The 122,417-nt window shown below is 45.6% G+C and overlaps 2 protein-coding genes across 6 annotated transcripts; one reads left to right on the forward strand and one right to left on the reverse strand.

Moving 5' to 3' along the window:
* The first annotated feature begins 427 nt into the window (after positions 1-427).
* RTN3 (reticulon 3) lies at positions 428-72,478 on the forward strand. Of its 5 annotated transcripts, XM_009185792.4 has the most exons (9): positions 586-881; positions 21,834-21,890; positions 35,549-37,873; positions 59,455-59,662; positions 65,028-65,166; positions 65,591-65,660; positions 66,182-66,228; positions 68,544-68,602; positions 70,737-72,459. In XM_009185792.4, exons 1-9 carry the CDS (start codon positions 740-742, stop codon positions 70,780-70,782), a joined length of 3,093 nt encoding a protein of 1,030 aa, XP_009184056.2. In that variant the 5' UTR covers positions 586-739; the 3' UTR covers positions 70,783-72,459. The 5 variants fall into 5 exon arrangements, with proteins under 5 accessions (XP_009184059.1, XP_009184058.1, XP_009184055.2 ...); XM_009185791.2 differs by lacking the exon at positions 68,544-68,602 and having other exon boundaries at positions 468-881; positions 70,737-72,473; XM_031653656.1 differs by lacking the exon at positions 35,549-37,873 and having other exon boundaries at positions 553-881; positions 70,737-72,472.
* C12H11orf95 (chromosome 12 C11orf95 homolog) lies at positions 71,240-81,138 on the reverse strand. The gene is made up of 5 exons (XM_003909646.5): positions 81,003-81,138; positions 78,319-78,816; positions 77,393-77,779; positions 76,568-77,125; positions 71,240-76,366 (listed from the first exon to the last, which is right to left on the reverse strand). The coding sequence occupies exons 1-5, from the start codon at positions 81,136-81,138 to the stop codon at positions 75,918-75,920; spliced, it is 2,028 nt and encodes a 675-aa protein (XP_003909695.2). The 3' UTR covers positions 71,240-75,917.
* Between the last annotated feature and the right edge of the window lie 41,279 nt (positions 81,139-122,417).

The raw sequence follows: 122,417 nt of genomic DNA on the forward strand, positions 1-122,417 counted from the left end.
GATTGGAATGAGTAATCGTTTTTCATTCTGTATAGCATCTTTCTCCACCTACCAAATGGGGGGCCGTGCCATCTCTGCCTCTCGGTGAGGAGATATTACGACACAGCCAGAGAGATTCACAAAGCACCTTGCAGAGTGGGCCTACTCTACATTCTGGTTTTCACTTTTTATTGGAGTCACAGGTGGGACTGCATCAAACAAAAGATATAGACTCTGGAATGTAGGGGAAAGAGAGTTTCCAGATAATGGAAGCCCAGATAAATTTCTATCATTAAAATACATAATCTGCCGACCCTAAAACAGTCACATAAAGAGGCAGGAGGGAATACTACCCCGCAGCTCCCGGATTCGGCCGCAGTCGTGGGCGGGGATTGGGGCTTGGGTACGCCCCTTGCGTCTGGTCCCCAAGGGACGCTCCCCACCCCGCGGCGCGCGAGGCGCCGCGTGAGGCCGGCTTTGCCCCTCCTTCCCGGCAAGAGCGCCGATCAACGGTTCTTGCGCCTGCGCCCTGCGCCGCTGCGCGCCTAGGCACTCGCTCGGGGCCCTTTGTGCGCATGCGCGCTCGCGCTCCCGCCCTGTCGCTGCGCTCGGCTGAGTCAGTCAGTCAGTCGGAGTCTGTCCTCGGAGCAGACGGAGTAAAGGGACTTGAGCGAGCCAGTTGCCGGATTATTCTATTTCCCCTCCCTCTCTCCCGCCCCGTATCTCTATTCACCCTTCTCCCACCCTCGCTCGCGTAGCTATGGCGGAGCCATCGGCGGCCACTCAGTCCCCTTCCATCTCCTCGTCGTCGTCCGGAGCCGAGCCGTCCGCGCCCGGCGGCGGCGGGAGCCCTGGAGCCTGCCCCGCCCTGGGGACGAAGAGCTGCAGCTCCTCCTGTGCGGGTGAGGCGCGCGGGGAGCCCCCGCCTTGGGAAAGAGGGCGAGCGGGGGCCTGAGGGCTGGGGGGATTAGGAGGCGAGGCGGGAGGAGGGAGAATTACCCTCGACTACTGACGGCTTCAGCCCCGCAGGGACGAGCGTTTGGAAAATGGGCAAAGGGGAAGGGGAACGTAAGGTTGTGCAGGCGGTGAGGAAATAACGGGGTGTGAGGGAAACAGGTTGGGGGCGGGGAGACAGTCCAGTGGGCGTTAACGCCAAGACTGGGCAGGTGGGGAAAAATACCAGCTCGTGGGATAAAATGGAGAGTTGCTCGATGCATATGGTGAACTGGGGTGATTTAGTGGAGGATTAGATAGGGGCAGGTGGGTGGTGGGAGAAACAATTTGTTAGATTTTTGAGGGGATGGTGGTGAAAGGGTTGCATTGCAGGTTTGCAGACAGGTGTTGACATAATCAAGCATTCATGATAGTCCTCCAAAATATTTTTGGCTGCCCATGGGGAAGATGAGGAAGTTTAATGGAAGCATTGTAGCCCATTGTTTTTTGTTTGTTTGTTTTGTTTTTACTGTTTTCGGCTAGACTCCATGAATGCCGGATTTTTCTGAGGCTCCGAGGTAGAAGGAGGCGGGATGAGAATAGCTCAGGGAAGATTTGGGAGGGAGCTGCTGATGGTCCAAGATGGATCCGTGGCTGCATCTGCAACAGCCTGCTCTTCCCTGGCGCTGCGTGGGGGTGGGGACACGCAATCAGACGCTTATATTCTAGAAAATAGTCATGCTAAGCTATCAACATGTTTTGATTTCGTGTTTTCTGTGGGCTACTATTGATCGAAGTATAACAAAGGGGGGTGTTTACTGCAGAAAGGGGGAGGGGGAGAACATTCAGACAAAGCGAGGGCTGGTTGAGTCCCCTTCTCCCATCTCTGTGAAAGACTAAGAGCGAAGCTGCAGACCTCCTTTAGTTTCCATTGTATACGCGTCTGCCTGCTGGTGGGAGCTGGCTGGCAAGCTCCCCTTATGCAGAAATCTGCAGTGCAGATGCCTTCTTAAGAGGGGAAAAAAAAAACCCCACCATGGGCAGGTGGTGGTTCTTAAAGGAACTGAGTCTCCGAAGGAAAAAAAAAATGCGTTTTGTCAAAGGAAGGGCCATAAATTCGGGAGAGTAGAGATAATTTTGCTCTCTATTTAGTTATGTTAAAGATTTTTGAGAATTGTTTTTAATGCTTGGTTGTCTCCTTTGGCAGAATCTTGGGTTCTAAAGAAAAAATTTCTGATCTTAGCCTTAAATGTATTATTTTCTACATGTTTTTCTAACAGTGAATTTTCACCTGTCTGAGAGCTTTGGAGCCCTGTTGGATTTTTCAGTGTGGTTATGGCCATTTCAGTATCAGGAAGCTTTTGCAGATAAAAGAATGAGGCAGCAAATTTAGAACTCTGTCCCCTTTAAACCACCAGCCGTTTCTCCTCCAAATTTTTGTGTTCTGGGCTAAGGTCCAGATGAACAGCGACTTCCTTATAACTTAGCAACTTGATCTTTTTGCTTTAATCACTTGTCATTGCTTACTGTTTGGTAGGCCCTTTTGTGCATATCTTTCGGGTTTTCTTGATTTTTCATTTTTGATTCAGACCTAAGTTTTAGAAATTTGGCTCTGTAAGCTCTAGATAAGACAGATATTAAGTGTTGAAAAGTCATTCTAGTTAGCAGATTTGAAAATTTAGTCCTAGTTTATTTATAACTAAGTGGTGAAATCATTTGAGATTCATCTTTTTCATTCCTTTAATGCACTTACGGAAGAACTGGTCTAGTAGGCCAATGAAATAAGAGTATTTTGTTCATAGACACACAGGCATACCACAACCTAATTGGCACCTAAATTGGCAATACGAATTCAATGACATAACATATTTCTGTTTGGCTTATCTTTTTTCATGTGATCTACCCTTGTCACAATTTTTATCTATTTATTGTATCTATTTATTGTGTATTTTTTGCACTCCTCTTTATGATAGTGGAAAAGCTGCTGAAATTATGTGTTTTGCCCAAAGTAATATAATTTATATTCTGAAGTGCTGTTCCAAGTACATGAGTTTGCATTACATTTTCCTAATAATATTAAATGCTGCAGTTTTCACTCGTTATTTCTTTCTCTTTTCTTTCTTTTTTTTTTTTTTTTTTTTTTGTTTTTGAGACAAGGTCTTGCTCTATCACACACTGGAGCACAGTGGAGCCATCTTGGCTCACTGCAGCCACCGCCTCCAGGGTTCAAATGATTCTCATGCTTCAGCCACCCGAGTAGCTGGGATTACAGGCGTGCACCACTACACCTGGTTAATCTTTTTTGTTTGTTTGTTTGAGACGGAGTCTCCCTCTGTCTCCCAGGCTCGAGTGCAGTGGCGCGATCTCAGCTCACTGGAACCTCTACCTCCCAGGTTCATGCCATTCTCCTGCCTCAGCCTCCCAGTAGCTGGTACTACAGGCGCTCACCACCACACCCGGCTGATTTTTTGTATTTTTAGTAGAGATGGGGTTTCACAGTGTTAGCCAGGATGGTCTCGATCTCCTGACCTTGTGATCCGCCCGCCTCGGCCTCCCAAAGTGCTGGGATTACAGGCATGAGCCGCCACACCTGGCCCACACCTAGTTAATTTTTATATTTTTGGTAGAGATGGGGTTTTGCCATGTTGGCCAGGCTGGTCTCAAACTCCTGGCCTCATGTGATCTGCCCTCCTCGGCCTCCCAAAGTGCTGGGATTACAGGTGTGAGCCACTGTGACCAGCTTTACCCATCATTTCTTAGTAAAATTTTATTACAGAATTTGTATTTCTTAGATGTGCTGTAGACATTTATCACTATTAGCACTTAAAACAGTGATATATAGTAGTACTTAGTATTTGTTGAATAAATTATCAAATTTACTCTCTAGAAAGGCACACTTGACAAATAAACTAAAGAGAGACTCTTTTCAGAGTCTTGCTCTGTAGCCCAGGCTGGAGTACAGTGGTGTGATCTTGGCTCACTACAACCTCTGTCTCCTGGGCTCAAGCCATTCTCCCACCTTAGCCTCCTGAGTAGGTGGGATTACAGACGTGCACCGCCACGCCCAGATAATTTTTGTACTTTTAGTAGATACGGAGTTTTGCCATGTTGGCCAGGCTGGTCTTGAACTCCTGACCTCAAGTGATCCGTCCACCTCGGCCTCCCAAGGTGTTGGGATTACAGGCATGAGCCCCTGAGCCTGGCCGAGAGACTCTTATCTTAAATGCTTATCCACTGCAAATGTGCATTCATATTGTCTAAAAAGCACTAATACAGTTTTGTTGGGCCCAATGCAAGATCCTCATTTGTCGGGTCATTACCTGAACATAAAAGTTTACCTTGCAATGTGGGGCCGGGCGCGGTGGCTCACGCCTGTAATCCCAGCACTTTGGGAGGCTGAGGTGGGTGAATCACCTGAGGTCAGGAGTTAGAGATCAGCCTGACAAACATGGTGAAACCCTGTCTCTACTGAAAAATACAAAAATTAGCCAGGCACAGTGATGTGCACCTGTAGTCTCAGCTACTCAGGAGGCTGAGGCAGGAAAATCGCTTGAACCCGGGAGGCAGAGGTTGCGGAGAGCTGAGATCACACCACTGCACTCCAGCCTAGGCGACAGAGCAAGACTCCATCTCAAAAAAAAAAAAAAAAGATACCGCAATGTGTAGTAATCATTTTTATTGCCGAAGCTTTTCCTCCTTGCAGGATGTTTTCTCCATGTCACAGAGGAAGTGTCTCAGGCTTTTGTACCTTGAAAATAAGATGAAGTTTGTTATTCCAAAATTTAACTTATTTAAAATGTAGATGCTAAAAAATTACCTTAATTGTTAAAAAAAAAATCTGCACATATTGCTGTCATCGTCCAGCTTCATGTTCTTTCACCAAGCTCCCCTTGGTTTTGGAGACTCATCTTGGTTTTAGTTAAAGAAAAGTAAGTGATTGCTTGGTGTCCTGCAGAAAACAATTTTGTCTTGACCAGCCTGTCCAGTAATGAATTTTAGAAGTATTAGTTACTACATACAGGTAGAGAATGGGTGATGGCACTCTGTACTTTAGTGCCTTCAGTTCTAGTGCAGCCAGCAATGTAGTATGCTTAGAGATGGGGATCAGGGGTCAGGACGGCTTCCCAGATTTCTGCCTTTGAAGGAAACTGAAGATTTCAGAGGCAGAAATTTGAGGTTGAGGTAAAAGAGACTGAAATATTTCGTGTTCATTTCAAAGCAAGAGTTGCCTTTATTAGACCTCAAGTATAGAGACATGTCTATCATCTGAACTTTAAAAGTACTTTAATAGTTTACTGATGACATGATTGAAATTCTATAACTTGTCCCGGCGTGGTGGCTTACGCCTATAATCCCAGCACTTTGGGAGGCTGAGGCGGGCGGATCATGAGGTCAGGAGAGAGACCATCCTGGCTAACACAGTGAAACCCTGTCTCTACTAAAAATACAAAAAATTAGCCAGGTGTGGTGGCAGGTGCCTGTAGTCCCAGCTACTCGGGAGGCTGAGGCAGGAGAATGGCGTGAACCTGGGAGGCAGAGCTTGCAGTGAGCTGGGATCGCGCCACTGCACTCCAGGCTGGGGGACAGAGCGAGAGTCTGTCTCAAAAAAAAAAATCTATAACTTGCTAGAGACTGCTTTTTATTGTTGTTATGAAAATTGACTGAGTGTGGTGGCTCATACCTGTAATCCCAGCACTTTGGGAGGCTGAGGCGGGTGGATTGCTTGAGCTCACGAGCTTGAGACCAGCCTGGACAATAATGGTGAAACCCCATCTCTACAAAAAAACAAAAAAGCAAGAATTAGCTGGGCATGGTGATACGCACCTGTGGTCCCAGCCATTTAGGAGACTGAGGTGAGAGGATGGCTTGAGCTGGGGGCAGAGGTTGCAGGGAGCTGAGATTGTGCCATTGCACTCCAGCCTGGGTGACAGAGCCAGACCTTGTCTTAAAAAAAGAAAAACAGAAAATCATGATGCCAAAATAAAACTACATTTTATATGTTTCTTCATAGAAATTAGCTCAAAGCAAAAACAGCTTGGGCAATTTTTTGAAAAAGGTTTTTGCTTTAAATATTTATTTCCTCGGCTGGGCGCAGTGGCTCACGCCTGTAATCCCAGCACTTTGGGAGGCTGAGGCGGGCGGATCATGAGGTCAGGAGATAGAGACCATCCTGGCTAACACAGTGAAACCCTGTCTCTACTAAAAATACAAAAAAAATTAGCCAGGTGTGGTGGCAGGTGCCTGTAGTCCCAGCTACTCGGGAGGCTGAGGCAGGAGAATGGCGGGAACCCGGGAGGCGGAGCTTGCAGTGAGCCGAGATCGCGCCACTGCACTCCAGCCTGGGCGACAGAGAGAGACTCCGTCTCAAAAAAAAAAAAAAAAAAAAAAAAATTTATTTCCTCACTCATGAAACTTAGTTGTTCTGTGTAGTTTTTATGGCTTCATTTCCACACTTTGTTCTAACATATTAATCAAATGTGAGTATGTAATTTGTGTTTTGAGTTAACCCTTAAATAAAAAGGAATGTGGCCCCGTGTCCAACACTGACATCATCTGAGTGTTATATTCGTGTCAGATTATCAGTGGCAATGTAATGTGTTAAAACACAGACTTGAGCTCCAGGAATGCCTGGATTTCAATTCTGGCCCTGTCTCTTAATAATTATGTGTTCTTGTGCAAGTATTGAGCCTCAGTTTCCTTAACTTGAAAATTGGGATAATAGTGTCTACCTTGGAGTTGGTATGAAAATTAAGCACAATTTGGCTGGACGCGGTAGCCCACGCCTGTAATCCCAGCACTTTGGAAGGCCAAGGCGGGCGGATCACCTGAGGTCAGGAGTTCAAGACCGCCCTGGCCAACATGGTGAAACGGCACGTCTATTAAAGATACAAAAAAATTAGCTGGGCGTGGTAGTGCGCACCTGTAATCCCAGCTACTCGGGAGGCTGAGGCAGGAGAATCGCTTGAACCTGGGAGGCGTAGGTTGCAGTGAGCCAAGATAGCGCCATTGCACTCCAGCCTGAGCGACAGGGTGAGACTGTCTTAAAAAAAAAAGAGTAAACACATTTATAGGGCTTAACACAGTGTCTTGCCCGTAGTAAATAATTGTACCATTAATGTGAAGAAATGAAATATAGATCAACAATGTGATGTAGACACATTTGCATTGTACCTTTAAATCCTGACCTTTATTAAATAACGATATATAATATTTGATAAATCCATTTGTAGGTTACAAACTACTTGCACATATTAATAGATACAACATAGCAGTTCAAGTACAAATGAGAAAGCTGTCTTCCTCACAATCAAAGACTATTGTTACGCCTTTTTTCCCTTCCCACACGTGAGTCAGTTGTTTCAGTTTGTGGCCCTTCACATTAATGTCATAAAGCTGCCACCCCCTTCCACTAAGGTGGTCTCTTAAAGAGGTAGAGGGAGGAGCCAAGATGTTTCCCAGAAGGCTTGGCATGAATCAATATGCTTAAATACTTCTGCAGATTCTGACTGTAATAAATGTTATGATACATTAGGAAACCCCTTTCAGTGTGGAAGCAAGCATACAGGAGACAGCAAGAGTGGTCATGTCAATATGGCCTGCAAATGCCTGCTGACTTGGATTGTTTTTATTCTCCAAGAGTAAGAAGTTTTTTTTAATGCTGTTTTTGTTTATTGTCGGATTCACAAGTAATGGAACCACTCTGATCAAATTAAACAACCAGTCTACATACGTTTAGTAGGTGCACCTTTACCCTAAATTGTCATTTCTAAGGGGTTGTTTATTAAGTGACTGGTAAGAACCTCAGTGTTTTTATTCTTGGTGTTTTAAAGATGGTCTGAAAATAAAATAAAACCAGTATTACTGCTTTTATCAAATTATCCTGTGAGGAAATCATATATCTATCCTGATATAGGAGTTACCTGTCTAGTCCTGTGCGTGTTTCAAGCTTTGTAAAATGAAGTTTGGTAATAAAGGAATTGGTGACGTGTTGTTGAAGGGAAAAGGGAAAGTTGAGCTTTCCAATTTTGTTTGTGCCAAGAGTATGTTTTGCAGAAAGACACTTCTCTTTACCCGTAATCCTAGAATTTACCATTTTTGTAATTCTGAACAGAATTACAACAGCTCCATTAAAGAAGTAGGTTTTCTAATATAAATGTGCATATTTGTTGTATGCACTTAGCTTATAGTTTGCGTTAACTTTATTGTTGATGATGAATTTAGCCTCTTAAGTGTACAGACTTGTGAAAAATTCATCAATTTTGTAATATAACTTTTTCTCTTAATTTAGCTAATCCTCTCTATATAGTTCTAATTTTGGTATATGTGCTGCTGAAGTAAGCACTCATAGTAAAACTTTTTAGATAAAAATTAGCAAGTCAATATTTTGTTCGTATAATTAACTTATTCAGAAGTTGCCCAGAAAACTGAGTTAACCTTCTGTTCCATTCATTTATGACAGCTACTAGTTTTAGAGTTATTTTGGATCATAGGGTATGGTGTAGATGTTTTGAAAGAAGTGTGTGTGTTAAATAAGTTTAGCTGTAATCAGTATTGCTTGTGATTGCATCATTGAGGTCTTCTGTGCATCTATGAGTTTTGTAAGACATGTTCCTCTGTGATATTGCAACCTCAGAGAGAATCTCTTTAAATACTGTAACAGGGTTTGCATTTTCATTTTACCTATGGGAGGAGGTTATCAGCAAGTGGCCTACTCTTGTTATTTTGTGATTTATTTTTTAAATTTCAAAGAACTATTCTTACCTGTTTTCTCCAATCAACTGATTTATTATCGCCTGTAACCATATCATCGTAACCTAACCAGAGGAGACAGTGAGTTTATCAGGAAGTGGCCCACTCTTGTGAATTTTTGTTTTTTTTAATTTCGAAGAACTTTTTTTTTTTTTTTTTTTAGACAGAGTGCCCCTCTGTCGCTCAGGCTGGAGCGCAGTGGTGGGATCTCAGCTCCGCCTCCTTGGTTCAAGCCATTCTCCTGCCTCAGCCTCCTGAGTAGCTGGGATTGCAGGCTTGTGCCACCATGCCCAGCTAATTTTTGTATTTTTAGTAGAGATGGGGTTTCGCCATGTTGGTCAGGCTAGTCCTGAACTCCTGACCTCAGGTGAGCTGCCCCCCTCGGCCTCCCACAGTGCTGGGGTTACAGGCGTGAGCCACCACACCCGGCCTCAAAGAACTATTCTTACCTGTTTTCTCCAATCAACTGATTTATTATCTCCTGTAACCATATCATCATAACTTAACCAGAGGGGACAGACAGTGAGCTTTTTGACGTGTTCCTCATCGGTAGGTTGCCCTTCAAGCTATATGGAAGGACATTCTGGAAAACCTTTTGTTACAAAAATTTTGTCCTGTTATTTGAACATATTTCAATAGGGGGCATTGTCTTTATTTTATGTATGAGATCGAAATACTTGATTTTCATGATAGCTTACATTTGTGTACTGCTTTATGATTTAAGTTGTGCCTATATGTTACCTTAATTCAACAACTGAAAGCTCTTTGCCAGGTGCTATGGAAGATAGAAAGGTAAATAAAATATAGATCATTCCTCTACAGGCCATATTCAGTAGAGGAAAGACTTGTATTATGTTTATCTGTGAGGTAGACAGGTAACGATATAACCCCCTTCTTACAGATGGGGACTCAGGCACAGAGAGTTTAATGCCTATGCTTTAAAACTTGAAGTGACATGTGGTAAAAGTGGCTCAGTCACCCTTTTGAATTCAGTGGTCAGTTTAACTTAAAAGCCTTAATTTCTGGCTCCATGGTTCTTAAGCCAGGTGCCTTTTTATTTCACTGCTCTACAGAAACTTTTCTAGTCAAGTTCACCAAATATTTTACACATTGTTAAATTCAGTGGTCTCTTCTCCATCCTCAACGTGCTTTCACAACAGCTTTTGACATAATTGATTACTCTCTCCTTGAAATGCTTTTTAAATTTGTCTTCTATGACACCACATACTCTCACTGACTGTTCATCCTCTGGCTCCATAAAATTCACCATTTTAAGGTGTTTTTGAGTGTATGCACAGAGTGGTACAGCTATGTCCACTATCTAATTCCAGAACATTTTTATTACCCCAAAGAGAAACCCCATATCTGTTAGTAGTCATTCACCGTTCTTCCCTCCCCGCAATTCTCTGGCAACGATTAATCTACTTTCTGACTCTGTAGATTTCCTTATTCTTGAGATTTAATATTGCTAATTCTTTTTTTTTTTTTTTTTTTTTTTTTTTTTTGAGATGGAGTCTTACTCTGTCACCCAGGCTGGAGTGCGGTGGCGCGATCTCTGCTCACTGCAACATCCACCTCCTGGGTTCAAGCAATTCTCCTGCCTCAGCCTCCCAAGTAGCTGGGATTATAGGCATGTGCCACCATGCCCACCTAATTTTTGTATTTTTAGTAGAGACAGGGTTTCACCATATTGGTCAGGCTGATCTCGAACTCCTGATCTCAGGAGATCCACCCTCCTTGGCCTTCTGAAGTGCTGGGATTACAGGTGTGAGCCACCATGTCCAACCTAATTATTTTTATTTTTGTAGAGACAGGATCTCACTATATTGCCTAGGCTGGTATTGAACTCCTGGGCTCAAGTGATCCTCCTGCCTTGGCCTCTCAAAGTGCTGGGATTACCAGCATGAGCCACAGTGCCTGTCCTGATCTTTCCTTTTAAGTTTGTTCTCACAGTCTTCTCAATCTCAATAAATGGCCATTCTGTTCTTTCCTTCTTTTGTTAAAATCAAAAACCTTGGAGTTATCCTTGATTCCTTTCTATCCCTCATGCAAGCTGTCAACAAATGCTCTTGATTCTACCTTCAAAAATATATCCAAAGTCTGACCAATTCTGTCAACCTCCATTGCTACCATCTTGGTCCAGGCTAGCTCTCCTGGATTATTGTAGATGCCTCCTATCTGGTCTCCCTGCTTTCTTCCTTGCCTCTCTTCAGTCCATTTTCCACACAGCAGCTGGTGTAAGCCTGTGAAAATGCAAGTTGGATCATGTCACTCATGGGCAAAGTGCTACAGTGGCTTCCTGTTACACTCAGTAAATGCCAATATCCTCAGAAGACTTATTAATAAATACCCTGTACTATCTGGCCCCAACCTCCCCATTTCTCACCTGGCTTCAACCATACTGGCCTCCTTGACTCACTCTGTCGCCCAGGCTGGAGTGCAGTGGTGCGATCTTGGCTCACTGCAACCTCTGCCTCCTAGGTTCAAGCAGTCCTCTCACCTCAGCCTCCCAAGTAGCTGGGATTACAGGCGCGCACCTCCATGCCAGCTGATTTTTGTATTTTTAGTAGAGAAGAAATTTTACCATGTTGATTAGACTGGTTTTGAACTCCTGACCTCAAGTCATCCACCCACCTCGGCCTCCAAAAGTGCTGGGATTACAGGCATGAGCTACTGTGCCTGGCCTTCCTTGTTCTTTACACCAGAAATAACCCTCTATCTCACGGTTTTATTTGCTGTCCACTCTGCCTAGAATGCTCTTCTCCCATTGCAGTAGACTCAATGTTTATGTCCCCACCCCTGCAACCTGGCCAAATCGTATGTTAAAACCTAACCCCCTGGCCGGGCACGGTGGCTCATACCTGTAATCCCAGCATTTTGGGAGGCTGAGGCAGGCGGATCACGAGGTCAGGAGATGGAGACCATCCTGGCTAACATGGTGAAACTCCATCTCTATTAAAAATACAAAAAAAATTAGCCAGGCGTGGTAGCACGCGCCTGTAGTTCCAGCTACTTGGGAGACTGAGGCAGGAGAATCACTTGAACCCGGGAGGTGGAGGTTGCAGTGAACCAAGATCGTGCCACTGCACTCCAGCCTGGGTGACAGAGCGAGACTCCGTCTCAAAAAAAAAAAAAAAACCTTCAGAAGGGAGGAATGTTTTGTAGACCACTTTGGTTTTCTTTTTTGCATGTGGCAGTTTTTAGTTTTTAAAATCAGTACCTTTTAATGGGAACAACTTGACCAAAACTTTGTCACAGAATTTTGAGGTCCATTAAAACAGTTCAATGAAAAAGAAAAAAAAAAAAGAGGTGGGGTCTCACCATATTGCCCATGCTGGTCTTGATTGAACTCCTGAGCTCAGGAGATCCTCCTTCCTTGGCCTCTCGAAGTGCTGGGATTACAGGCATAAGCCACCATGCCCAGCTTCCTTATGGGTTTTGTCCAGCAACTAAAACAAGCCCTTGGCTCATAAGAGGTGTTCAATAAATATTTATGGGAAGAATGAGTAGAGAAACTCTTCCCAGAAAAACATGCATATTAACAAAGTATTGTGGCCAGATGCAGTGGCTCAGGCCTGTAATCCCAGCACTTTGGGAGGCCGAGGCGGGTGGATCACCTGAGGTCAGGAGTTCGAAACCAACCTGACCAACATGGAGAAACCCTGTCTGTACTAAAAATACAAAATTAGTGGGGTGTGGTGGCACATGCCTCTCATCCCAGCTACTCAGGAAGGCTGAGGCAGGAGAATCACTTGAACCTGGGAGGTGGAGGTTGCGGCGAGCCAAGATCGCGCCATTTCACTCCAGCCTGGGCAACAAGAGCAAAACTCCATCTCAAAAAAAAAAATTATTGCATAGTTTTCACAGGATTCATGAACTGCTGTCAAATTCATTCATAAACTTCAGGTTAAGAACATTTGGTTTTTGAAAGTCAAATTGTAAACATTGTTACATGCTTATAATTCGTAATTTCTATAAGATCTCTATGGAAATGGATGTATCCATTTAAGTGCTGAGGAGAGAGTTTTCTTGTAAGCCCATAAAACTATCTGTAATAGAAATATATTTAAGGTTAGCCTCTCTTGTTTCTTCTGGACTGTAGGTATTTTCTACCAATGACTTTAATCCAGAAAAACATCTTTTCATAACCACTTGAATGCCACATTCTGGCATATTAGAAAGAGACTCTGGGCACAGTGGCTCATGCCTGTAATCTTAGCCCTTTGGAGGCCAAGATGGGAGGATTGCTTGAGCCCAGGAGTTTGAAACCAGCCTGCACAACATAGTGAAATCCCATCTCTACAAAAATTAAAAATAATCTGGGTGTGGTGGTATGTGCCTGTAGTCCCAGCTCCTTAGGAGGCTGAGGTGGGAGTATCACTTTGGCCCTCAAGGTTGAGGCTGCAGTGATTGCATTACCACTGCACTCCATCCTGGGCAACAAAAGACAGAAGACCCTGTCTCAAAACAAAAAAAAAGGCAGCTAGGGTATTAAGATATTTGTAACCAGTTTATTAATTATGGTTTTTGGTTTTTTTTTTGAGAAGTTTTGCTCTTGTTGCCCAGACTGGAGTGCAATGGCATGATCGCAGCTCACCACAACCTCTGCCTCCCGGATTCAAGTGATTCTCCTGCCTCAGCCTCCCAGGTAGCTGGGATTACAGGCATGTGCCACCACGTCTGGCTAATTTTGTATTTTTAGTAGAGACGGGGTTTCTCCATGTTGGTCAGGCTGGTCTTGAACTCCCAACCTCAGGTGATCCTCCTGCCTTGGCCTTCTAAAGTGCTGGGATTATAGGCGTGAGCCACCGTGCCCAGCCTATTAATTTATTTTTAAGACAAGGCCTGGCTCTATCACCCAGGCTGGAGTGCAGTGGCATGATCTCAACTCACTACAACATCCATGTCCTGGGCTCAAGCCGTCCTCCCACCTCAGCCTCCCGAGTAGCTGGGACTATAGGCATGGCTATTTTTTGTATTTTTGTAGAGACGAGGTTTCACCACGTTGCCCAGGCTGATCTTGACCTCATAAGCTCAAGTGATCCCCCTACCTCAGCCTCCCAACGTGCTGGGATCACAGGAGTGAGCCACCGCACCCAACCTGTAACCAATTTCATATCTACATAGTCCATTTTGTTTCTGTCAGGCTTTCTAATTTTCTTTTGCAACAGGAGTTCTGCTTTGTTCTTCGTGTTGGATTGCATATACGTTAACTCTAATAAATAGTACAAAGAAAGCTTTCCAACTCTTTTTAGTGATATAACAAAAGAGTGGGCATCTTGGAAATTAGCACTGTTTTGACTTATATGAGAGGGAACTGCTGCCTTAGTAACTACTACATTAATAAGACGAATGTCCAGTTACTACTTACTACTCAGTCTAGTTTTGAAATAACAAGCTACATCTAAAAATCTCTTATATTGGTTTTCAGCAAACATTTATGAAGCTCCTGTAATGTTCAAGCCTCGATATTCCATGACTTCTGCTATATGCTGGTCAACCTGAAAGATACAAAGATATGTAAGAGGTCTTTAACCCTTAGGTGCTTCCAATCAGGTTGTAATTATTTTCCAACAATAAATAAATTGAATTTATTTCATTAGATATTCTGAGAACTAAGACTTTAATAATTGATTTCTTTTTTTTTTTCTTTTTTTCCCCCTGAAATTCCTGAGCTTTAACTAGTTGGTCTGTTTTTATAGTAGTTATGTTAGCTATAAATGAATAAATAAAAATCAACCTGCCAGTTTATGTAGATTCTCCCCCCTCGAGGAGGTGGAGCTTAACCCCTTCACCTCTTCAGGGTAGATGGTGAGCTTAAGACTTGTTTCCACAGAGTACAGTGTGGAAGGGTGGGGAGAAGTACTGCTTCCTCCACCCAGGTGGAGAATCCTGGCAAGCACTACCTCAGCCAGGGATCAGGTTAACATCATCAGTTGATAAGTCATGTTGAGAGTCTGTACTCTTGATATGATGTGATGAGCATGGTCCTTGGTAATCTTCCCCAGAAGCCATCACTCCAGTCTAACCATGAGAAAAACATCTGACAAACTCATATTGAGGGACATTCTGTAAAATATCTTGACCAGAGTACTTATTAAAACTGTCAAGAGAAGTCTGTGAAGCTGACAGTCCAGAAGAGGCTAAGGAAACATGATGACAAAATGTGATATGGTATCCTGTATCCTGGATGGGATCTTGGGAAGAGAAAAGGGGCGTTAGGGAAAAATTAAAGGGGATCAAGAAAGAAGGACAGAGTGAGACCTTCCTTCTCTAAAAAATAATAAATAATAAAATTACCTTTGTAATATTCTTTTTTATTAGAATACAGTGAACATCTCTTAGTGTCAATAAATTATCATCTACAACCCAATTGTTAATGACTATTATCCCATTGTTTGGATATACCAAACTTAATCAGTCTACTTATTAGACCTTTGTTAAGTTTCCTTTAAAAAAAAAAACAAAAAACTATTTTAAAGAATATTGTGATGAGGCTGGGCTCAGTGGCTCACGTCTGTAATCCTAGCACTTTGGGAGGCTTAGGTGGACAGATCTCGAGGTCAGGAGCAACATAGTGAAACCCTATCTCTACTAAAGATACAAAAATTAGCTGGGTGTGGTGGCGCACGCCTGTAATCCCAGCTACTCAGGAGGCTGAGGCAGGAGAATCACTTGAACCTGGGAGGTTGGAGGTTGCAGTGAGCCAAGATAACGCCACTGCACTCCACCCTGGGCGACAGAACAAGACTGTCTCAAAAGAAAAAAAAAAAAAAGAATATTGTGATGAAGCCAGGTGTGGTGGCTCATGCCTGTAATCCCAGCACTTGGGAGGCTAAGGTAGGAGGATGGCTTGAGCCCAGGAGTTCAAGACCAGTTTGGACAACATAGTGGGATCCTGTCACTATTTTTTTTTTTGGCATGAGCTCAGCTCTAGCACACAGGCAGGAGTATGCAGTAATCTTGGCTTAGCCACTGCAACCTCCACCTCCTGGGTTCAAGCAGTTCTCCTGCCTCAGCCTCCCGAAAGTAGCTGGGATTACAGGTGCCCGCCCACACCCATCTAATTTTGTATTTTTAGTAGTGACAGGGTTTCACTATGTTGGCCAGGCTGGTCTCGAACTCAGATGGTTCCAGCCTCCCTGCTCCCAAAAGGATTACAGGTTTGAGCCACCGTGTCTGGCCCCTGTTGCTTTTTTGAGACAGGACCTCTTCAGCCTGTTTTAGGCTGAGTGCAGTGGTAGACCTTTGGCTCACTGGTGCCTCCTCGGCTTCTCTGAGTTCACGCCAGGCCTCCCGCTTCAGCTCCTCCGAGTAGCTGGGACTGCAGGGTTCGGCCATTCTGGAGCACTTTTTGTGGTTTTTTAATGATGGACATCAGGTTAGCCAGATGGTTTCAATCTTCTGGATTCTCAGGATGTCTGCCAGCCTTTGTAGTGTTGGAGATTGCAGGTGTGAGCCACCACACCCGGCCCCCCGCTGCTATTTTAAGAAAATTTAAAAATACAGCTAAGCTCAGGCCTCACGCCTGTAATCCCAGCACCCCTGCCCAGGTATGATCACAAGTCAGGAGATCGAGATCATCCTACACACATGGTGAAACCTCATCTCTATAAAAAATACAAAAATTAGCAGGGCTGGTGGTGGGCTTTAGTCCCATGCTCGGGAGGCTGAGGCACGAGGGATGGCGTGGAACCCGGGAGGTGCAGGTTGCAGTGAGCCGAGATCCAGCCACTGCACTCCAGCCTGGGCCACTGTGAGTCTCCATCTCAAAAAATAATACACAAAATAAATAAATAAAATAATATTAGGATGAATAACTTGCAGCCGCCATGCCTGCACAAAATGACTTGGCTATTTATTGAAATTAGATTTTCAGCAGGTCCCTATGCCAATGTTTTTTTTGAGATAGCCTCCTCTGTCACTCCAGGCTGGGGTGCAGTGGTTCCATCTCTGGCTCACTGCAACCTCCACCTCCTGGATTCAAGGCAATTCCTCTCGCCTCAGCCTCCTTAAGTCAAGTGAAGCAATGCGCCACCATGCCCGCTAATTATTATTATTATTGTGTTTTTTTTTTTTTTTTTTTTTTTTTTTTTTGAGACAAAAATCTCATTCTATCCCCTGTAGCTGGAGCATCCGCTCACTGCGACGTCCGCCTCCCAGATTCAAGCGATTTCCTGCCTTGGCCCCGAGTAGCTGGGATTATAGGCACCTGCCACCATGCCCGGCTAATTTGTGTATTTTTAGTGGAGATGGGGTTTCACCATGTTGGCCGGGCTATTCTTGAACTCCTTACCTCAGGTGATCCGCCTGCCTCAGCCTTCCACAGTGCTGGGATCACAGGCGAGAGCTGCTGCACTGGCCCACTTGTGGTTTTTCAATCCCGTATCTTCTAGCAATTTTGTGGGCTTTGTTCCAGAAAAAAATTGTTTCTTTTTTATGTATTTTCAGATTTTTTTCTTCTGTTGGCTCCTTTCTGTCTCTCTCTAAATACACTTGTCATTTTCATTTCTAAAAAACTTTCCCTCAACATTGCCTCTCCCTCTAGCTGCTGCTCAGTTTTTAGTTCTTCCCTTTATCAGCCATATTTCCCATACTTTTTGTTTTCAGTGTTTTTTAAACTTACCTTCACTCCTCAGTCTTCATTGTCTGTCCCCTCCCCCTCTACCACTCTCATTTTACTCATCAATGCCAAATTAATTTCTGTGACCCTTTTCATAGTCTTTTTTTTTTTTTTTCTTTAAGACAGTATCTCACTCTGTTGCCCAGGTGCCGTGGCTCAATCTCAGCTCACTGCAGTCTCTGCCTCCTGGGCTCAAGTGATCCTTTCAGCTCAGTCCCCCAAGTAGCTGGGACGGCAGGAGCAAGCCAGCATGCCTGGTTAATTTTTGTAATTTTTTAGAGATGGGATTTCACCATGTTGCCCAGGCTGGTCTCAAACTCCTGAGGTCAAGCCATCCACCTGCTTCGGCCTCCTCCCAAAGTGCTGGGATTACAGGCATCAGCTACTGTACCTGATCGTTTTTCATAGTCTTAGCCATTCAGTGGCTTTGATTCTTGACCTTTCTCTAAAGCATTCTCCAAATGGCACCATTTTTTCCTTTATTGACTCCTTTCTGTTTTCTTCAGTGGTCCTTCTTTCTTGATCCCCTTTAAATATACATATTTTAAATTTTCTCTTCATGCCATCTGGTAAGGTCAAGTGGGCAATCTCAGCATTCCTGGGAAACTTAACATGATCTAAGATCACTGGGGGACCATTGACTCCAGATACTGCCTTGTACCTGAGGCAAGGCTGAGAGAGGTTGTTCCGACTGACTGCCAGCACCTGCTCCCAAGCTCCTACCATTGGCCCCTTTAAATATTGAGATATCTCAAGATTCTTTTGTAAAACTTCTGTATTTCTTCCTGGATGGAGGTATTAACTGCAGTTCTCACCCAAATGTTAATCCCAGATACTTATCTACAGCATTTACCTCTCTCCTGAGTGTGTCCCTGTTATTGAACTGCCTGTTCAACAATTGACACTTACATATGCCTTAGGCAAACTTTTTTTTATATTGAAAGTTAATAATATAAGGGATTCCTGGCCAGGTGCAGTGGCTCACGCCTGTAATCCAAACACTTTGGGAGGCCGAGGCAGGCAGGTCACTTTAGGTCAGGAGTTTGAGACCAGCCTGGCCAACCTGGTGAAACCCCGTCTCTACTAAAAATACAAAAATTAGCCGTGTGGGGTGGCGTGCGCCTGTAATCCCAGCTACTCAGGAGGCTGAGGCATGAGAATCACTTGAACCTGGGAGGCAGAGGTTGCACTGAGCCAAAATCATACTACTGTACTCCAACCTAGGCGACAGAGCTGAGACTCTTTGTCAAAAAAAAAAAAAAAAGAAGATTCCTTCTGTGTTCCCAACCATGGCATTTCATTTAGTCCCTCAGTGATCTTTTACTTCTCCAGTCTTCAACATCCAGGCAGATGGTCTCAAGACCTGTGTTCTGTCTTGTCAGCAGTCCTCTCATTCCCATCCTCACTGCCTTAGTGCGAGCCCTCATCTCTTGCCAAGATTATGCGGTAGCTTTTCAGTTCAGTCCATGCTGTACCCTGCTGCCGGAGTTCTTTCTAAAACGTGATATTGTCACACCCTTACCTAAAAACCTTTAGTGATTCCTTATTGCACAAAGGATATAATCCAGATTACATGGCATTTAAAGCCATTTGGAATCTGGCCAGTTGTTCCTTCTCCCCAGAATGCCTTTCCCTTCCTTGTTCACCTCATGAACTTAAATCTTTAAGACCAAGCTTACCACCTCTTCCGAAACATTCTTAATTTACTACAGTGGCTGTCTCTGCTGCATTCCCACAACTCATACAGTTTTACTGGTGCATATTTGCTTTTCAGCTACTTGTGGGCACCATATTACCAATACTAACACAGGTCCTGGACTTAGCTACTTAATGAAAATGATTTCATTAATGGAATTTGAGGGTTAAGATCATTCTGGGGTTCAGTTCCCTGTGACACAAATACAGAGTATGAATACAATGTGGTTTTGTAAGTTAGAAACCTCATGGAATATTGTTCCAACCATTACCAGTTATCTGTGTTCTGCATCTGCATAACAATTTGCATGTTGAAATTTTCCATTAGGAGGGAGTGTTAGGTGAAGGTGAAAAGGCAAACAGCTGGCATGTTCATAGGATCTTTTTTGGCATTGGGCTTGAAGCATTTGGTTTTTCAGGTTTGTTGGGATTTAAACTCATCATTGGCAGAGATTTAATGTTGATAGTAAATGCATGTAGACATGGATCCATCCGGAAACATAGAGATAGGAAAACATGCTTCTTTTTTTTTTTTTTTTTTTTTTTTTTTTGAGGTAAGGTCTCACTCTGTTGCCCAGGCTGGAGTGCAGTGGTGGGATCACAGTTCACTGCAGCCTCAGCTTCCTGGCCTCAAATAATTCTCTCACCTCAGCCTTCCAAGTAGCTGGGACTACGGGCGCATGCCACCACACCCAGCTAATTTTTTTTTTTTTTTTTTACTTTTGTGGAGACAGGATGTCACCTTGTTGCCCAGGCTGGTCTTGATCTCCTGGGCGCAAGCCGTCCACCGGCCTCAGCCTCCCAAAGTGCCGGGATTACAATCGAGAGCCACCTCGCCTGGCCTGTTTCCCCGCCCCCATCCTTTTTTTTTTTTTTTTTTTTTCAGACAGGGTCTCACTTTGTCACCCAGGCTGGAGGGCAGTGGCATGATTTCAGCTCACTGCAACCACCCTCTCCTAGGCTCAAATGGTCCTTCCACCTCAGCCTCCTGAGAAGTAAAGGATTAATTGAAATTTGTTACTTTTTTTTTTGAGACGGAGTTTTGCTCTGTCGCCCAGGCTGGAGTGCAGTGTCACGATCTTGGCTCACTGCAAGCTCCGCCTCCCGGGTTCACACCATCCTCCTGCCTCAGCGTCCCGCATAGCTGGGACTACAGGCACCCGCCAGCACGCCCGGCTAATTTTTTTCTATTTTTAGTAGAGATGGGGTTTCACCGTGTTAGCCAGGACGGTCTCGATCTCCTGACCTCGTGATCCGCCTGCCTCAGCCTCCCAAAGTGCTGGGATTACAGGCGTGAGCCTCCGTGCCCGGCCTGCACTTTGCTTTTTAATTCATATATGGACTATATCTACATATACACTTAGCCCACCTTATCTCAGGTTCTACATCTGTGGATTCAACTAATTGTGGACCAAAAATATATTTTTAAAAAACAACAATAAACACAAATTTTTAAAACAATACAGTGTAACAACTATTTACATAGCATTTACGTTGTATTAGGTGTCTAAAGAATAAAGTATAAGGGACGATGTGTGTAGGTTATATGCAAATACTATGCCATTTTATACATAGGACTTGAGCATCTTCAGATTTTGGGGAGCCGGGGGGTGGTTCTAGAACCAATCCCCCTCAGATACCAAGGTATAGCTGTACCTCATTCTTTTTCATGGCAGTAAGTATGTCACAGTAACTTAAAAAAAAATAACTTTAGGGGCCATGCTAGTCTGTGTATCCTTCCAGTTTTAGTGTATGTATTGCCAAAGCAAGTGATAGGTGTAACTTTAGTCTTCTGTTGATGGTCGTTTAGAGTATTCCTAATATTTATAACCAGAGCTTTTATGAATATCCTCATACACATATCTTTGTGCATGTATGCAAATATGGCTGTAGGATAAATTCTTAGAAGTGTAACTGTAGAGTTAGAGAATAGTGTGCAGGGGGACTGGGAGGAGAATATGTGCTTTTTAAATTTTGATACATGTTGCTGAATTTAGAAGAGTATAATTTTATTTCTTTTTGTTTTTTTTGAGAAGGAGTCTCACTCTGTTGCCCAGGCTGGAGTGCAGTGGCGCTATCTCGACTCACTGCAACCTCTGCCTCCCAGGTTCAAGTGATTCTCCTGCCTCAGCTTCCTGAGTAGCTGGGATTACAGGCGTGCGCTGCCACGCCTGGCTAATTTTTGTATTTTTAGTAGAGATGGGGTTTCACCATGTTGGCCAGGCTGGTTTTGAACTCCTGACCTCAGTTGATCAGCCTGCCTCAGCTTCCCAAAGTGCTGGTATTACAGATGTGAGCCACTGCACCCGGCCTAGAGGATTATAATTTTAGAAGATAGATTTCTCATGTAGTCCTGTTTTCCCCATGGATTGATTGTGAGTTTTAAAAAAAATTTAGGGTCAACTTTGCATATTTGCCAATTAGATATTTTTAAATGCTTTTATTAGTGATTTAACTCCTCAAAATGCATTCAGGAATGGTTAAAAGCAAATATTAATTAGTACTCAGATACTTATTTTCCCTTTTCTACAGAGTAAAAGAGCAGCATCATCTGTTCTTGAGGTTGTGCTTAATGTAAAATGCTAGGGATTCCTCTTTTCTTTTTCTGAAGGTGAGAATGTTTGACTAAAAAAAAATTGAATGGATTAACTTTTAGAAATGCATCTTGAAAGTAAAACAAGATTTTGCTATCAGGTGAGTGAAAACAATAATTGGAAATAAAGATGTGAGTTTTCCTCCTTGTTAAACCCAATGAAATTATGATGCTTGGCTCTTCCTCCCCATCAAAAAGAAAGTTAAACTTAAAATTCCTGTGTGAGGTTGTCATATTCTCATGCTGTATATTTTCTTTCAGATTCCTTTGTTTCTTCCTCTTCCTCTCAGCCTGTATCTCTATTTTCGACCTCACAAGGCAAGTCTGTAATTTTTTTGTGTGCATTGGTAAAAGAAAAATGTTGAGAAAGAGGCTGTAACTGGGGATATGAGGCACAAGTCTTCTATTGCACCCAAATCCCCTAAAATAAAAACTAATTACAAGCTGGTTCTTTCTATTTAGCAGTTTCCAGTGGGTTTCCTGTAATGGTTAATAAAATAAAATGAGGCTGGGTGGACTCTGTAACATAGCATAAACTTCAGGTGTAGTTTTGAGTATTTCTTTAAAATCAAAAACTTGCCCACCAGAATTTGGAGCAGATAGAATTGTGGCTCAGAGGCGAGGTGCAGTTGCTCACACCTGTAATCTCAGCACTTCAGGAGGCAAAGGCGGGCAGATCACTTGAACTCACGAGTTTGAGACCAGCCTGGACAACATGGTGAAACCCTGTGTCTACAAAAAAATATGCAGGCATTGGTGGTGCATGCCTATAGTCCCAGCTGCTCAGGAGGCTGAGGTGGGAGGATTGCTTGAGCCCAGGAGTTGGAGGTTGCAGTAAGTGATGATCGTGCCACTGCACTCCTGCCTGGGTGACAGAGCAAGACCTTGTGTCACCACCACCACCACCAACAGCAACAAAATTGTGGCTCAGAAAACACCCAACCCCTAGAATGCATTTAATGTATTGATTTGCAGCTATGAAACTGGTTTAGAGAGGTAGCAGATTTGGAAAAACAGTATAAAAGTGTGCTTCCACTGAACTAGAAAAATACCAACCTAGCTAGGGCATTTTAATGTGAATTTATCTGAGATACGTCATAAAAGTTAGGCTAGTTCCAAATTGCCTAGGAACATTGAACAAGTCAGTTATGTGACTTTTGGCAACCAGGGCTTCTTGTCCTAGAGATTGAGATGTGGCTTTGTTTTGTTTTGTTTTTAATCTGTCAATCTGTAGGGAAGGGAATCAGTTTGTGGAGGTGACATTGCCAAGAAGCTGAAAGAGAGGGTACTATGTGCTTCATCAATTTATACTAATAATAAAGTATTATTTCATTTGTGCTGCTGTACTAGACCCAAATACAGGTCAGTTGAGAACCTTTATTTTAAAAAAGGAAAAAGTAATTAAAATCACTAGATAGATTGTGGAGTTCTGTAGCTGCAAAAGACTTTTACCTTATAAGAATAAAAACATAATGGGATTAAAAAAAAATTAGTGAAACTTTTGCCTGGTTAAATCTGCTTCTTAGGAAACATGGTAGGGAATTTTTTTTTTTTTTTTTTAAGACAGGGTCTCACTCTGTCACCCTGGCTGAAGTGCAATGGCACATTCATAGTTCACTGCAGCCTCAATCTCCTGGGTTCAAGTGATCCCCCCACCTCAGCTTCCTGAGTAGCTGGGACTGTATACAGGCACATGCCACCATGCCCTGCTAATTTTTTAATTTTTATTTTGTAGAGACGTTTTGCTATGTTGCCCAGGCTGGTCTGGAACTCCTGGGCTCAACCAGTCCTTCCACCTCAGCCCTCCAAAGTGCTGGGATTATAAGCATGAGCCACCACCACATCTGACCAACTATTTGTTTATTTGAATTTAAACTGATGACATTAGAACCCCAATTCCTTTATAATGTGCCTTAATATGTGAATTTGGATATCTTGTGAGCCAAATAATGACCTCTGAAATTAACATGTTTATATTAAAAGATAGAAATTTTGTTAATGTTAGAAAGTAACTCAAACATATTAAGTAGTTATGTTGTTCTTGACATTTGGAACTTGACCATATTTATATTTTTAAGGGTTTTTTTTTCCTTAGGAGAATAATTTAAGCAAATAGGTATTAAATTTATTCTACTGTGGAAGAAAAATATAGTATAAATAGAACAAATAATTATTTCCTCTCTTGTATTTCAGATCTTTAAGAATACATTCTAATCTTAAGTCACTATTTTTTTTTCTTTTCTTTTATCTTTTTTTTTTTTTTTTTTTTGAGATAGAGTCTTACTCTTTTGCCCAGGCTGGAGTGCAATGGTGTGATCTCGGCTCACTGCAACCTCCACCCACCAGGTTCAAGCGATTCTCTCACCTCAGCCTCCTGAGTAGCTGGGATTACAGGCATGCACCACCACACCCAGCTAATTTTTGTATTTTTAGTAGAAACGGGGTTTCATCATGTTGGCCAGGCTGGTCTCAAACTCCTGACCTCAAGTGATTCGCCTGTCTTGGCCTCCCAAAGTGCTGGCATTACAGGCATGGGGCATGTCGCCAGGCCAAGTCACTTTTTTCATATAGAAAAGGGATAGTTAGGCCGGGCGCAGTGGCTCACACCTGTAATCTCAGTACTTTGGGAGGCTGAGACGGGCGGATCACGAGGTCAGGAGATCGAGACCATCCTGGCTAACATGGTGAAACCCCGTCTCTACTAAAATACAAAAAAAAAAAAATTAGCCAGGCGTGGTGGCGGGCGCCTGTAGTCCCAGCTACTCGGGAGGCTGAGGCAGGAGAATGGCGTGAACCCGGGAGGCGGAGCTTGTAGTGAGCCGAGATCGCGCCACTGCACTCCAGCCTGGGCGACAGAGCGAGACTCCGTCTAAAAAAATAAATAAATAAAAAGAAAAGGGATAGCTGATACTCTAAACGGTGTAACAGTGTAACCCATGGCTAACATACCTAATGTATGACATGTTGAAAAGAGAACTGTCATAGCTTTAAAAATTATTTTCATCCCTGGTTAACAGAAATTACATGTGCACTCAAGTAGAAGGGAGGTAAATAAAAAGGATTTAAATTAAAAATGAATGTTTAAATAGGTTTCAGTTTCACAGTGTATATTAGAATTTGTAAGACAGCACATATACTTATTCTTACTTTTTGCTTACAAAAAATTTTTTTTGACCAGTGTAGATTGAGAATAGCGCTATTGTAAAAAGGTAATTAAGAATGCCCTATCTGGCTGGTCGCGGTGGCTCACACCTGTAATCCTAGCACTTTAGGAGGCCAAGGCAGGCGGGTCACCTGACGTCAGAAGTTCGTGGCCAACGTGGCGAAATCCCGTCTCTACTGAAAATACAAAAATTAGCCGGGTGTGGTGGCAGGCACCTATAATACCAGCTACTCGGGAGGCTGAGGCAGGAGAATCACTTGAACCTGGGGGACAAAGTTTGCAATGATCCAAGATCGCGCCATTGCACTCCAGCCTGGACGAAAGAGCGAAACTCCATCTCAAAAACAATACAAAACAAAAAGAATGCCCTATCCTCGAATGGGTTTCATTTAACCTCTATTAGTAGCATTTTCTCCTGCAACAAACAAATAAACAAAACACATGATGGAAAAGTAGCCCAGTGGGGCCCTACGTCATTGGTGGTCTAGAGGTTAGTCTGTTCAGTTGTTTGAGGGAACACCTTGGCAGATGATTAGGTGTTTTCTAGGGTAGCCAAGACTGGTAGCTTCCAGTCTGCCTTAGTGAAAATAAGGGAAGAGGAAGCTGTTGATATAGTTGGTTAACTATATTAAAACCCTGGGTGGGAGATGAGGGCTCTGGAAACAGTCCACTTCCACACAGGCCTTTGAAAGTGACTACTGCCACCAGCATGCACCTTGAGTCCGTCACCAACACTAACCCAACTAATTTCTTTGGCTTCATATACCTTAGCTATCTAGCCTTAGGGAAATTGTGGCTATTTTTATATACTCCAATCATGTTAAGCAATATGTAGTAATAATAGGACTTAAAAAAAAATATAGAGAGAGACAAGGTCTCACTAGGTTGCCTAGGCTGAACTCCTGAACACAAGCGGCCCTCCCACCTCAGCTTCCCAAAGTGCTGGGATTACAGGCATGAGCCACCATACCTGGGCTAAATAGGACTTTTTAAGGTTTAAGAATGACATGATTTTTTTTATCCTGAAATATGTATTTATCATTATTGGGTTTCAGGTAGATGCATGTATAAAAAATGTCATTAATTCAGACTGAGTAAAGGGCAGTTAAAGTTTTTTAAAGTAAATTTTGTGATATTTACTAAGTTGTAGTGCTTTGAGAATACAGCTACATAAGCTAGGAAGTTAAACTTTTGATATGAATAGATTTCTAATTAGAATGTCAATGGAGTACCCCTGAGTAGTCCTTGTGGTCTTTTGCTTATGGCTTCCTTTTTCTATGAAGCAACATTATATTTCAGCCTAATCCCTGAGAGTTTCAAAATAGTGGATTACATTTTAATGTTTTCCTGTACTTCATAAAAACATACGAAGATATTGACAGAAGTATAGATGTAGTATGTGGCTAATTTTTATTGAAATTTTACTATGCCCAGTAAACTTTAAATGAATCATCTCATTTAATCTTCATAAGCAGTTCTATGAAGGAAAGGGACTGGCTCTTTTACCAATTGAAATGACTTGAAAATGGTGAAATCACTTGCTCAAGGTAACACAGCAAGTAAGTGGTAGATGGAGGATGCCAAAGCCATGGTCATAACTGCTCTACCTGTAATAAAGATGATCAGATAAACTAGCTATATTTTAGGGTTTAGACTTCTTTTTAGAGATGGCATTTTGAAGTTAGTATTAAAATCATGACAGCAGAAGAGGTAGATACTGTTGTTTTGACCATATTATCGCTATTAGTGATATAATTTAGTATCATCTGGGGTATATGCTCCCTCCAACAAAATCAAAATCAGACTGAAATTTTGTTTTACTTTTCAAAACCTTTGATAAGAGTGGAAGCTGGAAAATACTGTTTCTTTAGAAAGCATTGGAAGAAAAGTAGGTGAAAATGAGATTGGAAAGAGAGGATCCATCCACCATGCCACATTGGAAGCACATTTGCATTAATGAACGCTTGCATTCAATTTGACTAATGCAGTAGGCATCTGGAATAGGAAGTTACAACCCTGAACTTGGGGGCAAGCATTGAGGAAAAAAATAAATTTGCCAGTTACAGCCTTTTTAAAAAAAAAAACAGAACAAAAACAAAACAAAAGAAAAACATTTTTCTTTGTGTAAAAGAGACTTTTTGTTTAGGATCTAGCTTGGCTGCAGAGTGTCTGCTGGCTAACTTCCTATTTTGATGCTGTGGCTGAAAGTTGTTGATACTGTTTTGCACGAATTTGTCGTCTTGTTTTGTGAACATGAGAAAATTCAAGTGTAGGAAAACCTATACCTGAATATTTCAAACCTCCCTCAAATGAGTATGGATGTGAAAAAGTAAGTGGCTACTACAGGCTGGCACCCATTGTTCACTGATGTATATAGTGATTCCATGTTATAGATATCCTTTTAGTAAAAAGTAATGAATTTCTTAGGTGAGCGGGTAATTAACAACATGGTAACTATAACCTAATTTTAAACTATTTACTCTTTTTAGGAAGAACTCTTTGATATAGTATATAACATTCCTTATTCCTTAATTATAGATCACATTTTGTTTTTAGTAATGAAGTTGTAAGTACTTGAATAGATGAGTACTAAATCTTTAAGAGACACTTTGAGGAAAAAGAAGCAGAATAAATAGTATATGAAGGATTTTCAATTCAAATGTATTTACTCATAAGTACTTTTTGTTGGTTGGTTGTTTGTTTTTTAAGAGATGTGGTCTCACTGTGTTTCCCAGGATGGTGTCAAACTCCTGGACTCAAGCAATCTTCCCACCTCAGCCTCCTGAGTAGCTGGGACTACAGGCGGGCACCACTGTGCCCAGTCATAGACATTGTAGTTTTTTGTTGTTGTTGTTTTTATCATGTTATTTTAAACTCCCCATCTTGCTCTGAAGAATAAAATACTCTGGGCATAAAAGAGATAAATTTCTGCCTCAATTCCCATACCAGATTTTCTAGTCAGATGTGGTTTTTTCCTTCTTCCAATAAAAATGCAGAATTACTGTACTTTAGAATTAGTATATGGAAGTGTTTAGGCACGGGAAGACCACTCCTGCTGCATGCCTTGCTACTCTTAAGTTGTGCCCAGTTCAAGCCCATCTATGTGAGGAGAAGCCATGAGAGTGGCTCCTCCTGTGGGATTTTATGGGACTAGAGCTCTGAAGTATGACCCTTATCTTTCTGCCCTTTCAACACATACCAGATGTATTAAGGCTGTGGTTCTGAAACCAAGTTCGTTGCCTGGGAAACTTGTAATACAAATTCCTGAGCTCTGTCCTCTTTAGGAAGTTCTGAGGCAGTAAATCAGAGATAAACCCCGTGAAGAACTAGTAGTTGCTCTTAAGTTTGAGAGGGATTGTGAAAAATTGTGCCAAAGGCTGTCTCTGTGCTCGGTTATTAAATTGTTCAGCTGGTTGTACATTGAACTAAAATATACTTTGACCCTGCTGGTGGTAAAGATCATTTGCGAAACATTTTGTTCAGGAAAATTTACTGGCTGGGTGTGGTGGATCACTTGAGGTCAGGAGTTTGAGACAAGCCTGGCGGACATGGCAAACCCCCATCTCTGCTAAAAATACAAAAATTAGCTGGGTGTGGTGGTGTGTGCCTGTAGTCCCAGCTACTCGGGAGGCTGGGGCAGGGGAATCACTTGAACTGGGGAGGTGGAGGTTGCAGTGAGCTGAGATCAGGCCACTGCACTCCAGCCTGGTTGACAGAGTGAGACTGAGACTGTTTCAAAAAAAGGAAAAGTTATTTATCTTTCAATGTTGGCTTAGAATTTCTTATATGTTGAGTTCCCTTGTGGGGTTTTTGGTTTTGTTTTTTGGGTTTTTTTGGTTTGTTTTTTTTTTTTGAGACGGGATCTCACTCTGTTGCCCAGGATGAATGCAGTGGGTCAATTAGGGCTCACTGCAGTCTCGACTTCCCAGGCTCAAGCGATCCTCCCACCTTACCTTCCTGAGTAGTTGGAACCACAGGCATGTGCCACCACACCAAGCTAATTAAAAAAAAATATATATATATATATATATATTTTTTTTTTGAGACGGAGTTTTCGTTCTTGTTGCCCAGGCTGGAGTGTGATGGCCCAATCTTGGCTCACACCCAGGTTCAAGTGATTCTCCTGCCTCAGCCTCCTGAGTAGCTGGAATTACAGGCATGTGCGACCATTCCTGGCTAATTTTGTATTTTTAGTAGAGATGGGGTTTCTCCATGTTGGTCAAGCTGTTCTCAAGCTCTCAACCTCGGGTGATCTGCCTGCCTCAGCCTCCTAAAGTGCTGGGATTACAGTCGTGAGCCACTGCCCCGGGCCCTAAAATTTTTTATAGAGAAGGGGTCTGTCTCATCATTTTGCCCAGGCTCGTCTAACTTCTGGGCTCAAGCAGTCCTCCCACCTGAGCCTCCCAAAGTGTTGAGATTACAGGCATGAGCCACCATGCCAGGCTGGGCTCTCAAACATCTTTATCTGCATAGAACCTAGCACAATTCTTGGGATGCCATAGGCGTTTGGTTTGTATCAACATATTCAGACGTTGCATCACCCAAGATTTTGAAGTAAATAAAAGCTCTTTGAATTATTTCCCTTAATATGTGAATGGTAGAAGGGAAAGTGTCTAAAGCTCTACCTGAGGATTTTCTGTATTATATTATACCAGATGAAGGTGGTTACAATTTGCCAATATGCCTTTTCTCTCCCCTAATAAAAAGGCATGTGGTCTGGAGTCTCTATGTCAAGAGAGTTTTTTGAGAATGTGGTGTTTGGGGACATTTATTGGGGATTTACTAAGTGGCAGATACTGCTGTGAACATATATTAATTCATTTAATCCTCGCAGCAGTTCTAAAGTTAGGTGCTTTAATTTTCCCATTTTGATGAAATTTTGATGAGATGGGATTAAGCAGTTTACTCAGGGCCACACGATTAGTAATTGTGATGAAAGGACTTGGAATTTTTTTTTTTTTTTTTTTTTTTTTTTGAGATGGAGTCTCACACTGTTGCCTGGGCTGGAATGCAATGGCGTGATCTTGGCTCACTGCAACCTCCACCTCCTGGGTTCAAGTGATTCTCCTGCCTCAGCCTCCTGAGTAGCTGGGATTATAGGCATGCGCCACCACATTCAGCTAATTTTTTCTATTTTTAGTAGAGACAGGGTTCTCCATGTTGGTCAGGCTGGTCTCGAACTCCTGACCTCATGATCTGCCCAGCTCGGCCCCCAAAGTGCTGGGATTACAAGCGTGAGCCACCGTACCTGGCTGACTTTGAATTTTTTAATAAGAATTTTTTGGCTGGGCGCGGTGGCTCACGCCTGTAATCCCAGCACTTTCTGAGAGGCCAAGGTGGGCAGATCACCTGAGGTTGGGAGTTCCAAACCACCCTGACCAACATGGAGAAACCCCATCTCTACTAAAAATACAAAATTAGCTGGGCATGGTGGTGCATGCCTGTAATCCCAGCTACTCCAGAGACTGAAGCAGGAGAATTGCTTGAATGCAGGAGGCAGAGGTTGCAGTGAGCCGAGATCACACCATTGCACTCCAGCCCGGACTAAAACAGTGAAATTCCATCTCAAAAAAAAAAAAATTTATTTGGGTCTAAAAATTTAGAATTTAGAATATGACTACCAACTTAATTTCCTAGTCTTTGTTTCAGATAATATATCTCAGTGGGGTATTTAGAGTTTAAGAAGATGAGTAATCATGCAGCTGAGTACTTGATAAGTTTGAGAACATGTTCATGATCACTGTGGGGATATGACATTTTTTACCTCTTACCGTATATTGATTCTCACCCACCCCCCTTTTTTTGAGACAAGGTCTTGCTGTGTCACCCAGGGTGGAGTGCATGGCTCACTGCAGCCTCGACCTCCTGGGCTCAAGCAGTCCTCCCACTTCAGCCTCCCAAGTAGTCAGGACCACAGGTGCATACCACCGTGCCTGGCTAATTGTTTAATTTTTTTGTAGAGATGGGGTCGCACTGTGTTGCCCAGGTGGGTCTCAAACTCCTAGGCTCAAGCCATCTCCCTACCTTGGCCTCTCAAAGTGCTAGGATTACAGGCATGAGCCACTACACCCAGCTGATTACCTTTTTAGTAAATCTACTAGATCTATGACCTTATTTGTTAATAATTAGAGTAGCACCATGTTTTTAAGTGATTAGAACTCTTGAAAATGAATATCCACATTAAATTCCGTTATAGCAAAGAACTAATTTAGAAAATGTTCATAATGAGTTTTGATGGCGATTTGTTTTGAGTAATGTTGGAAGGCTCTTGGAGTGCATGTGAAGGGATGAATCTTTTGAAAAAAGAAAGGTGGTAGACATTTTCTGAGACATAAAATAATCCAGATTTATTCCACCAGACAGTTTTACAGTGTTTAGTATTTTAGGAGCTAACTGCCTTCAGATTCACTGGACTATTCTGTCCTTTTGCCATGTACTGACCTGGGCAACACCAGTGACTACAAGTGCCATGCTGACCAGTTGGAAGAGTCTTTGCTTATCGGAGCTGTTCTAAAAGGCTTATTAGTTTTTGGTCTTCATTCTATTTAATGTTTTCATGCCTTTATACGCTTTTTACTTCCAGCCCAATTTTTCCCATTGTCTTGGTACAGGTCAGCTCTGTCCACATTTGTTAGGGTTTCAGCTAGCCAAAAATGGTCTTTTCATTTGCTGAAATTCTAAACAAAATAATTAAAGTTAAAGCTCAGATGATGATGCTACCTTATTTTTCTACACGTGGGAAAGCTTGACTGACAATAATGATTAGCGCCTGCATCTCACAATCACTGAGAAATGAAGGCAGCACTGACCTCTGTTTACCCTCTGAGCTTGCCCCCAGAAAATAATATACACCCTGAATGGTAAGTTATAATATTTTTATTAGGGAACATTATTAGAGGTTTTTTTATATATCTAGTAACCATGTCATATTAAGTAATCTTTTTTCTTTTTCTTTTTTCCTTTTGTTTTTCTTTTTTTCTTTTCCTTTCTTTTCTTTTCTTTTTTTTCTCCACTCTTGTCACCCAAGCTGGAGTGCAGTGGCATGACCGTGGCTCACTGCAGCCTTGACCTCCCAAACTCAAGCAATCCTCCCACTCCAGCCTCCCAAGTGACTGGGACTACAGGCACGTGCCACCATGCACAGCTAATTTTTCTGTTTTTTGTAGGGGCAGGGTCTCACCATGTTGCCCGGGCTGATCTTGACCTCTTGGACTCAAGCAGTCTTCCCTCCTCTGCCTCCCAAAGTTCTGAGATATAGGCATGAGCCACCACACCCAGCCTAAATAATCTTTAATGTTTGAAGTCTGTCAGGCCATTATGGTACTCAGTAGAGGACTTCTTAGTATTCTGAATATAGGACTTCTAACTTTATCTTTAGTTTTACCTAAGATTATTCTACACCTAACTTGAAACTTTTGGAGTACTAAAAGTTCAAGAAAGTTAAGAGAAAAGCAAAACTGGTAAACTGACCAGTTTGTGTCCTGCTAAAGCATAGATAGTTTTGCCGTGCTCTTCCCAGTGATGTGAATATTCTTTGGTTAGCATTCAATTTGGTTGCTTTCTTTTTAGTTTAATCAAGCACCATCACCACGATATCATTGTCATCATCATTTTACTTATTGATTTTGCTTATTGTCTGCCTTCCCCTCTGTGTTGTAAGCTCCATAAAGGCAAGAAATTTTTTCTGTTTTATTCACTGCTTTAAGCCCAGTTTCTAAAACAATGTCTGGCATGTGGTAGGCACTCAATAAATACCTCTTGAATTATTGCTAATTCATTTTGTAGACTTTCATCTGTAAGATGACAGATCTGAATCATCTGAAATCTCCATCTCCATAAGCTGGCTGGGCGCAGTGGGTCATGCCTGTAATCCTAGTACTTTGGGAGGCTGAGGCGAGCGGACTGCTTGAGCTCAGGTGTTCGAGACCAGCCTGGGCAGTGTGGTAAAACCACATCTCTACTAAAAATACAAAAAATTAGCCAGGTGTGGTGGTGCACGCCTGTAATCCCAGATACTCGGGAGGCTGAGGCAGGAAAATTGCTTGAATCTGGGAGGCGGAGGTTGCAGTGAGCCGAGATTACACCATTGCACTCCAGCCTGGGCGACAGAACTAGACTCTGTCTTAAAAAAGCACACAAAAAACACATAAAAAAACATATAAGCTGAACCTTCCCTGTGGGGTGGAGTCAGTTTGACTTACCTCAGAGTTGTTTGAAGAGAGAGGTTTCCAAACAGTTTTACAATAACCGTAGTTCACTGAATGCTTTCTGGTAGAAACACTGACTAGTAGCTTCAGTAACAATGCATGGCTCAGATTGTGGAATATTTCTGATTTAAATGTAATCTGTAGTACTTTACACTTCAGATGTTTGAACCTTTTAACTTACAGTGCTGGGCTTCATTTCTGTTGTGCCCTAATCTAGTCATGCTGAATATCCATACTATATAATGGCAGATGCAAACCATGTTTTACTAAATTAGAACTGCATATGAGTTATAGTTTACTTCAAGTGTTTTGTTTTGGTAATATAGCTTTGCCACCAAGCTTTAACTGTTTTCCTTAATGTACAAAGACTTTTTATTCTAATAACCAGTTTTCAGTTATACTATTTCTAAAGCTCAGCTCTTATTACATCAAATTTCAGTGATGTGTTGAAGTAGGGGAACTTTATATGGCATTTCAAAACATTTTTATAATAGTGGAATTTTATTTATTGAAAAATATTTTTGTCTTTAATAAAATAATTTTGAATGACGTCATAATTTTGCTTTTATCTGGTATTCGGATGTTTACATGAAAAAGAGAATATAGACTGAATAAAGATAATCCTAAAAGAACTTCTCTGTCACATTTTCCCAGTTATTCATGCTCAAGGCATTGCTGTCCTGAGCCTACTTAGGTCTCAGCTGACCAAGCTGAATCTTTGATTCACTTATTTGGGGCTATTTATTTAAGACCCACTTTGTTCCAGCTCCAAAGATACAACAATATGCAAGAAAGACAGCGCCCAGGGCTGGGCTTGGTGGCTAATGCCTATAATCCCAGCGCTTTGGGAGGCCAAGGTGGGCAGGTTGCTTGAACCCAATAGTTTGAGACCAACCTGGCAATGTAGCGAGGCACCATGTCTGTAGAAAGTTTAAAAATTAGCCAGGTGTGGTGGCATGTGCCTGTGGTCCCAGCTACTTGGGAGGCTGAGGTGGGAGGATAGCTCGAGGCCAGGAGGTCAAGGCTGCAATGAGCCACAATTGCACCACTTGCACTCTGGCCTGGAGGACAGAGGAAGACCCTGTCTCAAATACAAACAAATAAGTGAAGTAAGAAAGCACCAGCCCTTGGGATATTTGTTTTGATCCTTTTCCCCAGTAAAAACTTGTTAGAGTAGGAAGTTAGAAAACAGCGTGGTAGATTGATGGCTTATTAACTGCTAAGACAACATATTAATTTGAGAAGGATATTTTCTATTTTAAAAGTAATTCTGGAGTTAACTCTTTTTTTTTTTTGGAGACGGAGTTTCACTTTTGTTATTCAGGCTGGGGTGCAATGGCACGACCTCAGCTCACTGCAGTGTCTGCCTCCCAGGTTCAGAGGATTCTCCTGCCTCAGCCTCCTGAGTAGGTGGGATTACAGGTGCCTGCCACTACGCCTGGCTAATTTTTTTATATTTTTAGTAGAGACGAGGTTTCACCATTTTGGTCAGGCTGGTCTCAAACTCCTGACCTCAGGTGAGCCACTGCACCCGGCCCAGTTAACTCTGTCTTAACCAAAGAAATCAATTTGCACAGTACAATATTGATTTCAATGACAAGTTAGTACAAGAGATTTTGGAGGGGCCATGCGTGGCAGCTCACGCCTGTAATCCCAGCACTTAGGGAGGCCAAGGTGGGTAGATCACTTGAGGTTGGGAGTTCAAAACCAGCCTGGCCAACATGGTGAAACACCGTCTCTTCTAAAAATACAAAAATTAGCCAGGCTTGATGGTACTTGCCTGTAATCCCAGCTACTTGAGAGACTGAGGCAGGAGAATCACTTGAACCTGGGAGGTGGAGGTTGCAGTGAGCTGAGATTATGCGATTACACTCCAGCCTGGGCGACAAGAAAAAGACTCTGTATTTAAATAAAAAAAAAAAAAAGATTTTGGAGGGAGTCCACCTTTTTCAGTACGCTTTAGTTTAGAACATCACAGCTATTTATTTGTACATGGGACAGATTCTTCCTGTGGATAGAATAGAATAATTCTAGTCTCATTTTCAGGTTCAGGGAGGGTCTACTGCATCTCCTAAAAATCAAAAACAAGTCTGGCCACTTGTTTTTTTCCTTCTCAGATTGTGAGACTATAATAGTGGATTTATAGAGGCAGTCTGTGCTCTGAATTGTTCAGCTTACAGATTGAAGTCTATCAACTCTTTATAGTATCAGGTTATTTATTTTGTATCAATTATTTGCTTTTGTTGATTAGCTCTACCAAAATAATAAAAAACCTCCCAAGATTTCTCAATCTTTCCGCCCTTCTTTATGCTTTCTCTTTACAATGGAAAAGTAGTCCAAAAAGTATTTGTTAGGAAATTTTTTTGTTATTTGCAGTTCGTGGCATGATATGGCTTTTCTGTTTCACTGTTGGCAGCTTTATGCATGTCCTGTAGGATAACTTGATCATTTTGTTACATATTTATGTGTGTATATATACATCCTGTGTGTGTGTATATATATATATTTATGTAATTTAAAAAATAAAAAGCATGCTGCTTGGCTTGGCTAGCTACTGTGTAATTGTACCTGGTAAACAATTATTTTCTTTGAAATTCTGATCATAGAGGGATTGAGCTCTCTTTGTTCTGATGAGCCATCTTCAGAAATTATGACATCTTCCTTTCTTTCATCTTCTGAAATACATAACAATGGCCTTACAATACTACATGGAGAAAAAAGCAATGTGTTAGGGAGCCAGCCTATTTTAGCCAAAGAAGGAAAAGACCACTTGGATCTTCTGGATATGAAAAAGATGGAAAAGCCTCAGGGGATCAGCAACAACATATCAGACTCTCCAGTTTCTCTTGCAGCAGGAGTTCATTGTGACCGTCCTTCTATTCCAGCCAGTTTCCCAGAGCATCCTGCTTTGCTTTCAAAGAAAATTGGTCAAGTGGAAGAGCAAATAGATAAAGAGACCAAGAACCCAAATGAGGTATCAAGTAGGGAAACTAAAACTGCATTGGATGCTGATGACAGATTCACTTTGCTAACAGCCCAGAAACCACCTACTGAATACTCTAAGGTAGAAGGCATTTATACATACTCTTTGTCCCCATCCAAAGTTTCAGGAGATGGTGTTATTGAAAAGGATTCCCCTGAATCACCATTTGAAGTAATTATTGACAAAGCAGCATTTGACAAAGAATTTAAAGACTCGTATAAGGAGAGCACAGATGATTTTGGTAGCTGGTCTATGCACACTGATAGAGAATCATCTGAAGACATTTCAGAGACTAATGACAAGCTTTTTCCACTGAGAAATAAAGAGGCAGGACGTTACCAAATGTCTGCATTGCTCAGTAGGCAGTTTTCACACACAAATGCAGCACTGGAAGAGGTGTCTAGATGCGTGAATGATATGCATAACTTTACTAACGAAATACTGACTTGGGATCTGGTTCCCCAAGTGAAACAACAGACTGATAAATCTTCTGACTGCATCACAAAAACTACAGGACTTGACATGAGTGAATATAATTCTGAAATTCCAGTTGTAAATCTTAAAGTTAACACTCATCAGAAAATTCCTGTATGTTCTATTAATGGGAGCACTCCCATCACTGAATCAACAGGTGATTGGACAGAAGCATCTCTCCTACAAGAAAATGCTATCACTGGAAAACCTATACCCGACTCTTTCAATTCCACAAAAGAATTCAGTATCAAAGGTGTGCAAGGCAATATGCAGAAACAGGGTGACACACTTGCAGAATTACCTGGATCTCCACCTGAGAAATGTGACTCTTTGGGTTCTGGAGTGGCCACAGTGAAAGTGGTTTTACCTGATGACCACCTGAAAGATGAAATGAACTGGCAGAGCTCTGCATTGGGAGAAATCACAGAAGCTGATAGTTCTGGTGAGTCTGATGACACAGTAATAGAGGACATCACAGCAGATCTATCATTTGAAAATAAGAAAATTCAAGCCGAAAAACCTGTTTCCATTCCAAGTGCTGTTGTAAAAACAGGTGAAAGAGAAATCAAAGAGATTCGCAGTTGTAAGAGAGTAGAAAAAACATCTAAAAACTTTCAAGAGTTGGTCAGTGACTCTGAGCTGCATCAAGAGCAACCTGATACTCTTGGAAGGAGTCCAGCTAGTGAGGCAGCAAAAGTACCCAATATAAATGTCTGCTTAGAAGATGTGAGTGAAGTTGCTCCTGAAAAGCCTGTTACTACTGAGAACCCCAAACTTCCTTCAACAGTGTCTCCAAATGTTTTTAATGAGATAGAATTCTCATTAAATGTGACAACATCTGCCTACTTGGAGTCATTACATGGGAAAAATGTTAAACATATAGATGATTCCTCCCCAGAGGACCTGATAGCAGCCTTTACAGAAACCAGAGATAAAGGAATAGTAGATAGTGAAGGAAATGCCTTTAAAGCAATATCAGAGAAGATGACAGACTTTAAAACAACTCCTCCTGTAGAAGTCTTACATGAAAGTGAGTCCAGTGGTTCTGAAATTAAAGGCATTGGAACCAAATACAGTGAACAAAACAAAGAAACAAATGGAAGTGAGCCTCTAAGTGTTTTCCCGACCCAAGGTACTCCAGTAGCATCTCTTGACTTAGAACAAGAACAGCTCACAATTAAGGCTCTTAAAGAATTAGGTGAAAGACAGGTTGAGAAGTCAGCTTCTGCACAGCATGACACAGAATTGCCTTCTGAAGAAGTACTGAAGCAAGCTTTCACATTTGCTCCAGAATCTTGGCCACAGAGATCATATGACATCCTAGAACATAATGTCAAGAATGGATCCGATCTTGGGATTTCCCAAAAACCCACTACTATCAGAGAAACTTCTAGGGTAGATGCTGTTTCCAGCCTTAGCAAGACTGAATTGTTAAAAAAGCATGTCCTAGCAAGACTTCTGACAGACTTCTCAGGTAACCATTTATATTAGAATACTGCATGTGGTTAATTCTGTGATTGATTACTTATCAGCGTGCCGTTTATGTTAGAGTCTGATTTATACCTACAAAATTATGGCTAGAATACAAATATAATATACTGTATGATGGGAAAGGCAGATTCATCTCTCGTCTTTTTTTAAATGATTGCTTGATTTGGTTTCCTTAATACCAATATTTCCCAAAGCAGTAGACCACTTTGTAACATTAGTCTTCCCCTAAAAATTTTTTCTATGCTCCAGTTATATTTCAAGGTACTTTTCTTTTCTTTCTTTCTTTTTTTTTTTTTTTTTTTTTTTTTTTTTGAGACAGAGTCTTGCTCTGTCGCCCAGGCTGGAATGCAGTGGCGAGATCTTGGCTCACCGCAACCTCCACCTCCCGGGTTCAAGCAATTCTCCTGCTTTAGCCTCCTGAGTAACTGGGACTACAGGTGTCAGCCACCATGCCAGGCTAATTTTTGTATTTTTAGTAGAGACAGGGTTTCACCATATTGGCCAGGCTGGTCTCGAACTCCTGACCTTGTGATCTGCCCACTTGGCCTCCCAGAGTGCTGGGATTACAGGCGTGAGCCACTGCGTCTGGCCAGTTACTACTTTTTTTTTTTTTTTTTTTGAGACGGAGTCTCACAAGGCCCCCAGGCTGGGAGTGCAGGGCGCTGACCTCGCTCACTGTAAAGCTTGCTTCCCCGGTTCACGCCATTCTCCTGCCTCTCAGCCTTCTTGAGTAGCTTGACTACAGGCACCCACTACCGCCTAGCCAATTTTTGTATTTTTAGTACAGATCGGGTTTCCACTGCAGTCTTGATTCTCCTGACTCCTTGTGATCCCACTGCCTCCTAAAGTGTTGGGATTACAGGTGTGATCCACTGCTCCCGGTCTACTTCTTTTCTTATAGGTTGGCCCTAGGGTGATATTAGTTGAGAACCTACTATCATCAGGTTCTTACTTATGTACAAAGCTTATTTTTAAATCTCCACAATAGTCACACTTTTTAGCACTTGAGTTTTTTGATATGTGCCTTGTGGAATCTTAGCAATCAAAGATAAAGGAATTCCTGCTGGGAAAGATAGTAAATGAAACTTTTAATTAATGTGATCATATACTATAGAGATTTTATGCCCTGAAAGTAGGTAGCCAGTATTGTAGTACTATTTTGTGAGTAATACTTAGGAGAACTCATGCGTTCTTCTACTTTCTATCTTATTTAATATTCTTCAGGCCAAAACTCATTATTGGATGGTACTAGAAACCCCTTCTCTTGTCTTTTATCTATTTCAAATGATCACTTTTCTATCAAGTGGCTTTCAGTTAGATTACTGCAAATGCTGTCCTGGGGTCTTGGAAAGTACAAGAAAAAAAAAAGGATCTTTCAAGCCCCTCTACAAGGGACCCCCATCCTTTAATGTAATACCAAGTTTTACATCTACTATATGGTCAGTGTTAGGTGCCATGTAGAGGTCTGTGGTTTTTAAACTATTTGATTATAGATCCTTTTTCAAATGAAATCATACACAGAGTTGTAATATTTATAAGAAAATTAGATTTTTGTTAGGCTAAATGTATTTTGTGTTTGATTATACTATTTACTTTTTATAAGGGCATTTCCTTACTGGAGACTGTAGGTAGATTTATCTTCTTAAGTTTTAATATTTAAAATAGATAAATTGTACTTAACCTTGTAATGGTATTGTGAGGATTAAATATGAAAATGCAGGTAATGCAGTGCCTAGCACATAGTAAATATTCAGTCAGATTTAGCACCAAATACAGGGCCTGCTACATAATAAGTACTGGACAATTATTTGTTGAATGAATGATAGGAATTATTTCACTAATAATTATCAGTGAAGACATTGAGGCTTTTTGATAAACCAAAAATTTTGAGTTACCAATTAAGGATAGCTCTTATACTCTAGTATTTGAAGCTCACTGAATTTGGATTAAAGAGTGCTAGGTTCTAATTCTTGCTGTGCTGTGCCTAGAAGTATGACTTTGAACAATTACATAACCTTTCGGGGGCCTCAGATTTATTATCTGTAAAGTGAGGATGTAAAGTGAAGTAGATGGTCTTCAATTATCATTTCAGTAATATGATTCTCTGGCTCTGGTACATTCTAGATTTCTTCCTGAGTTGTCATAAGTCTTATAGGTAGTAACTTTTGAGTATTAAGGCACATAGGAATTATACTACAAAAACTCCAGTGTCTAATTCTGGCAAATTCTTGTTTTAGCGTGACCTTAGATGACTAGTCTAATTGGTTCAGCATCTTCCTTTGTTAATGTGATGATCATTATTTTGCCCTGCTTTGTATGTTGCAGTAAATAAAGTGCTGTGTAAATGCTAATTATTAGTAATTATCAACTGAATTATTTAATCTAGCGTGAGAGATGAAAAGGGCTATGGAAGTTCAGGATATTTGTCACTGACCAAATTCTATGATTAGTGTATATTTTTAGATGATAATTAAAGAAGACTGGTATAGTTAGACCAAGAAGTTTAAAGGTCTTTCTTGCAGCTTTCAAAAGTGAAAACCTTTTAAAATTGTCTTATGTATGACTAAATCTTTAAAAATATAATCCATTTCATTGCAGTGAACCAAGATTGCACCACTGAACTCCACTCTGGGTGACAGAGCAAGACTCTGTCTAAATAAATAAATAAATTTAATTAAATTAAAATATCAACCATTTCAATAAAATGCATCAGTGTCTAGTTTTATTTATCTTTTTTTTTTTTTTTAAATTTTTTTTGAGACAGAGTCTCACTCTGTTGCCCAGGCTGGAGTGCAGTGGCGCAATCTCAGCTCACTGCAACCTCCGCCTCCAGAGTTCAAGCAACTCTCCTGCCTCAGCCTCCTGAGTAGCGGGGATTACGGGCGTGTGCCACCACACCCAGCTAATTTTTTGTATTTTTACCAGAGATGGGGTTTCACCATGTTGGCCAGGCTGGTCTCTCAAACTCCTGGCCTCAAGTGATCCGTCTGCCTTGGCCTCCCAAAGTGCTGGGATTTACAGGCCTGAGCCACCACACGCAACCAATTGTTTAGTTTTAAATACGTGTATCTGCATATTCTTCCTTTCTAAGATAAAGTTGTTTGGGAAAATAGGCAAAAGAAACAATGAAAGAATTAGTGGTTTGTTTTCTGTTTTTGCTATTTTATGTTATATTACGTAACAGTTTGTAATGAAGCCTTTATGATATTATAGTTGGTTGCTCAGTAATTACATTATGATAGACTCTCATAGTTTGGGGAAGAAAATCAGATCCCTGCCTGTCACATACCTAGTATAGTGAAGATAAGTTTTTTGTGTTTTAGTATCCAGATTGGCAAGGTGCAGAGAAATAGCATATAGTTTGGTGAGTACATGTAAATTGTTATAGCCTTTCTGGAAGGCGGTTGGCAATATGTAACAGACCTAGAATTGCCCTAGCAATCTTGTTTTTAGGAATTTATCCTTTTTAAAAACAAAAAAAGCCCAGGCTGGAGTGCAATGGCACGATCTCAGGTCACTGCAACCTCCACTTCCCGGGTTCAAGCAATTCTACTGCCTCAGCCTACTGAGTAGCTGGGATTACAGGCGCCTGCCACCATGCCCAGCTAATTTTTTGTATTTTTAGTAAAGATGGGGTTTCACTATATTGGCCAAGTAAAGATGGGGTTTCACTATATTGGCCAGGCTGGTCTTGAACTCCTGACCTCATGATCCGCCCGCCTCTGCTTCCCAAAGTGCTGGGATTACAGGTGTGAGCCACGGCGCCCAGCCGGAATTTATCCTTTTTTTAAAATGTGCAAAAATAACTACACAGATGTTCATAGTAGCACTGTTTATGATAGTGGCAGATATCTCAGTGTCTTAACAATTCGAGATTGGTTGAGTATATTATGGTGTAATTGTGCAATCGAATGTTACACAGTCATTGAAGTTGTTAAAGTTTTTTTTTTTTTTTAAGAAATGGAAAAATATAGAAAAGTACAAAGGCAGCATACACCCATATCTTCTCTATATGTAGAATTAACTTATATTGTTAGCATTGGTAGTCATATTTGCTTCCAAACTAAAGGATTCTTTCATTACCACCTGGCCACTCCCCTTCCCCAGACGTAACACCATTAGGGGCCTGGTACATCTTTCCAGTTTATTTTAAATAAATGTGTTTGTATTGTTTTATGCTTTTTAACCATTCATTCATATTATTATGTTTGTTGTATAACTTTTTCCATTCAACATTAGGTTTTTAAACTTTCTTCATGTTGGAATATATATAATTTATTCATTTTAACAGCTATAAAGTAATCCATTTTATGAATATATTATTTTCTTTTGATAAGGGTTTAGATTCTTTTCTGTTTTTTACTATTATACACAGTGCTGAAGTTAACATTCTTTTTTTTTTTTCTTTTTTGAGATGGAGTCTCGCTCTGTCACCCAGGCTGGAGTGCAGTGGTGCAGTCTCTGCTCACTGCAAGCTCTGCCTCCCGGGTTCACGCCATTCTCCCGCCTCAGCCTTCTGAGTAGCTGGGACTACAGGCGCCTGTCACCACGCCCGGCTAATTTTATTTTTGTATTTTTAGTAGAGTCGGGGTTTCACCGTGTTAGCCAGGATGGTCTCAATCTCCTGACCGTGTGATCCACCCACCTTGGACTCCCAAAGTGCTGGGATTACAGACATGAGCCACCATGCCCAGCCTGAAGTTAACATTCTTATACTTGTCTGTTTTTACACATATGTGAATATTTCCCCCGTGTTAGGGTGCTACTGCTTATCAGTTTCACTTCTAGCTTTGTGCATTACTTCTCTAGTTATTGTCAAAATTAGTGTCTTCTGTTATATAAAAATGTAATTTATTAGTAAAAACTACATTGTTGAGCACCCAGCAGATGGTGGATGCTAAAGTGGAACGAAAAGAGTTACAAAACAAGAGATACGAAATAATTCCTATCTTGGTATCATTTAAAGTGAATCTATGGCTGGAAAGATTCCATAAAGAAAAAAAAAATGAACCTATATACCTACATATATAAGGAATCTGAAGTAATTTTTAAAAGCAACGTCAGATTGGTTTTCTTTTCTTGTGGCCAAGTAGGTTTTTATTGGACCTGACCTTCCTGCATATAACTGGACCAAATTTTTAAAAAACAAAGACTTGAAGGCACTGGAGAATGAACGGGAGCAGTCAGATTCTGAAAGAGAGTTGATACATGTAAGAAGAGACAGCATGAAATTAGTTTTTTATTTTTACTGCTTTTAGCTAGAGGACAGGCTGAAGTGGGTACCTGACAGGTTGGCTCAAACCTTCATAGAAAACCTAAGCAGTGGACAGAATTTGGGTCAGCCACAACCATTGAGTCAGTGGAATGTAAGGGGAGGAGGAATCTTGGAAAGGAGAGATCCAGAGAGTGACAACCTAAAATTCTGTAGACAAACTGTGTTTAAGCCTCTGTTTAATCGTGAACCACACTTAACACACAAAAGATTATAAGCAGCACAACTAGAGATGAAAGAAGTGAACTGGACCGGGCACGATGGCCCATGCCTATAATCCCAGCACTTTGGGAGGCCGTGGCGGGTGGATCACGAGTTCAAGACCAGCCTAGCCAAGCTGGTGAAACCCCGTCTCTACTAAAAATACAAAAATTAGCCGGGCACAGTGGCAGGCGCCTATAATCCCATCTACTCGGGTGGCTGAGGCAGGAGAATCGCTTGAACCCGGGGGGTGGAGGTTGCAGTGAGCCAAGATCATGCCATTGCACTACAGCCTGGGTGACAGAGTGAGACTCCGTCTCAAAAAAAAAAAAAAGAAGTGAACTCAGTTTGTAGTTTGAAGGCCGGGCACAGTGGCTCATGCCTGTAATCCCAGCACTTCAGGAGACTGAAGCAGGTGGACCACTCGAGCCCAAGAGTTCAAGGCCAGCCTGGGCAACATGGTGAAACCTCTACTAAAAATACAAAAGTTAGCTGGGCATGGTGGCGCACGCCTGTAATCCCAGCTACTCAGGAGGCTGAGGCAGGATAATTGCTTAAACCCAAGAGGCGGAGATTGCAATGAACTGAGTTCACACTACTGCACTCCAGCCTGGGTGACAGAGGGAGACTCTGTCTTAAAACACACACATGCAAACACACACACACACACACACACGCATCATACTGGAGGTCCTAGCCACTGAATTACGACAATAAATGGAAATACAAGAAATCAGGATTGGAAAGGAAGAAGTTAAACTTTCTTCATTTACAGATGACATGATTGTTTACGTAGAAAATCCTAAGAAATCCACAAAACAACTATTAGGATTAATAAGTAGGATTATTAATTAGCAGGATTGCAGGATAGATATTAGGTTAATACACAAAACTCAATTTTGTTGTTACATATTAATAGCAAAATTCGACAATTTTAAAGAAAACCTTTTTTTGAGACAGTCTCTCTATGTTGCCCAGGCTGGAGTGCAGTGACGCAATCTCTGCTCACTGTAACCTCCGCCTCTAGCTGAGATTGCAAGTGTGCACCACCATACTTAGCTAATTTTTGTAATTTTAGTAGAGACAGGGTTTCACTGTGTTGCCCAGGTTGGTCTCAAACTCCCGACATCAAGTGATCTGCCCACCTCAGCCTCCCAAAGTGCTGGGTTTACAAGGTGTGAGCCACAATGCCCAGCCTAGAAAATTAAATTTTTTAAACAAGTAGTTCCATTTACAATAGCACCAAAAGCATAAAATACTTGGAATAAATTTAACCAAAAAAGTACTTAAGACCACAATACTAAAAGCTACCAAGCACTGCAGAGAGAAGATAAAGAATGACTAAGAGGAGAGAAGTTCATGAATTGGAAGACTCAATGTTGTTAAGATGTCAGTCTTACTCACACTGCTGATCTATGGATTCAAGACAATTCAAAGTCCCAGAGTTTAACATTTCTCTCTCTCTCTCTTTTTCTTTTTCTTTCAAGACAAGGTCTGCCTCTGTGACCCAGGCTGGAGTGGCATGGGGTGCGATCTCAGCTCACTGCAACCCCTGCTTCCTGGGCTCAAGCCATCCTCCCACCTCAGCCTCCTGAGTAGCTAGGATTGCAGGCATATGCCATCACACCGAGCTAATTTTTGTATTTTTAGTAAAGATGGAGTTTTGCCATGTTGCCCAGGCTGGTCTTGAACTCATGAGCCCAAGCATTCTGCCCAATTTGGCCTCCCAAAGTGCTGGGATTACAAGTGTGAGCTAAAGCGCCTGGTCAGTTCTAACATTTCTATGGAAACACACAGAGCCTAGCAAATCTAAAGTAACCTTTTAAAAATAACAAAATTGGAAAACTTGGAACATTTACTTAAAGACATTATAAAACTCCAGTAATAAAGACAGTATGGTACTGACAAGTTGACAAGTAAAGAAACAGAGAACCCAGAAATAACAAATTAGCACAAATTTAGCAACTTAAATTTATTATCTCACAGTTTTCATGGATCAGCATTCTAGGCATGGGCTAGCTGATCCTCCTGCTCAGGGCCTCACCAGGGTTGTGATATCATGAGACTCAGGGACCTCTTTCTTTCCAAGCTGGCTGGTTGTTGACAGAATTCAGTTCCTGGAAGTTATAGAATGAGAAACCCACTTTCTTTCTCCCTGGATATCAGCTGGGGAGATCATGCTCAGCTACTAGAAGCTGCCTGCAGGTCCTGACCTCATGGCCCTCTCACAACATGGTAGCTTGCTTCTTTGAAGCTATCAGGAGAATCTTATACAGTTAGTCCTCTGCATCCGCAGGTTCTGCATCCTTGGGTTCAACCAACCTCGGATTGAAAATACAAAAGAAAAACCAATAAAAAATAATATAAGGACTGGGTGTGGTGGCTCATGCCTGTAATCCCAGCACTTCAGGAGGCTGAGGCAGGCGGATCACCTGAGGTCAGGAGTTCAAGACCAGCCTGGCCAACATGGTGAAACCCCGTCTCTACTAAAAATACAAAAAATTAGCTGGACGTGGTGGCACACGCCTGTAGTCCCAGCTACTCAGGAGGCTGAGGTAGTAGAATCGCTTGAATCCGGGAGGCGGAGGCAGTGAGCCAAGATTGTGCCACTGCACTCCAGCCTGGACAACAGAGACTCCGTCTCAAAAAAATTAAAAAACATAAAAAATAAAGCATACAAACGGATATGCCTAGGTTACATGCAAATACCATGCTATTTTATATAAGGGACTTGAGCTTCCATGGATTTTTATATCCTTGGGACTCCTGGAACCAATCCCCTTCAGATACTGAGGAATGACTGTATAACTCAAATGCAAAAACTAGAATGACTATTCCATTATATTCACAGGTCTGCCCACATTTAGGGGCAGGGGAAAGTGTTATACAAGGCATGTACAACAAGGGGCAAGAGTCTTGGAAGCCATCATAGAATCCTTTTTTTTTTTTTTTTCCTGCGATAGGGGCTTGCTCTGTTGCCCAGGCCAGAGTGCAGTGTTGCAGCCCTAGCTCACTGCTGCCTCCTGGGCTCAAGGGATCCTCCCACCTCAGCCTCCCGAATAACTGGGACTATGGGTATATGCCACCATGCCCAGCTCCATCTTAGAATTCCACCTGCCACAATTCTAACTTCACATGATATGCAAAAATTAAAATGAATTAGAACTCTGAACATAAAAACTAAAACCAAAACGTTTTTCCAGGAATGCATAGGAAAATATTTTCATGACATAGGGTAGGCAAAGATTTCTTAGGTAAAATGCACTAACCATAAAATTAAAGATGGATGGCCAGGCACAGTGGCTCATGCCTGTAATTCCAGCGATTTGGGAGGTCGAGGTGGGTGGATCACTTGAGGCCAGGAGTTCGAGACGAGCCTGGCCAACATGGTCAAACCCAATCTCTACTAAAAATAGAAAAATTAACCAGGTTTGGTGACGGGCGCCCGTAGCCCCAGCTGCTAAGGAGACTGAGGCAAGAAAATCACTTGAACCCAGGAGGTGGAGGTTGCAGTGAGTTACGATCATGCTACTGCACTCCAGCCTGCTCAACAGAATGAGACTCTGTCTCCAAAAAAAAAAAAAGAAAGAAAGAAAAAAAGAAAAATACTCTTTAGGTAACTAAGGTCAAAAGTTCACATTTTTAGATCCATACTGTTCACCTGGGGAGGGGTAGACAATGCCATTTTGTTTCCTGTTTTATAAATCTGAAATTGAGGGCAGAGGGGATGGTAGGTTATTTTAATGAACAAACAACTATTTTTTCTGAGTGTGTGAGATGAACGTTAGTTTGAAAGGGGTTCCTACATATTTCTCTGGCCTACTGCCAGACTTATCTGTGGCCAAAAGTATGTGTGTCTGTCTTTGACAGTGACAGCTTTGTATTCTGTCAGTGATCTTTCTGTGCCTTTTGAGGGGGTGGATTTCTTTGGTTAATAATAAATCTGTAGCAGAGCAGACTGTTAACCCATTTCAGCAGCCACAGAATTTGGGCCTAAGTTTACAAACACGTCACCTGATGTCTCTTTTGCAACTTAAAAGTGGCTTCATTTATTATAACTATTAATGTGAAAGTAACCAAAGAAAAGAAATCATCTATGTAAAAATGTCTGCATCTGTCTTTACATAAATTGTTCATATTAAAAAGCTTAACTGTTTCCCCTTTATTAACAGTTTCCTTTTTGAGGTTATAAAGCATGGCCTTTTTTTTTCCTTTTAGTCGTTTCAGGCATGTTTGAGTGTTCTTAGAGATGTGTTATAGACAGATTTTAAGCAACTTTTGCAAGGAAGGTGGAATGAATTGGAGATTTATTTGTTCTTAAAAAATGAAGTAGCTGGGTGCAATGATTCACGCCTGTAATTCCAGCACTTTGGGAGGCCAAGGAGGGCAGATCGCTTGAGCTCAAGAATTTAAGACCAGAGTGGGCAACAAAAAAATTTAGCCAGGCATGCTGGCATGCACCTGTAGCCTTGGGAGGCTGAGGCAAGAGGATCACCTGAGCTCAGGAAGTCGAGGCTACAGTGAGCTGTAGTCACACCACTGCACTCCAGCCTGGGTGACAGAGTGAGACCCTGTCTTTAAAAAAAAAAAAAAGAAGAAGAAGAAGAAGAAAGTAAAACTAACAGACTACTAAACCTTGAAATTTCTTTCACATTTGTTCCTTTTCAGAATAAGTATTTGAACAGCTCTTCTTTTCTACCTTTGAGGTGTATACTTGGGAGAGTAAAGTCAATTGACTTTTGGAAATGGCTATTTAGAATCAAAACAAGAGCTTTCCCCAAATTCGGTAATAAAATTAACGGATTGGGAATCAGTAAGGTTTACTGCTGTTCCTGCTGGAAATGGCGCAAGACTGATTTCCTTTTTTCTTAGCCTGAGATTACCATTGGATGTGTTAGTGCCCTCTTCAGGTGTAACATGGGTACTGCAGCCAGCATCCTTAAATACCACGGGCAAGAAATACTTTAATAAAATAAAAGTAATATGGCCACATTACAAAAGATTTGGAAAATAAAAAGAAGGAATCACTCGTAATTCCACCAGCAATATAAACACTCTTGGTACAGACATTCCTTGTCAGATGTTTCATCTGTCATTAGCAAAATAACATAACTGAGAAATTAGTGATTTTACTTATGTAATGAATCATGAAAAGAGAAGAAAGTAAGGTCCTTTAAATGAAAAAAGAAATTAAGTGGTATTATATTAAAGATAAAGTTATAACCTGAAAAGTAAGGGAACATTGACTTCATTCTTTTGAGAGCTTTTGGCTTTTTATTTTTCCAGTACCTTTTGAACTAGATTGGGTCACTTCCCTGTAGGACTTTAGGAAGAGACTAGCCAAGGCTTCGATCTGTCTCTATAAGGTTGCGTACTAGTGTAGCAGTTTGTTAGCCCATTGCCTCACAATTCTCTTCTGTTTTAGAACACCCAAGATACACATAGCACACCCAAAGAAAAGGACATTCCCTGTCTGTGTCAGTGGCTCTCTCCAGTAGTGATTCTCTACCTGACACATATCAGAATCAAGCAATAATTTGCCCATAGCTTGAAAAAGGTGATATGCGCCATCAGGAGTCAGGATCTACTCCCCATCCCACAACCTTTGTCCCATCTCACACGCAGCTGAGAGTCACTGACTTGGACAGTCTTCTCTAGAGTCTGCTCATAGAAAGTAAATTTAAGACATAAAAATGTTTAAGACTCTTCACTTAATCAAAAGATTTTATTTTTTTCTGATAGATTCAAAAAGACTGCAACCAGTCCTGATATTTGAGTGTAGTTGATGAGGGAGAAGGAAGAGTGAACCCTATTTCTGTATTTGTCTTGGGTTTCTGGGTGGATGGTAGAACTATTTTCTGATCAGGGAAGAGTGTCAGTCAAAAATGATGTTTTCTTTGATATGTGGAATTTGAGGGGTTGAGATGCCTCAAAGTGATCTCTTCTTTTTCTGTAGCTTCAAATTACCACCTACAAATCTATACTCTGTGTTGGTCTGGTCTGCCCCATAGGTGATGTATTATACTGCCTTTATCTCCTGGTTCTCTGTCTCTGTATATCATTTACAGACCACTCTATTTCATCATAGTTCTGATAGTGCAGCACTTTTTCATAGAAAGGTTTATATGGAAATTTGATACATAAAATAGATTTGGCTAATAAGGCCCCTTCTAACCTCCCCATCTTAGTTTCTTTTTTTTTTTTTTTTTTTTTGAGACGGATTCTCACTCTCACCCAGGCTAGAGTGCAGCAGCGTAATCTCGGCTCACTGCAGCCTCCACTCGCCAGGTTCAAGTGATTCTCCTGCCTCAGCCTCCCAAGTAGCTGGGACTAAGGTGCCCGCCACCATGCCCGGCTAATTTTTTTTGTGTGTGTGTATTTTTAGTAGAGACGGGGTTTCACTATGTTGGCCTGGCTGGTCTCAAACTCCTGACCTCGTGATCCATCCACCTTGGCTTCCTAAAGTGCTGGGATAACAGGCATGAGCCACCGCGCCTGGCCTTTTTTTTTTTTTCTTTTAATAGAGATAGGGTCTCACTATGTTGCCCAGGCTGGTCTCAAACTCTTGGAATTCAAGCGATCTTCCAACCTCCACTTCCCAAAGTGCTGGGATTACAGTCATGAGCCACCTTTAATTTCTTTGTATCTTACTGGCAACAAAGAGGAAAGGAAAAAATCTTGTTGCTCTGTAGCTGACTTTAACTTCAATTTTTAAATTTTCTGTTACAATTGTAGCAGAGGTTGGCAGTCAAATGAATAATAATAGCTAACATTGTGTTACTATCTAATCAACAGTATTCTGAGCACTTCTACACATTAATCCACTTAATCCTGGCAACATCCCTATGAAGTTGATATTGTATTATCCTATTTTACAAATGAGGAATCTGATGCACAGAGAGATTGAGTGTCTTGTCCAAAATCACAGAGCTAGCAAATGGAAGAGGATACAAACCCAGGCGTTCTAGAGCCAGAGTCATTTCTATGCTATACTAACTCTAAAGCTGGGGATAAAGTGTTTTACTAGATAGGGATCCATGGCCAAGTGGAAACTAGGAAGCATTAAGGGGTGAAATAATCTTTATTATATTTTATTTTATTTTTATTTATTAGTAGTATTATTCTTGAGATAGAGTTTCGCTCTTGTCACCCAGGCTGCAGTGTGGTGGCTTGATCTTGACTCACTGCAACCTCCGCCTCCTGGGTTCAATCGATTTTCGTGCCTCAGCCTCCTGAGTAGCTAGGGCTACAGGCCTGTGCCACCACGCCTGGCTAATTTTGTATTTTTAGTAGAGAGGGGGTTTCATCATGTTAGCCAGGCTGGTCCCAAATTCCTGACCTTAAGTGATCCACCCGCCCCAGCTTCCCAAAGTGCTGGAATTCAGGCGTGAGCCACCATGCCCAGCATTTATTTATTTTTTTTGAAACAGCTTCTCGTTCTGTTGCCCAGGCTGGAATGCAGTGGCATGATCTCAGCTCACTGCAACCTCCGCCTCCCGGGTTCAAGTGATTCTACTGCCTCAGCCTCCCCAGTAGCTGAAACTACAGGTATACACCACCATGCCCAGCTAACTTTTGTATTTTTAGTAGAGATGGGGTTTTGCTATGTTGGCCAGGCTGGTCTCGAACTTGTGACCTCAGGTGATCTTCCCGCCTCAGCCTCCCAAAGTGCTGGGATTACAGGCATGAGCCACTGCACCCGGTCTGAAATAATCTTTAAACATCTCTTAATGCACAAATGTCTATTTCTGGATTTTCTGTACCATTCTATTGTTCTATTATCTTTTGGCCAGTACTACAGCATATTGATAATGGTAGCTTTATATTTAAAATCAGGTTGTGTGAATCTTCCAACTTTATTTTTCAAAGTTGTTTTGGCTCTTCTAGGTTTTTTTTGTTTTGTTTTGTTTTTTTGTTTTTTTGTTTTAGACGGAGTCTTGCTCTGTCACCCAGGCTTGAGCGCAGTGGTGTATCTCAGCTCACTGCAAGCTCCACCTCCCAGGTTCACGCCATTCTCCTGCCTCAGCCTACCAAGTAGCTGGGACTACAGGTGCCCACCCCCACACCCGGCTAATTTTTTGTATTTTTAGTAAAGACGGGGTTTCACTGTGTTAGCCAGGATGGTCTCGATCTCCTGACCTTGTGATCCACCCGCCTCGGCCTCCCAAAGTGTTGGGATTACAGGTGTGAGCCACCGTACCCGGCCAGTATTTTATATTTTTATACTATTTAATTTGTTTTTTACACTATTTTAAATGTTATTTTTAAATTCAGTTTCTGACTGGTTAATACTAATATATGGAAATAAGATTGATTTTGTATGTTAGCTTTGTATTATGCAATCTTCCTAAACTCATTTATTAGTTCTAGTAGTTTTTTGTTTGTTTGTTTTGAGACGGAGTCTCACTCTGTCACCCGGGCTGGAGTGTAGTGGCAGGATCTCAGCTCACTGCAAGCTCTGCCTCCTGGGTTCACGCCATTCTCCCATCTCAGTCTCCTGAGTAGCTGGAACTACAGGTGCCCGTCACCACACCCAGCTAATTTTGTTTTTATATTTTTAGTAGAGATGGGGTTTCACCGTGTTAGCCAGGATGGTCTTGATCTCCTGACCTCGTGATCCACCCACCTCAGCCTCCCAAAGTGCTGGGATTACAGTCATGAGCCACCGCGCCTGGTCCTAATAGCTTTTTTTTTTATGGATTCCATCAGATTTTCCGCATAGGCAATCATGCCATTCGTGAATGACAGTTTTACTACTTTCCTATCTGAATGCCTATTTGTTTTTGTTTTTGTTTTTGTTTTTGACAGAGTTTCGCTCTTTTGCCCAGGCTGGAGTGAAGTGGCGTGACCTCAGCTCACTGCAACCTCCGCCTCCTGGTTTCAAGCAATTCTCCTGCCTCAGGCTCCCTAGCAGCTGGGATTACAGTAGCATGCCATGACGCCCAGCTAATTTTTTTTTTCCCCCGATATGGAGTCTTACTCTGTCGTCCAGGTTGGAGTGCAGTGGCGTGATCTCAGGTCACTGCAGCCACGCCTTCTGGGTTCAAGTGATGCTTCTGCCTCAGCCTCCTGAGTAGCTGGGATTACAGGCGCCCAGCACCACGCCCGGCAATATTTGTTTGTTTGTTTTAGATGGAGTCTTGCTCTGTTGCTCAGGCTGGAGTGTTGTGGCACGATCTTGGCTCACTGCAACCTTCGCCTCCCAGGTTCAAGTGATCCTCCTGCCTCAGCCCCACTAGTAGCTGGGATTACAGGCACATGCCACCATGCCCAGCTAATTTTTATATTTTTAGTAGAGACAGGGATTCGCCATGTTGGCCAGGCTGGTCTTGAACTCCTGACCTCAGGTGATCCACTCACCTCAGCCTCCCAAAGTGCTGGGATTACCAGCGTGAGCCACCGCACCTGGCCTTTGTTTTGTATTTTCAGTAGAGACGGTGTTTCACCATGTTGGCCAGGCAGGTCTTGAACTCCTAACCTAAGGTGATCCACCCACCTCAGCCTCCCAAAGTGCTGGGATTGCAGTCGTAAGCCATCGCGCCTAGCCCTACACCCAGCTAATTTTTTATTTATTTATTTATTTATTTGTATTTTTAGTAGAGACAGGGTTTCACCATGTTGGTCAGGCTAGTCTCAAACCCCTGACCTCAGGTGATCCATCTGCCTCGGCCTCCCAAAATGCTAGGATTACAGGCGTGAGCTGCCGCGCCCAGGCTGTTTTTCTTGACTTACTGAACTGGCTAGAACCTTTAATACAGTGTTAAACAGGAGTAGTGGCAGAGAGAACTTCTTGCCTTCTTTCAGTGAGCATGATGTTTGCTGTAAGTTACCGGTAGATTCCCTTTTTCAAGTTGAGGGATTTCCCTTCCCTAGTTTCCTGAGATTTTAAAATCAAGAATGAATGTTGGATTTTCTCAAATGCTTTTTTTCTGTATCTTTTGAGATGATCATATGGTTTTTCTTTTTTAGTTGTTAATATGGTGAATTATGGAATTCTTCCTTGGTGGAATTCTTTAAAATGGAGAATATTTTGATTATTGAATGTTAAGCCAATCCTGTATTTTTTCAAAAGAAACACCTCAGTCATGATGTAGTAGTATTGTGTTTATTGTTGTGTTTGGTTTGCTAAATTTTTGTTAAGAATTTTCGCAAGCTGGGCACAAATGTCAAGGGGCTCGTGCCTACAATCCCAGCACTTTGGGAGGCTGAGGCGGGCAGATCATCTGAGGTCCGAAGTTCGAGACCAGCCTGGCCAACATGGTGAAACCCCATCTCTACTAAAAATACAAAAAATTATCTGGGCGTGGTGGTGCGCGCCTGTAATCCCAGCTACTCGGGAAGCTGAGGCAGGAGAATTACTTGAACTCGGGAGGCAGAGGTTGTAGTGAGCCGAGATCTCGCCATTGCACTCCAGCCTGAGCAACAGACTGAGACTCTGTCTCAAAAAAACAAACAAAAACTTGATGAAGGAAGGTAAAGGTGGGAAAGGGGCCGGGTACGGTGGCTCATGCCTGTAATTTCAGTGCTTTGGGAGGCCAAGGCAGGCGGATCACGAGGTCAGGAGTTCGAGAGCAGCCTGGCCAACATGGTGAAACGCTGTCCCTAATAAAAATACAAAAAATTCGCCGGGCGTGGTGGCAGGCGCCTGTAATGTCAGCCGGTCAAAGGCTGAGGCAGGAGAATCGCTTGAACCCGGGAGGTGGAGGTTGCAGTGAGCCGAGACCATGCCATTGCACTCCAACCTGGCGACAAGGTGAGACTCTGTCTCAAAAAAAAAAAAAAAAAGGTGGGAAAGGAAGGAAAGATAACACATTAAAAGATCAATAATTTCCTGTTTTAAAAAGTAGTTATGGGCCAGGCACGGTGGCTCAAGCCTGTAATCCCAGCACTTTGGGAGGCCAAGACGGGCGGACCGCGAGGTCGGGAGATCGAGACCATCCTGGCTAACACGGTGAAACCCCGTCTCTACTAAAAAATACAAAAAAACTAGCCGGGCGAGGTGGCGGGCGCCTGTAGTCCCAGCTACTCGGGAGACTGAGGCAGGAGAATGGTGTGAACCTGGGAGGCAGAGCTTGCAGTGAGTAGAGATCGCGCCACTGCACTCCAGCCTGGGCGACAGAGTGAGACTCCGTCTCAAAAATAAAAATAAAAAGAAAATAAAAGAGAATGAAAAGAAAGTTTCTGCCAGTCGCTGTGACTCACGCCTGTAATCCCAGCACTTTGGGAGGCCAAGGCCAGTGCATTGTTTGAGTCCATGAGTTTGACACCAACATGGGCAACATGACAAAACCCCATCTCTACAAAAAACAGAAAAATCAACTGGGCATGGTGGTGCATGCCTATAGTCCTAGCTACTTGGGAGGCTGAGATGGGAGGATAGCTTGAGTCCAGGAGGCAGAGGTTGCAATGGGCCAAGATTGTGCCACTTCTCTCCAGCCTGGGCGATACAGCCAGACCTTGTCTAAAAAAAGAAAAGAAAAGAAAATTTCATGGACACAAGCCATGCAGCCTCTTGCTGGTTATGAAATACACACTAGAACTAGTGTAAGTCTAGTGGCTTCATATTTTAAACTATTAGCAACTGCCTCGTTTCTCACTTTTTTTCGTATTTTTCATCTTCCTCTCCCCCAAGGTATTATAGAGGGAAATGTTTCCAAAAACCATGCCAGTTTCCTTCCTTTGGTGTTCTATACTTGGAATCCTTAGTCTTCTGTGGTCAATAGAGTCATGTGCAAAAACTTGACTAGTTTAAGGGGAATTATTAGGAAATAAATGGTTTTGTTGTCTTTTGGTCATTAGCTTGGCCCCATGTTTAAGCATTCAGTAACAGCTGTGAAGAGCCTGCTACAAATCAAGTGGTTGTTAGGCTGGGCAGTGTCTGAGGAAGTAGCCCTGCACTAAGACCTGAAAAGTAAAGAAGCAAGCAATGGGGAGTTGGGGAAGAGCATTCCAGACAGAGGCTTAATGTGTTGAACCATCTTTTCCAAACTCTTCCTCTGTTATCCTCTCTTCAGTGACTATGTCCCCTTTCTATCCCAGACCATAATTCCACCATTTATCTTAAGACTGAGCCCAGGGCCTATACTATTATACAGGTTGTTTACTGTACACATCTAGGGGCACTATTTACCTTTGTTATCTTTGTAGGTTTGAATATTTCTTATGAGTTTTCCAGCAGATGGCAGTAACATGCATGAGGACAGGGTGACTTTTTCTAATTTGCACAAAGGTTTTTTTTGAGACAGAGTCTCACTCTTTCACCCAGGCTGGAATGCAATGGTGCGATCTCAGCTCACTGCAACCTCTGCCTCCCAGGTTCAAGCGATTCTCCTGCCTCAACCTTCTGAGTAGCTGGGAGTACAGGCACGCGCCACGACGCCTGGCTAATTTTTGTATTTTTAGTAGAGATGGAGTTTCGCCATGTTGGCCAGGCTGGTTTCGAACTCCTAACCGCAAATGATCCACCCACCTTGGCCTCCCAAAGTGCTGGGTTTACAAGCATGACCCACCGCACCCGGCCTAAAGGTAGACACTTCTGATTTACATCTAGGCACGTGTCGTCTTTATCCCTTTTCCTTCTCTGACACATCCTTTTCTCTCTGGGTCCCAGCCTTATTCTCTAAGCTTTCTCTTCCTGTCTTTCGAATATTTTGAATGTGTAGAAGAATTACAATTGTGCTACAAGGAAATCCTGTATAATCTTCACTCTGGTTCACCAATTGTTAACATTTGGCCACATGTGCATTATCCCCCCCTCCCTCTCAGTATAGATAGATGTTTTTTTCCTGAACCATTTGAGAGCTGATTGCAAACGTTCTGCTTCTTTACCCCTGCTTTGGAGTGTGTTTCCTTTGAACAAAACATCTTTGTTTTACATAATCAACGGAAGTTATTAAGGAAATTTAACAGTAATTAGGAAATTAAACATTGATAACAGTACTTTTATCAATTACATAGTCCACATTTAAATTTTGTCAGTTATACCAATGATATATTTATAGCTGTATTTACCCCTTTTCCAGAGTCCAGTCTAGGATCACACTTTGTGCCTCGTCCCATCTCCTTACTCTCCTTTAATCTGAGAATTAAGATTAAAAGAAGTTCCTCAGTCTTTCTCTGTCTTTCACACCATTGACATTTTTGAAGACTACGGGCCAGTTTTGTAGAATATTTCTCAATCTGGGTTTGTCTGGTGTTTTCTTATTAGATGCAGGTTACGTATTTTGGGCGGGAATACCATAGAAGTGATGTTGTGTCTTTCTCAGTGCACGCACTATGTCCGGAGGCATATGGTATCGGTTTGTTCTACTACTGATGACGTTGGCCCTTTAAGCCTTCTATGTTGAAACTGTTCCTGTAGTTATATGAGCTCTAACATGTATATACTTGAACTCTGATTATAGGAATTCTCCTGCTTATAGGAATTCACTTTTAAGTAGGCAGCATTCTATTAAGTTCTTCTGTTCAATCTCTTAGTTCAATCAAGTGAGCCTGAGTTGCCTCCCAATTCTTTCTCTCCTTTGCAGCATCACTATCTGGGCCTCTCATGTTCCATCAGGAGTCATAATACCTTCTCTTTCTCCTAGTACGTTGCATCCCTTAGCCAGACTCTTTGAACCAGTGATTACTTCTTATATACAACAGCATATTTTTAGTGTTTTATTGGTTTCAAGTTAAGGTTCTTTGGCTCTAGGAAGGTTAGTCTTCAAAGAAATGGTTTCAGAAGAGAGCTGTATAGCTGAATGTGGGGAAGAACTAGGTACCCACAAGACAACTTGAATCACACCCAGGTTCGTTTTATCCCAAATCAGTCTTTTCAGCTAACCTTATTTGGATTATGGTTAAAGTATTTACTGCATGTCATTTACAGTGTCTTAGCCTTCTTTATTCCTTAAACTCTAGGAAGTAGATTTCATTTTCTTCATTTTTCAGATGAGGAAATGGAGGCTTGGAAAGGTTAAAGTAATATAGTGAGAAATTACCAGGACTCAAACTCATGTCGCTCCAGCTCCAAAGCCCTTGCTCTTTTTGAGAGCAGGTAGTGGCTGGGAGGAAAGTCCTCTAGCTATTCATGGTGAAATTAGCCTTCATAGACAAATACGCAAAAGGTAATGGCCACCACATGCAGAGGCTCATGCCTATAATCCCAACACTTTGGGATACCGAGGCGGGCAGATCACTAGAAGTCAGGAGTTCGAGACCAGCCTGGCCAATATGGTGAAACCCTGACTCTGTCTCAAAAAAAAAAATAAATAAAAGTAATGTCACTGCTAGATTGGAGGTGATTGCTGGCAGCTGCCACTCAGAGATTTAGAGGTGTCTTTAAACCAGGACCATCCTGGGCAACTGGATCTTACAGTTGGGGACTTCCAAACTGGGAAAATCGAAATACTTCCACTTAAACTCATTTCCTGACATAATTATTAATAGTGCCCCACTCACTTTTTTTTTTTTTTTTTTTTTTGAAAGAGTCTCATTCTGTCACCCAGGCTGGAGTACAGTGGCACGATGTTGGCTCACTGCAACCTCCACCTCCCAGGTTCAAGTGATTTCTCGTGCCTCAGCCTCCCAAGTAGCTGAGATTACAAGCGTGCACCACTACGCCCAGGTATTTTTTTGTATTTTCAGTAGAGACAGGGGTCTCACCATGTTGGCCAGTCTGGTCTTGAACTCCTGGCCTCAAGTGATCTGCTTGCCTCGGCCTCCCAAAGTGCTGGGATCACAGGTGTGAACCACTGCACCCTGCCAGCCCCACTCACTTTTTTTCTTTTTTTTTTTTTTTGAGACAAAGTTTTATTCTGTCACCTAGGCTGGAATGTAATGGCGCGATCTCAGCTGACTACAGCCTCCGCTTCCCGGGTTCAAGTGATTCTCCCACCTCAGCCTCCTGAGTAGCTGGGACTGCAGGCACGTACCACCATGCTCAGCTAGTTTTTGTATTTTTAGTAGAGACTGGCTTTTCGCCATGTTGGCCAGGTTGGTCTTGAGCTCCTGACCTCAGGTGATCTGCCCGCCTTGGCCTCCCAAAGTGCTAGAATTACAGGCATGAGCCACCATGCCCGGCCCCCACTCACTTTTTTTAAGAGTACTGCAGCTTGGCCAGGCATGGTGGCTCATGCCTATAATCACAGCACTGTGGGAGGCCACAGCAGGAGGATTGCTTGAAGCCAGGAGTTTGAGACTAGCCTGGGCAACATATTGAGACCCTGTCTCTACAAAAAAGATAAAATGTACCTGGACATGGTGGCACATACCTGTAGTCCTAGCTGCTCGGAGGCTGAGGTAGGAGGTTTGCTTGAACCCAAGAGTTAAAGGCTGCACTGAGAAATGATAGTGCCACTGCTCTCCAGCCCGGGTGACAGAGTGAGACGCTGCCTCGAAAAAGGGAGGAGCGGGTATTGTGGCTTAGATAATTATATGGTCCCCTATACATAATCCTTCCTGAATTCTTTTCAGATTAACATCAAGATTGGTGTTTCTTTGTAACTGGCACTAGTAGTGCTTGGTCTATTTTTATTTACCACTTTCTTTGCCCCGCCCCAATTTATACACTGGGGCAAAATTAGCTTTGGTTTTATAGTCTGTTCACCCAACTAATTTATAGGTCTGGTTTGCATAATTTAGTTAACAGCAAGATTTTGCCACACCTGCTTTATCATCCTTTCTGCCAAAATATTTAAGGTAAATGGCACTTTACCCCAGTGTATTTCCATAGCTGAAATAAGCTCTTAAATTTTTATAATCCTATCCTGAAAACTAATCAGTGTAGCAGAAGAACCTTTTGCCTTGTGAGTTACCACCCCTGACATAATTTGATTTTCATTTATAAGATTCTCTTAGAACCAAGTACAGTAGCACACACCTGTAGTTCCAGCTACTCAGGAAGTGAAGGCAGGAGGATCACTTGAGCCCAGAGTTCCAGGCCAGCCTGGGCGACATAGTGAGACCACCATCTGTTTAAAAAAACAAAGCCAGATTATCTTAAAGTGGGGCATACCTGTATTTGTGTGCTAATGTGAGGCTCCACAGGTATGCAAGATATAGTAGCTGTGGGCATTTCCTATAATTTATATTCCCTTTTCTTTTGTCAGTGCACGATCTGATTTTCTGGAGAGATGTGAAGAAGACTGGGTTTGTCTTTGGCACCACGCTGATCATGCTGCTTTCCCTGGCAGCTTTCAGTGTCATCAGTGTGGTTTCTTACCTCATCCTGGCTCTTCTCTCTGTCACCATCAGCTTCAGGATCTACAAGTCCGTCATCCAAGCTGTACAGAAGTCAGAAGAAGGCCATCCATTCAAGTGAGTTGAAGTCTTAAAAGTGACATTCTGCATTTTAGTGGAAGGGTTCACTGAAGCTGATAGTTCTAAAACTCAGACCTGACTAAAAAGCAAGAATTATGGGGCCTGATGCAGCTGGTGGGTGGCATGAAGCATCCCCTAGAGACCTTGAAATCACCTTAAGAAGTGGCCAAGGTAGGAGCCAAGAATTTTTTGACAAATTAGAGGCTCTACTTGAAGTTCAAAGAGGGAGTCCCTGAAGGGAGTCCTTCAAAGAAGACTCTAAATTCTTTTTTTTGAGACGGATATTCCTTTTGTTACCCAGGCTGGAGTACAATGGCGCGATATCAGCTTACTGCAACCTCTGCCTCCCAGGTTCAAGCAATTCTCCTGCCTCAGCCTCCTGAGTAGCTGGGATTACAGGCGTGTGCCACTACGCCCAGCTAATTTTGTATTTTTAGTAGAGATGGGGTTTCTCCATGTTGGTCAGGCTGGTCTTGAACTTCTGACCTCGAACTTCCGCCTGCCCAAAGTGCTGTTTTTTTGTGTGTTTTTGTTTTGTTTTGTTTTGTTTTGTTTTTGAGACAGTCTCTCAAAAACAGGCTGGATCACGGCAACCTCTGCCGTCCTGGTTCAAGCAATTCTCCTGCCTCGGCCTCCTGAGCTGGGATTACAGGCACACGTCACCAAGCCTGGCTAATTTTTGTAGTTTTAGTAGAGACAGGGTTTCACCATGTTGGTCAGGCTGGTCTTGAACTCCTGACCTCGTGATCCGCCCGCCTCGGCCTCCCAAAGTGCGGGGATTACAGGCGTGAGCCACTGCGCCTGGCGACTCTAAATTCTTGAGCAGGGCAGGGAAAGCAGAGCACCTAGAGCAGCGCTCAGTTAGATGGGGTTCTGAGTGCATGTTTAAACCCCCACATGGGTAAGACTTGAAATGACTTTCAAATCTTATTGAGTGTGTGCTGTTGGTAATATCAGAACTCAGTGTTTTTATTCTTGGTTTATTACTGATTTCCTCCTTATCTCTTACTAGTTTTCTTAACACTGGAGTCTTAATGAAGTCAGTAGATCTTCTAACTACATTTCTAGTATACAATTTCTAGCTTTTCTGATTGTGCTGTAACTTTAACAAATGTTTTCTTCACACTTTCCTCTTGAAAATCTTACCCCATAAATAATGTTGACTTTAACATGAGCAAATGACAGTTTTTTGAAAGCTCTTTTTTCATAGAGAAGGAGACCCTGCTGTGACCTCTCAGGACTACAACAGAATAGGTTTCTGGCCACACCTATGCTCATTGTATTTTCTCTTGGTGAAAATAGAAGGAATAGCTTACAACTATATGTGGCATTAAAACATTTATTGCAGTTCAGCCACGGTGACTTACGCCTGTAATCCCAGCACTTTGGGAGGTTGAGGCAGGCAGATTACTTGAGGTCAGAAGTTCAAGACCAGCCTGGCCAACATGGTGAAATCTCATCTCTACTGAAACTACAAAAATGAGCCAGACACTGTTGCAGGCACTTGTAATCCCATCTACTCGGGAGGCTGAGACAGGAGAATTGCTTGAACCCAGAGGCAGAGGTTGCAGTGAACGGAGATCCCACCACTGCACTCTAGCCTAGGTGACAGAGTGAGACTCTGTCTCAAAGTATAATAATAATTGCAAATTATGTTTTTTGTTTTTTTCTTTTTATTTTACTTTATTTTATTGTGTTTTATTTATTTATTTATTTTGAGACAGTATCTTGCTGTGTTGCCTGGGCTGGTCACCAGCTCCTGGGCTCAAGCAATCCTTACATTTCAGCCTCCCAAAGTGCTGGAATTACAGGCATGAGCCACTGCACTGGCATGTTTTTTCTTTTTTCTTTTTTTTCCCCCGAGATGGAGTTTCATTCTTGTTGCCCAGCCTGGAGTGCAGTGGCACGATCTCGGCTCACTACTACCTCCGACTCATGGTTCAGCCTCAGCCTTCTGCCTCAACCTCCCTAGTAGCTGGGATTACAGGTGCCTGCCACCACACTTGGCTAATTTTTGCATTTTTAGTAGAGACAGGGTTTCACCATGTTGGTCAGGCTGTTCTCCTGACCTCAAGTGATCCGCCCACCTCGGCCTCCCAAAGTGCTGGGATTACAGGCGTGAGCCACAGCTCCCGGCCCTGTTTTTTCTTTTTCTTTTTCTTTTTTTTTTTTTTTTTGAGACGGAGCCTCACTCTGTCGCCCAGGCTAGAGTGCAATGGCCGGATCTCAGCTCACTGCAAGCTCCGCCTCCCGGGTTCACACCATTCTCCTGCTTCAGCCTCCTGAGTAGCTGGGACTACAGGCGCCAGCCACCTCACCCAGCTAGTTTTTTGTATTTTTTAGTAGAGACGAGGTTTCACCGTGTTAGCCAGGATGGTCTCGATCTCCCGACCTCGCGATCCACCCGTCTCAGCCTCCCAAAGTGCTGGGATTACAGGCTTGAGCCACCGTGCCCGGCCGTTTTTTCTTTTTTAAGTAAAGGTCTTGTTCTGTCACCCAGGCTGTAGTGCAGTGGTGTGATCATGGCTCACTGCAGCCTTGAACTTCCAGACTCAGATGATCCTCCTGCCTCAGCCCACCACCCCACCCCAGGTAGTTGGGACAACAGGCATGTACCACCACACCAAGCTATTTTTTTTTAATTTTTTATTAAAATGGAGTTTCACTATGTCACCCAGGCTGGTCTCAAACTCTGGGCTCAACGATCCTCCTGCCTCAGCCTCCCAAAGTACTGGGGAGTACAGGCGTGAGCTGCAAATTAGTTTTAACAAGTCAATATTGTTGAATGAGTAGATAAATGTTACTATTTTGCAACAAGCTCTGGTGTCTTAGTTTTTTTTTCTTTTTTTACCCCCTTATTTTGCTTGATACTGTTGTAGATTTGTAGTGTTTTGTTTGCCAAGGATGGTAGTTCATGCCTGTAATCCTACCACTTTGGGAGGACAAGGCAGGAGGATTGTTTGAGGCCAGGAGCTGGAGACCAGCCTTGGCAACATCAAACGACCCCATCTCTAAAAAAATATTTTTCTTTTTTTGAGATGGAGCCTTGTTCTGTCACCCAGGCTGGAGTGCAGTGGCATGATCTCTGCTCACTGCAACCTCCACCTCCCAGGTTCAAGCAATTCTCCTGCCTCAGGCTCCCAAGTAGCTGAGGTTACAGGCACCTCCCATCATGCCCGGCTAATTTTTGTATTTTTGTAGAGACAGGGTTTCACCATGTTGGCCAGGCTGGTCTTGAGCTCCTGACCTTAGGTGACCTGTCCACTCAGCCTCCCAAAGTTTTGGGATTACAGGTGTGAACCACCATGCCCAGCCCAAAAACTGTTTTTTATTTATTTACTTATTTTAACATAGACTCTTGCTCTGTTGCCCAAGCTGGAGTGCAGTGGCATGTAATTTCTTTTAATTTTTAAAAATAGATTCCGGCTGGGTACAGTGGCTAACATCTGTAATCCCTGCACTTTGGGAGGCCGAGGTGGGTGGATCACGAGGTGAAAAGATTGAGACCACCCTGGCCAACATGATGAAACCCTGTCTCTACTAAAAGTACAAAAATTAGCTGGGCATGGTGGCACATGCCAGTAGTCCCAGCTACTTGGGAGGCTGAGGCAGGAGAATCGCTTCGACCCAGGAGGTGGAGGTTGCAGTGAGCCAAGATCTTGCCACTGCACTCCAGCCTGGCGACAGAGCAAGACTCTGTCTCAAAAAAAAAAAAAAAAAAAGATTCTAATTGTGATATAAAGGTGTGTGAAAATAGCCATTTATAATAAAAGAATATGTCTGTCAGCATTTAATTGCTCAGACATGACTACAGCAAAGAAACATAAGATGTCAGATACTTGGCCGGGCACAGTGACTCACGCCGGTAATCCCAGCACTTTGGGAAGCAGAGGCAGCAGATCACAAGGTCAGGAGATCGAGACCATCCTGGCTAACACAGTGAAACCCCGTCTCTACTAAAAAATACAAAAAATTAGCTGGGCGTGGTGGCGGGCACCTGTAGTCCCAGCTACTCTGAAGGCTGAGGTAGGAGAATGGCTTGAACCCGGGAGGCGGAGCTTGCAGTGAGCCAAGATCGCGCCACTGCACTCCAGCCTGGGTGACAGAGCAAGACTCCGTCTCAGAAAAAAAAAAAGAAAAAAAAAAAGAAAAAATCAGATACTTGCACCTGCCTGTATAATCGCCAATACAAATGTGATTTCCCAAAATGTTTTTTAAAAAATAAAACAGTAAAGTTTTAGCATAAACAAAATAAGTTTTGGAATCTTTGGGATATTTAAAACTGCTAGACTGGGCGTGGTGGCTCACATCTGTAATGCCAGCACTTTGGGAGGCTGAGGTGGGTGGATCACCTGAGGTCAGAGGTTCAAGACCAGCCGGCCAACATGGTGAAACCTCAGCTTTACTAAAAATACGAAAATTAGCCATGCAAGGTGGCAGGTGCCTGTAATCCCAGCTACTCGGGAGGTTTAGGTGGGAGAATATCTTGAACCCGGGAGGCGGAGTTTGCAGTGAGCCAAGATTGTACCATTGCACTCCAGCCTGGACAACTGAGCGAAACACTGTCTCAGAAAAAGACTGCTTAAAAAAACCAGTACCTTGTTTTTATGTGTTCTGGGCTCTTAATTGCAAATACACATGTGGTTTTCCAAAATGTTTTTAAAAAAAAAAAAAAGTGCCGGGCGCGGTGGCTCAAGCCTGTAATCCCAGCACTTTGGGAGGCCGAGACAGGTGGATCACAAGGTCAGGAGATCGAGACCATCCTGGCTAACAAGGTGAAACCCCATCTCTACTAAAAAAAATACAAAAAAACTAGCCGGCCATGGTGGCAGGCGCCTGTAGTCCCAGGTACTCGAGAGGCTGAGGCAGGAGAATGGCGTAAACTCGGGAGGCAGAGCTTACAGTGAGCTGAGATCCAGCCACTGCACTCCAGCCTGGGCGACAGAGTGAGACTCCGTCTCAAAAAAAAAAGTAAAATTTTAGCATAAACAAAATACAGTTTTAGAAACTTCAGGGTATGTTAAATCTGCTTAAAAAAAAAAAAAAGTACCTTTTTTTTATGTGTTCTGGGCTCTTATTTATAAATGGATTCACCTTCATGAATATCCAGTGAGGTAGTAAAAGTTACACAGAACATAGCTCTTCACTGTGCATGACCGTTTCATACTTTGCAGACATCTGGCATATTTGCCTCTGCCCACTAAATGACAGTGTGTCTCCACCTCACCTGATGACAACAAAAAAATGCTTCTACAGATTCTAAAATGCACCCTGGGGACCAATTTCACATTCTCAGTAACTACTATGCTAACAAAATCTTCTTCCATATCAAATGTATGACTGTTGTTTCTTCTTCTGGAAGAGCCTACCTGGATGTAGACATTACTCTGTCCTCGGAAGCTTTCCATAATTACATGAATGCTGCCATGGTGCACATCAACAGGGCCCTGAAACTCATTATTCGTCTCTTTCTGGTAGAAGATCTGGTTGACTCCTTGAAGGTTAGTTGTTTCTGCAGCTCTTGGTGGTGAAACAGAAAAAGCAGGGACTGGGTTATAATTCGGAGGAAAAACAGTACATAGGATTTTATCAGACAAAAATGAACGTATGCTTAGCTCAGTTATTCTATAATGGGAAAGGAGTCACTAGAGAAAGGTATAGTCTTCTGCTGGGGAACAAACATCAGAAGAGAGGTGATGTAATTGGCAGCAGTGCAGTTTCAGTCTTTGGACCTCAGAGAACTACAGACTTCACTCACATACCTTCAAATGTATAACACAAGTAGGGAACCTTCATTTGGAAATTATCCATGTCATACATCACTAAATTAATGCAGACTTAATTAGCTGGAGGAGAATGACATCAGTTAATGTGAATTTTGCCTTATGGTTATTCCTGCTTAACTTTTGACATTGGCCTTCCCAGCTGGCTGTCTTCATGTGGCTGATGACCTATGTTGGTGCTGTTTTTAACGGAATCACCCTTCTAATTCTTGGTAAGGTGGCAAGGAGAATGTGCCCACACTCTTTGGAGTAGTTTGTAAGAATAAGAGTGAAGAGAATGCCCAGCGTGGCTCTACTCATTCTTCATTTCCCAGTCTTGACCCATAGAGACCTGGGAGTAGGCACTGGAGGAACCAGCCTTTGTGGTCACAGGTTTATGAAATGGCCTCAGTTATAAATTAAGAAATGTCAAAACAGCTGGAAGCAAAGGACAGTTGTCTAGATTTGGTTTAAATATGGGGATCTTACTTACAGAAACCATTTTGGTAATTTGGAAATTGTTATTTGTGGTACAAAGAAGATAGCCTATACACCTGGAGAGGTTTTTTTTGTTTTGTTTTAACACTGCCTTAAATTAGCTGTCTTAATTGGGAGCTCTAACCAGGATTTCTCATTTTGAGAAATACCTGTGTTTTCCTGTATTTTGTGAGGAAAAATGTATATGTTACTCTGAGTCTTAAGATGTGACTGTCTCTCATATACACTTGCCATGTCCCATGATTCTGTCTTACAGCTGAACTGCTCGTTTTCAGTGTCCCAATTGTCTATGAGAAGTACAAGGTAAGCATCTGTCTGTTCCAAATCAAATGTGCCAGTTGATGTATGACTAGTTTTAATTCATTTTTGAGACACTGAATGTTCAGAGCAGTCTTTTTATAACTATTTCTACAATCTAATTTTGTCAAGTGCCTATAAGAAACTGGTGACAGTAGTTTCCTCCAAGGAGAGAAACTGGATATTTAGGAGAGAGATGACTAGTAAAGAGAAACTTCCTTTTTATACCTGTGTGCCTTTTGAGTTTTTAATCATGTGGATGTATTTTCCATGCAAAAGTAATAAGTTGAAAAAATGCTTAGGCCAGGGGTGGTGGCTCTTGCCTGTAATCCCAGCACTTTGGGATGCCGAAGCAGGACAATCCCTTGAGCCCAGGAGTTCAAGACCAGCCTGGACAACCTGGCAAAACCTTGTCTCTACAAAAAATATTAGCCGGATGCAGTGGCCTGCACCTGTAGTCTAAGGTAGGAGAATCTACTTGAGCCTGGGAGGCAGAGGTTGCAGTGATCCGAGATCGTGCCATTGCACTCCAGCCTGGGTGTTGGGAGTGAAACCGTCTCAAAAAGGCCAGGAGCAGTGGCTTACGCCTGTAATCCTAACACTTTGGGGGGCCAAGGCGGGCAGATTACTTGAGGTCAGGAGTTCGAGACCAGCCTGGCCAACGTGGTAAAACCCCATCTCTACTAAAAATATAAAAATTAGTCCAGTGTGGGGCCGGGCCCGGTGGCTCACGCCGGTAATACCAGCACTTTGAGAGGCCGAGGCGGGCAGGTCACGAGGTCAGGAGATCAAGACCATCCTGGCTAACAAAGTGAAACCCCGTCTCTACTAAAAATACAAAAAATTAGCCAGGCGTGGTGGCCGGTGCCTGTGGTCCCGGCTGCCTGGAGGGCTGAGGCAGGGGAATGGCATGAACCCAGGAGGCAGAGTTTGCAGTGAGCCAAGATTGCGCCACTGCACTCCAGCCTGGACAACAGAGCGAGACTCCATCTCAAAAAAAAAAATTAGCCTAGTGTGGTGGCATACGCCTGTAGTCCCAGTTACTCATGAGGCTGAGGCAGGAGAATTGCTTGAACCTGGGAGGCGGAGGTTGCAGTGAGCCAAGATTGCACCACTGCACTCCAACCTGGGTGACAGAGCAAGACTCCATCTCAAAAAAAAAAAAAAACGCTTAAATGAATAAAAGCCGGGTGTCAAAAAGGAAACTTTAAACTCTAGGTTATTAAGGTAATCCATCAGTGTGAAGAGGTATTTGCATTGTTGGATGATGTGTACCAAGTATACTAGATGCTCTGACATTATTCTTTATGGATTAAGTCATCCATGAAGAGTCTTTTTGGCTTTTTGGTATTAAGTGAATTGGTGTTACACAAGAGCCATAATGTATTTATGATCACAGAAAATAGATTAGACACACAGTTTCTAGTAATTGGAAACTGTTATATACTTCAGTGTCTCTAAAGAAAATACTTACGAAGTAAGACTTAACCTCTACAAAAGATGAGTGATTTTGTTTTTTTAACTTTAACAAAGTGTGGGGTGTTTATGGTGTAATTTGGATTCTAAAACCAGAGGTTTTAAAAATACTTTTAAGGCTGGGTGTGGTGGCTCGTGTATGTAATCCCAGCACTTTGGGAGGCCGAGCGAGGCAGGTGGATCACCTGAGGTCGGGAGTTCAAGATCAGCCTGACCAACATGAAGAAACCCTGTCTCTACTAAAACTAAAAAATTAGCCAGGCGCAGGGTAGATGCCTGTAATCCCAGGCTACTTGGGAGGCTGAGGCAGGAGAATTGCTTAAACCTGAGGTGAGGTGCTCGAATGGGTGAGCCGAGATTAGACTCCCACTCCAGCCTGGCAACAAGAGCAAAAACTCCATCTTAAAAAAAAAAAAAAAAAAAAGAAGGCCAGGCCAGCGGCTTCACGCCAGGTCTCAGCACTTTGGGAGGCCGAGGCAGGTGTGGATCACGAGGTCAGAGATCGAGACCATCCTGGCTAACATGGTGAAACCCCATCTCTACTAAAATACAAAAAAGTGGCGGCAGGCACCTGTAGTCCCAGCTACTTGGGAGGCTGAGGCAGGAGAATGGCGTGAACCTGGGAGGTGGAGCTTGCCGTGAGCAAGATAGTGCCACTGCACTCCAGCCTGGGTGAGAGCAAGACTCCATCTCAGAAAAAAAAACTTTTAAAAACTGGGTATTTTCATTTTCTAGACTAGTCAGTAGTGTTTAAAAAATGGTTAAACTAGACAAAAGAGCAGTGCCTTCAGGAAAATTGGTGATCTGTATGTTACCACAACTGAATCTATTTTCCTTCCTCAAAGACCCAGATTGATCACTATGTTGGCATCGCCCGAGATCAGACCAAGTCAATTGTTGAAAAGTAAGTACATTTAAAGACCACATCATCATGAGGTATGCTTCCTTCCCCCCAATTATCTTTAGTCCCTTGTACAAAATGCTGATGCCAAGGAAAGTAATTTTCATTTTGATAAAAACCTTGGTTAATAGTTTTATTTTACTAGAAATTATTATAGCTGCTTCTGTAAAAAGGAAAAAAAAAAATCCTTTATATATGTTTTGGCCCTGCCTTATGGACCTTTGTATCTTAGATTAAAAATTATCAACAGACCAGGCATTTTGACTCACACCTGTAATGCCAGTGCTTTGGGAGGCCGAGACAGGAGGATTGTTTGAGCCCAGGAGTTGAAGACCAGCCTGGGTAATGTAATAGAGCCTTGTCTCTACTAAGAATAAAAAATTAGCTGTGCATGGTAGCACATACCTTTAGTCCCAGCTACTGGAGAGGCTGAGACAAGAGGATCAATGGAAAAAAAAGATCAGTGGAATTTTTTGGAGACAGGGCTCACTCTGTCACCCAGGCTGAGGTGAGGTGCAGCCTCGACCTCCTGGGCTCAGGTGATTCCCCCCACCTCAGCTTCTCCTAGAGTAGCAAGGACCATAGGCTACTGTACCTTTTTGAACTGGCTTTTAAACGTTCTTAGTTGCAGGCTGGGCGTGGTGGCTCACGCCTGTAATCTCAACACTGGGAGGCTGAGGCGGGCAGATCATGAGATCAGGAGTTCGAGGCCAGCCTGGCCAACATAGTGAAACCCCGTCTCTACTAAAAATACAAAAATTAGCTGGATGTGGTGGCGCACAACTGTAGTCCCAGCTACTCGGCAGGCTTGAAACTGGGGGGAGGCAGGAGAATCGCTTGAAACTGGGAGGCGAGGTTGCAGTGAGCTGAGACCATGCCATTGCACTCCAGCCTGGGCGACAGTGAGACTCCGTCTCAAAAAAAATAGTTATTGGTTGCTTCTCCACCTTCATTTATTTTCACATGTATTCATTTAAGCCAAACACATCCCTCTCAGAAACAACAGTTCTAGTAAATAAGTAACTTAAGGATCAAAGTTGTCTTTTCTAAGATTGCCAAATCTCTGTTCCCATTTTTTTAAAACCAATTAATAATTAAATCAGGAAATAAAATAAAGATAGAAAACATCTTTATGACTCCCTGTATCAAATAGTTTTCTTCTTTGTACTTTGTTTTTCCCCATACCTAAAGGACAATATGTTTTTCTTTTTCTTTTTTTTTCTTTTGCTTTTTAGAGACAGGGTCTCACTCTGTCACCCAGGTTGGAGTGCAGTGGCACAAGCTGAAAGCTCACTGCAGCCTTGAGTTCCCTTGCCCAAGTGATCCTCCCACCCCAACCTCCTGAGTAGCTGACATTACAGGCATGTGCCATGCCCTGGCTAATTTTTTATTTTTTATAGAGATGGGGGTCCCACTATGCTGGGCCAGGCCAGGCTTAAACTTCTGGCCTCAAGTGATCCTCCCACCTTGGCCTCACAAAGTGCAAGCTCCACCTTCTGGGTTCATGCCATTCTCCTGCCTCAGCCTCCCAAGTAGCTGGGACTACAGGTGCCTGCCACCACGCCCGGCTAACTTTTTGTACTTTTAGTAGAGACGGAGTTTCACTGTGTTAGCCAGGATGTTCTTGATCTCCTGACCTCGTGATCTGCCTGCCTCAGCCTCCTAAAGTGCTGAGATTACAGGCGTGAGCCAGCCACCACCCCGGCTTTTTTTTTTTTTTTTGAGACGGAGTCTAGCTGTCACCCAGGCTGGAGTGCAGTGGCACGATCTCTGCTCGCTGCGACCTCCGCCTCCTGGGTTCAAGCGATTCTCCTGGATTCACCTGCCTCAGCCTCCGGAGTAGCTAGGATTACAGGTACATACCAATGCGCCCAGCTAATTTTTGCATTTTTTAGTAGAGACGGGTTTCACCATATTGGCCAGGCTAGTCTGCAACTTCTGACCTCGTGATCTGCCAGCCTCAGCTTCCCAAAGTGCTAGGATTACAGGCGTGAGCCACTGCGCCCAGCGGGGAGAATGCGTTTCACATTGCTTATGCAAGTCCAGGACTGTCCTCTAGCATCACAGTTAAAATAAAAACCTAGATCAAATGCTTATGTTTTCACTTTCTTTCTTTTTCCCCTCCTTTTCTCAATAGGATCCAAGCAAAACTCCCCGGAATCGCCAAAAAAAAGGCAGAATAACTACATGGAAACCAGAAATGCAACAGTTACTAAAACACCATTTAATAGTTATAATGTCGTTACTTGTACTATGAAGGAACATACTCAGTGTCAGCTTGAGCCTGCATTCCAAGCTTTTTTTTTTAATTTGGTGTTTTCTCCCATCCTTTCCCTTTAACCCTCAATATCAAGCACAAAAATTGATGGACTGAAAAAGAACTATCTTAGAACTCAGAAGAATAAAGAATCAAATTCATAGGATAAGTCAATACCTTAATGGTGGTGGAGCCTTTACCTGTAGCTTGAAAGGGGAAAGATTGGAGGTAGAAGAGAAAATGAAAGATAGAACACCTCTGGATCCTTCTATCCAGTTTTCAGCACTAGTCTTACTCAGCTATCCATTATAGTTTTACCCTTAAGAAGTATGATTAACTTATGAAAAAATTATTTGGGAACAGGAGTGTGATATCTTCCTTGGTTTTTTTTTTTTTTTTTTTGGCAGCCCTCAAATCCTATCTTCCTGCCCCACAATGTGAGCAGCTACTCCTGGTATTCCTTTTCTTTAATGATTTAACTTTCAACTTGATGAATAACTTATAGGTGATAGTGATAATTCCTGATTCCAAGAATGCCATCTGATAAAAAAGAATAGAAATGGAAAGTGGGACTGAGAGGGAGTCAATGGGAATGCTGCGGTGGCCGCCACTCCCTCTGCCACTATCCCCAGGGAAGGAAAGACTCTGCCATTTGGGAAAGTGGTTTCTATGTCACTGGACACCAGTTCTGAGCATTAGTTTGAGAACTCATTCCTGAATGTGCTTTCCTCCCTCTCCCCTGCCCACCTCACCTTAAGTTTAATAAATATGGTTGTACTTTTCTTATGATAAAATAAATGTCTGTAACTGCTGTACACTGCTGTAAACTTGTTAGAGAAAAAAATAACCTGCATGTGGGCTCCTCAGTTATTGAGTTATTGTGATCCTATCTCAGTATGTGGGGGGAACATTCTCAAGAGGTGAAATACAGAAAGCCTTTTTTTCTTGATCTTTTCCCGAGATTCAAATCTCCGATTCCCATTTGAGGGTAAGTTTTTTTCTTCACCTTCAACATGAAAATTCAGCGAACTTGAAAGAAAAATCATCTGTGAGTTCCTTCAGGTTCTCACTCACAGTCATGATCGTTCAGAGGGAATATGCACTGGTGAGTTTAAAGGACTATGATATTTGATAGTCCCAAAGTACGGCAGCTGCAAAAAGTAGTGGAAGGAAATTGTCTTTCCACGTTTTGGGAAAATTAGTTAGGAATTTGGATGAGTAAAAGGTACCCTTGCCTTACTCCGTCTTATTTTCTTAGCCCCTTTTGAGTGTTTTAACTGGTTTCATGTCCTAGTAGGAAGTGCATTCTCCATCCATATCCTCTGCCCTCCCAGGAAGTCAGTGATTGTCTTTTTGGGCTTCCCCTCCAAAAGACCGTCTGCAGTGGAAGCGCCACATCCAGTTTTTCTTTTGTTGCTGCTGTGTTTAGATAATTGAAGAGATCTTTGTGCCACACAGGATTTTTTTTTTTTAAGAAAAACCTATAGATGAAAAATTACTAATGAAACTCTGTGTACGTGTCTGTGCGTGCAACATAAATACAGTAGCACCTAAGGAGCTTGAATCTTGGTTCCTGTAAAATTGCAAATTGATGTGGTATTAATAAAAAAAAAAAAACACAATGACTGTGGCATCATTCTGCTAACTTTATTCTTTATACACAGTTTGGGTAAAGTAAGAACCAAACACTGCTTCCACTCCCCCTATCCTCACTCCACTTTGGGGGCTTTAAAAAGTGACTAATAGTTGATAATCGTAAGGATTCCCAAGACTGCAGAATTTAGTTGTAGAGCATAACTGTGCATTTGATCGCTGAAAGAAAATAAGAGACCCTCTAAGAGGTGGTGACCTTAGAAGAATGAGGAGGGGTCAGGGGGTCTTTTATCCCAGATCGGCCTCACACCAGCCTAGGAGATTTCCCCACCTGCAACGTAAAGCAGCCTGTAAATTACATATAGCCACAATGCACTTAAATTGAGTCAATCACCATGGAAAATGGGAACTAAATACATCATCAGGTCTTCATTGAAAGAACTTGAGTGGTCACCTGTGATTAGCTCTTCTCCTAAACTAAGGCTGCTGTGACCCTTAAGCTGGCTTTTAAAAATGTATTCAACATACCTCTTAGAAAACTTAGGCTGAAATATTCTTTAAATGACTGATGCAAACAACTTCACAAATACGCATACAAATGTCTGAATAATGTCACTAAGTAACATGGTATATAAATATGTATTCAGAGTAACATTTACATATTGGCCATAATAGCAAGCATACCATTAACAACAAAAAAAAAATCATGGAGACTTCACCTGTTCATGTCAGAATCCCAAGGCAAGGAGGCACACCTAGGCAAGAAGGCCAACTCAACTTGCAGCCTCTAACCTGTGAGGCCGTAACTTCCAACAAAGCAGAAATCACTGGAATCACGACCGCAGCCCTTCCCCATCACGGGTGCCCAGCACTTCAGCTGCATTAAGATCAGTGAAGGGCTCATGAAAACAGACTGCTAGGCCCCAACCAAGTTTCTGATTCAGTAACCCTAGGGTATGGCCCAAGAATTTTTACTTCTGGCAGATTCCTAAGGTGATGCTGCTGCTCTGAGACACACTTTGAGCTGGTGTGTTTGGGGCTGTCTCAGTAAACATGTCCACTCTCCTCCTGAGGCCTCTCCCTGCCTGTGGAGGGGGGAAAACCTCTAACTCCTCCGCCCTGGCTTATCTGAACTTTGGCAGTGGGCTTGAGTGATTATAAATTGGTTGCCCCAATTTACCTACTGTTTTTGAGCAGGCAGAGTAATATTGAGGGTGTTAATACTCGATCTGAAAAAATACATGAAGGAAAGTAAAAGAATGGCAGTGCACAGCCTGGTGCCATCCATAATCTCCGTTCTCAAGCTTTTAATACTGTCCCCAAAACCCTGGAGGGAATTTACTTTTCAGTCAACTGACAACCCATTCAGGATCTTCCTGAATCCCTGGTGGCCTCCACAACAAAGAGCACAAAGCCCCCTGCCGAGGAGGCCTTGGGCCCGGTGGCAGCCGCCCTGCCTCGAGTTCTGCTGGGGAGAGGAAGGCCGAGCCCACGGCGCCTTCCAGCTGAGGCCCTGCAGAGCTCAGCGTGCTCATCCCAAAGCAGTGTGCAGGGCTTTGACACCTTTAGGAGTCACATATCCACTGTGGTGGCCTGCAGTGCCCAGCATGTCAATCCTTCGGCAGGCCTGACAAATTTTAATAACCAGTGAATTGGGAAGCAGCCTGGTATCGGGTAAAGAACACTGAGTCGGGAGCTAGAATTTTCATTCTGGTTCTTCTACTGTGCCTACCTGGCTGTATGACCATCTGGGTTCCTGGGCTCCAATTTACCTATCTGTGAAGGGAAGGAAGGTGGTACTAGTGATCTCAGGGCCCTTTCCAATTCTGACAATCTTGAATTATATAAAAATGCTATAAAATCCGTGGTATAAAATCCATCTCCCAAACAGGAAGAGTCAAGGGGACTGGGCCTGAGGCACTTGAACCTTGGGTTCTGGCCTGGGGGTCAGGAGTGAGAGGAGGGACCTCCTCTTTGCCCTTTGCTTTCCCACCCCGAAGCAGGGGCTGGCCCCCGCTGCCAGGGCATCTCTTCCTCCAGACCTAACCCTCAAGTTCCACCCACTAGCCTCCCCGCCCCGACTTTAGGACCGAGGGAACTGTCCCTGCAGCAGCCTGGCTTTGTGAAGAGCAGACAGTAGGGCCCGGAGTCTCCCAGCAAGAGTAACATCAGCACAGCTAGTTGGGGTCCTCCCGTCCCCGCCTCTGCCCTCGCTCCTCCTTCCTTCAGGTCCTCCCTCCACCACCTCTCACAGCTTATCTCTGATACACGCATAATAAATAAGACATTTGCACATAAGGGTGACTGGGTCCTCTGTCCCCGCCCCTCCCCCTTTTATATAAAAGCATTAAATACAGTTTCAAAATAAAATACAAAGAGCAAAAAAGGGCCTGATCTCGGGGCCACCTGTTCTCCACGGGAGAATGAATCTACACATCCCTCTCGGACCTGCCTGGGAGATTGCGGGGCCCCTTCCCTGCCCCACAGGGCCTGGGGCTGCCACGGGGAAAAGAGACCGAGGCCCCGCCCCAGGCCCTGCGGGTTGAGAACCGGCGCCGCATCCACCGCGGACAAAGGGGGATGGGGATGGAGCGGGAATCGAAGGCTGACTGCCGGGACCGCCTGTGCCCCGGGCTCCCCCGGACCTGGTGGCGCCCGACTCTGAGTTTAGGGGTAAGCAAGGGCCCTCGGGGCAAGAGGAGCAAAGGAAAAAAGTGCTAATCCCTTTACAAGATGTCCTGGAGGGCGTGGCAGCGGCCCGGGAGAAGGGTGGAGCCGCCAGGCGCACGGTTCCCACTGAGCCTGCCCCGGAGGTAGGCGCAGCTGGTCCGGCCCGGGCCCCGGGCGCATCGCCCCGCCCTTGGTCCAATGCGCCTTGCCAGCCCGGGAAAGCTCCCGAGCCCCGCGGCCCAGCCTCCCGCTGGAAGCCCCAGTCCGCAGCCGGGGCCTCCGAGAGACCGAGAATCCCAATTAGGGAAGGGCAGCCAGCAGCCCCCGAGCCGGGAGCCGTGCCTGCCGGCGTGCAAGGCTGCAGAGAACTGGGCCCCCAGCCAGGGCCAGGGCCAGAGCCTGCGTAGCCCCAATACTGAATGACGGCGCCCCCAGTCCCGGCCTGCGGAGGATTCCCTCGCGGGGTGCGGCCGGGAGCGCTCGGCGCTAACACTTGGAGGCCGCTTTGGATTCTCGGAAAACGTGGGCCCTGCGCGGGGAGGGCAGGGCTCCGGGCCGATGGGAGAGTGCGCATTCCCGCAGCGTACCGACTGGCTCAGGGACCCAAGCGGCACCGCGCGAACGCCGGTGGCCCCACCCGATCCCCAGTCTCCGCCCGGCCCGGCCAGCGGGGGGCGCGGCCGCGGGAAGCTCTAACACCTGGCGCGAGGATGTGCCAAGTGGGAGGTCCGGGCGAGCACAGGGCGAGGAGGGCCCGATGCGACCCGACCCCAACCGACCCGTGGGCCCGCTAGGCCGCTACGCCCGACACACGGCGCCAGACTTGAGGTCCGCGCCGCCGTCGCGCGGCGCCGGGGCGGGCGGCCCGAAGCCCTCGTGGCCGTAGCAGCGCAGCGCCGCCTCCTCGTAGGCCTCCAGGATAGTCTGGCGCTCCTCGGGCGTGAAGTCCATGGAGAAGGGGTGCACCTGCAGGATGTGGCGCTTGATGGTGCTCACCTTGAGGGTGGCCAGCGCGCCCCCGCACACCATGCACACCAGGCCGCGCCGGCTGCCGTCGTAGTCCATCAGGTACTCGCCCCGCCAGCGCGGCTGGTAGTTCCGCCGCTGCTCCCGGCTGCGGGGCGGGGGCGGCGGCGGGGGAGGCGGCGGCGGCAAGGCGAGTCCCCCGGGATCCTGGCCGTCCTCTTCGTCCTCCTCTTCTTCGGCGGGCCGTTCCAAGGGAGCCCCAGGAGACAGCGGAACGTCGCCTAGGGAGGGACAAAGGGCCGCATTGGCGACGGCGGGGGACAACAGGCCGGGCCCCGCGTCTCATCTCCGGTCACCCCGCCTTTGCCCTTCTATCCCATCCTCCAGTCCCTTCTTCCCCAACAGCGCCCGACCCTCGCTCCCTGCCTGCCCGGGGCCCTGCCCGGCTCTCCCTCTCCGCCTGCTCTGGCCCCACCGCTCACCCCACTCCTCCTCCTCCTCTGGCTCCTCCTCCTCGTCCCCTCCCCCCTCCTCGGAGACTGCGGCTGTGTCCGGGGCGGCGGGGCCCCGGGGGGACTCGGGGCGGGGCAGCCCCAGGGCCAGCAGGTGGGCGGCCTTCTCGCTCCACTCCCGGGCGATGAGGGCCTGGACGGGCCCGCCGAGGCGCGTGGAGCCCGGGTGGCGCCGGCGGATGTGGCGCTCGATGGTGCTCATCTTGAGCGAGGCCAGCGCGCCCCCGCACACCCCGCACACCAGGCCGCGCCGGCCGCCGTCCAGCTCCATGAGGTACTCCAGCCGCCAGCGCTCCTGGGAGTGGCGGCGGTGGGCGCGGCCCCGCGGCGACCGGCCCGGGACCCCCGCCCTCTGGCCCTCGCCCTCCTCCAGCTCCTCCTCCTCCTCTGCGGGCCCGGGCCTCTCAGGGACCCAGCCAGCCTCTTCCTTTACGTCTGGGGGGCTGAGATCCTGAGAGGTGGGGGCTCCAGCAGCGGAGGCCGAGTCCCGGCTCTTTCCGGTCAGGTCCTGGGGGGCGAGGTCATCGCCTGTTGGGGAAGGGGTGAGGAAGAGGGGCTCAGCCTGCTGGCTGGGTTGCCCTTGCTCACGCAGAGGGGTCCATCCTGGCTCCTCACCCCAGCCCCAAGCTAAAGGCCCCAGTCTGTCTGTGTCTGGGGGCGGAGTGAGTGTATGTGTGTGGAGCGCCAGCTCCTGGCCTTCAGCCCTCAGCCCTAAGTCCCTGCCTCCCAGTTTTGGCCAGACCCCACTTCAGAGCCCCAATATGAGGGGGTCTCAGCCTGGGATGGGCCTCGCACCTGGTGGGGACTGGGTGAGCTCAGACAGCGCCTCAGGCTGGCCCCCCCAGGCCTGCAGCAGGGCACTGCGCTGGGGGCCGCTGAGCCCCAGGGAGCCGGGGTGCACCTCCAGCACGTGGGCACGGATGTCGTCCAGGTGCAGGCTGGGCAGTGCCCGACCACAGGCCATGCACACCAGCCGGTTCCCCCGCGGGTCATAGTCCATGAGACACTCGGCCCGGAACCAGTTCTGCAGGGACTCCTTCAGCCTCCTCTCCAGGCGCCGGGCCCCCAGCCCCCTGCTGCCCCCGGCCCTCCGGGAGGCTGAGAGGCGCAGACGCCGAGCCCGGGGTGCCACTGGGCCCCCTCGCCGCTGGCGCCGGCAGCCCCCACCAGCTGGGGCTTTGCCTGAAAGGGTTGGAGGGAAGGAACTGAGACGCTGGCCCCACAGAGCACCCCACTACAGCCACTCTCTCACTTGGGCCCCAGGCCTAACCTTTGCCCTTCTCTTCCTCTCCCCTGAACTCCTAACTCCACCTCCCTAAACCCTCCTCTGCTCGCACTTCAAGCACCACCCACACTTCCCCCAGAGTGGAATTTAGCCCTGTCCCTGGCCTTCACCGTCAGCCACACCTCTCCAGCACCCTCCCCTTCCCTCACCCACCCCAGCCAGGCCTCCCTGCTCCAAGCCTTTCAACGGCCTGTCGCCCAACCTCTCTCCTTGATATTCAAAAACCACAGAATATCCAAGCTGTCATGGACATCGGAGACCCTCTCACCCCACTGTCCTTCCCCCACCTTTGTATAATAAGGGCGATAAACAGACCCCACCCAGAGAAGGAGCAGTGACTTGCTCAAGAACACCAGCTCCTCGGCAGAGCGGCTGACCCACTGCACCCCACTGGCCACCCAGGCCCCCGCCTCTACAGAATCTGCATTTGCGTTACCTGGGCCCTTGGGCGGGCAAGCGGGGACACCGGCCCCCTCCTCCTCGTCCTCTTCTTCCTCCTCCTCCTCCTCCTCAGCCCCCTGGACCCCCAGGCCCTCGGCCTCTCCGCAGGCCCCCAGCCCCAGGTGTGCATCCCAGCTGTTGCTGATGACTTCCTTCTCCCGGGGACTCCAGTGCAAGGAGTAGGGGTGCTTTTGGCGGATGTGGCGCTTGATGGTGCTGAGCTTGAGGGTGGCCAGGGAGCTGCCGCACACCATGCACACCATGCCGTGCCGGGCAGGGTTGAAGTCCATCAGGTACTCCAGCCGCCAGTGGTCGTGGTAGTAGCGCCGGTGGTCACGGCCAGGGATTCGGCTTTTTCCAGGCCTTGAAGCCCGGGCCTCACAGTGGTCTGAATATTTCCTGCCTGAAGATGTTGGTCCCCTGGCCCTGGAGGAGGGCAGGGGGGCACTCCCCCAGGACCCCAAGGCACCCCCTTCCAGCTGAAGATCTTGCCCTGAAGGGGAAAGGGAGAGAGTTTTTCAATCTCTGATTTCCAGGGAAAGAAGCGAGGACTTCAATGGTGAGCCCTGAGAGAGGGAGCTGGGGGAGGGGGTATTCCGGGGCAGGAAAGGGATGGCAACAGCAATAAAAGGGATGTAGGAGAAGCGGGGAGCCAAAACATTAGCCCTTTACAAAGGGCAAGGACCCTTTAAGAGGAGATCAAGAACAAAAGGACGCAGGGCACTATGGAACTAGCTCTGACTTTTTAAAAAATAAGGTGAGGGCCAAGGAGCCAGCCAGCTCTGTAAGGTGCCCTTTCTGGACAAGAGCTGTAGGGAGAAAGCCGGGAGAGCAGCAGGCCAGGGCGGTTCCAGCCGGAGCAGAGCAGGCAGTGGGGCCAGACAAACAAAGGGGGCATCTGTCTGCAGCCAGGGCTGCATACGGGACCCACCCGCCTGGGGCCCCCGCCAGGAGGGCCCCACCCACAAGTCTTCTCCCTTTTTCCAGTAATGCTTCAAATACAGCCTCCTGAGAGTCCCATTTTGGGGATGGGCTAGGCCTTGTCAGTTCCCCAAATCTAGGCCCCCAGATGGGAGGGATCCCTAAGACAAAGCTGCCAACATCTCCAGGGAAAGGAGTTTCTGAGACCAAAACTTCTCCAGATTCTGGAGGAGCCAATGACCCTGAAAAGGGATAGGAGGAGGGCCACCAGAGTGGCAACTAATGACACTGCGGCAGGGAGTGGCCACCATCCACTGAAGCCCATTAAGTCTTTCTGGGGCTTTATTTGCTGCTCTGGCAGGGAGCTGGTCACTGCCCAGCAGTCAGAAGGGCGGGCACTGGAGAGGCCCCACTAACCCAATGGCGTTCCCTGTGTCAGACACCCACCCAGAGCAGTCCCCTACCCTCCCTACAGTTCCCACCCCTCTTGATTTAGAAAAATGGTCTCCTGGGCACACAAGCAGGTTCTGGTCATTCTCCCAGTGGAGAATCACAGGGTTGGGAAAACAAAAGACAGGATCAGAAAGGGCTCCTGTCACCCTTGTGGAAGTTTTTTTTATTTTAGTTTTTATTTAAGTAGATCCATAGAAACTACTGGCTTTGGAGTCATAGGCTTGGGTTCAAGTCCTGGCTTCACTGGTAACTTGCTCTGTGACCTTTGATAGGTCATGTCCACCCTCTGGGCCTGGGCTTCTTTGTCTGCAAAGACACTGGCTAGCTGGCTGGTCTCTAAGCATCCTTCTTCCAGCGCTGGATCCAGGCTGGCCTAAGGTGGATTGGCCCTTTAAGAGCCGAAAAAGGGGGAGGAGCCGAGGTTCTTTAAAAACAAAAGGGGATGGGGCGTTTCTGGGAGGGGAGAGACCGGGAGGGGAGCCTGGAGATTCGGGCTGAGTCTCCCTGGCCTGAAGGAAACCTTCAAGGGTCTTAAGGCGTGACCCTGCAGCCGGGAAATGAGTAAACAGTCTCCTTTGAGAGCGAAAGAGGAAAACTGGCTGGTTCCGCTAGAGCTGACAAATTAGGGCAAAAAAAATTCTGAAAAGAAGGGAAGGGAGAATGCACGGGCAGGAGGGGTGTCTGTCTGCCTTTGTGGGCGAACCCATCGCTTTAAAAACTGCCCGCGGTGGGAAAAGATGGTGTGAGCCCCCCGGGCGCAAGCGATGCACTTTCCTAGGGAGAACGTGGGAGAAAAGAAAAAGGGTGCATGTCTCTCACAAGGCCACGAGACGAGAGGAGCAGCCCGATTTACAACAGCAGAGTTCGGAGCTGAGCTCAGCTCCGCTGGGGAAAAGCCCCCGAAGGGGACCCAGGGTCTGGATGGACTTTTAAGAGACAGCCCGATTAGGGAGACAACCTGGGAGTCTGAAAGAGAAAGGGGCGGGGGCCGCAAGTCCACAAGCCTCGCTCCGTGGCGCCCTGCCCAGTGGGGCCCCTCGGGCCTGGCCCCCAAGGCGGGGCGCTGCGGGCGGCCGCGGGGCCCTTTAAGGGGGAGGCGAGCCGCCCAAGCCCCGCGGGCCGACCCCGGTAGCTGGGCGGGGGGCTCCCACGCCAGCCACCATGCCTCCGCGCCCACCAGGTGGCGCCCCCGGCCGCCCTGCCCGCGTCCCCCGCTTTGTTCGGCGGCGGAGAGGGGCCCCGAGCCGCAGCCCTCCCCTCCCCCACGCCGGGGCCCCCGCCCGGGCCGCCGGCCCCAGCTCTTACCGCCTTCGTCTTCTTCCGGCTCCGCGCTGCCGCTCGATCCGGCGGGCGGCAGCCGTCGGCCCCGTGCCGAGGCCACTGGCCAGGGCCGCTGCCGCCGCCGCTGCTCCCGGCTCCGGTGGTCCCCGCCGGGCTCCATGCGCTGCGCTGCGGAGCGGGGCCCCGGGGCGGCGGGGCTCGGGGCCGCGGGGCTGGCGGCGGCTAACGCCAGGCGCTCGCTGCGCGGGAGGCCCCGGGGCGCGGGGCGCATGCGCAGGGCAGCCACCGGCCGCACGGACGGCAGGCTGCTTGCTCGGCGGCGCGGGCTGGACCGGGGTGGGGATTCTGGGGCCCTGGGGCTCCCCAGAGCTCCTGGGTGGTGGGGTGCAGGGCCGCGCGCTATTTCCTCCTGCCAGCTCGCGGGGGGCTGGGGGGAAAGGCGGGAGGCGACGAGCCCAGCCGAGGCTCAGCAGCCTGTGCCGGGTCCGGACGCTAGGGGCACGGACCTCGCCGCCCCCGCGGGCCCGCACCGCCGCCTCCGGGGCTCCGGTCCCGGCTCCCGAAGGGTCACCGAGGTGGCGAGGGGTGCCCGCGTCCCCTGCGACGCGCTTCCACCCGGGCTCGGCTCGCGGCCACCGCCCCCTCGGGGTATCTCAGCGCCGGGAGCGCCCGCTGGGGAGGCCGGGGTCCCCGCCCGGGGCTGCCTCCCGCCGCGCAAGCGGGTCGCGAGCTCGGTGCGGGCCCCGGAGCGGCCGCTACTGGCAGGGGCCCCAGATGGCTGCGGCCCCGCCGAGAGGGTGGAGCCGTGGGGGCGGCCGCGCCCCCTCCCGCGGGAGCCGCCCGGGAGCGCTGAGAGCTCGAGCTTCTCATGGGAGGGGCGGACAGGCGAGGCTCCCCCGAGCCAGCCAGGGGTGGGGGCGGCGGCCGCAGTGACTCGGGCTGGGGAGAGGGGCGCACAGCATACCCGCGGAGAGCCGGCTGCGCCGGGTCCCGGCCCTGCGGGGCGGAGGTGGCCCCAGGATAGAAGCCGGGAGGAGAGGGCGTGCGCGGCGGTGACTCAGGATCCTGCCCCCGCAGGCCTGGGGGTGCCTGACGAGCCCCTGACGCAGCCCCAGACCCCTGTCCCGGCCCTAGGAAGCGAAGAATGCTGGCCCCGGGCGGGGTGTCGGACATCTGGGGAGGCGCGTTACCACGGCTGGGAAGCGCTGGGCGGACCCTGGCTGCAGGTCCCGGGGCGCCCCCGGGCTCCCAGCTCCCGAGAAGCGGAGCGCAGGGAGTGTGAGAGGCAGCCGGAGCGCAGCAGCCTGGGGTCCTCCTGCGAGGACCGGCGGGAGGAGCAGGTGCTCGCTTTGCCTGAGGTTGGGCGCCCACAACAAAGGCGATTCCTGGACATCCAAATTACAGGGTGCGGGAGGCCTGCAGGGTCTTCTTGTCTGGAGGCGGGTTTTGTTCCCTGCACTGGGGAGGTACCCAGCGGTCGCCGATGGCAGTTCGTCCGCTCCTCACCGCCTACTGTGTGCCCTCATGCTTTCAGACGCTGGACACACAGCAGCGAAGAAGATGGGCAAGACTGATACTGCCTGTGACTTTCCTTTTCAGAGGCACCCACAGCCTCTGAAAAGGAAACCGCTCCAGCCTTTCGGGAGCCATGGCAATTAAATTACTTGGAACACAGGAAACCTGTCCCCGATGTGTTTCTGAGGAGGGGACAAAAACTAAGATTTCTTAAGTGCCTCTGGGCTCTGTCGCCGCGGAAATGTCCCATCTCTTCCTCAGCCCCCATGTTGACGTGCTTGAGACTCCACCTTGGCTAAACTGAGTCTCCGTTTCACAACTCTGCTCTCTTCGCGGCAGGCCCTGCGCTCAGGCAGGCGGGGGCGGAGGGGGTTGCACTGACTCTCACCCACTTGGGGTCAGAGGCCCTGATGCTGATGGGTGCCACGCAGGACCCTGAGATGGGAGATTCCTTAATTCATTATGTCCCTCACCTGTGCCAGGCCCGGGAACACAAAGGGGAAGTGAGACAGAGACCTGGGCTTCACACTCTTCTAAGTAGTATGGTTAAAAAAAAAAAAAAAAGGAAAGAAAGGAAAAGAAGCTAAAAGAGCCTAATGTCCTAAAATGAAAGAAGCCTGTTCTTCTGGGACCGAGAGCCCTTGTACTTTATTCTAGTTTAGTTGCTCGCCCCACAGGGAACCAATGCTGAGGGCCAGCCCCTGTGAGACTCTGGTGTCTGTCGTTCCAGTGGTCTGCATGTATAAAGAGGGTAATTTTCTTACCAAAAGAAAGGTATCGAAGCCACCTGGAGCCACCTTCAACAACCTCTGCCCTCCCCTTCCCACCCACATTCTGCACCTCAGGAATGGCTGCACCCTCGGCAATTCTGAAAGTTTCCCACTCACTACTTGAACCCCGCAGCGGCCCCGTGAAGCTGGAACTTCGTTGTCGGGATGAAGAAATCGAGACAGAGTCAAGAGCCTTGCGCAAGGCCATTCATTTATTTATGCACTTCTTTTCTTGTTCAGAAAGCAGTCCTAAGTGATGAGAACGGGGCTGGGGGTGCAGAGACTTAATCACATAATGCAGGGGGGTACCCCCCCAACCCCACTGGGGGAAGGGGAAACCAATGGCAGTCAGTCAGGGTCACATTCTCACTTTCTCAGGCCTTAGGTGCTTTTGTCTTCATGAAGTATCTTCCTCTATTTTAAAAAAATTTTAAATAGTTCAGTATATTTTCATGGACCCTATGCATTTATTTTTTTGATTGAGAAAAAAGCACACTTTCTTTGACTCTTACATTTTTTTTCATCTAACTTTAAAATAAAACATTTTCAGGAGCCCCTAAAAGCCTAAAAGTACCTTGCACTCTGCACCAGTGCCTCCGGTGCCCTGGGTCCCCAGCCCTGACTGCAGTCGAGGGTGATAAGCACCAAGGGAGAAGGAAGCCCCGGGAAGGGTCCCCCAAGCGGAGAAGACTTCCTAAGGAGGGCAAAAGCAAAACTAGACAGACCAGGAGGAGAAAGGGAACAAGGGTTTCCTGGCAGGGGCTGGGGAAACTCCGGGTGAAGGAGGGTTTCAGGTGGGAAAGGCAGAAGAGGAAATAGAAATTGGCAGGGACTAGAGCCTTAGGTGCCATGTGGAGAGTCTGAGTTTGTCCTGAAGGCACTGGCAATGCTCAGAATTGTGGACAATTATGGAGGCAGCTGGGAGAACGCTGCGGAGAGGGACAGCAACAAAGACCCAAGTCAGGGCAGCAGCCCCAGGGCCGATGGAGAGGAGGCAAAAGATTGAGCAGGGCCACAGCACATCATGGTGTAAACTTCACTGCATTGAGGAGGAAGAGGAGGCGGTGGCAACTGGAGGATGAATACCAGCTGAGTGAGGAGGAGGAAGAGGAGGGAAAGGAGGAGGAGGAGGGGAAGGAGGAGGAGGAAGGGGAGGCAACTGGAGGATGAATACCAGCAGAGCCAGGAAAAAGGATACCTCTTCTCACCAAGGGGCTATTTCTTACCTAAGTGATATACCTAAAAGTTGCTTATGCCCGGGGCAGGGGTTGGGGAATGTTGAGGGGTAGTAGTGGTTCTAGCTTGAGCATATCAAGAAGATAGAATTACAGGACATGGGCCTGCTTGAATGTGATGATCTGGGAAAGGGCCTGCTAACTCCCAAGTAACTGGATTGAGAGGACGGGGCTATAAAAAGAAAAATAGATTTGGAGATAGAAAATGAGGTTACAGGTCAGGCGAGGTGGCTCACGCCTATTACAACACTTTGGGAGGCTGAGGTGGGTGGCTCACCTGAGGTTGGGAGTTCGAGACCAGCCTGACTAACATGGTGAAACCCCATCTCTACTAAAAATACAAAAATTAGCTGGGCGTGGTGGCGCGGGCCTGTAATCCCAGCTCCTCGGGAGGCTGAGGCAGGAGAATAGCTTGAACCCAGGAGGTGGAGGTTGCAGTGAGCTGCGATTGTGCCATTGCACTCCAGCCTGGGCGACAAGAGTGAAACGCCATCTCAAAAGAAAAAAAAAAAGAGAGAAAGAAAACAAAATGAGGTCACAACCTGAGAACTTTGGAGCCCATTTCAAACCCAGAACTCCTGATTTTTACACCTTCCCTCTTCCATTGTCTAACTCGGATTCTACTTAGTCCCCTATCTGCTGTCTCCGGCCAGCCCTAGGACTTCTGAGGTTGTTGGTCCCAGCCTGCAAGGGCCAGTGTCTCCCAGGGGCGCAACCTTCTCCTAGTGCTTCAGTGGCTCCTTGGACAGGTCCCATTAAAGGAAGGGCCATTGACAACAAAAACGGAGGAACTGTGAATTGTGTTCCCAAAGGATAGTTTTTAAGGAGGTAAAACATTAACCTCCCTAGACCCAAATTTGTGACAAATTCTGGATTCTACTTTTCAGGATGTCTCAGAACTAAAAAAACAAATGCTGGTTCTAAAAGTAGTCCTCAATATTCTCCAGAGTGCAGACCCAAACTCTTTCTTTTTTTTTTTTTTTTTTTTTTGAAACGGAGTCTCGCTCTGTCGCCCAGGTTGGAGTGCAGTGGCCGGATCTCAGCTCACTGCAAGCTCCGCCTCCCAGGTTTACGCCATTCTCCTGCCTCAGCCTCCGGAGTAGCTGGGACTACAGGCGCCCGCCACCTCGCCGGGCTAGTTTTTTGTATTTTTTTTAGTAGAGGCGGGGTTTCACCGGGTTAGCCAGGATGGTCTCGATCTCCTGACCTCGTGATCCACCCGTCTCGGCCTCCCAAAGTGCTGGGATTACAGGCGTGAGCCACCGCGCCCGGCCTCAAACTCTTTCAAAAAACTAAGATCAGTCATACAGGCTGTAATGTTAAGGAACTTTCTATGTAGATTGTAAATTAAATCATCCCTTGTAAAATCCCAAAGGAATTTCAAACTTAAAGATTATATCTGGCCGGGCACAGTGGCTCACGCCTGTAATCCCAGAACTTTGGGAGGCTGAGGTGGGCGGATCACAAGATCAGGAGATCGAGACCATCCTGGCTAACTCGGTGAAACCCCGTCTCTACAAAAAATACAAAAAATTAGCCGGGCGTGGTGGCGGGCGCCTGTAGTCCCAGCTACTCGGGAGGCTGAGGCAGGAGAATGGCGTGAACCTGGGAGGCAGAGCTTGCAGTGAGCCGAGATCACGCCACTGCACTCCAGCCTGGGCGACAGAGTGAGACTCCGTCTAAAAAAAAAAAAAAAAAAGATTATATCCAGGTCTAAGCCAAAACCTTGGGCTTTGAATGTGTGTTGAGGGAAGAGGGTGTGGAATTTTATTTTATTTATTTATTTGAGATGGAGTTTTGCTCGTCACCCAGGCTGGAGTGCAATGGTTCACTGCAACCTCCACATCCCGGGTTCAAGTGATTCTCCTGCCTCAGCTTCCCGAGTAGCTGGGATTACAGGCGCCCGCTACCACACCCAGCTAATTTTTGTATTTTTAGTAGAGACAGGGTTTCACCATGTTGGCCAGGCTGGTCTCAAACTCCTGACTTCAGGTGATCTGCCCACCTCAGCCTCCCAAAGTGCTGGGATTACAGCCGTGAGCCATTGCGCCCGGCCAGGTGTGGAATTTTAACCCCCAGATGCTTAAATTTGAAACTAAAGCAGCCAATAAAGTTTTTGTTTTGGGAAAAGAGAAAGCTGGCAATGTTTCCCAGTGTTAACTTGAGTGTTCAGTACAGGTGACTAGGATGTGATATCCCAGACGACCAGTCACAGATGAGAAAAAAAGCAACTTGTCCAAAACACAGCTAGCAACTGGTGAAGAGAAGAGTTAACCCAGAGCCCATCTCCAAATCCCTGACACTTCAAAACAGTTTTTAAAATGATAAACCATTGGCCGGGCGCGGTGGCTCAAGCCTGTAATCCCAGCACTTTGGGAGGCCGAGACGGGTGGATCACGAGGTCAGGAGATCGAGACCATCCTGGCTAACACGGTGAAACCCCGTCTCTACTAAAAATTACAAAAAACTAGCCGGGTGAGGTGGCAGGTGCCTGTAGTCCCAGCTACTCGGGAGGCTGAGGCAGGAGAATGGCGTGAACCCGGGAGGCGGAGCTTGCAGTGAGCCGAGATCTGGCCACTGCACTCTAGCCTGGGTGACAGAGCGAGACTCCGCCTCAAAAAAAAAAAAAAAAAAAAAAAATGATAAACCATTTCAAACCTACATTTAAAAATATGTTATACAGTATCCATTTTGACATGTTTGCTGCCTAACACTTTTTAAGAAATAAAATATTACGGAGACGGTACAAGCTCCCCCTCCACATGCCGTCATGGTGCTTGTTCCCCAAGTTAACCCTTCCTGAAGCCACTGCTTATCATTGCCATCCAGGCTCTGACACTTTCACTGCCCGCATATCCAGAAACAATATAAATCAATGACTCGTGTTTTTTTGTTTGTTTGTGTTTTGGTTTTTGAGACTGAGTTTCACTCTTGTTGGCCAGGCTGGAGTGCAGTGGCACGATCTTGGCTCACTGCAACCTTTGCCTCCAGGGTACAAGCGGTTTTCCTGCCTCAGCAGCCTGAGTAGCTGGGATTACAGGCACCCACTACCACACCCAGCTAATTTTTGTATTTTTACTAGAGACGGGGTTTTACCACGTTGGTCAGGCTGGTCTTGAACTCCTGACCTCAGGTGATCCACCCACCTCAGCCTCCCAAAGTGCTGGGATTACAGGAGTGAGCCACTGTGCCCAGACTCATGTTTTTAAGCTTTAAGTAAATGGTATCACTCCATTCTTATAAATCTGGAATTTTCCTCACTTCCCCCACACCACACAGTGTATTCTCAAGCAAGTTCATTTATTCATTCATTCTTTTATCCAACGGTTGCTTACTGAACACCTGTTGTAGATATTGCCACCAAGGTCGACTCACAGGTAAAAACTCTAGCTCTCCCACTCTGATTTCAGATTCCCTCCTTCCCCTTGAAGAGCTTCTCTGTCTGATGAAGAATTCTTCCTTCCTTTCTTTTAATTTTTGTATTGTTTTCTTTTTTTGAGACAGGGTCTTCCTCTGTTACCCAGGCTGGAGTACAGTGGCACAATCATAGCTCACTACAGCCTCAACCTCCTGGAAGAAAGCGATCCTCACCCCTCAGCCTCCTTAGTAGTGAGAATACACGCACGCACCACCATGCCCAGCTGTTTTTTGTTTGTTTGTTTGTTTTGAGACTGAGTCTCGCTGTGTCTCCCAGGCTGGAGTGTAGTGGCGCGATCTCTGCTCACTGCAAACTCCACCTCCCGGGTTCAAGCAATTCTCTGCCTCGGCCTCCCGAGTAGCTGGGATTACAGGCACCCACCACCACACCCGGCTAATTTTTGTATTTTTAATAGAGATGGAGTTTCACCATCTTGGCCAGGCTGATCCTGAATTCCTGATTTCATGATCCACCTGCCTTGGCCTCCCAAAGTGCTGGGATTACAGGCGTGAGCCACCACACCTGGCCTAATGTTTGTATTTTTGTAGACATGAGGTTTCACTGTGTTGCCCATGCTGGTCTCAAAGTCCTGAACTCAGGCGATCCTCCCACCTCAACCTCCCAAAAGTTCTGGGATTATAAGCTTGAGCCACTACGCCAGGTTTCTCTCTTTTTAAAATTGTGGTAAGAACACTTAACATGAGATCTATCCTCTAAACAAGCTTTTAAATGTACAGTGCACTATTGTTGACCATAGGCACTAGGTTCTACAGCAGATCTCCAGAGCCTATTCATCTTATTTAACTAAAACTTTATGCTCATTGACTGGGCACCGTGGATCACGCCCATAATCCCAGCACTTTGGGAGGCCAAAAAGGTTGGATCACCTGAGATCAGGAGTTTGAGATGAGCCTGAACAACATGGTGAAACCCCTGTCTCTACTAAAAATACAAAAATTAGCCAGGCATGGTGGCACACACCTGTAGTCCCAGCTACTCAGAAAGCTGAGGCAGGAGAATCGCTTGAACCCGGGAGGCAGAAGTTACAGTGAGCCAAGATCATGCCACTGCACTCCAGCCTGGGAAACAGAATGAGACTCCGTTTCAAAAAAAAAAAAAAAAAAAAAACTAGGCCGGGTGCGGTGGCTCATGCCTGTAATCCCAGCACTTTGGGAGGCCGAGGCAGGCGGATCACGAGGTAAGGAGATTGAGACCATCCTGGCTAACACGGTAAAACCCCATCTCTACTAAAAATACAAAAAATTAGCCAGGCGTGGTGGCGGGCACCTGTAGTACCAGCTATTTGGGAGGCTGAGGCAAAAGAATGCCATGAACCCGGGAGGTGGAGCTTGCAGTAAGCCGAGATATGCCACTGCACTCCAGCCTGGGTGACAGAGCGAGACTCCATCTCAAAAAAAAAAAAAAAAAAAAATCAAGAGCTAGCAAGAAGCAATTCACACTTCAGGAAAAACATGTGGCTGGCAAATAAAAGCTCAACTTTACTTGCATTCAAGGAACTGCCACTGCAAGATATAGTTAATCATCCATCTGATTGGCAAAGATTTAAAAGGTTGATATGATCAGGGAAGGTATGCGGATAGGGGAACACACAGCTGGGAATATGTGTAGTAGGGCCACAGTGGAAAGCAACTTGGCCAATTCTGTTTAAATCTGAAAATGCACATACTCCTAAATGCATTGTGATATCCTGGATTGATCTTGGAACAGAAAAGAACATTAATGAAAAGAGGAGTGTTATGAAAATAAATTGTGTCCCAGAAAATTCATATGTTGAAGCCCTAACTCCCAATGCAACTGTATTTAGATATAGGACATTCATAGAAGTAATTAAAGTTAAATGAGGTCATAACATTGGAGCCCGGCCAGGCGCAGTGGCTCACGCCTGTAATCCCAGCACTTTGGGATGCCAAGGCGGGCGGATCACCTGAGGTCAGGACTTTGAGACCAGCCTGGCCAACGTGGTGAAACCCTATCTCTACTAAAAATACAAAAAAATTAGCTGGGCGTGGTGGTGTGTGCCTGTAATCCCAACTACTCTGGAGGCTGAGGCAGGAGAATCGCTTGAACTTGAGAGGTGGAGGTTGCAGTGAGCTGAGATCGTGTCACTGCACTCCAGCCTGGGTGAGACTCTGCCTCAAAAAAAAAAAAAAAAAAAAGAGAGAGTGGAGCTCTAATCCAACAGGACTCGTGTCCTTACAAGAATGAGAAGAGATGACCGGGCGCGGTGGGGCTCATGCCTGTAATCCCAGCACTTTGGGAGGCCAAGGCGGGCAATCACGAGGTCAGGAGTTCGAGACCATCCTGGCTAACACGGTGAAACCCTGTCTCTACTAAAAATACAAAAAATTAGCCGGGTGTGGTGGCAGATGCCTGTAGTCCTACCTACTCGGGGGGCTGAGGCAGGAGAATGGCATCAGCCCGGGAGGTGGAGCTTGCAGTGAGCTGAGATCGCACCACTGCACTCCAGCCTGGGCAACAGAGCGAGACTCCATCAAAAAAAAAAAAAAAAAAAAGAGAGAAAGAAAAAAGAATGGGAAGAGACAACAGATATCTCTCTCTCCCCTCCAGCACAGAAGACAAGCCATGAGAGGATACAGCCAGAAGGTGGCCATCTGCAAGCCAGCAAGGAAGGCCACACCAGAAATAAACCCTGATGACACCTTGTTCTTAGACTTTCAGCCTCCAAAATGCATTTTGGATACATGTGAGAAAATGGACATGTGAGAAATGTGTATGTATGTTTGTATATGTACAAAATACACATGAGAAAATGCGTTTCTGTTGTTTAAGCCAACCAGTCTGTGGTATCCTGTAATAGCAGCCTGAGAAGACTAATACAACGAGTGGAATACAAATAAAGTCTGGGATTCTGCTACTACAGGTTAAGTATCCCTTATCTGAAATGCTTGGGACCAGAAGTACTTTGGAGTTCAGATTTGTTTAGATTTTGGAACAATCGGATATACATAATGAGATATCTTGAGGATGGAACCCACTGAAGTCTAAACATAAAATTCATCTAAGGCCAGGTGTGGTGGCTTATGCCTGTAATCCCAGCACTTTGGAAGGCCAAGGCAGGAGGATCACCTGAGGTCTGAGATCAGGAGTTCGAGATTAGCCTGGCCAACCTGGCAAAACCCCATCTCTACTAAAAATACAAAAATTAGCCAGATGTGGTGGCACACACCTGTGATCCCAGCTACTCGGGAGGCTGAGGCAGGAGAATCGCTTGAACCTGGGAGGCAGAGGTTGCTGTGAGCCGAGATCATGCCACTGCACTCCAGACTGGGCGACAGAGTGAGACTCTGCAGGAGAATCACTTGAACCTGGGAGGCAGAGGTTGCTGTGAGCCGAGATCATGCCACTTTATACACATAGTCTGAAGGTAATTTTATTTTTCCCTTGGAAACGCTGAATAAACTGTGTATTTTTTTTTTTTTTTTTTTTTTTTTAAGAAAGGGGTTTTCCTTTGTCACCCAGGCTGGAGTGCAGTGGCCGGATCTCAGCTCACTGCAAGCTCCGCCTCCCGGGTTTACGCCATTCTCCTGCCTCAGCCTCCCGAGTAGCTGGGACTACAGGCGCCCGCCACCTCGCCCGGCTAAGTTTTTGTATTTTTAGTAGAGACGGGGTTTCACTGTGTTAGCCAGGATGGTCTCGATCTCCTGACCTCGTGATCCACCCGTCTCGGCCTCCCAAAGTGCTGGGATTACAGGCTTGAGCCACCGCGCCCGGCCATAAACTGTGTATTGTGTGTCTGTGTCTTGATTGCAACCCATCACATATGGTCAAGTATGGAATTTTTCACTTGTGGTGTCATGTTGGTGCTCAAAAAGTTTCAGATTCTGGAGCATTTCAGATTTTGGATTAGGGGTGCTCAACCTGTAGTAATATAAAAAATGTTGCTTTCTTAGTCTTGATAAATACACCATGATTATGTAAGATTATAACATTAGGGAAGAGTGGGCAAGGGGTATATGAGAACTCTTTGTACTATCTTTGTAACTTCTCTCTCTTTTTTTTTTTTTTTTTGAGACGGAGTCTTACTCTGTCATCCAGGCTGGAGTGCAGTGGCACAATCTCTGCTCACTGCAACCTCCACCTCCCAGGTTCAAGCAATTCTCCTGCCTCAGCCTCTTGAGTAGCTGGGATTCCAGGTGCCCGCCACCACACCCAGCTAATTTTTGTATTTTTAGTAGAGATGGGGTTTCACCATGTTGGCCAGGCTTGTCTTGAACTCCTGACCTCAGGTGATCCGCCCACCTCGGCCTCCCAAAGTGCTGGGATTACAGGCATGAGCCACCATGCCCAGCCTCTTATTTCTGTAACTTTTCTATAAATTTAATTACCCAAATTTAAAAGTTTATGTACAAAATGCACATACCCTATCATCCAGCAACTCTACCCTAGAGAAAAACACATGCACAAGGACTCATGGACAAGGGTGTTCCGTGCAGCATGGTACATACTAGTGACAACCTGGGAATTACCTAACTGTCCTTCAGTGGGGGAAAAGCTGAATAAACCAGGGTATATTTATTCTATAAATACTATGTGGCAGTAAAAAATGTAAGTAGAGGCCAGGAACAGTGACTCATGCCTGTAATCCCAGCACTTTAGGAGTCCAAGGAGGGAGGATCCCCTGAGTCCAGGCATTCAAGACTAGCCTGGGCAACATAGTGAGACCATGTCTCCATTTTTAAAAAATTAAAAATTGGCTGGGTGCAGTGGCTCATGCCTGTAATCCCAGCACTTTGGGAGGCCAGGGTAGGTGGATCACCTGAAGTCAGGAGTTCAAGACCAGCCTGACCAATATGGTGAAACCTTGTCTCTACTAAAAATACAAAAATTAGCCTAGCGTGGTGGCACACGCCTGTAATCTCAGTTACTTGGAAGGCTGAGGCAGGAGAATCACTTGAACCTGGGAGACGGAGGTTGCAGTGAGTTGAGATAATACCATTACACTCCAGCCTGGACAACAAGAGCAAAACTCCATCTCAAAAAAAAAAAAAATTAAAAACTAGCCAGACACTGTAGCATGTACCTGTAATCCCAGCTACTTGGGAAGCCAAGTTGTGAGGATCACTTGATCCCAGGAGGTTGAGGCTGCAATGAGCCATGATCATGCCACTGTACTCCAGTCTGAGTAACAGAGCAAGATCCTTTCTTAAAAAAAAAAAAACAAAAAAACCTGTCACTGTGTCACTGTATTTCATTAGGATATATTTGGCCAATTCTTAGGGAAAAACAGGCATTTTTCTGATAAAAATAAATGTTTATTTCTCCACTTACACAATCTATGTCCAATTGCTTGGCACTTGTATGTGGCCTTCAGGAAGTTCTTTGAAGGGACACCAGACTTCTAATGTCAAGTTCTCAGTAGTCAAAGGTTTGCCCAATGTTCAAAGCTGGCAGCAGCACAGGGGACATGGAAAACTCACAACCTAAGCTGCTGGGACATTTACGTCCTCTTTGGGGTTGTATTGACTTTGTAACTGCCGGAGAATGTGAATCACCCTGTGTCAAATCAACCACAGATGCCTCTAGATTCTAACTCCTAACCTGCACATCTTCTTTGCCGGTTGCACTTCCAGAGCCAGTCATTGCTCCCCAATCCATTTCATCAGCCTTCTCCTGTATCTCCCCACTCCAGTTCATCAGCCTTCTCCTGTATCTCCCCACTCCATTTCATCAGCCTTCTCCTGTATCTCCCTATTCCATTCTTCTTTCCTGCAATCCATTCTCCATAAAGCAACTAGAATGATCTGTCTTTATTATTATTTTTTTTCTTTTTTTTGGAGATGGAGTCTTGTACTGTCGCCTGGGCTGGAGTGCAGGGGTGCGATCTCGGCTCACTGCAGCCTCCACCTCTCAGGTTCAAGTGATTCTCCTGCCTCAGCCTCTCAAGTAGCTGGGACTAAACAGGTGCATGCCACCACCCCCAGCTAATTTTTTTTGTAATTTTAGTAGAGACAGGGCTTCACTGTGTTTGCCAGGCTGGTCTCAAACTCCTGACCTCGTGATCCTCCCACCTCAGCTTCCCGAAGTGTTGGGATTACAGGTGTAAGCCACCACACCTGGCCCCTAGAATGATCTTTCTAAAGTAAATCTGATCTCATCCCTCCCCTACTTAAAGTTGCCACCACCTTCCTGTTGCTCTCAGAATCAGAATCTGTTCCTTTACAGTCCAACTTACCCCTTCAGCCTCGTCTCCCACCACCAATACTTCAGCCCCTCTCAAGGGGGCAGTTTTGCACACACAGCTTCCTCTGCTCTTGGCTCAAGCCTTGTCATCTTTGAAGTTTCCTTTGGCCATTTCAAGACCCTTCCAGATCTGGGTTCAGTGGTTCCCCATAAAACCCAGTTAGAAAAATACAAGAATGTAATTGCCTTAATTTTCGTATGTCAAAATAATCTACTAGAATGTTAATTCGTTTTCTTGTTTTGTCTGCGGTGAACACATTAGCAGCCCTTTGATTTTGAAAGTCTGGGTTAATAGATGTAAAGTAGCATGGCTGGGTACAGTGGCTCACGCCTACAATCCCAGCACTTTGGGAGGCTGAGGCAGGTGGATTGCTTGAGCCCAGAAGTTTGAGACCACCCTGGGCAACATAATGAAATCCCATCTTTATAAAACACACAAAAAGTAGCTGGGTTGTGGTGGCACATGCCTGTAGTCCCAGCTACTTGGGAGGCTGAGGTGGGAGGATTGCTCGAGCCTAGGAAGTTGAGGCTGCTGTGAGCCGTGATCTTGCTGCCGAGCTCATGCCTGGGTGACAGTGAGACCCTGTCTTAACAACAACAACAAAGTAACCTGATTGTTCCAGGGAAGAAGGATCTCAGGAGCTGAAAGAACTGGCAGGATTCTAGGGGAGATGAGAAGAGATGACTATGGACACCTCCTAGGTCTTGAGAGCAATGGGAAGGTTCTCTCTGGATTTTACTCAAGGTTAAGTTTGTCAAGCTCTGAAAAAGTTTAACAGTGGATCTGGGTGGTCAGGAAGGACTCCCCTAAGAAATCCAGGGTAATAAAGAGAATTGAAGGCAGGACAGAGTTGAATCAAGTGATTTGAGGGTAGTGGGGAGGTCATTCCAGCATGCGGAAAGGGCCTGTGGTGGAAGGGAATGGATTGACACTAACAGGAAAGCAGCATAGATAAGGTATGGCTTAGACAATGCCAAGGATTCAGGGCTTTTTTTTTTTTTTTTTTTTTTGAGACGGAGTCTCACTCTGTAGCCCGGGCTGGAGTGCAGTGGCCGGATCTCAGCTCACTGCAAGCTCCGCCTCCCGGGTTTACACGATTCTCCTGCCTCAGCCTCCCGAGTAGCTGGGACTACAGGCGCCCGCCCCACTAGTTTTTTGTATTTTTTAGTAGAGACGGGGTTTCACCGTGTTAGCCAGGATGGTCTCGATCTCCTGACCTCGTGATCCGCCCATCTCGGCCTCCCAAAGTGCTGGGATTACAGGCTTGAGCCACCGCGCCCAGCCGCATTCAGGGCTTTTTAAAAAGGCTTTGGTCTTTATACTAAGAGCAATGGGAGGTAACTGAAGAGTGAGTGTGTGTGTGTGTGTGTGTGCGCGCGCGCGCGTGCGTGTGTGTAGAGATGACATTACCAGATTTTTATTTGATAGAATAACTGTGAAAATATATTTCAGGGGGACAAAGAGTAAAGGCAGGAAGACTGATTAGAAGGCTATCGAATTGGACTAGCAGAGAAAGAGAAGCTGCCAGGAATAGACAGTGGAGAAGGAATGCAGAAAGGAGCAGATTTCAGAGTTACTGAGGAAGGAAGTTTAACAGAATAGGGGATGGACTAGGGGAGAAAAGGGGGTTCCAATCATGAAAATGAAGTTTTGAGTTTGCATGAAAAGAAAGATAGTGTTGCTACTCCCTGAACTGAGGGACATTAGAAGAGAAGTGGGCTTGGAGGAACGGGTGTATCAGCTTGAGTAATAGATGGGGTGTATGTGTTACATTTGGCTGCAAGTAACAGAGGACAGAGGCTAAAATATAAAGCTCTTTATTGTTTATGTAAGAAGTCCAGGGGTTGGAGTTTCCAGACTTAGTTCAAATTCTTCCTACTCTTCAGCTCCATCATTTTTAGCTGGCTTTTAACTCTTGTGTTTGTTATCTCACGATCAAAAGCTGTATACCACAGCTCCAAATATGTGCTCATACCAGCATTCCAAGGAAGAAGAAAGAGACAAGGGCAAAAGTTCTTTCCTCCAGAGGCTCTGTCTTTTATCTGGGAATCAAAATCTTCCCTAGAAACTCCCCAGGAAATTTTCCCTTACCTCTCATTGGCCAGAACTGGTTGCACAGTCATCTCTGGCTACAAAGGAAGCTAGGAATATTTGTTTTCAGCATTTGACAACAGGAAAAGCAATTATCATTGGTAGTTTAACCATAATTCATCCCCTGGGGTTGCGGGGGGAGCCTGTATTCCTAAAAATCAAGGGATTTCCACCACTTCCTGTACCAAGCAGAGATATATTGGCAGGATACAGGAGCTGGGAAGGGCTGGTGGGTCACAATGAACTGAGCATACACAGGTACACTATCATTTGTGCATATCACCTCCATTTCTTTCTGGAAACACCAGCTTCATTTTTCCTTCTGGAATGATACCTCTTCTCACACTCAAACTAAGTGGTTTGGGTATAGCTGATCTCATCCCCCACATTGAGTTGACATATGACCCACGTAGGGTTGCCAGATAAAACACAGGATGCATACTTGGGAATACTAATCCAAAAAAAATTTATTCATTGTGTATCTGAAATTCAAATGTCTTGTATTTTTATGTGCTAAATCTGGCAACTCCACATCCAGGCCTAATAATAGGACACTAGATTGAGTTGGAAAACGCCATGAGTCCTAAGGTAGGCTGAAGAGAGCCATCCTTTGGACATCTGCTAGAGTTCTCTGGAAAGAGACTGTCTCATTCTACTGGGGTTGCAAAGCTAGCAGAACATACGATCAGCTGCAGAGATGGACCCATGACCCAAATCTGGCCCATCAGAATACTATATTCCCCAATTACAATGTTTGACTGATAGCTGGGCATATAACCCAACCCAAGCCAAGTCAGCAAGACTTGAGCATGGAGCTGATGATGGAATTACTGGGCAGGAGAAATCTCTGTCCATGGGAGTCACTGAGCTTGAGGAATGTAAGCCTGAAGCTGCTGGTGGACATCTCACCCCTGTGAGAGGAAGGTAGGCCTAAGAGTGAAGTCAGAAGAGAGAAAACCAGAAGCAAGAGATGGAAGGACAGACATCGAGTCTTCTCGATATCATTTTACCCTGAAGTCACCCTAACCCTGGACTTATTGGTTAATTAAGCCAATAATTTTCCATTATGGCTTAAGCCAGTTTTGGTTGGGGTTCTGGCACTTGCCACCAAGATAGTCCTGATTAGGGAAGATCCCAGGTTCAATTTTACACACAGTAAGTTTGAGATACCTCAGAATGGAGATATCAAGTTGGCTGATGCAAATATGGGTCTGATCTAGGGGTTTAAACTGGTAACTCTCCTTTGTATAGATGGAAATTGAATTCCCCATGCAAGAGCAAAAGATAGGTCTTCATTGAATATTTGATGAATAATTGAATGAAGGCATAAACAAATGAATACAACAGTCTGATTATTCCTTAGTAGCCCTTTAAAACCAGAAGTGCTGGCTAGGCACAGTGGCTCACACCTGTAGTCCCAGCACTTTGGGAGGCCGAGGCAGGTGGATCATTTGAGGTCAGGAGTTTGAGACCAGCCTGGACAACATAGTGAAACCCTGACTCTACTAAAAATATAACAATTATCTGGGCATGGTGGCATGCGCCTGTAGTCCCAGCTACTTGGGAGGCTGAGGCAGGAGAATCACTTGAACCTGGGAGGCGAATATTGAAGTGAGCTGAGATCGCACCACTCTACTCTAGCCTGGGTGACAGAGCCAGACTCGGTCTCAAAAAAACAAAACAAAACAAAACAAAACACAACACCCAGCCAGAAGTGCTGACAAGTCCAGGTAGATGAGATAAATAGAATGAATACAGCTCAGGAAATCATTAGTGAACTGGAAGACCAACTTGAGTAATTTTCCTAGAAAGAAGCATAATACAAAATATAGGAAAATAAGAAATAAAAACTATAAGATGCAGAGGATACAAGTAGAAGTAAAAATACCTAGATAATAAGATTTCAGAAAGAGACACATAAAAATGGACAGAAAGGCCGAGCGTGATGGTTCATGCCTGTAATCCCAGCATTTTGGGAGGCCAAGGTGGGTGGATCATCTGAGGTCAGCAGTTTGAGACCAGTCTGGCCAACATGGCGAAACCCCGTCTCTACTAAAAATACAAAAAAATTAGCCAGGCGTAGTGGCGGGCACCTGTAATCCCAGCTACTTGGGAAGCTGAGGCAGGAGAATCACTTGAACTGGGGAGGCGGAGGTTGCAGTGAGCCGAGATTGTATTACTGCACTCTAGCCTGGGCGACAGAGCAAGACTCTGTCCCAAAAAACAAACAAACAAACAAAAAACAGAAAAATATTTGAAGAAATAACATGACTGGGCATGGTGGCTCACACCTGTAATCCCAGCAGTTTGGGAGGCAGAGGCAGGTGGATCACCTGAGGTCAGCAGTTAGAGACAAGCCTGGCCAACGTGGTGAAACCCTGTCTCTTCTAAAAATACGAAAATTGGCTGGGCCTGGTGGTGCTTGCCTGTAATTCCAGTTACCCAGGAGGCTGAGGCAGGAGAATCGCTTGAACCCAGGAGGTGGAGGTTGCAGTGAGCCGAGATCACACCATTGCACTCCAGCCTGGGCATCAAGAGTGAAACTCTGTCTCAAAAAAGTTTTTTTTGAAGAAATAATAAAAATAAAATGTATTACAATTTAGGAAAAGATCAAAAAGACTTCTATTTCCTTTGAGGATATAGAAGTCTTTATCAGCCCAATGATCCCATTGCAAAACAAAAAAATTTTAATTGCAAAAATCATCTCTTTTTTTTTTTTTTTTTGAGATGGAGTCTTGCACTGTTGCCCAGGCTGGAGTGCAGTGGCATGATCTAGGCTCACTGCAACCTCCGCCTCCCAGGTTTAAGCGATTCTCGTACCTCAGCCTCCTGAGTAGCTGGGATTACAGGTGCCCGCCACCGTGCCCGGCTAATTTTTTGTATTTTTAGTAGAAACAGGGTTTCACTACGTTGGCCAGGCTGGTCTCGAATGCCTGACCTCATGATCCACGTGCCTCAGCTTCCCAAAGTGCTGGGATTACAGGCGTGAGCCACTGCACCTGGCCACAAAAAATCATCTTTTTAAAAAACAGCAGAGAGCTGTGAATACAATGAGAATGAAATGAATTAAAAATTTTTTTTAAAATTTTTTGAGATAGAGTGTCACTCTGTCACTCAGGCTGGGATGCAGTGGTGTGATCTTGGCTCACTGCAACCTCCGTCTCCCAGGTTCAAGCAATTCTCCTGTCTCAGCCTCCCTAGTAGCTGGGATTACAGACACGTGCCAGCAAGCCTGGCTAATTTTTATATTTTTAGTAGAGATGGGGTTTCGCCACGTTGGCCAGGCTGGTGTCAAACTCCTGACCTCAGGTGATCCACCCAACTCGGCCTTCCAAAGTGCTGGGATTACAGGCGTGAGCCACTGTGCCCGACCTTTAAAATGTTTTTTTAATCCCCTCAAAAAAAAAAAAAAAATCCAGAGGGAAAAACTTTTCTCGAGTGAGTTGACCATCATTGGTCAAATTTTTTTCCTGGAGGCAATTCCCCCATTCTGGGCATAAAAGCTTAGTCCAGCCAAAGGGACTCTCCTGGTGAGAAGAGAAACCAGCAGAGCTTTTGGTGGTCATGAGGCACTGGAAGCTCCTAAAAGCTCCTCAAAGGCAGAATGAAATCTTCTGCAGCCTCGTAGTGCTCAGTAGACAAAGTCCCAGACATAGCACATTTGCCAGATTTTGAAGATACAATGGTCAAGAGGCAAAAGAGTGAGGCTCAAAACCTCTAAAAGGCAGAGACTGGGTGAGGTGACTCACACCTGCAACCTCAGCACCTGGGAACGCTGAAGCAGGAGAACCACTTGAAGCCAGAGTTTGAGACCATCCTGGGCAGCATAGCAAGACCCCATCTGTACAAAACAATATTTAAAAATTATCTGGGCATGGTGGTGTACGCCTATAGCCCCAGCTACTCGGGAGGCTGAGGTGTGAGGATCAACTGGGCCCAGGGGTTCGAGATTGCAGTAAGCTATGTTCTCACTACTGCACTTCAGCCTGGGTCACAGCACCAGACCTTGTCTCTAATAAATAAAATAGGAGGCTAAGACAGGAGAATCGCTTGAACCTGGGAGGTGGAGGGTGCAGTGAGCTGAGATCGTGCTACTGCGCTCCAGCCTGGGACTCAGAGGGAGACTCTGTCTCAAAAATAAATAAATAAATATAAATAAATAAACAGCAGAACAAAATCTCCCACAGCTTATAAGCTGAGGAGACAGACACCTTCCAGGCTCCCCTTCAAAAGCCCAGGAGGGTCATGGCTGTGGAACAGGGATAAAACAGAGGGAGCCAGACTCACCCTAAATCCAGCTCAGTTCCTCACTGTATTGAGGTGATCAATTTCTAACTTTATTAACCTAAAAGAGTAAAAATAGAACACTCTCCAGTGGAAGATAAAATCTTCTGTATGAAAGATAATGGTTCTTTGGATCAGGCATGCAAGAAGCTTGGACGTTGTCACTCCATCCTGTTAATAAGTAAAAATCTAAACAAGCTGAAAAATCAACAGCTCTTCTTACAGCCACAAGAGAAGTGGAGTCACAGGGCAAACCACTGTCCTCGAAATTGGAGACACAGACAGGTGAATACAGAGAATCACCATTTACCCAGGCAGAAGCCTCTGAGGGGGCCAGGCACAGTGGCTCACGCCTACGATCCCAGCACTCTGGGAGGCCACTTTTGGGAGGACTTAAGGCTGATCACTTAAGTCCAGGAGTTCGAGACCAGCCTGGCCAATATGGCAAAACCCTGTCTCTACTAAAAATACAAAAATTAGCCGAGTGTGGTGGTGCAATCCTGTAATCCCAGCCACTTGGGAGGCTAAGGCATGAGAATCACTTGAACCCAGGAAGCAGAGGTTGCAGTGAGCTGAGATCTTGCCACTGCACTCCAGCCTGGGCGACAGAGTGAGATGGGAAGGGAAGGGGAGGGGAAGGAGAGGGGAGGGGAAGAGGAGGGGAGGGGACCAAGAAACCTCCGGGGGAATCAGTGCTGGAGAGGAAACCATTAACTACAATTGACAAAATGCAGACGGTTCAGTGTGGACAAGCCTGAAAGTTAAAAACTCTGGGTGACCCAGTCACAGGCAGGCCCCCACACCTTTGTGAGTTTTACCTCCAGGAGTTTGACCTGGTTTTCACAGTATATATTGGAGAAAATTTCCCTCATGCTTCCAGCAGTGGGAGGGGAAAAGGAACCATTTTGAAGTACACCAGAGCATTCTGTTCTCAACAAAGTCTGCCCTCAGGAAAAATCAGGGCCTAAGCTTCCGGGTTTTATCAGGGCTTAACTCAGCTAGGAGAAGGGAAGTACCCAACTCCAGACCCCTCTAACCTTCTCCGTGGGAGAGGAAAATACCCCCATCCAGCCTATTGTACACATCCAGACCCACCTAAAGGTGGCGGGGAGACTAGCACCATGTGTAAAGTCCACAGTCTAGAGGCACAGACTTACTAAAAGACTACGACCTATTCACAGGACAACAGTATCCCTTACCACACTCCCCCCATACCTTACCACCACTTTACAAAGGCCTGCTTTCAGCAGGTTCTTTTACCCAGTACATTATGTCCAGCTAACAAGAGAAAATTACAAGGCATGCTAAAAAGACAAAAAACAGAGTTTGAATAGGCAGAACAAGCATCATAAGCAGACTCGGATATGGGAGATATTCAGAATTATTAGACCAGGAATTTAAAACAATGATGCATAATACGATGGCTCTCATGGATAAAGTCAACAGCATGCAAGAACAGATGGGCAGTGTAAGACAGGTGGAAATTCTACGAAAGAACCAAAAAGAAATACTAGAGATGGAAAACACTAGGACAGAAATGAAGAATATGTTCAGTGGATTACTGAACACAGCGAGGAAAGAATCTCTGCGCTTGAGGATATTTCAATAGAAACCTACAAAACTAAAAAGCAAAGAGAAAAGAGACGAAAAAACCCCCCACAAAAACAGAACATCAATAACTGTGGGAAATTATGAAAGCTGTAACGACGTGTACTGAGAATAGCAGAAGGAAAAGAAAAAGAGAAAGTAACAAAAGAAAAGACATACTGGAAACAACAATGACTAATAATTTTTCAAAATTAATGTCAGACACCAAACCACATATTTACAAAGGTCAGAAAACATCAAGCCGTATAAATGCCAAAACGACACCTAGCTGGGCACAGTGGCTCATGCCTGTAATCCCAGCACTTTGGGAGGCTAAGGCAGGAGGATCACTTGAGGCCAGGAGTTCAAGAACAACCTGGGCAACGGAGAGACCCTGTCTCTACAAAAAAATAAAAAATAAAAAAAAATTCTCTGGGTGTGGTGGCACCTGCCTGTGGTCTCAGCTACAGGGGAAGCTGAGGTGGAAAGATCACTTGAGCCCCAGAGGTCAAGGCTACAGTGAGCCATGATTGTGCTACTGCACTCCAACCTGGGCGCCAATGGTATAGGTCAGAAATTTAAATCTACGTAAAGACAGAAACAGTGGCCAGGCACGGTGGCTCACTTCTATAATCCCAGCACTTTGGGAGGCTGAGGTGGGCAGATCACCTGAGGTCAGGAGTTCAAGACCAGCCTGGCCAACATGGTGAAACCTCGTCTCTACTAAAAATGCAAAAAATTAGCTGGGTGTGGTGGCCAGCGCCTGTAATCCCAGCTACTCTGTAAGCTGAGGCAGGAAAATTGCTTGAACCCAGGAGACGGAAGTTGCGGTGAGCCGAGATTGCGCCACTGCGCTCCAGCCTGGGCAACAGAGTGAGACTCTGTCTCCAAAAAAAAAAAAAAAAAAAAAGCACTGAACAAGGACCAAGTAAAAGTAAAACAAAAACTTAAAAACTTTTACTTTTCTTATCCTTAATTGATCTAACAGATAACAGTTGGTTTAAACTAATAATAATGATGTACTTGATTATGTATGCATTTATTATGTACATAGACATATATTTATGTGTATTGATGTGAAATGAATGATGGCAATAATACAGGAATGAGAGAGAAGAATTGGGATTATTTTGTTATCATAAGGTACTCACATTAACTATGAAGCACTCTGTCGCCTAGACTGGAGTGCAGTGGCACAATCTGGGATTACTGCAGCCTCCACTTCCTAGGCTCAAATGATCCTCCCACCTCAGCTTCCTGAGTAGCTAGGATCACAAGCACACACCACCACGTTTGGCTAACTTTTCTGTTTTGTTAAAATTTTTGGTAGAGACGAGGTCTCACAATATTGCCCAGGCTGGTCTCAGACTCTTAGACTCTAAACTCCTGCAAACTCTTGGACCCTAATTCTTAATGCATATGCACCTAATAACTGGGATCAATGGCAAAAACTGGTACAACTGCAAGGACAAACAGATGATTCCACTATCACAGCTGGAGACTCCAATACCCCTTTATTAGAAATGGGCAGACTAAAACAAAAAACAAGAAAAAACAAGAGAGAAATGGGGCCAGATGCAGTGGCTCACACCTGTAATCCCAGCACTTTGGGAGGCTAAGGAGGGTGGATTGCCCAAGCCCAGGAGTTCAAGACCAGCCTGAGCAACATAAGGAAACCCTGTCTCTACAAAAAATTTAAAAATTGCCCAGGCATGGTGGTGCATGCCAATAGTCCCAGCTACCTGAGAGGATGAGGTGGGAGAATCACTTGAGCCCAGGAGGTCAAGGCTGCAGTAAGCTGTGATCCAGCCTGGGTGACAGAGCAAGACCCTATTGTAAATAAATAAATAAATAAATAAATAAACAAACAAATAAATAAAAGAAAGAAATGGGCAGATCCAGCAGGCAGAAAATCAGTAAGCACACAGTGGAACTCAACAACCCTATCAATCAACTGTCTAAAATTGACATCTATAGATGACATTATTCAACGACAGCAGAGTACACATTCTTCTCAAGTTCATATGGAACATTAATCAAGATAGAACACATTCTGGGACATAAAACACATCTTTTTTTTTTTTTTTTTTTTTTTTTAAGATGGAGTCTCACTCTGTCTCCCAGGCTGGAGTGCAGCCTGGCTCAAGCAATCCTCCCACCTCAGCCTCCTGAGTAGCTGGGACTACAGGTGCCCACCATCATACCCGGTGGGGCTAATTTCTTTTTTTTTTTTTTTTTTTTTGGAGAGATGGCGTTTTGCCATGTTGCCCAGGCTGTCTTTCTTCTTTTTTAATTTGCTTTTTTTTTTTAGGGGAGACAGGGTCTTACTCTGTCTCCAGGCTGGAGTGCAGTGGAACAAACATTGCTCACTGCAGACTTGAACTCCCGGGCTCAAGTGATCTTCTCATCTTGGCTTCCAGAGCAGCTGTGCTATGTGCCACCAAACCTGGCTAGTTTTAAATAACACATGGGTCAAAGAAAAAATCTCAAGAGAAAAATTGCAAAATACTTTGAACTTGGACGAGCAGGCTGGCTCCCGCCTGTAATCCTAGCACTTTGGGAAGCTGAGGCAGGGAGCTGAGATCCCGCCACTGCACTCCAGCCTGGGTGACAGAGGGAGACCATCAAAAAAAAAAAAAAATTATCAAGATGTGTTTTGGCCGGGCGCGGTGGCTCACGCCTGTAATCCCAGCACTTTGGGAGGCCAAGGTGGGCAGATCACGAGGTCAGGAGATCAAGACCATCCTGGCTAACATGGTGAAACCCCGTCTCTACTAAAAATAAAAATTAAAATTAAAAAAAATTAAATTTTAAAAAAATTAGCCCAGCGTGGTGGCGGGTGCTTGCAGTCCCAGCTACTCAGGAGGCTGAGGCAGGAGAATGGTGTGAACTCAGGAGTCGGAGCTTGCAGTGAGCTGTGATCACGCCACTGCACTCCAGCCTGGGGGACAGAGCAACACTATGTCTCAAAAAAAAGAAAAACAAAAGAAAAAACCCAAAACTTATCAAAATTTGTGGAATGCAACAAAAGCAGTGATTAGAGAAAATTTATAGCATTGTATGCATATACTAGAAAAGAATAAAGAGGCCAGGTGCGGTAGCTCACACCTGAATCTCAGCACTTTGGGAGGCCAAGGCCAACTCACCTGTGTACAGGAATTCAAGACTAGCCTGGGTAACATAGTGAAACCCCCATCTCTACAAAAAATACAAAAATTAGGCTGGGCGCAGTGGCTCACGGCTGTAATCCCAGCACTTTGGGAGGCCGAGGCCAGTGGACCACGAGGTCAGGAGTTCAAGACCAGTCTGACCAAGATGCTGAAACCTCATCTCTACTAAATATACAAAAAATTATCTGGGTGTGGTGGCACGCGCCTGTAATCCCATCTACTGCAGAGGCTGAGGCAGGAGAATCGCTTAAATCTGGGTGTCAGAGGTTGCAGTGAGCCAAGATCAAGTCACTGCACTCCAGCCTCGGCGACAGAGCAAGACTTCATCTCAAACAACAACAACAACAACAAAAACTAGCCAGGCATGGTGGTGCATGCCTGTACTCCCAGCTACTTGGGAGGCAGAGGCGGGAAGATCACTTGAGCCTGGGAGGCGGAAGTTGAAGTGAGACAAGATCGGGCCACTCCACTCCAGCCTGGGTTACAGAGCCAGACCCTGTGTCAAAAAAAAAAAAGAGATAAAAGAAGAAAGATACCTAATAAAAGCAACTTAGGCTTCCAACTTAGCAAACTATGTCAATAGAGAAAGTCAACAAAACCAAAAGCTGACTCTTTGAAAAACTAAATAAAATCAATAGGCATCTAGCCAGGCTAACTGAGAAAAAATACAGAGGACACAAATTACTAATATTGGAAATGAAAAAAGGAGGCCGTATGGTGGCTTATGCCTGTAATGCCAACACTTTGGTAGACGGAGGCAGGAGGATCCCTTGAAGTCAGGAGTTTCAGACCAGCCCTGGCAACAGAGTGAGACTCTGTCTCAAAAAAAAAAAACTTTTTTTTTTTTTGTAGAGACAGAGTCTCACTCTGTTGCCCAGGCTGGAGTATGGTGGCAAAATCTTGGCTCACGGCAACCTCCACCTCTCGGGTTCAAGCAATTCTCCTGCCTCAGGAGTTAAAGACCAGCCTGGGCAATATAGAGAGGCCCTGTCTCTACTCACCCCCCACAAAAAAAAAAAAAAAATGAGCAAAGGACTTGAATAGACATTTCTCTAAAGAAGATATACAAATGGCAATTAAGTACGTGAAAAGATGCTCAACATCATTAGACATTAGGTAAATGCAAATTAAAACCGTCCCAGGGTCAAGCAATTCTCCTGTCTAGCCTTCCAAGTAGCTGGGATTACAGGTGTGCACCACCACACCCGGCTAATTTTTGTACTTTTAGTAGGGACAGCATTTCACCATGTTGACCAGGCTGGTCTCGAACTCCTGACCTCAAGTGATCTGCCCACCTCCACTTCCCAAAGTGTCGGGGTTACGGGCATAAGCCACCACGCCTGGCCAATTAGGTGGTTCATTCTTTCCTTCCTTTTTTTTTGATAGTCTCATTCTGTCGCCCATGTTGGAGTGCAGTGGTGTGATCTTGGCTCACTGCAATCTCTGCCTCCCTGGTTCAAGTGATTCTCATGCCTCACCCCACAAGTAGCTGGGATTACAGGCGCCTGCCACTATGCCTGACTAATTTTTGTATTTTTAGTAAAGATGGAGCTCTTTCAGCATGTTGGCCAGGCTGGTAAATTTGGTGATTTCTAAAGCACATCTTGGGGGGAAAAAAAAAAGTTTCTGAGAGCAATAAGTATAAATGTGTGTCTAAAATGCTTTTTGAGATGGAGCTCTCGCTTCTCTCACCCAGAGCTGGAGTGCAGTGGCGTGATCTCAGCTCACTGCAACCTCTGCCTCCCAGGTTCAAGCAGTTCTCTATCTCAGCCTCCTGAATAGTTGGGATTACAGGTGCCTGCCACCACGCTTCTGGCAAATTTTTTTGTATTTTTTAGTAGAGATGGGTTACCCATTCTTGGCCAGGGCTGGTCTCAAGACTCCCCTGACCTCACAGGATCCACCACTGACCTCCCAAAGTGCTGGGATTACAGGTGTGAGCCACCGTGCCCAGCCTGGACTTATCTTTTCTAATAGTTATTATTTCTTCCTGTACTTCCTGGGCCTTGGAGGTACCATAAATCCATACCTGCTTTTTTTTTTTTTTGAGACAGTGTTTTGCTCTTGTTGCTCAGGCTAGAGTGCACTAGCACGATCTCGGCTCACTGCAACTTCCGCCTACTGGGTTCAAGCAATTCTCCTGCCTCAGCCTCCTGAGTAGCTGGGATTACAGGTGCCCACCACCATGCTCAGCTAATGTTTTTTGTATTTTTAGTAGAGATGGGGTTTCACCATGTCAGCCAGGCTGGTCTTGAACTCCTGACCTCAGGTTATCCATCCACCTCAGCCTCCCAAAGTGCTAGGACTGCAGGCGTGAGCCACCACGCCCAGCTTTTTTTTTTGAGACAGAGTCTCATTCTGTCACCCAGGCTGGAGTGCAGTGGCACCATGTCCACTCACTGCAACCTCCACCTCCTGGGTTGAAGCAATTTTCCCGCCTCAGCCTCTAGTAGCTGGGATTACAAGTGCGCACCACCACGCCCAGATAATTTTTGTATTTTTAGTAGACACGGTGTTTTGCCATGTTGGCCAGGCTGGTCTTGAACTCCTGACCTCAAGTGATCCACCTGCTTCAGCCTCCCAAAGTGCTGGGATTAGAGGCGTAAGCCACTGCGCCCAGCCATTGCTCTGAGTTCTTGATGCCTGTCATCACCTGGAGCTTGCTGGGCTGGCAGGAAGTGAACATCAGTGCCTTGTTGGCTGAAGCCCAGGACACAGCTATAGACAACAGGATATAGGAAGGAACCCAGAAGCAAAACCTCCTCCTGTGGAAAGGGGTGGAGTCTTCCTTAGGAAGAGAGAAGTTGCCTTCCTTAGAGACTAGGAAGGAAGTTCATGGACACAGGCAGGGTGAACCTGAGGACCAGAAGAGGAGAAGAATCCATGAAGATGCCATCCTTGAGAAGATCAAGAGATGTACTGCTTTGCTGCATGCTACAAGGGAATGAATGGCTAAGTGAGCCTGAATTGTAATTTCTGCTCCTTTTATAATGTAAATTCCTTCTGAAATGCCATCATTCCATGTTTTCCAAACATTAGTGTTCATGGGAATCACCTATAGCAGTGGTCCCCAACCTTTTTGGCACCAGGGTCTGGCTTCACGGAAGACAATTTTTCCACGGACAGCGTTGGGGGAACGTAGGGTCGGGGGGCCGATGGCTTCGAGATGAAACTCTTCCACCTCAGATCATTAGGGGTTAGATTCTCATAAGGAACACGCAACCTAGATCCCTCAAATGCACAGTTACAATAGGGTTCACGCTCCTATGAGAACCTACTGCTACTGCTGATCTGAAAGGAAGCAAAGTTTAGGTGGTAATGGCTCACCCCCCATCACCTGCTGTGTGCCCAGTTCCTAACAGGTGATGGACCCACACTGGTCTGCAGCCCTGGGTCTGGGGATCCCTGACCTCTATTTGTTGTAAATGTGATTCCTAGAATCCTTCTATAGAGTCTGAATTAGTAGAAAAGGCAGACAGCTGTGGTTTATCCTGTTCAGCATCCTTCACCCTCTCTTTTGGAATACTTCTGGGAAACAGACCGGAGGACAAAATCCATAAGGACTTATTCATTAGCTCCCATCCCCATCAGTCAGTGGTGACCCCAAGGCATCGATTCTGCCACTACTAGGATGCACGTGTGCTAGCACTGAGCAGGCAACAGTCCCACACTGAGGTATCAGAGAAGCTCCAGGGCAAAAAGCAAGAGGCACCAGATGTGAGCCAGGTGCAATCACGTTGCACCCATGCCAAGGCAGCAGAACCTGCATAGAACTGGCGGTAGCAGCTGTGGCTTAAAAAAGAAGCATGGCTGGTCGCGGTGGCTCACACCTGTAATCCCAGCACTTTGGGAGGCCAAGGCGGGCAGATCACCTGAGGGCAAGAGTTGGAGAAAACCCCATCTCTACTAAAAATACAAAAAAAATTAGCCAAGCATGGTTGTTCACACCTGTAATCCCAGCTACTCGGGAGGCTGAGGCAGGAGAATCACTTGAACCCAGAAGGCGGAGGTTGCAGTGAGGTAAGATTGCATCATTGCACTCCAGCCCGGGCAACGAGAATGAAACTCTGTCTCATATCTCATACATACACACACACACAGACATACACACACACACACACACACACACACACACACAGAGGTATGACCAAGAGGATTTGAAGTAATGCACAAGAGATTTCCCATATATTCCACTTCTTAAGACCAACCCATCACAAGGAGATTTGCAGGACCAGCTATATTCATTACCTTCCTCCTCTATCCCCCTTCTCAATCTCTCTCACCTACACCCAGCATTTTGTTTAATGGGTAAAGTGACCCAGAGGTAAAACAAAACAAAACAAAACAAAAAACCCCACCACCATTAGGTGGTGGCACTAGTGGGGATTTGCACCTGCTCAGTTCTTCTCTAGAATTTGTTTGGGTGTTTTTTTGTTTGTTTGTTTTTGAGACGGAGTCTTGCTCTGTTGCTGGAGTGCAATAGCGGGATCTTGGCTCACTGCAACCTCCGCCTCCCAGGTTCAAGCGATTCTCCTGCCTCAGCCTCCCAGGTAGCAGGGATTGCAGGTGCCTGCCCCCATGCCTGGCTAACTTTTATATTTTTAGTACAGACAGGGTTTCACCATGCTAGCCAGGCTGGTCTGAAACTCCCAACCTCAGGCAATCTACCCACCTCAGCCTCCCAAAGAGCTGAGATTATAGGCATGAGCTACCATGCCCGGCCTAGAATTGGGGCTTTTTTTTTTTTTCAGACGGAGTCTCACTCTGTTGCCCAGGCTAGAGTGCAGTGGCGCAATCTGGGCTCACTGCAATCTCCACCCTCTCCAGGCTTAAGCAATTATCTGCCTCAGCCTCCGGAGTAGCTGGAATTACAGGTGTGTGCCACCACGCCCGGCTAATTTTTTGTATTTTTAGTAGAGACAGGGTTTCATCATCTTGGCCAGGCTGGTCTTGAACCCTGACCTCGTGATCCACCTGCCTCGGCCTCCCAAAGTGCTGGGATTACAGGCATGAGCCACTGTGACCGACCAAAATTGGGGCTTTTAACCATGCACTGCTAAGAAAAATTTCAAGGTAAGTGGCATCTGGGTTCAGTGAGAAATAATATAATAACTGATTAGAGGTATCTCCTGTGAGCAAAGGAATTGGTAGATACAACACCAAGAGAACAAGTAACAAAAGAAAAACCAGATTGGGTGTGGTGGCTCACGACTGCAATCCCAGCATTTTGGGAGGCTGACCCGGCGGATCACCTGAGGTCAGGAGTTTGAGACCAGCCTGGCCAACACAGTGAAACCCTGTCTCTACTAAAATACAAAATAACTAGCCAGGCGTAGGCGCCTGTAGTCCCAGCTACTCGGGAGGCTGAGGCAGGAGAATGGCGTGAACCCGGGAGGTGGAGCTTGCAGTGAGCTGAGATCCGGCCACTGCACTCCAGCCTGGGCAACAGAGCAAGACTCCATCTCAAAAAATAAGTAAATAAATAAATAAATAAATAAATAAATAAATAAATATAAATATAAATACAAAAACTAGCTGGGCATGGTGGTGGGCGCCTGTAATCCCAGCTACTCGGGAGGCTGAGGCGGGAGAATCACTTGAACCTAGGAGGTGGAGGTTGCTGTGAGCCAAGATTATGCCACTTAACTTGAGCCTGGGCGAAACAGAAATAAACTGACTAAAAAACAAACAAACAAAACAAAACTAGATACACTGGAAATTGGACATCAAAATTAGAAACTTTGTGCTGCAAATCATAGAGAGTGAAAAGACAACCCACAGAATGGGAGAAAACATTTCCATATCATGTATCTGATAAGGGTCTAATATCCAGAATATATAAAGAACTCTTACAACTTGATGGTATAAAGACTAATAATTTAATTTTTTAAATGGGCAAAGGATTTCAACAGACGTTTCTCTAAAGATATAAAAATGACCAAAAAAAAAAGCACATGAAAGGTGTCTGATGTCATTAGTCAATAGGGAAATGCAAATCAAAACCATGGTGAGGTATCTCTGTGCACCCACCAGGATGGCTGTAATATAAACTTATGGACAATAACAAGTGTTGGCGAGGATGTGGAGAAATCGGATTTCTCTTACACTGTTGATGGGAGTCTATGATGCAGCAGCTGTGGAAAAGAGTTTGGCAGTTCTCCAATAAGTTAAACAGAATTACCATATCACTCAGCAATTCTACTCGCAGGCATATACCCAGAATAATTGAAAAAATAGATGTTCAAACAAAAACTTGTACATAAATGTTCACAGCAGCTCTATTCACAACAGCCAAAAAGTGGAAAGAACCTGATGCCCATCACTGATGAATGGAAGTAAAAGACTATATACACATACTATCGAATATTATCCAGAAATGAAAAGAAATGAAGCCAGGCACAGTGGCTCACACCTATAATCCCAATACTTTGGGTGACTGAGGCAGGAGGATCACTTGAGCACAGGAATTTGAGACTAGCCTGAGCAACATAGTGAGAGCCCATGCTACAAAAAAATTTTTTAAATTAGCCGGGCATGGCAGCGTGCACTTGTAGTCCTCGCTACCCAGGAGGCTGAGGTAGGAGGATCACCTGTGCCAAGGAAGTCAAGGCTGCAGTGATCTATGATCACACCACTGTACCTTCAGCCTGAGCAACAGAGTGAGTCTCTGTCTCAAAAAAAAAAGAGAAAGAAAAGGAAAAAGAAGGAAGGGGGGGGAAAGGAGGGGAGGGAAGGGAAGGGAAAGGAAGGGGGAGGAAAAGAAGAGAAGGAGGAAGAGGAAGAGGAAGAGGAAAAGGAAAAGAAAGAAAGGGGCCATGCAGGGTGGCTTAGCCTGTAATCCCAACACTTTGGGAGGCCGAGGTGGGCGGATCATCTGAGGTCAGGAGTTCCAGACGAGCCTGGTCAATATGGTGAAACCCTGACTCTACTGAAAATACAAAAATTAGCTGGGTGTGATGGTGAGGGCCTATAATTCCAGCTACTTGGGAGGCTGAGGCAGGAGAATTGCTTGACCCTGGGAGGTGGAGGTTGCAGCGAGTGGCGATTGCACCATTGCACTCCAGCCTGGGGAACAAGAGCGAAACTGTCAAAAAAAAAAAAGAAAGAAAGAAAGGAAAGAAGGGAGGGAAGGAGGGAGGGAGGGAGGGAAAGAAAGGAAGGTGGGAGGTTGGGAAGGAGAGAAGGAAGGAAAGAAGGAAAGAAGGAAGGAAGGAAGGAAATGAAGGAGGGAAGGAAGGAGGGAGGGAGGTTAGGAAGAAGGAAAGGAAGGAAGGGAAGAACTGATACATGTTACAACATAGATAGACCTAGAAAATATTATGCTAATTTTAAAAAGCCAGTCACAAAATGCCCACATATTATATGATCCCATATATACAGAATGTCCAGAATACACAAATTTTTAGAGACAGAAAGTAGGTTAGTAGTTGCTTAGGGATTGGGGTAGAGGGAGAAGAGCAGGGAGTGACCGCTAATGAGCATGAGGTTCGTTTTAAGAGGGAGGAAAATATTCTAAAATAAGATTGCCGTGATAATTTCACAACCCTGTGAGTATACTAAAAAACACTGATATGTACATTAAGTGAACGAGGTGTATGGGGATGTAAATTATATCTCAATAAAGCTGTTTTTTAAAACCTGAAAGTCTCACGTTCTGGGAAACCTCTCAATGCTGGGCATACTGGGAGGTCTCCCTGGTACCACTCTTATCTCCATAAAATTTATCTATTTATTTATTTATTTAATTTTTGAGACGGAGTCTCTCTCTGCCGCCCAGGCTGGAGTGCAGTGTCTTGATCTCAGCTTTCTGCAACCTCCACCTTCTGGGTTCAAGCAGCAACTCTCCTGCCTCAGCCTCCCGAGTAGCTGGGATTACAGGTGCCCACCACCATGCCCAGCTAATTTATTTCACTTTTAGTAAAGACGGGGTTTCACCATGTTGGACAGGCTGGTCTCGAACTCCTGACCTCAGGTGATCCATGCCGAGGTACTGGGATTCTGGGCCAGGCATACCAGATCCATGCTTTTTTTTTTTTTCTACGGGTCGAACCTGCTTGGGCTGGAGTTCAGTGGGCGTGATCTCGAAACCGCTTTGGCTTCCGCTTCTGGAGTTTAAGTGCTTTTCTCTCTGCCTCAGCCCTCTTAGGTAGCTGCTGGGATTACAGGTGCTCTGCCACCCAAAGTGCCTGGCTAATTTTGTATTTTTTTTAGTAGAGATAGGGTTTGCCATGTTGGCCAGGCCTACAGTGGCTCTGACCTCAGGTAGATCCGCCCTCGGCCTCCCAAGAGTGCTGGTTGTGAGGCCACTGGCCCAGCTATCAGGCCCATAAAATTTTCAAAAAAGGGGGTGGGATTTGGAGAGAAAATGCAGTGTCTGGAGTATTAGTCAGCTTTTTGCTGTGGCAATGCTGTGTAACGAACAACCCTGGAACTTAGTCATTTATGGCAGCAAACATTTCTTGCTTACATGTCTGTGGGTCAACTGTTGGCTGTACTAGGCTAGCTGGGCTCAACTGTACTTGGCTCCAGACTATGAGTTAGGTGCCAGTTTATTCCAGGTGTCTCTCATTCCAGGACCCAAGCTGAAGACGCAGCATTTCCCTAGGGCATGCTCTTCTCAGATGGATAGTACAAGCACTAGAAACCAAGCCCATACCATACAATTATTCCAATGCCTCAGCTAGGTACCTCTTACTTCATGTCTGTTCATGCCCCATTGGCCAAGGCAAGTCACATGGCCACGTCCACAGTCACGAGGGTGGGGAAATACTCACTGTCGCATTTGAGGCACTGAAAAGCAAGGTAATGGGTCTGGACATATAATCTAATTATAGGAGGGGGTGGGATAGTTGGAAATAATAAGCCAACCAACCCAGAACAAATGCTTGCCATTCTTGCTCTATGAGACCTTTAGGGAACAGGTCAAGAAGCATCCATCAGGCCAGGCACGGTGACTCACACTTGTAACCCTAGCACTTTGGGAAGCTGAGGTGGGAGGATCACTTGAGCTCACCAGTTCAAGTGGCAGAACATGGCAGAACCCTGCCTCTACAAAAAAAATACAAAAATTAGCTGGATGTGATAAGATGTGCTGTAGTCCCAGCTACTAAAGGGGCTGAGGTGGGAGAATTGCTTGAGCCCAGGAGGTTGAGGCTGCAGTGAGCCATGTTCGTGCCACTGTACTCCAGCCTGAGTGACAGACTGAGATAAACACACATAAAAAGATGAGAATCTATCTATTTTGTCTAATTCTGCTGCATTAGCATCTTGTGCTTTTTTGTTTTTTTGGGGTTTTTTTGAGACGGAGTTTTGCTCTTGTTGCCCAGGCTGGAGTGCAGTGGTGCAATCTCGGCTCACTGCAACCTCCGCCTCCTGGGTTCAAGCAATTCTCCTGCCTCAGCCTTCTGAGTAGCTGGGATTATAGGTGCACGCCACCATGCCCAGCTAATTCTTTGTATTTTTAGTAGAGACGGGGTTTCATCATGTTGGCCAGGCTGGTCCCAAACTCCTGACCTCAGGTGATACACCCGCCTCGGCCTCCCAAAGTTCAGGGATTACAGATGTGATGGGGTCTTATGTTTTTTTTTTTTTAAGACGGAGTCTCACTTTGTTGCCCAGGTTGGAATGCAGTGGCACAATCTTGGCTAGCTGCAACCTCCACCTCCCGGGTTCAAGCAATCCTCCTGCCCCAGCCTCCCAAGTAGCTGGGATTACAGACACCCACCACCATACCCAGTTAATTTTTGTATTTTTAGTAGAGACGGGGTTTCACCATATTGGCCACGCTGGTCTCGAACTCCTGACCTCAAGTGATCCACCCGCCTTGGCCTCCCAAAGTGCTGGATCATGCCCGGCCGGGTCTCTTCTTAAAAAGTAGAAATGACATTTTAAATTCTGATTATACAAGCAAAAAAATATCAGATGATACAGGGCACTTTAACAGAAAAGTAGGAACAGCTTCCAGGAATTCTTACGCCCACCAAGCTGACTCGCCTTATTTTATTACACCAACATGCAGAGCAGAAAGTCATTTAGCGATACGAGGATGTCCACAGTGCCTAGCACTGAACACACACATGGGCAGAGGAGGAGGAACAAGGTTTGAAATGTTCAGAGCTAGAAGCTAGTCTGTGGGAATTAGTGGCCCATCTCCTGCCATATGGAAAAAGACAGGCTGCAGGAAAGAGGGCATGGCTGATGTACACAAACAGAAGTAGAGACTGGGGGTGAAAAGAACTTCCTAGTAGTATTTACGTCCTGGGTCTGGTTATTCCTAAAGTTGGCCTGTATCCCTGCCCTTCCCACAATTGGGCATTCAGCCCTTCCTTGAGTTCCATGAGCCAATAAATCCCCCATTTTGTTCAAGCTAGTATATTTATTTATTTATTTGTTGAGACAGAGTTGCCTAGGCTGGAGTGCAGTGGCACGATCTTGGCTCATGGCAACCTCGGCCTCCCGGGTTCAAGTGATTCTCCTGCCTCAGCCTCCCAAGTATCTGGGACTACAGGCGCCCGTCACCACACCCAGCTAATTTTTTTTTTTTTTTTTTTTTGAGACTCAGTCTGGCTCTGTCGCCCAGGCTGGAGTGCAGTGGCCGGATCTCAGCTCACTGCAAGCTCCGCCTCCCGGGTTTACGCCATTCTCCTGCCTCAGCCTCCGGAGTAGCTGGGACCACAGGCACCCGCCACCTCGCCCGGCTAGTTTTTTGTATTTTTTAGTAGAGACGGGGTTTCACCGTGTTAGCCAGGATGGTCTCGATCTCCTGACCTTGTGATCCGCCCGTCTCAGCCTCCCAAAGTGCTGGGATTACAGGCTTGAGCCACCGCGCCCGGCCACACCCAGCTAATTTTTGTACTTTTAGTAGAAACGGGGTTCCACCGTGTTAGCCAGGATGGTCCCGAACTCCTGACCTTGTGATCCACCCACCTTAGCTTCCCAAAGTGCTGGGGTTACAGGCGTGAGCCACTGCGCCCGGCCAATTTTTGTATTTTTAATAGAGATGAGGTTTTGTCTTGTCGTCCAGGCTGATCTGGAACTCCTGACCTCAGGTGATCCACCCGCCTCGGCCTCCCAAACTGCTGGGATCACAGGCATGAGCCACCACACCCAACCTTGAGCTAGTTTAGATTGAGAGTTCTGCAACAAGCACCCTAAAGTGTGGCCACCGAGCTGGTGCTAACACCACAGTTTCTGGGCTGATAATGAAACTATAAAGATGGACAAAACCTGGACCTGCAAACAAATAATTACAGCATGACACGCCAAGTTTCATAATAGTGGTGTTCCAACGGATGTGGGGCCAAGAGATGGACTTCTGACCACATGCAACAACTGAATAAAATTTCACCGAGGAGTGCTAAGTTTTAGGGACTGAACTGATATCAACATTGTTGGTAGGTTCTTATTTTTCTTCTTTTGGATAACTTCAGGGTAAGTTGGCAACAGGATTACTGAGCTAAAGGGCATGGCTATATATTTATTATGGTTTTTGCTGAAGACCACTAGATGCCAAGCCAGTGAAGACTGAAGCCCCCCTGCTCTTGCCTAGACTTCAGACAGCCCTTTCCTCACTTGGAGCTGGGTCTAGTCCACTTGCTACAGCAGCCCACCCATATTTCTTTTACTTTTTCTTTGTTTTTTTTTTTTTTGAGACAGAGTCTGCCTCAGACTCCCAAAGTGCTGGGATTATAGGCATGAGCCACCGCACCCGGCCCCATATTTCAATATCCCCACAGCTATCCCCACTTGAGGCAGTCCACTCACTGTCTCAGCTTGTCACTGGGGTCCTAAAACGCTACCAAAAATAAAAGCTGTGCCAAAAGGAAATGCTTCCTCCAGCTTGGGCCTCTACCCTAGGGGACACCTGGAGCAACTATTCGCTGGGACAGAAGTCATTGGTTCTCCACTCTTCCTGTTTCCAGTCTGTCCTGCCCCATCCTAAGAATCTCATGTCTCAAGGCTAAATTCACTAAGTCAAAAGATGAGTGACAGACATAATTTAGATTAGTAAGGGTCTACCCTCTCTCCTCCACAGGGAGCTGTCTCAACAATTAAGATTCCTGGCTGGGCGCAGTAGCTCACACCGATAATTCCAGCACTTTGCGGGGCTGAGGTGGGAGGATCGTTTAAGCCCAGGAGTATGAGACTAGCCTGGGCAACATAGGGAAACCCTGTCTCTATAAAAATACAAAATGGGGCCAGGCGCATTGGCTCATGCCTGTAATCCCAGCACTTTGGGAGGCTGAGGCAGACGGATCACGAGGTCAAGAGTTCCAGACCAGCCTGGCCAACATGGTGAAACCTCATCTCTACTAAAAATACAAACAATTGGTCGGGTGCAGTGGCTCATGCCTGTAATCCTAGCACTTTGGGAGGCCGAGGCGGGCGGATCACTTGAGATCAGGAGTTCGAGATCAGCCTGGCCAACATGGTGAAACCCCATCTCTACTAAAACTACAAAAATTAGCCAGGTGTGATGGCGGGTGCCTGTAATCCCAGGTACTCGGGAGGCTGAGGTGGGAGAATCACTGAAACCTGGGAGGCGGAGGTTGCAGTAAGCCGAGATCATGCCACTGTACTCCAGCCTAGGAGACAGAGTAAGACTCTGTCTCAACAACAACAAAAAAGAGCTCTTTTAGACTTGCAGATTCTTTTTCCTTTTTTTTTGAAAGAGTCTTGCCCTGTCGCCGTAGGCAGGAGTGCAGTAGCACAATCACAGATCACTGCAACCTTCAACTGCCAGGTTCAAGTGATTCTCATGCCTCAGTCATCAGAGTAGCTGGGATTACAGGGGTGCACCACCACACCCAGCTAATTTTTTTTTTTTTTTTTGAAACGGAGTTTTGCTCTTGTTGCCCAGGCTGGAGTGCAATGGCCCAATCTCAGCTCACTGCAGGCTCCACCTCCTGGGTTCAAGCGATTCTCTTGCCTCAGCCTCCTGAGTAGCTGTGATTACAGGCACACGCCACCAGACCTGACTAATTTTTTGTACTTTTAAGAGAGATGGGGTTTCACCACGTTAGCCAGGATGGTCTTGAACTCCTGACCTCAGGTGATTCCCCCACCCCAGCCTCCCAAAGTGCTGGGATTAGAGGCATGAGCCACTGTGCCCGGCAATTTTTTTTTTTTTTTTTTTTTTTTGAGATGGAGTTTCCCTCTTGTTGCCCAGGCTAGAGTACAATGGCGCAATCCCGGCTCACTGCAACCTGCGCCTCCTGGGTTCAGGCGCTTCTCCTGCCTCAGCCTCCTGAGTAGCTAGGATTACAGGTGCCCACCACCACACCCGACTAACTGTTTGCATTTTTAGTAGAGACAGGGTTTCACCATGTTGGCCACACTGGTCTCGAACTCCTAAACTCAGGTGATCCAACCGAATTGGCTTCCCAAAGTGCTGGGATTACAGGCGTGTGCCACCACGCCCGGCCACCCAGCTAATTTTTGTAATTTTTGTAGCAACTGGGTTTGGACATGTTAGCCAGGCTGGCTGCGAACTCCTGGCCTCAAGGGACCCACCCGCCTTGGCCTCCAAAAATGCTGGGATTATAGGTGTGAGCCACTGCACCTGGCCCTAGATTTGTTGATACTTTAACATAGGTTTTCATGATATATCACTCTTCATATACATAAAAATGAAAATGTAGGCAAAATAAATTGGTTGGGGTTGTCAAAGCCCTGTGACCAACGACCACCAGGAATACACCTGTAACCAAAATTAGGTTTAATTTGCTGCAGTGAAGGAGAATACATCCCAGGGATACCCTCAGGGCGCCCTCAGGAAACTCCTTAAATTTGGCCTTGTTCCCATAGTTCTATGGAGGAATTAGGGATATGGAACTGGTTCAGGATTGAATACTGTCAAGAAACAGGGGCAGTTCAGAAACTGGGTACTTTTTTTTTTTTTTTTTTTGAGATGGAGTCTCACTCTGTCACCCAGGCTGGATTGCAGTGGCACGATCTCGACTCACTACAACCTCTGCCTCCCGGGTTCAAGTGATCAGCCCACCTTGGCCTCCCAAAGTGCTGAGATTACAAGTGTAAGCCACCACGCCCAGCCTGGACTACAGTAATTTTTGCTAAAAAGAAGTAGCAATTGCTCCAAAAAAGGTGAAGTCAGGCCGGGCACCGTGGCACACACCTGTGATTCCAGAACTTTGGGAGGCTGAGGCAGGTGGATTGCTTGAGTCCAGCCTGGACAATATGGTGAAACCCTGTTTCTAAAAAAAAAAAATTATTTTTTTTAAAAAAAGGCAAAGTCAGTCAGGAGTGGTGGCTCACGCCTATAATCCCAGCACTTTGGGAGGCTGAGACGAGCAGATCACCTGAGGTCAGGAGTTCGAGACCAGCCTGACCAACATGGAGAAACCCTGTCTCTACCAAAAATACAAAATTGGCCCGGCATCATGGCGCATGCCTGTAATCTCAGTTACTCCGGAGGCTGAGGTTGTAGTGAGCTGAGATCGCACCATTGCACTCCAGCCTGGGCAACAAGAACAAAACTGTTTCAAAAAAAAAAAAAAAAGGCCAGGAGCAGTGGCTCACGCCTGTAATCCCAACACTTTGGGAGGCCAAGGCAGGTGGATCACAAGGTCAGGAGTTCAAGACCAGCCTGGACAAGATGGTGAAACCGCGACTCTACTAAAAATACAAAAATTAGCCAAGTGTGGTGGTGGGCGCCTGTAATCCCAGCTGCTTTGGGAGGCTGAGGCAGAGAATTGCTTGAGCCTGGGAGGCAGAGGTTGCAGTGAGCCGAGATCGCACCACTGCGCTCCAGGCTGGGCGACAAAGTGAGATTCTGTCTCAAAAAAAAAAAAAAAGGTGAAGTCACTTTGTGGTCATGAAATGGCCTCATCTGTGTCTCATTCTAAACATAGCTTACCTTCTGCTGGTAACAGCACAGTCTAAATGCCAGAAAAGCCATCTTTCACTTTCCTGATAGTTCTAAAACTTCAGTCCTAAGCTTCATATTGATGTTGATTATAGAAAGCATCGCCATTTGAGGGATATTAAAATGTGGGGGAAATAATTACTCTAGCTTGGATGAAAGATTCTTGCTGTATTACCTTGGGCAGGTAATCTAACCCTGCTCTATAAGCTGAGAATAATATGACCTAAAAGAAATAATGTCTACTAATTGGATGGCACAATACTGGGTGTATCACTCAAGGTTCAACAGGAAAATAGGGACCGCTTTTTTTTTAGACAGTCTAGCTCTGTCGCCCAGGCTGCAGTTGAGTGCAGCGGCACGATCTTGGCTCACTGCAACCTCCGCCTCCTGGGCTTAAGCGATCCTCCTTACTCAGCCGCCTAAGTAGCTGGGATTACAGGCACACACCACCATGCCGGGCTAATTTCTTCTTTTTTTTTTTTTTTTTTTTTTTTTGGACGGGGTCCCGCTCTGTAGCCCCGGCTGGAGTGCAGTGGCCGGATCTCAGCTCACTGCAAGCTCCGCCTCCCGGGTTCACGCCATTCTCCTGCCTCAGCCTCCCGAGTAGCTGGGACTACAGGCGCCCGCCACCTCGCCCGGCTAGTTTTTTATGTATTTTTAGTAGAGACGGGGTTTCATCGTGTTCGCCAGGATGGTCTCGATCTCCTGACCTTGTGATCCGCCCGTCTCGGCCTCCCAAAGTGCTGGGATTACAGGCTTGAGCCACCGCGCCCGGCCCTTTTTTTTTTTTTTTTTTATGGTAGAGATGGGGTTTCGCCATGTTGGCCAGGCTGGTCTCGAACTCCTGACCTCAAGTGAGCCATCTGCCTCAGCCTCCCAAACTGCTGGGATTACAGGTGTGAGCCACTGGGCCCCACCAGGAGGTAACCACTTTAAGTATTGAAAACAGAGAGAATGTAATGCAGGGTTTTGGTGACATGATTAACAGGGGTAATGGGAGGTCTGGAAAGCCCAGCAGGGGACAGAGAGAGGCAGTACAGAGATTAGCAAAAGCAAGAAGCTGTCCCTCCTAACCTGCAGGGACAAAAAGAGGAGGCCGACTGAATAGAGCCCAGGGGCATGGATCACCCTACAGATGTTGGGACCACAGCTACCTATCCATGAGCTGGAGCCACAGAGAGGCCTCATCTGCTGCTGGAGATGTCATCTGAGCCTGAGCAAGAGAGAGAAAGAGAAGAAATACCCTGGTTTTTTCTTTCCTCCTGCCTTCTCTTCTACTGCCACTGCCTCCCATTGGCTACACCGAGCGAGGCCTGAAGCCAGATGCTCTGGGAGCCTGAGAAACTGCCCCCTACAAGACTCAGCCCACTGCAATCTAGAGCAGAGCAAAGAGGCACGGAAGGGATCTGTAGCAAACGGTAGAGGATGACTATTCAGTAGAAATAAACAGGCTTGGTAAAACCTTTATTGTAAAACCTTTAAAATACCGGACACACTTGCACACAACAAAATAATTCCCTTAAAAATAGACAGCAAGGCCGGCTGCGGTGGCTCAGGCCTGTAATCCCACTTTGGCCGAGGCGGGCGGATCAGGAGGTCAAGAGATCGAGACCATCCTGGTCAACATGGTGAAACCCCGTCTCTACTAAAAATACAAAAATTAGCCGGGCGTGGTTGCACGTACCTGCAGTCCCAGCTACCCGGGAGGCAGAGGCAGGAGAATCGCTTGAACCCAGGAGGCGGAGGTTGTGGTGAGCCAAGATGGCGCCACTGCACTCCAACCTGGTGACAGAGGGAGACTCTGTCTCAAAATAATAACAATAAAAAAAATTGACTGCAATCCATATAGACTAGTTCACACCTCTTCTCATACCCCCATCCTACTACGCGATTCTGAATACTACTGTGTCTGCTTTGATATAACGACATTTGAAGATGTTTTTTCAGTGTCAGACATTTTGCATTTTCTGAGCTGAAATCTCATGAGGGTTGCTATAGAAGAGGGAGATGCACATTCCATGTCACAGAAGTAAAAGCTCACCCAGAGTGTGGTTATAGGGAAGCAATGTCATGGCAACTGGACTCTGGTCTTGGGGCTCTCAAGGGATTGCTGTATGTCCTTGGAGAGGGTCACAAAATCTCTGGACTCACGTGTAAAAAATGGAAATCATACCCATCAGGGTGGTTTACGTCCGCTCACAGTCCACTCCGCTCCTCTTCTTTGCCTTCCCAGAAAGGTCCGAAATGGTTTTTGAAAGAAAC

Source organism: Papio anubis, chromosome 12 (assembly GCF_008728515.1).
Source record: "Papio anubis isolate 15944 chromosome 12, Panubis1.0, whole genome shotgun sequence".
In the NCBI taxonomy this organism is placed as follows: Eukaryota; Metazoa; Chordata; class Mammalia; order Primates; family Cercopithecidae; genus Papio; species Papio anubis.

Bases quoted from the DNA above. Each gene is read 5' to 3' on its own strand.
- RTN3 (XM_009185791.2), top strand. From the start codon at position 740: ATGGCGGAGCCATCGGCGGCCACTCAGTCCCCTTCCATCTCCTCGTCG. The intron at 59,663-65,027 runs GTGAGTTGAAGT...TTCTTCTGGAAG, and splicing joins GAAGAAGGCCATCCATTCAA to AGCCTACCTGGATGTAGACA. The intron at 66,229-70,736 runs GTAAGCATCTGT...TTTTCTCAATAG, and splicing joins TTGTCTATGAGAAGTACAAG to GATCCAAGCAAAACTCCCCG.
- C12H11orf95 (XM_003909646.5), bottom strand. From the start codon at position 81,138: ATGGAGCCCGGCGGGGACCACCGGAGCCGGGAGCAGCGGCGGCGGCAG. The intron at 77,126-77,392 runs GTGCGAGGCCCA...CTTCCCCAACAG, and splicing joins GCTCACCCAGTCCCCACCAG to GCGATGACCTCGCCCCCCAG. The intron at 76,367-76,567 runs GTGAGCGGTGGG...GTCCCTCCCTAG, and splicing joins AGAGGAGGAGGAGGAGTGGG to GCGACGTTCCGCTGTCTCCT.